The following is a 144179-nucleotide window of genomic DNA, read 5'->3' on the forward strand; positions in this document are numbered from 1 at the left end:
GATGAGCTAAGTTGGCTGGGTTGGGGTGGAACCAAAGCGGTTTAGAATGTGTCCTTTTTGCTAAGTCAGTTCTTGGATGGGAGTTGTAAGATCTTTTGAGTCACTTCCTTAGTATGGGCCACTGGTCTGGGTGGGTTAGCCATTCCACCAGAATGCCAGACCTGAAAGATAGCTCAAAAACTAGCCTTAAGCTTTGCAAAGGAGATATTATATGTAGGAGCAATGAAGAGCACCAAGAGTCTTTATGACCATTAGCTCCTGACTCCTGAGTAGAGTGGTTAGCAGTTGTAGGAAAGCAAGCTAAAGAAAGATGGCTTGTTCTATAAAGAAATGTGAACTGCCCCTACCTCGGATCCCACTTTGTGGCCCTTTATTAATTTTATAAAGGGTGGTTTCAGAATTTCTAGAAATATGATGTCATAATTTCTGTTCCATATATTATGTTAAGATGTTAGACATCAGAGAAATGACCAAATTTCCTTGTCAATTGCCTCATTGTGGAATTTCATCACATTTTTAATAACCATGACTATTTTAAGTCTTCTTGCCCACAGTTAATTGCTTTATTTTGATGCCTTTATGAGAGCTTTTCACAAGTAACTAAATAATCCTAGAGTGTGGTATCTTCAAGGAGGTTCATGAAAAGGATGAAAAGAAGGGTGGCACCTGTGGCTCAAAGGAGTGGGGCACCGGCCCCATATGCCAGAGGTAGTAGGTTCAAACCCAGCCCTGGCCAAAAAAACTGCAAAAAAAAAAAAAAAAGAAAAAAAGGATGAAAAGAATTCTGACAAGTATAGGTTTCTGATAAGTTGGAGACTTTTTTGTTTTTTGAGATACCATTGGCCTGGGTAATCTTCCAGAATTTGATGAAGAAATTGATGGGTTTATGGAATTGTTAACTAAGATCAAACAGAACAAGAATTATATGGGACTGAATGAATTGACAAAAAATAATTATGGGTATTTATGGCTTTTTTAATTAAAAAATTGCTGGTTCTCACATCTTTCTTAGTAAAGTATCACAAGATTCGAAAATCAAGTATCCAGCATACTCAATACGGTTATGAAAGCAGTAGAAAAACAACTACACACCCATAAGAAAAAAACACACAAGTATATTCAAGTGAGGGAGGGAGGAGGAAGGAAAAGGTAAAGGAGAGAAGGCAGTGGCTGGGTTGGTAAAGTCTCACCTAATACAAATACCCAATGTAAAGGTACACAGCCCTAGGTGAGGGCTCAACTACAATTTGAACTTTAACTTAAAAACCAAAATCATTTGTACCCTAATCATGATGATTTGTAACCTAATCATTTGTACCCTCATATTATTCCGAAATTAGAAAAAAATTGCTGATTCTTTGAGGTTTGGTTTTCCAGATTTAAGGACATTTCTTTTTTTCTTTTAAGCTTTCTATACCTCATAGCAATTTACTACTACATACTTTTGTAAACAAAAAATGAAACATTTGTTTTTCCTCCATACTTGATCCCTCCAAATTTCAGGAGATAATTTGTTAAGTATTCTTACTTTTGTTTATGACAACATGGTTATTTGCATAAGTTTAACAAGAATCTGTTCTCTTTAACAGGATATAATTGGAAACACTGGTTACATTACCACAGCTTTGACCGGAATGATATAGGTTGAAAATGTGCATAAAATGCCTGGCTTTAAGGGGCAAAGTCTGATGTCTGCCTTGGTTTGATTTCCTAGTGTCAAAGATTTTTAAAAGTCCAATCTGAACAGAAGCTTTTCCAAGAAGACAGACAAATGGCAAAAAAAACACATGAAAAAAATGCTTATCATCCCTAATCATCAGATAAATGTGAATCAAAAACCACCTTGAAATATCACCTAACCCCACAGAGAATAGTCCACATCACAAAGTCCCAAAGCCACAGATGCTGGTGTCGGTGTAGAGAGCAGGGAACACTTAATACACTGCTGGTGGGACTGCAAACTAATACAGCCTTTTTCAAAAGAAGTATGGATAACCGTCAAAGAGCTAAGAGTAGAACTCTCATTTTATCCTGCAATCCCATTACCTGGAATCTACACAGAAGAAAAAAAGGTCATTTCATCATAAGGCCATTTACACTCAACTGTTCATCACAGCTCAATTCCCAATCACAAAGATGTGGAAACAAACCAAGTGCCCATTAACTCATGAATGGATTAAAAAACTGTGTTATATGTATATCATGAAATAGTGTTCAGCCAAAAAAAAAGATAAGAGACTTTACATCTTTTGTATTTACCTGGATGGAGTTGAAGAACATTCTCCCCTTGGTAAAGTATCTCAAGAATGGAAAAGCAAACATCCCATGTACTCAATACTATTTGAAACTAGTAGATGAACAACAATAGGCCCACACGAGAGAAAAACACAATTAATTAAATTGAAGAAGCAAGGAGGGGGATAGGGGATGCCATAAGCTCATACCTACTGGGTATAATGTGGGGTGTAGGGCACACCTCCTGGGTAAAAGACTCAACTACAACTCTGGACCTTACCTTACAATGTAGCCGAATTGTATGTGTCCTCATGATAACCTAAATTAAAAAAAAAATAAAAGTCCAACCCAGGATTTCTTATCAAAATTTCTGGCAAAGCAAATTTAAAAGAAGCCTACATGGTTATTCTTGCTGTATTTATGTAAATGATCGAGCCAAGTTTGAGACTAAATCAGTTTCACAAACAAATTTGTGTTACCTGTGATTATCTTTGGTGGAAACATCATCTTTGGTAGAAATGGCAATAAGGAGAAAAACTATTGATCAGAAGAAACCTGCAGTATACCCGTTATGTATTAGATTGTAGCCCTGTCCATTGTTTTTCAAGTTGTTTTTTTTTTTCTCTTTTTTAGACAGAGTCTCATTTTATCACCCTCGGCAGAAGGCAGTGGTGTCACAGCTCGCAGCAACCTCCAATTTTTGAGCTTAGGCGATTCCCTTGCCTCATCCTCCCCAGTAGCTGGGACTACAGGCGCCTGTCACAACGCCCGGCCATTTTTTTTGTTGTTGCAGTTTGGCCGGGGCTGGGTTCGAACCTGCCACCCTCGGTATATGGGGACAACGCCCTATCCACTGAGCCACAAGTGCTACCCTATTATTTTCAAGTTTTTATTATCTACCTGTAGATTGGACTGGATACTCAGTTCTTCTACTTTCCTTCAATATCTGGGTACAACTCTCCAAATAAGAACAAAAACCACTAAGCTGGACAACTCAGTATAAACTTCAAGGGTAAAGACTCCTGTGTGATGTGTGGACTGCATGAAGAGTTTACCAGAATACCCGATGCCACAACCAAAGTTATTCAACCATAAACCAGGGTGAGAAGTTGTCATCTTCATGCTGTGAGCAGCCTCTCCCAAGTCCTTTAAAACAAGACTCCCTATCATAATAACACTCTTACCCTTCCTAATTTGTTCTTGTTCATGCCTACCTATTTCACTTGGCAGGATAATATACCAAGAGTTTCATAATCCATAGTTTTTCTGGATAACTTGATGGAATCTTGAATCTGTCATACTAAACCCAAATCATTACAGATCCTTTAGTGGACCTAGTGGGTAACTTTAGCAATGTACCTGATGCAACTGTTTGTTCAAATTGGTCTCTTTTGCAGTTAGCACTCTCTTCTTTCAAGTAACCAATCTCCGGGGTGTTAAATGATGGAATTGCTACCTACTCACTGAACAGGAAGGAGTCTGTGCAATTGTTGACACTTCTTGTTGAACATAGATAAATATTAATACATGGTGTATTGTAGAGATTTAGCTGCAAAAAGTTAAAAATAGACTATTTGACTAAAATAGATAGATTCTTCCTCTGATTCATCCTTTGAGCTATTCAATTTTAGTAGGTTAGGCTCATGGAGACCCCAGCAAAGAAGCATATTGCAAACTGTTAGTACTATCCTCCTGAAGTTCATAACAGCAGTCTCCCTGACATATTGTATCCTCTCAAAAAGTTTTATATATTGGCATACAGCCACCTGTCAAATGTAAAAGGGTCTCTTTGTGGCTAGAATGCAAAAATAAGTGCCATGATCATGAGGACTTCATAGCCTATGAATAATGTGTTGAGACTGGACCCCCAAACAATGGTAACTTCCCAAAGAGGCCAGTTTCAATTTTCAATTGGCATGATAATGAAGTTTCTTCTGTTCTAACTCTGACAATAAAGGGTAGCCTAAGGTTAACCAATCAGTTATCTTTCTACTGCTCTGTCTCCCTGTCCCTGCTTTATGAAGAAAGTAGCTTCGAAATGACTAATCCACTTTTTATTCTTTATCTCTGTTTTCTTTAGCCTGTTTTCTGCCTCTAAAACAGTGGTTCCCCACCTGTGGGTTGGGACCCACCGGAACTGTATTAAAGGGCTGCAGCATTAGAAAGGTTGAGAACCACTGCTTTAAAGCCAGCCTCTTCTGTTCCTCTCTTTGGAACACCTGTTCTCTTTTACAAAACAAAGTGTTGCTGGGCAGTGCCTGTAGCTCCAAGGAGTAGAGCGCTGGCCCCATATACCTGGAGGTGGCAGGTTCAAACCTGACCCCAGACAAAAAAAAAAAAAAATAGAACTGCAAAATAAAGTGTTGCCCAATTGTAGAATAAAGCCTCTTGAGATTTTAAACCAAATTTGTTATAATTTTGTTTTTGACATTACCAATATAATTTTGGTTTCTCTTACTCTTAGTTTAATTGCAATTAAGTGGCAGTACATTGGTTCAAATAAAAGTTTACTGGTATTATAATTTTTATTTTTATTTCTTTTTTTTTTTTTTTTTTGAGACAGAGTCTCACTATGTCACCCTGGGTAGAGTGCCATGGCATCACATCTCATAGCAACCTCAAACCCTTGGGCTTAAGCAATTCTCTTGCCTCAGCCCCCCAAGTAACTGGGACTACAGGCACCCACCACAATGCCTGGCTATTTTTTGTTGCAGTTGTTACTGTTGTTTAGCAGGCCCGGGCCAGGATCCAACTTGCCATCCTCCGTGTATGTGGCTGGCTCTGTAACCACTGAGCTACGGGCACCGAGCCAGGTACTGTAATTTTTAGAATAATGTTTTATTATTTTTGATTATTTAATTGCCAATCTGATAAATTAATGACTTCCCTGTTGTTCTATATATAGGTAGAGTGAGTATTTTGGTTGTTAATGAATTCAATAAAATAATCCAGAAACACTGAAGTAACTATTTTGTCATTGCCCAGAAATGTGTGAGTTCTTAGGATGACATTTTATAAATCCACCATATTATGATATTGTAAAATGTATAGTTGATCTTCTTCCCTTACTTCCTGATGTAAATCTTCTAAAATCCTTGGAATCTTTGGAGCAATAAGAATGTCTTTTGTATGCTAATGAGATGATTGGTGGCTTAGTAGCTCCAAGGTAGATTTAGGATGGGGGATGGTCACCAGAAAGAGCAAAGAATGATTAGAGGTTGGGACTTCCAACCCTACTCCTGAACTCTCTGGGCAGGGGATAGAGGCTGAAGGTTGAGTTGATCACCAGCAGCCAATAATTTAATCATAATGCCCATGTAATGAGGAATCCATAAAAATTCAGAAGAACAGGGTTCACAGGACTTCTAGGTAGCTGAATATAGTTGTTACCAGATGAAGAAGATCCAGATGCCTGTCACCATCAGCTAATATGCAGGGATGGGGATAGGTCCTCCAAACTTTGTCAAAATTCCAAGGTTCATAAATTTAGAGAGGACCTTATAAAATAAAGGGTTGTGGGCTATAGGCTGGCTAACATGTGGGCTGGGAAGCATAACCCCTGGCAGAGACCAAAAGCCGGCACTTTGAGGAAGAGAAGGGTAAAATAAAAATTTACGTCAAACAAGTTGGCTAGGTATTTATATTTAACAGGCTATAGGAGGAATTGTGAATATTAATGAAGGGGGAACCCACATACATAATACACAAGCACGTATGTTACATAACATCCCATGTTCACTTTGCCGTGGGGACTTACCATTTAAATGCATTCAAATTAGGGTCTATCCATAAAGAGGTGAAACAGAAGACATAGAGTCATCCTGTGTTCAGCTGCTGTAAACTGGGAGAAACAGTCCATGGTCAGTAGCATCTAATCAAAAAGGAATGCTTGGTCACTTGTGTCAAAACTGCAAAAAGAGAAGGGAATCCAGCAAGACTTGAAAGGGCTGGTTTCTGCCTAACCCTTAAGAAAGTTTAATGGCAGTTAGTGGGGGGCGGAGGGTATATAACAAGGTGTGTTCACCTGCTCTTCAGTCTTAGCCAGGAATTCAATTGTTAAGGTTTCTCTGGGGTCCATTCAGTTGAGGGGGTGCTTAGGATTTTATTTTTATTTCTCAGTGTTAACTGCTCCTGAGTATACTGTGTGAAAATACTTTAATTTTTCCTTTCTATACCCACACCAATACATTTGTAAATCTTAGGAAATTGTTTTCATTTTATTTGATTTCAATATAGTGAAATTATAGTGTGTTTTTATGCTACTTAGGAAGTCTCTCAAATTAATCCAGAAAATAGCATTTTTTTGTCTCTCTTTTAAAGTAATTTTTAAATTTTCTCTTGTTTTGTTTCACATGGAAGTTTGATAGAAGGTAATTCCAAGGATAATGCTATATAAATGTAGTCTATTTCAAAGGGAATTTCCTGGGTCGTTGATTTCCTGTGACTTCTAGACAACGTAAGGGAGTATTTCAGATTGTTAACCCTGACCCCATAACATGACCAGTAATGGGAATTTTATGAGCACGATCTTGCCATTAGTGTTTCTTGAAAGTCCAGATCCATTTCCATAGACCAAAGGCTGAATCACACTAATGAAAAGACGAATATGTTTACAAAAAAAAATTTTGGTTTACACAAACCAGCAAAAAACTTTTCAATGGCTCTTGTTGTATTTAGGTAGAATTCAAAGCAGCTCCCAAGGTGCCAGCCCCCTCCAGGTGGCACCTCTTTCTCTCACTCCAGCCCCTCTGGCACAGGGAGCTCCTCTCCAGGTACCCTATGTATTCACATCACTCAGCTGGGAGCACTTCCCCCACTCTGTGTCAAACTCCCTCCTACTTAGGTCTTAAATGTGATGTCCCTGGAGAAATTTTCACTGACTTCCTCCTCAAAGTCATTCCTCCAGTTCCTCTTTTTCATCCCACCTTTCAACTTGTCACTAAAGGCACTTATTTCAACATACCATAGTGACATTTGTGATGTGATGATTTGTTTTTTTCTTTTTTTGTAGAGACAGAGTCTCACTTTATGGCCCTCGGTAGAGTGCCGTGGCCTCACACAGCTCACAGCAACCTCCAACTCCTGGGCTTAAGCGATTCTCTTGCCTCAGCCTCCCAAGTAGCTGGGACTACAGGCACCCGCCACAACGCCCAGCTATTTTTTGTTTGCAATTTGGCCGGGGCCGGGTTTGAACCCGCTACCCTCGGCATATGGGGCCGGCGCCCTACTCACTGAGCCACAGGCGCCGCCCGATGTGATGATTTGTTGACTGTGTGTGTTCACCCCACAGCTCCATTTCATTACTTTTCTGAATCCAGTGTGTTTCAGATGGAGGTTTGGGCATGCTCAAGACATTTGTTGGGACAATTCTTGCTTGTGAAGTGTACTAGGTTATACATAATAATGATACTTAACAAACCACCTGCAAATCACAGTGCTCACAAAGAGAGATATCCCTCTCTTTGGTCTGGGGCTCAGCTGGGCTTGGGGCTCAGGTCTGCTCTTTCTCATTTATGGTTCTCATTCAAGGGCCAGGTGCAGGCAACAGTTGCCACTTGTGTATGTTCTCCTAGTTGATGTCAGGAGCATAAAACAGTGAAAGAGCCCAAAACGGTCCTTAACACTACACCCAAAACTGGCACAGTCTCTTATTTGCCCTCTTTATAACCCGAAGTCAATGCGGGAGGTTTGGCATGGGTAACAGCTGGGTGCTAAATGGTGCTGCTATGGTTTGAGTGTTTGGGCCACCTCAAAATCCGTATATTGAAATCCTGACTCCCCAGGTATGATATTAGGAGGTGGGATCTTTGGGAGGTGACTAGGGCTCTATCCTCATGAATGATATGAATGTTTTTACAAAGAAGGCTAGGAAGAGGGTGCTCACCCCTTCTACCAAATGAGGTTGCAGTAAGAAGCAAGGCTTCTATGAGAAGTGGGCCCACACCAAACACTAAGTCTTCCAGTGTCTTGATCTTGGATTTCCCGGCCTCCCGAACTATCAAAAATAAATTTCTCTTTATAAGCCACCCATTTTATGGCATTTTCTTAAAGCAGCCTGAACAGACTAAGACAATCTCCCAGTTAAGTCACTGAAAACTCCAAATTCTTCTTGCTGAGTCACTCCTCCTAGCTCTGCTGAGGACTGAGTACATAGAAGGCACAGAATTTGGTGAAAAAATAACTTTGCCAAATTGCCCTCTAGAACTGTTGTAAAAACTTAATGACTAGGGAGTGCTACTGGCATCATTTAATGTCCTTGTAATATTATTCTCTGTCTCAAAAAAAAAAAAAAGAATTTTTAGGAAGAACTCAGTCAGCCTAAGGACTCTTAGTTTATTTATGGATTTTGAATTTTGTATGCTACTGTAATCTATGATAAGTCACCATTAACTACTTTTTCAGTATTTTTTTGTATATAAAACAATATATTCAACACCCCCCCAAAAAAATCCAATGTTCATGCCTATTCCCAGCCCCATTAAAATTGCTGAGGTGATTCCAATGTGCAGCCAAGTTTGAAGGCCACTGACATAGAAGGAACTCAGTAATATTTGTTGAATGGCTGGAAGGCTGGATATATGACATCGAGAATGAGAAATGTTGGGCTCTGGTTCTAGCACTGCCTCTGATGTGTTGTGTGACCCAAGTTGTGTTATTCTACTTTTCTGGCCATATCCATTGTTGCAATAGATGCCTTGTAAGGTCCCTTCCTCCTTTAGGATTTTACAATTCCTCTTCTTGGTCATAGCAAGAAACCCAAGTAGAAGGACTGGGAGAATCCTGGAGATAGAATGATTGATGCTTCATAGAAAACTTCATCCAGGATAAAGGTGACCCTAATTGGAAACTATTATGGTATCCCTTTCTCCAGGAATTAGAAAGTATCTGTGAAGCTCTAACGCAGAGGTTCTCAACCTGTGGGTCACGACTCACAGGAACTGTATTAAAGGGCCATGGCATTAGGAAGGTTGAGAACCATACCTCTAAAGAGTCTTGCAATTAGAATATCACATAGCTATGTACTGAACACGCGAAAGAGAGAAAGAATGATTCCAAATCCCCATATATCTGACGAGGAGATAGGATATGTGGGGGTGCCTGCAGCCCAGGAAAGGGAGAGAGATGCATTTCTCTGAGGGATTCCTCATAAACCTTCTTTCTGCCTACTCCAAGGCTGTGCAGGGTTCCCCTCTCAAATATGGCCCATTCAGATTTTCTTGACTGCTACCATGGCTGTTTTGCTGAGGCTTTTTTTTTTTTTTAAGTATGTTACTCAATTCTGCTACTGTCACCCTACACAGGCAGTAAAATAAGACAATTTATTACTGGGGAAATTAGCTCATGTTTATTTAAAATACTGGAAAAGAATTTGCAATGGGGGGGACTCACATACTGCCTTGTCTGAGACCTATTATTTTCCAGGCCCAAGTCCCAGGCCGCTTTATATACAGCTATTTAGGCTTGCCTGCTATGTGAATTTTTTTTACCTGTCCCTAGACATCATCCAGCAGTGGACACAAATGATCGTTACCTTCCATTTCCCCTCAACTCATGCTATTCCAGTGAATAATAGTTTTATGGTTACAAAAATAGCACATTTGGGAGCTTATGACAGTGGGCACCTTAGAAATTGAGTTTTATTGGCTTCGCAATAGGCAACAGCAAGGTATACAACACAGACAGCAGGGATCCCATTTTAGCACCTTTACTTGCATGCTCAGATTACTCAGATTATTGGGGACGAGGGTGGTGAGTGGCACGCAGCTTTGTATAATAGTTGCTAGCTATATTTAATAACAAAATTTTATTCTTACAAACTTTCCAATCTCTTATGTGTTCTGGTTCCAGACAAATCCCTGTTCTGTCGGAATCAACTCCAGAACAAAAGGTGCAAAAACAAACAAAAAAAATCTTCAAGGATGAACATTAACTGCATACATAACTTTTTAATTTGTTAGGGATGCAAGGAGAGTGAAACACTAAACACAAAAACTCTTTGATTCAAGGAGCTAAAAGTCTCACACTCCCACACACCACACACATACAGGGTGTTGGTAAAGTTTGTGGGCAATTTAAAAAATTTGTAAATTGCACACGAACTTTACAAGCACCTTGTATAGAGGGAAGGATCTTTTCTAGAGCAAAAGCTTTCACATAAGTCATCTCCATTGATTAAAACAAACAAAGCTGGGAAGCCATAATGAAGTGAGTGTGAGGGAGACCTCTTTATATGGGTAGAACAGCCATCCTCTGGGACAGCCATGTAAGTGATGTGGCAGCTCAAATTACGTGAGCTCAGGAATCCACATTCTCAGAGATGTTCTTTCTTCAAAAAGACCCAGAAACCGTGGATGGGGTGAGGTGGGGGACATTATCCCAAGCGAGTCTTTCTGGGAACAAGATGTCAAAGGCTACGACGCTGAGGAGGGCAGCGGGCGTGAAGAATCCCTTCTGGGGGCTCCGTTCCTGGCCCACATACCGAGTGGTTTGCCCAAGTGTGCATTAATAAAGGCTAGAACCGGGTCTGGATTCGGAATCCTGAAGCTGATCTGTGTTGACTCTTCCTAAGTCCAGCTCGCGGAGAAGACCGGTCCCACTCGGAGCATCCCAAGCCTGTGAGAGGCCTGGAAAAGTAGGCGGAATGCAAAATGACCCCAACATTGAGAAATGACCCTTATAAGAAACGCCTAGGAGAAAAATTCAGATTCCTAGCGCGAAGCCCCAGCATAACGCCGGGCTCGCAGAAGAACAGAACAAGTTTTCTCCGCCGCGGCCGGCCCAGCCTCTCCTCGGCCTGCCCTTGCGCAGGCGCAGTTGCGCGGAGCTCCCGCCCCAGAGCGCATGCTCCGCCGGGCCGTGGCGCTCCCTGCTGGAGGCTGTGGCGGCCGCGGCAGAGGAAGTTTCCGCTTTGCACTCCACCCCGGTAGCAGCTTGGCCGCGAGGACAGCTTCCTCTGGACGCTTCGCGGGCTTTGCTGCTGTTGCACGTCAGCACGGTCAGATCATGGGGTTGCCCAAGGGGCCGGAGGGTGAGAGTCTCCCGGAGGTAAGAAGCCCCCCTTCCCTGACACATCGGGGTTCCTGAGGAGAGAGGGCCAAGCCCACGGGGCGGCGGGCAGAGCGGGGCCCTAGGTGTGTTTGGGCCGCCCCGCCCCTTTCCTCAGGTGTGGCCACCGCGGGGAAACCCTGCTCCTGAGCGCAGGGGGTGGGCTGAGTAGGTGTCCCTGTTTGGACAAGGGGCAGCGGTTGGGTAGAGACTAACTTCAGCAGCTCCCGGGTCACTTGGGGTAGAGGTGGTCTTCTCAGTCCGACACCTACCCTGGTGCAGCCCCCGCCCCGCGGAGTGCGTTCCCCTGTCCCACTGTCCTGGGCAGTCTCCCTAACCCCCGGGCGCCCAAGGGCTAGCCCTGAAGGCCAGAAGCTGCTGAGCGCGGCAGTCACGAGACGCGCGCGCCGGACGGTCCCTGCTCGGGTTGTGCAAAGGGCAGTGACCTTGGGGCGTCTACCGCCGCCTCGCAGGGCCCGCAGGATCCGGGTGGCCAGCTTCACGTGTCTTGGGATCGGGAGGGAATGTCGCTTTCCCTGCATTTACCCGGTCCTGAGCGGCGGGAGGAAGTTTGGGAGCCGTGTGCTCTGGGGTAGTGTCTGGCTAGGTCAGTCTTCCGTGATATTCCGGGTGAGGACACACTCTCCAGGGGTGCTGTGTGGCCAGGGACCGAGTTCTGGGTGGAAATATTGCTTCTCCTGAAGATAGTGAGTGACTTTCCAGAGGTGTTATTAAGAACTTACTAGGTGCTAGGGACAAGGTAATCAGTGGTTTCTGGATTTTCACGTTTACTAGGAGTAAAGAAGTGCATTCATTTTCTTTTGGCTGCAGGTATTGCTTAGCTAGGCGGTTTGCATTCCCTTTGAGTTGATTTATTCAAAAGCTAATCTAGTTTACTAGATTCTAGAGAGAAATGGAATCCATCCTGCACCTCGACCCCCTTTCTAAGGTTATCTTGCAGGCATTTTGGCAAAGGGAATGCTTCCTTGACATACATAATAAGTGGTCCCTTCATACTTACCTGCCAGTGGCCTGTCTTCTTTCTCTGTACTCTTCCCAGACCCTAAATTCTTTCATCCATGAGTACTCACTAATTGAGAGATCACTGTGTTCTGAGTCCAGAATTGCAGATATAGTGATGGAAGGAAAGACTTATCTGTCAGTGAGTGCTACCAAAATGCAAGTCCATTTTGTCGTTTGAAGAAGACCTAATGAGTATAATGTCCTCAGAACCCTTGTATCAGGTAAAATGTTACATACATATTGCTTTGTTGGGACCCAGGATTGTGAAGAGGAGGATCTGTTCTGCGATAGTTGAAGTTTCATTTTTTGCCACTTTATTCTAGGCTCTCATCAAGTTTTTGCCTGGCCTTTTGCTGTAGACTCCTTTGTGGTCTCCCAGGTTCTATCTCGACTCCCTCCCACTCAGTGCCCCCAAAGTACCATCAGTGGGAGTCTTTCTAAAATAAAAAGCATTCCTGCTCCTATGTGTCTTTTGCTTAACTTTTCACTGCTAGGAGGCCAGGTCTAATTTGTCATTGTTATCCAAGAGCCCAAGATCTTTCTTAGCAACTAAAATGTTAGAGTGAGTATTATCAAATTATTATCATTTATTTCAAAGACCAGTAAATATAAATATGGATAGTCTGTGTTATCAAGCTGTCACTAGACCAGTTAATTCATTGACTTCATTTCTTTAACCCTTTCTTGTATGTATGTGAAGGATAGAAAGATAGCTAGCTAGACTTGGCCCTGCCTTCCAGCTTACGTGCATTACAGTGTATGTAGGGCAAGTGAAAATTTATTGGGCTTGGTTTAAGAGCTCATAGTCATTCATCTTTATCAGAATTTTAGTTTTAACGATGGGATGTGTTAACCAGCCTAGTGATTTTTTATGGCTTCAAGGGAGGATATTCTTTCATACCCTGTGTGTTAACCAGTGCCCTTTTCCACTTTGTTTCATTGTTCATCTGCAAAGTCAATTTGAAGACAAATGGTCCCATTTAGTATCTTGTGCCAACAAGTTACTTCATAGGTTATTTTGCAAAAGTGCACTTCTCCGTTCTGGGGCAAGTGAATGAGAAGCATGGGCCATGCATCATCTGCAGTCAGGTGGCCAGTGGGTGCCCACAATACAGGTGTTGAGGCAGAGATGATCCTCCTGTGATGTATTGTTCCCTTGTTGGAAATGTTTTTGATAAATGATGTTTGCATGGTAAATGATGATTGAACAAATGACGTGTTCCTGTTTTATACTCCAGGAGTTTTAGAGCTTTAGGAAAATACTTGTATTACCTCATTTTCTTTTTCTACTCTATCTTCTTGAACCACAAGTGCTCTTTACATCTTTTTTCTTTGAATCTTTTCATGTAGATATTTTTCAGCCATCCAGATCTTTTGCAGAAGAGAGAGGTATGAATAATTAATATTACTTTTTAATTTTTGTATATGCTGCAGGAACTAGTGAATGCTAATCTTCAGGATGCTTGTTAGGCTGGTCCAGGGGGGTTGTAAAATGAGTGATAGCTCAATGCTGTCATCTGTCTGGTGCCACTCCTGCTCCATTGCAGGGGATTATTGGTCACTTTAATAATTACATATTAAACTATATTTTAACATGTATATTCCCTTTTCTGGAAGTTTATACTTCAAAATAAACTTTTTTCCATTATCAAGGTCATGACTATGAAAACATTTTAATACATGACTGAGTTAGGTCATATACTTTATGTAAGGATTAGTTCTATGGCCTGCAACCCTGGGCTATGAACCAGTACTGGGTAGTGGTGAACTGTTAGGAACCAGGCCATCTAGCATCACCACCTGAACTTTATTTCCTGTCCCATCTCCTCCTCAACCCTGTAGAAAATTTGTCTTCCACAGGTCCCTAGTACCAGATAGGCTGGGGACTGCTGGATTAGTATGTCATTCGGTATTTAGTAATTATGTCTTTTGAACTTAATGCTGTTTTGCTAAACAGAAGTAAGCCCAAGTGTATAATATAGAAGTCTTAAACCAACCAGTAGTTCACTCATGGAAAAACAGTCGTGTGCATAACATCAGGCATGTCACTCAAAGGAGGTTGGTACTTAAATTGTGTGAATGGCATAGACCAGGCATCCTCAAACTTTTTAAACAGGGGGCCAATTCGCTGTCCCTCAGACCGTTGGAGGGCCAGACTATAGTTTAAACAAAAAAAAACTATGAACAAATTTCTATGCATGCTGCACATATCTTAGTTTGAAGTAAAAAACAAAACGGGAACAAATACAATTCACACCACTTCATGTGGTCCGTGGGCCATGGTTTGAGGATGCCTGGCATAGACTATAAGTAAAATAGAAAGACAGAGGAATGACCATTTCAGGCTAGATTTGTAAGGGAAGGCATCAAGTAGGAGCTAGAATTTGAGGATGATTTCTTGATTGTTGGAGAATATCAAGAAAAGGAAGGTAGTGTGATGAGTGAAGAATTGGGAATGAGCAATGCTTATCTAGATTGTACATCCATAGCTCAATGTAACCTTGAATTCGTGGGCTCAAGTGATCCTCTTAAGTATCTGAGACTACAGGCACTTACCACCACACCCAGCTAGTTTTTAAATAAAAATAGTGATGGGGTTTTGCTATGTAGCCCAAGCTGGTCTCAGATTCCTAGCCTCAAGTGATCCTCCTGCCTCAGCCTGTGAAAGTGCTGGGCTTATAGGTGTGAGCCAGTGTACTTGGTGATTTTTGATTTTCTGCAGTAATGGGAGAGAGAAAAGATAGTTTATGAAAGTAAATGAATACAAAAGTATTAGAATATTTAGATGGATTTAAGTAGTATATAAACACCTAGTGTAAAAGGAAGATATACATTAAAAATTTTAAATCAAATGACAATTTACTTGTATCAGATGAATTTATTATTTTTAAGGCAATCCTAGTATATGGCAGTGATCACTCTTTACTATATCTGAATTGAAAGCTTTCCATGTATTTGCTTTAGATATGAAAAGGGAAGTGTAGAGAGGAATACATATATGGATTCCCTTCTTTGTGATACTCCTTTTGTCAGTAACTTCTGGGACCTGGATAAGTCTAAATTTTTTTTTTTTTTTGAGACAAAATCTCACTTTGTCACTCTCAGTAGAGTGTTGTGGTGTCACAGCTCACAGCAACCTCCAACTGTTGGGCTCAAGATATCCTCTTATACCCTGTCAGCCTCTGAAGTAGCTGGGACTACAGGCAACTACCATAATGCCTGACTATTTCTAGAGAGGGGGTCTTGCTTTTGCTCAGGCTGGTCTCAAACTTATGAACTCAGGCAGTCCACCCGCCTTGGCCTCCCAGAGTGCTAGGATTACAGGAGTGAGCCACCATGCCCAGCCTGAACTTTTTTAAACACCAAATAAAAAACCTTGTTCTTGTTTATAAGGAGCTTATTATCTAATTAAGAAGCCTGTCTATGTAAGAGCCACAAGTAAAAAAAAAAAAAGGAAACCTGTAAACTTCACAGTTGAAGTAAGCTACATGTTAGAGAAAAAGAAGGTATGGTCCTCTAATCTTTCTTTTCCCTAGGTGTCTTCAGCATGAATAAGTAGTCTTTGTTAACTGTGTTTGTCTTCTCCCCCAGCTATGACACTGAACAGCTTATTGAGAACTTGGACTTGTCTTTGTGACTCTGACAACACTGTCCACGTGCTTCTGTATAATGCTTGTTGAATTTTCAGAGAATCTGGTGCAGTGATATAGCCAGTGTTACCTGCTCCTTGGCCATGAAATTGTGGCATCAGAGGATTGATGTCCCTTTATTCAAGGTAGCTTTTACCAGCCAAACTTTTACCTTTCTGTTATAGGTGGAAACAAGAGAAGATGAAGAACAAAATGTCAAGTTGACTGAAATTCTGGAACTCTTGGTTGCAGCTGGGTATTTCAGGGCAAGAATTAAAGGCTTGTCACCTTTTGACAAGGTAAGAGGAAATTTTTCTAACCATAGACTATTTTTCTTTTTTTAACTTAACATGGTTTATCATGGCAAAGAAAGGAGGCAGAGATTACATGTTGATAATTGCATTTATTACTTATTCAGATTTATTATGGATATATTCAAATTTTCTTTTCATATAGGCAGTCCCTGAGTCCCTGATTTATAAACACCCAACTTATATACAACTCACACTTATGAACAGGGGCTATTACAGGTAATAAGTAAATGTACCTCTTCCAACTTACATACAAATTCCATTTAAGACCAAACCTGTAGAACCTATCTCATTTGTAATCCCAGCCACTGCCTTTAATGATGTATCAATAAACATGCCTCGAATTTCTTTTCTGTGCATAGAGCTTTAAGAAGTGCAAAGCAAAAGAAATATTTCCTTCCTTCATAGAATTTACAGTTTAGATGGAGATTATAAGGCTTAACTGAGATAAAATAATCTTAGTTAATAATGAGCTATCCCAAGTCAGCGTGCTCATAGACAGTTGCCAGTGATCTGATTTAGGAGGAAGGAGAAATCACTATGGGATTGTCTCTTAGTTCAGAAGAACCTTAAATAATTATTATGCCCAAAGCATGGTAATAGGTGTTGAGGATACAGAGATAAAACAGAGGCATTGTGATCAGAGCCCACCTTCTGTAAAGTACATACAATGGACAAGTAAACCAACATGAATACAATAAATAGACTGATGCAGCAAGTGCCACAGTGTAGCACGCACAGAAAGGAGGTATCTGAATCAGGGTAGGCCACAAAAGCTTCTGCAGCTTCAGGGGTCACAGTCCTGGCTGGGCAGAACAGAATCACCCTGGGTTGTTTTTTAATACAGTTGTCTTAAGCCTCACTCATTGAAATTCTGGTTAGTTAGATCTGGGCTGGGGCCCTGGAATCTGTATTTTATTTATTTATTTATTTTGGGGTAAAGTCTCATTATGTGACCCTTGGTAGGGTGCCGTGGCTCAGCAACCTCAAACTTTTGGGCTAAAGAGATTGTCTTGCCTCAGCCTCCCGAGTAGCTGGGACTATAGGCGCCTGCCGCAACCCCCAACTATTTTTGTTATTGTTGTTGACGTTATCATTGTTGTTTAGCAGGCCTGGGCCAGATTTGAACCTGGCTTCCTCAGTGTATGTAACCAGCCTAACCACTGAGCTACAGACACCAAGCTGAATCTGTATTTTATTGAGCATCTCAAAGAAACTAAATGCTATAAACCTATAGCCAGGGATAAGATTCACTGTTATTTTTTCTAGCGTCAAGCTATGTCTGAAAAGGATTTTGATTCAAATTGGGTTTTTAGCTTTAGTCTCATTCAAGTCTCATAAGTCCTATAGGAAAAGTAGAGCAGGGATTCTCAAATAAATGAGAAAAATAAGATGTATGGAAACAGAACGTTGGCCTTACTGCCCACACATCTAATTTGTAAAACACATAATTAATGTCTGTGTCCTTCAATGTAAAGAGGATTTATGTGTGATACGTAGTCAGCTTTTCAGTCATACTAGCCACATTTCGAGTGCTTGGTGTCATGTGTAGCTGGCAGCTGCTGCATTGACCAGTGCAGATGCAGAGCGTGCCCTTCAGTACAAAAAGTTTGCAGCAGTGCCATTTTAGATGAATTGTAGATGATGTTGTAAGGACCCTCTCTCAAGATACATAATTTTGCGTATTTACTGAGTCTATATAATATGCCTACTTTCCACTTCTTACCCCCTTTCCAAACTACAAAGAGGAAACAAGTATGTTCTTTGTGTCTTACAGGTAGTGGGAGGAATGACTTGGTGCATTACCACTTGCAACTTTGATGTGGACGTTGATTTGCTCTTTCAGGAAAACTCTACAATAGGTCAAAAAATGTAAGTTATTGGGGTTTTCCATGGAAGAACCTGAACGTGGGGAGAGGGGAACTAACTTTTAAATGTCTTCTATGTGCCAGAAGTTGTGCTGGATGCTTTATATATTTTATTTTGATTTTTGTTATTATAGGCATTATCCCTCTTTTATAGGTGAAACTGAGACTGAAAGAAGCCAAAGTCACATAGCTAGTGTATGAGTCGTATGAACACAACAATGTTCAGGCTGTTTCTAATACTTGATTGAAGTTTCTGGTGACTGCTTAGTTTATCTGTTTCCAGAGATAGCTAATTAGAGTGGAAGTTGATTAGGAGGAGGAAAGGAGAATTTTTCCTTACCCTTGGCCTCGATATAAGGCGCAGACTCACTTTGTCTTCTATTGAGAAAAGGCAGTGTGGGCTCCTTGCTGGAGATCTCACCTTAGGGCACCCTGCCTAGTCTTTCGTAGCTCACCCAGGACATGGCCATTTCATCACACCATTCAGGATACCTGGTTCTGCTCCTAGCTCTGCCAGTGGGCCATTGTGTGACCTTGAGAAAGCTGCTTCTTTGGGCCTCAGTTCCCTTTTCTGTAAGAAGAGAGATATCCTGAGCTCAGATATGTTATGACTCTGTGACTTTATTCATTTTCCCGAAGTATTATACTTTCCCCAAAATATTAATTCTGAGTTTGTAGTGGAGCTGAAATTTAGACCCAGGTTTAATTTACTGTCTTTCAAACTATTTGCAGTGGAGGATAAAGCAGTGTACTAAACACTCTTAAAAACTAAAGGAGGGCCTGGTGCAGTGGCTCATGCCTGAATCCTAGCATTTTGAAAAGCCAAGGCTGAAAGATCACTTTGAGGCCCAGGAGTTTGAGACCAAACTGGGTAGGAGTGAGACCCTCATCTCTATAAAAAATAGAAAAATTAACTGGGTGTGGTGACATGTACCAGCTACTTGGGAGGCCAAGGTGAGAGATTGCTTGAACCCCTGACTTTGAGATTATAGTGAGCTATGATGACACTACTGTACTTCAGCCCAGGTGACACCTTGTCTCAAAAAAACCCAACCCACTTAACTGAAGGAGTGAGACTAATCACAACTGGGCATGCTAAAATTTTAGGCTAGGAAACCTACATGGGGACTGCTGCAATTGTCACTTTCTGTAATTTTTAGAAAATCTAGAGGATCCACCCTGAGCTCCAGGGAGAAGCTGAATGGGGACTAGTAGATTTCAGAAAGTATTCCTGACTTTCTTCTTTTCTTGTCCCAGCCCGCCTGGATTTTCTCCCATATCCCTATCTCCCAGCATTGTTAGTATCTTCACTTGCTTCCATGCACTGCTGACACTGTCAAGACTAACTTGGCAGTAATATCTGGGAAGTGGATTCTAGAGGATTGTAAACTCTGAGATGACCCGAGATGTCCTTCCCTCGGGGCCTTTATGAACGGGGTGAGAAGGCTAGCTCTGAGGAGTGGTCAGGGAGAGCCTGTCTAAAAGCAGAGGATTAGACTGGATGGTATTGGAGGTCCTGGCCTCTTTTTTTAATCTGTTCTAAGGCAGTTGGTAACCCTGTGCATACCGGGTGGATCTGTAACCACAGGAGGGAGCTCTCCTCCTGATGAACCAAAATGTAACCTAGAGGAAAGGCTGTGTGGATCATGTGCCCCTATGTATAGATAGTTAAGACCTCTGCTGAGCAAGGATACAAAACCAGGGTTAATACTCATCTTCATTTGCTAAGGTTGGCGTTTGGGCAGCAGGGCCATTTACACATTTATCTCCTCCCCTTACAAATTTCAAAGAGAGTAAAAATGAGGCATAGGAGTCTGATGGAGATAAAATAAAAAGTAAAGCTTGCTGAAGAAAGAGTCTTAGATATGTTGCCAAATGGGTTTTAGTACTTCCCTACCAAACTACTTCATTTGAGTCCCAAGAAGACCTAAACAATCACAGGCTTCACCAGGACAGGCCACTCAGGGCCGAAAAGACGCATGCATCCCAAAGACAGCCTGCTTGGAAAGGAGGGGCCCCAGGAGCAGATAAGAGCCACATGGCAATTTCTTTCTCTTAGGACTTTTGGATAAATCACTCTTCACTTCTACTTCCGCTGGGAGGCAGGGTGAGGAGGAGGAGGCAGAGAATGTTCTTCCAAGTGCATCCTTCCTAGGAGATGAATGTTCCCTGTTTTCAGGGAATGTGTGCAAAAAGGATATCAGTATTCCCTTCCTCATATTTTTTCTCTCAACATATTGGCCTTGACATTTGATCTCATCAGTGGACTGTAACTACTGTCCTCAAAAATTTTAATCTTGGTTCCACCTTGTGAAGCTGTTTTCGAGATACCAGATACTATTTCTTAGTGTGTTTGCTGGGGACCATTTCCTGGAGTGCTAATTAGCTTTTCCTCCTGATGGACCGAGTTCCTAATAAGACTGAGGGGGTGAAACCTAAAGGGAATATGGATAAGATAATAATAACTCTCATCCAAGCTTGAGTTAGTTGTCGGTTGTGAGGCTATCTGGAAGTATTATTGAATTACAGAAAGATAAAGGTGGAGAAGATTTCCTTTAAAAAGGAACACTTTTGGTAGACTAAACCTTGTTGAATTTGAAGCATTTAGTAAGTTAACTAGCCCCTTATTCACCAGGCCTTTGCCTGTTAAAAAATAGTCTTATAGACAGGGCCACAGTAGCTGTTATGACTGGCTGTTCTTTTTTTTTTTTCTCTGCAAGAGCTTGGTTGGAAATACGAATTATCACTAGTTTTATTTTTATTTTATTTTATGTTGTATTTTTATTATTTTTTATTTTAATTTTATATTTTATTGTTTCAGGTTAATTGAGGGTACAAAATATTAGGTTACAATGTTTGCATTTATTAGGTAAAGTCCCTCTTATAATTGTGTCCCGCCCTTTGTTTTTTTTTTTTTTTTTAAAGGCTCTTGGGTGGGGATATAACCTAAACTGTTCATACAGATTGAGCCAGGAGTTCCCCTTTATATGGCCACAAGGCCATGCCTGGTGACCATTTCTGAAGGTTCCCAAGCTATATACCACAGCTTTGGAGTTTAGTAGACCCACTAAATAACCTCTTTCTCTTCTTTTGAATCTAATCCAATTAAGATAGTGTGAGAAACAAGAATCACACAGTTAGAGATCAAATACCAGCTGATTAGAGAAGGTAGCCTTAAGCCATGATAACAGACTTGCACCCAAGCCCCTCTGTCACTCCTGCCATAGAACTGTCTCACCCAGGCTGAGCTGAGAATCTCCCTAGTAAGGAGAAGATGCTCACCTCTTAATGTAGGTTGAAGATGACTCTGGGACCTCAGAAAGTCAAGTTTCTCCTCTCTCAGTCCCACTCGTTCCATAAGAGAAGGATTGAGGGGAGGTATTGTGGGGAGGTCAGAGCCCCCTTATGAGAAGCAGAATATATCTACTCTCTCGGGAAATAAGGGTGAGGAGACATAGTTTCCCCAAATAATAGGATTAGTTTTTTTTTTTTCTTTTGGATACAAGGTCTCACTGTGTTGCCTAGGTAGGTCTTGAACTCCTGGACTCAAGTGATCCCATTGCCTGCCTCATCTCCCTGAGTAGCTGGGATTATACGATTGATTTTAGAGTATCAAAAAATGTAAAAGAGGGCAGCACCTGTGGCTCAAAGGAGTAGGGCGCTGGCCCCATATGCCGGAGGTGGCGGGTTCAAACCCAGCCCTGGCCAAAACTGCAAAAAAAACCCAGTAAAAGATACTATTTTAAAAGTATTTTTATACCAGACTAGAGAACTCCAGATTTATTTTCAAAATGAGACCTTGTCAGGGGTGGGTAACCTGTGGCCTTCTATTTTAATAAATTTTTTTTATTTTTATTAATACATTTTTATTTTCTTTTATATATATAATTTTTTTTTTTTTTTTTTTTGAGACAGAGTCTCATTTTCTCACTCTTGGTAGAGTGCTGTGGCATCATAGCTCATAGCAACCTCAAACTCTTGCCTTAGCCTCTGGAGTAGCTGGGACTACAGGCACCCGTCACAATGCCCAGCTGTTTTTAGAGATGATGGTTCTCTCTGATTCAGGCTGGTCTCAAACCTGTGAGCTCAGGCAATCCACCCACCTCAGCCTCCCAAGTGTTGGGATTACAGGCATGAGCCACTTTACCCAGCCCCCTTTTCTTTTATATATATATAAAAGAATATATATATATATATATATATATATATATATATATATATTTAATTATTTGTTTTTTTTGTTTGTTTTTTTTTTGAGACAGAGCCTCAAGCTGTCACCCTGGGTAGAATGCCATGGCATCACAGCTCACAGCAACCTCCAACTCTTGGGCTCAAGCGATTCTCTTGCCTCTGCCTCCCACATAGCTGGGACTACAGGCGCCCGCCACAACGCCTGGCTATTTTTTGGTTACAGCTGTCATTGTTTGGCCGGCCCACGCTGGATTTGAATCTGCCAGCTCAGGTGTATGTGGCTGGCGCCTTAGCCGTTTGAACCATAGGTGCTGAGCCATATATTTTTATTTTATTTTAAAATAAATCTAGGATTCGTTCTGTAAAATTTGGATTAATTCAAAAGGCTGGCCTTAAGGACTTAGAGGGCCACAGGTTTGTCTTAATATTCTGAGCACCAGGCACAGGTAATTATTGGTAATTATGGTAATTATTTATTGCCTAACTATTTGGAATGAATATTTTTATGTGTAAACTAGTAGTTTACAAACTTTTTAAAAATGCAAGTCAGTAAAATGAAATATAAAAGACTGTGGGATGCTGAAATTTTTAATTTTACTATCTAAGCATGTTAAAAATAACTGCTGCCTCTGACATTACTGTTACTTCACAAAGAAACCAAATATTTTACTGTCAAAAAAGTAGGAAAAACAACATCTTAGAATAAAGGTTGAAGGTAGTTCTTTGGCCGTAAATGTACACTTCTAATTTGTGCTTATTTTTTTCATTTTGTACTCAGCCAGGAGAGTCTTGGTTGTGGTCTGTAATGGCCTGACACTAGCCTGGCATTGAGAAACCCCGGATTCTTCTGGGGTGCTGACCAGACTTTAGAGATGCCATAAAAACCACTCTTTGTGTTTTACTCTTTGTTCTTTTTCTGAACAGAGCTCTATCAGAAAAAATTGTCTCTGTCCTGCCGAGAATGAAATGCCCACACCAGCTGGAGCCCCACCAGATCCAGGGGATGGATTTTATTCACATATTTCCTGTTGTTCAGGTGAGAGCTTCTGTGTGGTTTCTTGTCTTCTGAATATCAGAATTCCTGTGGTGGGCCTGGCTTTTTGTTCATCTGACCTAGATCCTGAATTCAGTGTGTGTGGTCTGAATTTGGTGCAGCCAAACATGATGTGTTTCTCGTTGTCATCCTCCAAAGATTACCAATACTCCGTATACCCCAGTTGTATACTGTCACCTCTTTGGATCTTTGATTGTTCCCATTAGTGGCTTTTCATTGCCCTTTTGGTAAAGATTATTAGAATGCTATACCCCTGTATGTTTTGGTTCTATCTGACCTATCAAGCTTGGTTTCATTCCTTGCTTTCCCTTGTTCTTTTTTTTTCTGGCTCCTCTCACTTTCTAGTCTCCCTATACTCTCTTCCAGTCACAGGGCCTTTGTATTGCTGGTTCCTTAGCTGTAATACTTGTCCATTTTCTCTAAGCTGTTTAATTCATATTCCTTAAGGTCTAAGTCCAGAAAGCCTCTTCAAGAAAGCCTTCCATCATCTCCTAAACTACAGTAAGTTCCTTTGCTGTATGTACCCATATGGTAACATTCCCTTCCTTCACGGGAATCTTCCTTACTACGGTTTGTAACCACATACGTTTGTATATTCCTGTGTGTGATTATTTATCTGCCTGGGTCAGCAGACAGGTTACATGACTGTCTTGCTCACTGATTTGTCTCTAGCACCTACCAGAATGTCTTACAGTTTGCAGGTATTTAGTCCTTATTTTATGGCTAAGTGACTAAGGGGAGGCCTTTGTGTGCCTCCGACTTTTTCTTAAGGCTCTATGATTAAGTGGGTTGTATATCCCCCAAGCAGTTGTATAGCCCCCAAGCAGTTGTCTCTCCGTATCCGCAGTTCTATATCCATGCATTCAATCAACCATGGATCGAAAATGTTCAGGAAGAAAAAACACAAAGAAAACAATAAAAAATAATACAAATAAAAATGTACAATACAACAACTATTTACATAGTATTTACATATATATTAAATATTATAAGTAGTCTAGAGATAATTTACAGGAAGATGTGTGTAGTTTATATACAAATACCATGCCATTTTATATAAGGAACTTGAACATCTGTGGATTTTGATATCCTGATATCCCATGGATACTGAGGGACAACTGCATTCTGTGCAATTCTTGTGTCCAGGCTTCCCCTTTAGGCACCTCTGAAGGAAGAGCAAAGGAACCGAAGTATGTTGCCTGCTGCGTGAGCATTACTTTGCGTCTGATCCTGATAGAGTTCTTTGAAGTATCTGTTACAATCCCTTGCATTTGAGGACAGTGAGGTGTAGTTTCCTTACATTTGAGGAAAATGAGACTCAGAGAGGGTAATTTATTTGCTTAAGAGCAAAGAACTAGTAAGCACACAAGAAAACTCTCTGTAAGCCTGTCGTTTTCAATACTCCACCCATCTTACATCTGCTGAGAAAGAAGCTGCACATTCCTTGCTAGAAAAGCCTTCTAGTTCTGTGTTAAGATTGTGTATGTAGTGGAGGAGCTAGAGCACAGACTCTGGAGACCTCCTGAGTTCTAATCTCAGCTCTGCCACTTTGTAGCTGTGTGACCTTGGGCAAATGACTTAACCTCTTGTCTGTTAATTAGAAATAATTATTGCCACCTACTTAGTAGGATGAGAATTAAGTCAGTATGTCTAAAGCACTTAAAGACTAGCACATTTAAGTATGTACTTTACAAGTGTTACATAGTTGTTTCTGCTACTGGTATATGTTGACTGTTCCCCTGCACTAGACTTCAAATTTGTTAATCTTTAAAATGAACTTTGTACGTTTGGATCCAAGACTTTAACTTAGATTTGTTTTGTGTGTTTGTTCAACTTTCTCCAATACAGGGGGATTCTACTTGATCCTTTTTGTAGAAATGGAAAACTGGGGTCCAGGGTTGATAATTACTGAAACTACCATAATAATGGTTGATAATTACTGAAACACCATAATACTCCACTCTTTTTTTTTTTTTTTGGCCGGGGCTGGGTTTGAACCCACCACCTCCAGCATATGGGACCAGCGCCCTACTCCTTGAGCCACAGGCGCCGCCCAACACCATAATACTCCAAAGTTGTTACCTTTGCCCCCACAGCATGGATCTCAGGGATTAGACCTCATTTAGTCCTATGTTATAACTTTGGGGACAAAAACAAAAATCTAATCTAGATATGAGAAGAAGGTGAATTGGAAGTGCTCTTCTGTAGTTTGGGGATTTTGAGGGTCTTTGTACAGTCCCATTATGAGTGGAATGTTTCAGGGGTTCCTGTCTGGATGGGAGAGCCTAGGTGAATGTTACCAGATATCTTAATTTGTGGACCTATAGAATTTTAAGGCTAAAAGGGAGCTTGATCTAGGATTGTCACCTGTAGTTGGCCAGGCAAGGACATTTTTAAAACCAGCTATCTTACTTTCTCTATTATTTTCTAAAAGAATGGCCATTTAATTCCCAATCTCAGAAAAAAGCACAGTCTTTCAAATTAAATACATTTTGCATTATGAAAAGCTCACCATGTGCTTATAATTTTTTTCCTGTTTCTCTGGGCAGCAGTGATGAGAATAATTTTGGACCAGCAGTTGGGAACCATTGACCTAGGTTGAGTGAGTCTTGAGAGAATCTAGGCTCATCACTCATGTTCACACTATTATGGCAAAATTATAGTAACACTGAATGCCAGGCAAGAAAAAAAACAAATCTAACTTTCAGCTACTCATGGTTCTAAGTCATATCATTTTTCCACATCAGGTGTCTGAACCCTGTGAAGGTTGATTTTTTTTTTTTTTTTGAGTGTTAGGGGCACTCTGTGGCCCAGCTTGACTGTGTATGAGGTTCCTCCCATATCCCTTATGCCAGGAACTGCAAAACAGACCTGTCAGTTCTTTAAGCGAATCCTATGACTCAGCAGGCATTCTCTTTCTTACCTGATTACATTCTCCAGGATCCAGCCAGGTAGTAAATCAGATAAATCAGAATAGATCTATGAATAATGGAGGCAGATCTGAAAGGGAAACAGATATGAAAGGCCAGAAACTAAGTCTCTCGATTCAAAAGAAAGCAGAGCTAAATTGATGTGAGCAAATTGATGTGACCAGTAGTTGTTCTGAGCTGTAGGTATGGGAGTGTGGATGAAGGATTGCAACTACCCTGTTTCCTCGAAAATAAGACAGTGTCTTATTTTAAGGTGTGCTCCCAAAGACGCGCTAGGTCTTATTTTCAGGGGACGTCTTATCTTTCCTGTAAGTAGGTCTTATTTTCGGAGGATGTCTTATTTTCGGGGAAACAGGGTAGTTCTGAATGCTGTCTGATCTTCTGCCTGTGCTTCTACATTTTAGTCAGTGGCTGAGGTTGTTTGCAGGTGGGGTGGAATGGTAGAACCTAATGGAAGAATACTAACAACAAAGAAATATTCCTCGGGTGGCACCGGAGACGGCGGGTTCAAACCCAGCCCTAGCCGAAAACTGCAGAAACCGCAAAAAAAAAAAAAAGAAAGAAATATTCCTCATATAGTTATTTGCAAATCCGCCCCACCCTCCCCCAAGTAGCTGCTTCCTTTACTTGAGCTGGCTGCCCTCTGTGAACAAGTATCTTTCTTTCCCTATGAGAGCACCATGCAGGACCATGTTATCTGCCACGTGTCTTCTCTCCTAGGCTCACCAAGTGTGCTATGCTCTTGGTGAAGCACAACTACTATCCTTAAACTGTTTTTGAGATGTAGCAGCTCTCTCTGGAGAGGTAGTGATAATCACCTCTATGATCTTCACTGGTAAAGGGAATGAATGAAGAGTCAGGGAGGGGGGTATAGCTTATACTTCTACCCCAGAGTGGCTGAATCTTCTGTAGGGAGTTGTTTTTTGGGTGGGAGGGCAGTTCATTGAAGTTTTAAGTTAGGAGAAATGAAGAGGAGCTGCTTCTGAATATCAGCCAGTAGAGCCAGAAAACATTTCATGAAGCTCATTTTTCCAGTCTCCTGATGTGGAAGAGCCTCCAAATTATGACATCTAGCTTTGCAGCTTGCTAGCTACATACAGATCAACAAGCAAATTATGTGATCTCTCTGCAATTTAGGTTTCGTAAGACTCAGCCAGTACTATGTACTTTATAATGTTTGAGGATTAAGAGAGGGAATGTTAGTATCAAGCTAACCCAGTGCCTTCAGCTATGCATTCAGTATGTACTATCTCAAATCTGAATATTTGGGGCTTTTTTCATCCATCAAATGAGGAGTTATACTAGTGTTCTGTGTGGTTCTTTCTCTGGTCTGTGTTGCAGGTAGCACAGGAAAGAGATTTATTTTAAGATCCGCTTCTTGGCTCAGGAGGTTGCGGGTGTAGCTATATTTGTTTTGTGCTTCAGATATTCATAATACACTCTGCTACTTGTGATCTCATTTACTCACACATTAGCTCTGTGAAGTAAAAAACACTGACATTCTGGTCTTTACAAAGAGGAAAACTTAGGCCTGAGGATATGAACTAAGGCTTTAAAGCTCTGCATTGCTACTCAGCAGTTTCTCACTAGATTTCTCACTGGATCTTAGTATCTCAGATACCTGGCTGATTGCTTTTCCTATTAAGACAACATGTCTTGATAGTTTCTTATCACCTAGTGATATTATATTCAACTATACTGATTTGGGTTCTTAAGTTGTGCCATGTCTGAGTTGGCTTGCACTGTGGTAGAATTTTGCCCCTATTAACTCACGTGTTTTCACTTTCTTCCCCAGTGGCTGGTGAAACGAGCTATAGAAACAAAAGAAGAAATGGGTGACTATATCCGTTCCTATTCTATATCCCAGTTCCAGAAAACCTATCGTCTCCCTGAGGTCAGTACTGTGCTTTAATTTCCTTTCCAACTGAGAACCTGAGTACACAGTTAAGAGACTCTCCAAGGACAGTCTGGGAAAGACTCGGGCTTCCTTGTACCTCCACTTTCCTATTTGGCACCTCTGGGCCTACTTGTTCCTGCCCCAACATTGAAACTAGGCTTTGTGATTCATTAGAACTGGTCTTTAAATGGATACTGAGTGTAAAGCCCTACAGTTTTGTCATTTCCTTCAAACTTTGGTCTTTCATCTAGAACTTTTATCAATTTATAACAACAAGAATATATGATGACTTGCCTAGGATATCCTTATAGAAATAATTTAATACAATTACAACAACTATAATAATAGCTCATAACTATTGAATATTTACTACTTTCTAGTTCTAGCACATCTTCTGGCTTGTATCCTTTAATACTCATAGCTGCCCCCTGAGATAGGTGTTGTTTTCCCTGTTTAGCAGGAAGAGAAAGTAAGACTTAGAAGTTCAATAACTTGCTTGAAGTATCAGTGCTTATTTGAAATGAGAAGAACACTTGTCTGGAGCACTACACTATGGCTCTCCTTTTTCTTTCTTTTTTTTTTTTGAGATAGCGTTTCACTATGTCACCCTTGGTAGAGTGCTGTGGCGTTACAGCTCACAGCATCCTCAGATGCTTAGGCTTATGTGATTCTCTTGCCTCAGACTCCCAAGTAGCTCGGACTACAGGCACCTGCCACAACGCCTGGCTGTTTTTTGTTGTTGTTCCAGTTGTCATTGTTGGTTAGCTAGCCTGGGCTGAGCTTGAACCCACCAGCCTTGGTGCATGTGGCTGGCACCATAAACACTGGGCTACAGGCGCTGGCCCTCCTTTTTCTCACTGGCTGTAGGGATTTATGTTGGAGCTGTCTTAGAGGTCCTACCCTTTTTCCAGAGAATATATTCCAGTCTATTAAAAAATTGAGACTTTTCAGGCAAAGTATTATTTAGAAGTCAGTTTATAATGTATGTTTCTAAGCAGTCCAGTAGAGTTTTAATCTTCACAAGGGATTTGTTTAATTTGTTTTGTCTTGTAGGATGATGACTTCATAAAGAGAAAAGAAAAGGCCATCAAGACAGTTATTGACCTCTCAGTAAGTTCCTTGTTGTGTTCTCCTGTCAGAGCAGTACATTGCCTTCAAATAGCCTTTTGATTTAAACCACAGTGTTGCTCCCTGAGGTTTTTATGTGCTGGGACTACCTAGGAGTTGGCCTGAGGTGGGTGTGTGAGGGAAGCCCTGCTTGGATCACTGCTCGGGACCAAGATGCCAGCACTGACTGGTAGAAATTGCCACAACCACTGCCCTGTGTTCTCACTCCCAGTTTTAAGGGAGAAATAGCCAAATGCAAAGCCCCTCTTCATTTACCTAAATGGCAGGTATGGACTTTGAATAGTTCCAGAGAGCAGATGATGAACTGCAGATAGTAAGTTGAGGTTACTCTTTTCCCCTGTTACAGTTTTGGAGAGGCAGAGTAGCTTCTCTGCTTTGTGTAAGAAATTCTGTGATGGCCTTTGTCACCATACACAGTGTATTTAATCACTGAGAGTCTGCAAGCATGTACCTACTTTCCCAGCTTAGGGGCAATGGAGAACTTCGATCCTTTTACACAACACACCAGGCCAGGGCCCACAGAATCTTGTCAGCTGTAGCCTCCACTGCCCAGCCTTCCTGCTTGAGCTGAGGTGAATGAATCCTTGAAGCCAGTGTGTACATTCACTTTTATTCCTGAAAATAGTGTATAGTGTTACTTTGCATACTTTATCTAAATTATGTTATACTAAATATTTTTCTCAACCTTGTTAGAGAGAATCTATTGTGTGTGTGTGTGTGTGTGTGTGTGTATACCCTAGTTGGTTTTTATGGTTCTTTAATATATTGTCTTAATATGCCACCTAGCTTTAATATCAGGTGCACTTTTTTTGCAAACGACTTGGGTTCTATACCTTGTATAATTGTAGAAGATTGAAGTTACTGGCTTGCTTGGCTTTGTGAACTGGCTATGAAGTCTTTCCAGAAAAAGAGTTTTGAAAAATAAATGTGTGGCGTCCCTAGGTAATTACTCTGAAAAGAACAACAATCATTTGATGATTAAATGTATGAAGTCCTCATGTAAAAACACACAAGTCTTTGTCATTTTACTATTGTAATTCCTATCTTTTCTTCACTTCCACTTTAGAAATGGGAGGGGTGGAAAACCTTTAAGGTAGTGATACTCTGAAGCCACATATTGTTTTCAGATTTAGTGGCAGGTGTTGAATAATAATTACAAGAAATTATTTGATATCAGAATAGCTTTCTTGTATGATATGGGTGTTTAGTTTAGAGCATCCTTAAAGGTTTTAAAAAGATTGATAGATGCAGGAGAGGAAAATCAACCTTAATCTTATAACAGGGAAGCAGCCATATATTTCTTCCATGTTTTTAATGTGCATTTTTAAACCAAATTGGAACCATACTTTAAATATAATTTTATATATTTTTTCATTTAAATATTCCTCCAAAGAACATTTCTCATGACAATAATCAATTGGTTGGGTATGCTAATACTTTCTTTTATTTTAAATAATACTTCATTTTTGGAAAGAGGAAAACCAGGTTACAGCGTTACCTCTGAGTCAGGGATCTGGGGGGGCCAGCAGCAGGGAGGAAGGAAAGGAAGTTTTCTTTTCCCTGTGACCTCTCTACTATTTCAATTTTATGCTTAGTCTATGTGTTACCTGTTCAAAAATAATAAATACAAATTAAAAAATTGTTAATATGTACTCAGATATCTTCATTTATAAATCTCACCCTGAGCTCAACATAGAAAAAATAATAAGAGTATTTGGTGCGTAACCCAGAATCAAAGGTCAGCATAGCTGTCAGTCATCTTAGCAATTAAACTAGACCTGACATTTCTATACCCATGGAATAGTTAAGACCTCTAAAGATAAAACTCTTCTTCCCCCTGCTAATGGAGTTTATCTTTTTATTTGTTTATTTACTTATTTATTTAGACCAGCAGTTCTCAAGCTGTGGGTCACCACCCCTTTGGGGGGATCTCCTGCATATCAGATATTTATATTATGATTCATAACAGTAGCAAAATTACAGTTATGATGTAGCAATGAAAATAATTTTATGGTTGGGGGTCACCACAACATGAGGAACTGTATTAAAGTGTCACAGCATTAGGAAGATGGAGAACCACTGATTTAGACAGTCTGACTGTGTGCCCTGGGTAGAGTGTTGGGGCGTCATAGCTCACAGCGACCTCAAACTCTTGGGCTTAAGTGATCCTCTTGCCTCAGCTTCCTGAGTAGCTGGGACTATAAGTGCCAGCCATATGCCTGGCTGCTTTTTTTTATTTTTAGTGTAGATGGGATCTTGCTTTTGCTCAGGCTGGTCTCAAACTCCTGAGCTCAAGCAGTTTACCCGCCTTGGTCTTTCAGAGTGCTGGAATTACAGTTGTGAGCCACTGCACCCAGCATATATCTTTTTTTTTTTTTTTTTGGTAGTTTTTGATCGGGGCTGGGTTTGAATCCACCACCTGCAGTACATGGGGCTGGCGCCCTACTCCCCTGAACCACGGGCGCCACCCCAGCATATATATGTATTTTTTAAATACACTTCTGCTTGGTAATGTGACAACATAGAATTTAAGGAAATAATAATAATGACAAAGACTTACATAGTGCCCAAACTTTGTTGTGTATGTATATCTATAATTCATCTGTACTTCACAACAACCCTATAAAATAGTAGTTTTTTTTTTTTTTGCAAATGAGGAAACTGAAGCAGGGATAAGTTTCGCTAGGTCGGTCACACTGGCAGTGACAGCCAAGACTCAGATCCCGTCTTGTAATCACTTCCCATGAACCTCTAGATAAAATACTATTTGTAGCTGATTAGAAAATAATATCAAAAGAAAATGGAAAAAAAATCGTCTCTTTGGTTATAATTTGCATTACTTAGTTTATTTCCTTTTCATGTGGGAACTAATAACTTTTTCAGCGAGAATGATAAGGAATTTTTACGTGTAGCTAGCAGTTGCCTTTGGGCTTTGTTTTTCTTCTTTTCTCATCTACTGAAAGTACTTTGCACTTCTAGAAGCTGTAAGCTTAGGTTTCTTAGCTGAGCTCCTTTACCATTAACTTTCACCCCTCCTTTCTGCCACTTGTGAAAGCCCTTCCTAGCTTGAATCTAATATCCCAAAAGATCATAAGAGACATAACGCATATATCACTGGCTTGTTCTTGTGAGTCAGTATAAAAAACTAAGTAACTTACTTTTTTTTAATTTGTTGTCATTCTCTTCAGGGAAAATCCCTGCCTTAGTAAAGAGAAGGAAGTCGTTCCTAGATAACCAGGTCATGTGGCTCTTTGCAAGTGTCAGGTTCTTCTTTCAGCCTTTTCCTAGTTCTGCCTTTCAGATGGCCTGCTCTTTACTGGTGAATCCAGAACCTAAATTTAAATCATGAATGGAAAATTAAGGAATAAAATAAAGCTAAGCATACAGGTGCCTAGTTTCTAGACCTAGCCTTTTATGAACTACATAGGTAGCTGCCATGGTATTTATTAAGTGCCTTCAGTGTACCTGGCATCTAAATAAGCATTTTACAAGTATTATTTCATTTACCTCTCGTCAACACTCTGGAAGTTATACGTTACTATTTTCCTTTTATAAAATTGAAGCTCAGAGAGGTTAATAAATTTCCTATGCATCTTTAGAGCCAGGAAGAGGCTGCTAGATTTTGATTTTATATCTGACGTTAAATCTACCATTTTCTAACTGTTGACCTGATCTCTGATTTCTCAAATATTCCTGGCACCAATTTTGCAGTAATGTCATTGAATTATGTCAGGACTTGGGATATTAGTCATCTGGGTCTCTGAGACTCAAATTCATCCAGGGCAGTTGGGTGCTCTCCCCAACCTCTTTAGTCCCTGTGGGGGTACTGGGTATGACTGATCTCATTTGAAGACCCTTTGCATGGCTGGCAAATGGATGCCAGGTTCGTACTGTCTTTTTTCATCTGACAACATGATACCATTTTGCCTTAACAGATAGGCTTTTACTGATTCTTGCTCATACATAAGCTAAAAGTATCAAACATTTAAATATTAAATATTTAGCTTATTCTTTTTTTTTCCTTTTTTATTGTTAAATCATAGCTGTGTACATTAATGCGATCATGGGGCCTAATACACTGGTTTTGTAGACCGTTTGACACATTTTCATCACACTGGTTAACATAGCCTTCCTGGCATTTTCTTAGTTATAGTGTTAAGGTATTTACATTCTACATTTATTAAGTTTCAGATATACCCTTGTAAGATGCACCGCAGGTGTAATCTCACCAATCACCCTCCCTCTGCCCACCACCTTCCCCCTATTCTTAGGTTATAACTGGGTTATAGCTTTCATGTGAAAGCCATAAATTAATTTCATAGCAGGGCTGAGTCATTGTATACTTTTTCTTCCATACTTGAGATACTTTACTAAGAAGAATATGTTCCAGCTCTATCCATGTAAACATGAAAGAGGTAAAGTCCCATCTTTCTTTAAGGCTGCATAATATTCCATGGTGTACATATACCACAATTTATTGATCCATTCGTGGATAGATGGGCACTTGGACTTTTTCCATGACTTAGCAATTATGAATTGGGCTGCAATAAACATCTGTACAATATATCTTTGTTATAATGTGATTTTTGGTCTTCTGGGTATATACCTAGTACAGGAATTATAGGATTAAATGGCAGATCTATTTTTAGATCTCTAAGTGTTCTCCAAACATCTTTCCAAAAGGAATGTATTAATTTTCATTCCCACCAGCAGTGTAGAAGTGTTCCCTTTTCTCCACATCCATGCCAACATCTCTGGTCTTGGGATTTTGTGATATGGGCTAATCTTACTGGAGTTAGATGATATCTCAAAGTAGTTTTGATTTGCATTTCTCTGATGATTAAAGATGATGAGCATTTTTTCATATGTCTGTAGGCTGTGTGCCTTTCTTCTTCAGAGAAGTTTCTCTTTAAGTCCCTTGCCCAGCCTGCTATTGGATCACTTGTTCTTTTCTTGCTTATACATTTTGAGTTCTCTTTGGAGTCTGGTTATTAAACCTTTGTTGGAGACAAAACCTGCAAATATCTTCTCCCATTCTGAGGGCTGTTTGCTAGCTTTACTTACTGTGTTCTTGGCTGTGCAGAAGTGTTTTAGTTTGATCAGGTCCCAGTAGTGTATTTTTGAAGCTGGTTCAATTGCCCGGGGGGATCCTTCTCATAAAATACTCAACCAGACCGATTTCTTCAAGGGTTTTCCCTGAACTCTCTTCTAGTATTGTTATACTTTCATTTCTGAAGTTTAAATGTTTAATCCAGTGAGAGTCTATCTTAGTTAATGGTGAAAGGTGTGGGTCCAGTTTCAGTCTTCTACAGGTCGCCAGCCAGTTCACCCAGCACCATTTGTTAAATATGGAATCTTTTCCCCGCTGAATGTTTTTAATTGGCTTATCAAAGATCAAATAACAGTAAGTAGCTGGATTCATCTCTTGGTTCTCTATTCTGTTCCAAACATCTACTTCTTTGTTTTTGTGCCAGTACCATGCTGTTTTGATCACTATCGATTTATAGTATAGTCTGAGGTCTGGTAGTGTGATTCCTCCTGCTTTGCTTTTATTTCTGAGTAATGTCTTAGCTATTCGAGGTTTTTTCTGATTCCATATAAAATGAAGTATTATTTTTTCAAGATCTTTAAAGTATGACAGTGGAGCTTTAATAGGGATTGCATTAAAATTGTATATTGCTTTGGGTGTATGGACATTTTAACAATGTTGATTCTTCCCAGCCATGAGTGTGGTATGTTTTTCCATTTGTTAACATTTCAGCTATTTCTTTTCTTAGAGGTTCATAGTTCTCTTTATAGAGATCTTTCACATCCTTTGTTAGGTAAACTCCCAAATATTTCATCTTCTTTGGCACTACTGTGAATGGAATAGAGTCCTTAACTATTTTTTCAGCTTGACTATTGTTGATATATATAAAGGCTACCAATTTATGAATGTTGATTTTGTAACCTGAGACACTGCTGTATTCCTTGATCACTTCTAAGAGTTTTGTAGTATAATCCCTGGTGTTTTCCAGATGTACAATCATATCATCTGTGAAGAGTGAAGGTTTGATCTCTTCTGACCCTATATGGATATCCTTGATACCCTTTTCCTCCCTAATTGTGATGGCTAAAACTTCCATTATAATGTTAAAGAGCAGTGGAGACAATGGGCAACCTTGCCTGGTTCCTGATTGGAGTGGAAATGATTTCAATTTAACTCCATTCAATATGATACGGGCAGTGGGTTTGCTGTAGATGGCCTCTATCAGTTTAAGAAATGTCCCTTCGACATCAATTTTCTTAAGTGTTCTGATCATGAAGGGATGCTGTATATTATCAAAAGCTTTTTTGCATCAATTGAGAGAATCATATGGTCTTTGTTTTTTAATTTGTTTATGTGCTGAATTATACTTATAGATTTACGGATATTGAACCAGCCTTGAGACCCTGGGATAAAACCGACTTGGTCATGATGTATAATTTGTTTGATGTGTTGCTGGATTCTGTTTGTTAGGATCTTATTGAGTATTTTTGCATTTATATTCGTTAGTGATGTTCGTCTATAATTTTCTTTTCTTGTTGGGTCTTTTCCTAGTTTTGGGATCAGGGTGATGTTTGCTTCATAGAACGTGTTGGATAGTCTTCCTTCTTTTTCTACATTTTGGAACAGGTTGAGTAATATAGGTACTAATTCCTCTTTCAAGGTTTGGTAGAATTCTGACCTGAAGCCACCTCATCCAGGGCTTTTATTTTTATGGAGATTTTGTATGGTTGATGCTATTTCAGAATTCGATATGAGCCTGTTCAACACTTTCACTTGATTCTGGCTAAGTCTTGGAAGGTGATGTGCTTCCAAGTATTGGTCAATTTCCTTCAGATTTTCATATTTCTGAGAATAAAGTTTTTTTGTAATATTCATTAAAGATTTTTTGAATTTCTGAGGAGTCTGTTGTTATTTCATCTGCATCATTTCTGATTGATGAGATTAGAGATTTTACTCTTTTTTTCCTGGTTAGGTTAGCCAAAGGTTTATCTATTTTATTGACCTTTTCAAAAAACCGACTTTTTGAAGTATTGATCTGTTGTATAATTCTTTCGTTTTCAATTTCATTAAATTCTGCTCTTTTTTATTTCTTTTCTTCTACTGGGTTTGGGGTTGGAATGTTCTTCCTTTTCCAGTTGCTTGAGATGTCCCATTAAGTTGTTAATGTACTTTCTTTCCGTTCTCCTGAGAAAGGCTTGCAGTGGTATAAATTTTCCTCTTTAGGACTGCCTTTGTGGTATCCCAGAGGTTCTGATAAGTCATGTCTTCATTGTTGTTTTGTTCCAAAAATTTGGCAATTTCCTTCTTAATCTCATCTCTGACCCAGCTATCATTCAGCATAAGGTTATTTAACTTCCATGTTTTTTTATGAGTATGCAGATTGCTGTTGTTACTGAGTTCAACTATTATTCCATGGTGGTCCGAGAAGACGCAAGGAATAATTTCTATTCCTTTAAATTTACAGAGGTTAGACTTGTGACCTTAGATGTGATCGATTTTGGAGTATGTTCCGTGGGCTGATGAGAAGTATGTGTATTCAGTTTTGTTGGGATGAAATGTTCTGTAGATGTCTGCTAAATCCAAATGGTGGATGGTTAGGTTTAAATCTAAAATTTCTTTGCTCAGCTTCTATTGGAGGATCTATCCAGCACTGCCAAAGGAGTGTTGAAATCTCTGACAATTATCGAGCTAGAGGAAATCAAGTTGCTCATGTCTGTTAGAGTTTCTCTTATAAATTGAGGTGCATTCTAGTTGGGTGCATAGATATTAATAATTGAAATCTCCTCATATTGAGTATTACTCTTAACAAATATGAAGTGACCATTCTTATCCTTCCTTACTTTTGGGACATTCTTATCCTTACTTACTTTAAAGCCTATTGTATCTGCAAATAGAATTGTAACACCTGCTTTTTTCTGGTTATCATTTGCCTGAAATATGGATGACCATCCTTTCACCCTGAGTCTATATTTATCTTTTAAGGTAAGATGTGACTCTTGTATGCAGCAAATATCTGGCCTGAGTTTTCGTATCCAGTCAGCTAATCTGTGCCTCTTTAGAGGATAGTTTAAGCCATTCACATTAATGGAGAATATAGATAAGTCTGGTAAAATTTTGGGTATTGAGTTTTTCGAAAGTGAACATTTTTTAATCTTTTCGCCACTGGAAGTTGGAGTTTAATCAAAATTATCTGAGTGAGTTTACTTTTGTAGTAGAGGATTGGGCTGGTCATTATGGAGGACAGATGTGAGAATATCCTGAAGAGCTGGTTTGGTTATGGCAAATTTCTTCAATAAATGAATGTCATTAAAGTCTTTAATTTCTCCATCATAAATGAAACTCAGTTTAGCTGGATACAGGATCTGGGGTTAAAAGTTATTTTGCTTTAGGAGATTAAAAGGCGACGACCACCCTCTTCTGGCTTGAAAAGTTTCAGCAGAGAGATGTGCAGTCATTCTAATATTCTTCCCTGTGTAGGTAATGGATTTCTTACGTCTGGCTGTTTTCAGAATTTTTTCCTTTGTATTAACTTTAGTGAAGTTAATTATGATATGCCTGGGGATGTCTTATTGGGATTGAGTCATGTTGGGTTTCTGAAACTGTCTGCTATCTGAATTTCAGAATCTCTGGGCATGTCTGGAAAATTCTCTTTCCTAATTTCATGGAGAAGGGCCTCTGTGCCTTGCGAGGCCACTTCATCAGTTTCAGGGATTCCAATGAGGCGGATATTAGCCTTCTTCGAATTATCTCAGAGCTCTATGAGAGAATGATCCGTTTTTGGTCTCTGTTTCTTTTCCTCTTTGAGAGTTTGGGAGCGTTCAAAGGCTTTGTCTTCAATGTCAGAAATCCTTTCTTCTGCTTGCTCCACTCTGTTACTGAGGGTTTCTACTGTATTTTTCAGATTTTTGAGGGTTGCAAATTCTTGCTTCAGTGCTTCAAAATCTTTGGTGGTTTTGTCTTTAAATTCGTTAAATTCTTGAGACAACTTTTGAATTTCTCCTCGAATTTCTAATTCCGACTTTTGAATTGCTCCTCGAATTTCTAATTCCAAATTTTCCTCCTTCTATTAATCTTATTTGCAATCCATATTCTGAATTTGATTTCTGACATCTCGGCCAGCTGTTTATGAATGGGATCTTCAGTTACATCTGCCATATCTTTCCTTGGGGGGGTGTTGATCTATTCTGGTTGTTCATGTTACTAGAGTTTTTCCTCATGATTGTTTTACACTGTTTGATTTTTTCCCCTGGAGCTTTGTCGAGTACTATTAAATATATCAATCAGTTACTTCTCCTAACTCAACTAATACCTAAATGTACAGATGGAAAACCAAAGAAGTTAAAGTAACCAGCTCCAAATCAGAGAAGTAAAGCAAGTAATGGTGTCAGGGTTGAAACCCTAGTGTGTCCATATATTCATTTGATAGTATTGATTGAGTACTTACTGCATGCCAGACCACATTCTTTAATAGGAGCCTGAGGCAATAGCCCTAACATTTCATTTCGTAGAGGGTTTGAGGGATTTGGGGGCTCATCAGGAAGAAAGCTCTGACAAGTTTTATTTGAGAGATGGTTTGACAGGTTTGCTTGACGGGTGCCAGGGGTCCCTCACACTGTGAGACCATCCAGAGGCTTAGGTACAGGGCCCACCATACAGTAGGGGAGCAGGGCAAGGGAACTCCCCGAGACGATCATAGAGGAGGCTTCTGTGTCTATCTGATGCTGCTCAGCACCACACAAGGTGCCTGTAGCTCACAGATCTCCAGTGATAGTCACTGGAGTGGGGTCTTTATAGCCCCAGGGCGTACTCTGTCTATGGTCAGCAAATGCTAACAGTTTCTAAGGGTGTAACTTTGAAGGATATGCAGAGTAGGCAGGCTCTAAATGGAAAAAAAAAATTAAAAAAATTAAAAAATATATATATGCTTATTTGAGCTGTATTTAAAACAATTTGGTGTGTAAAAATTTGATATTGGTCAGCTTTTGAGCTAGTAAGTTTCAGTCTGCTATGAGGAAATAAACAACCTAGATGCCGTCTTTAGCCCATTAATATAACACAGCAACCCGATTCTTATCCACCAAATTATAGTTTGTTACATACTTGAGGAGACCTGAACAGAACTTGTGCTGGACCTCAAAGAGCAGAAGATAGACTGGCATGACAGAGCTCATCTAAAGAGAATGGAAAGAAGCAAGATTTGGGGTGTCTCTAACGAAAACTACAGAAATGACTGCTGTCTAGCCATCTTGCATCATGGTTCTTCACTCGGTACCCAGGGACTTTGTTCTGTTTGTTTGTTCTTGTTTTATTAATGTTAGAAATTTTTGAGAGCATTTACTTTCCCCAATTACAATAACTTTTTTAAGATGGGATCTTTCAAAACATTGCAATTTGGTGGTAAAAACGTCTGTGGGCCACTTGAGGTGGAAATCAGAGCTTACTCACCAGACTCATAGGCTAACGTAGATCTCCTGGAGTTGGGTTTGGGCTGTGAGGATGGGCTGCGGAGGCCCCGAGGTAGCTCAGGGAACTGTAGTTTCTTGCTGAGTTGTGTGTGATTTGGGCTATTGGAGTTTTTGAATGTAGACTGCCAAATTGGTAGTGGCTGTTGCACTGCCTCCTCTGTTGTTTCAATAAAGAAATTGTCTCCCATAATTGTGAGGGTGGCGATTAGGGATTTGATGCGGAACTACTATACGTGATACTGTTCTGCTTCCCTTCCCTGCCGTTTGGAATGTGAGTTCAAGAATTACTCTGACAGGTGAACTTGACCCATGGTTACAGACTTGCGAAGTGCAGATCTGGTTCTCTGGATCAGTCACCTTAATTTTTTTTTTTTTTAGATAGGATCTTACTTTGTTGCTGGGGCTAATAGTCATTGGCGTCATCACAGCTCACTATAATCTCAGACTGCAGGGTTCACGCAGTCTTGCTGCTTCAGCCTCTTGTGTAGCTGGGACTACAGGTGTGTGCCACTGAGCCCAGCTAATTTTTTATTTTTTGTAGTAACAGGGTCTCAATACTGCGCCGTCTGGTCTTGAAGCCATGACCTCAAGTGGTTCTCCTGCCTCAGCCTCGGGATTACAGGTGTTAGCCACCACATCTGGCCCACCTTAATTTTTTAACCCTCCTCCTGTGTCTTTTATTGTCTGCCACAAGAGAACATCAGAGCACAACTCAGAAAATATTAGAACTTAGATAAAGGGTAATCAGAGTTGAAGTATAAAACATTTTTCAGAGTGCTTAAGAGTCCCCGTTTTGGGATTGCAGTGGTTTTATCATTTGCTGACTTTGTAACCTTGGACGAGTTTTTAACCTCTTTGTGCCTAAGTTTTATCAACTATGGACAGTAAACAAGGATAACTACCATCGTAGATGTGAAGATCAAATGGGCAGTATATGCCTGACGTGTACCTACCATTTAATAAATGATGGCTATTATTGCTACCATTGATGGCAAAAAGGATAAATTGATTTTATATGCCTTTTTAAGAGCACAGTCATGTAAAGCATGGCATATTCTTTTATTAATCTCAGACTCTAAAGTTTTTTTTTTTTTCCTGAGACATAGTCTCACTTTGTCACTCTTGGTAGAGTGCCCTGGCATTATAGCTCACAGTAACCTTCAACTCTTGGGCTTGAATGATTCTCTTGTCTGCCTCAGCCTCCCAAGTAGCTGGGATAACAGGCGCCTGCAAACAACACCTGGCTATTTTTAGAGACAAGGTCTCGCTATTTCTCAGGCTGGCCTTGAACCTGTTAGTTCAGGGTAATCCACCTGCCTTGGCCTCCCAGAGTGGGAGGATTATAAGCGTGAACCTCTAAACTTTTGAATGAATTATTTTTGTAGGATTAAAAGAACGTAAAGAAAGAGAGAGTGGGAGTATCCTTCAAAACATGTTAGTACAGCCTCATTTTACAGATTTGGAAACTGAGGCTCTTTGAGAGGAACTGCCTCTTCCAAGGTTACAAAGCCAGTGGCAGAGATAGGACTAGATATCAGTGTCCTGACTTTAAATATTGACTTGGCAGTAGCTCTCTATAGTTGACATAGAAACCCCTTTGAGGTCACATTACTTAACTACACCATTGTAGTGATGACTACTTCACATGGCAGAATAGTCTTGTGGGAGGGCTGGCTAAAATGGCTGGCGAGTGCCTAGCATGCCCTCCAGAGGCAAGTTAGTTTGGGAGGAAAGGTTCAAGATGAGAAGCCAGGGTACCTAGGGCCAGGCCTGTCTGGGGATGTTGGACAGATTATTGAATATCTGCTTTAGTAGTAAAGGGAAGATATATAGTATGTACCCCACCTCTATTTCATAGTGTGGTTATATTATAAAGTTTAAAATGTGAGATGTATATGAAGTTTTATACTTTATAAAGTGTAAAGAGTAATTTATAAAAACCAAAATCACCACTGTTTGGCAGAATGAAATGTCCTTTTAGCTGTTGGTTTTAGTATGCTATTGTTTTGGAGTCAATCCTTTTTTTAGAAGAATCCAATTTCCTGTCTTGGGTCATTGACTCTTTCAATAGTAACTAAAGAAAATAGCAGTTAAGCTCAATTACATAGCGGTGCTATAATAGTAAAGCTCAGTGGAAATTAAATCATATGCAGTAACTGACGTCATGCTGTTTATTGTATTTTTCATTTCCCTACAAGTCTGTTTTATGTTATTTATAGCTTCCTATTCATATAGACATCAGCAGCAAACTAGGGAATGTTTGTGGCAGCAGTTTGTAAAAACCACCTTCCAGCATCATTCCAAGTGCTGTTACATTTCTTTTTCCACAAAATTGTTGAAATTATAACAGTGTGTATTACAGAAAGAATGTTTTTCTGTATGTTTGAAACTTTTTATATAAAGTTAATCAGAATTAAGGGGCAACAATTCTAATTAAAAAAGCAGAAAGAGGGATGGAGGGAGGGGGGTGGGGCCTTGGTGTGTGTCACACTTTATGGGGGCAAGACATGATTGCAAGAGGGACTTTACCTAACAATTGCAATCAGTGTAACTGGCTTATTGTACCCTCAATGAATCCCCAACAATAAAAAAATAAAATAAAAAAAATAAAATGCCACTCTCTAGACTCTGCAGGGGTCCTCAAACTGTGGCCTGCGGGCCACATGAGGCGGTGTGATTGTATTTGTTCCCGTTTTGTTTTTTTACTTCAAAATAAGATATGTGCAGTGTGCATAGGAATTTGTTCAGTTTCTTTTTTTTAAACTATAGTCCGGCCCTCCAACGGTCTGAGGGACAGTGAATTGGCCCCCTGTTTAAAAAGTTTGAGGACCCTTGCCTAGAGAGCTGTTGTGATGTCCAGGTAGAGATTAGATGTGGTAACCTGGATAGCGGAAGAAAAGATCCAGGGATGAACTACTAGACTTTCTTGTTGGCCTAAGAGCTGCCTGCTTGCCCCCAGATCACTGAGCAGGTATTTACGAAAGTATTATTTAACTGTCAACTTAGTAGTCAAGAAGGACATTCATTCATTTGAGGTAGAATAACAAACCGGGTCATCTGGGAGTCAAGACCTCTGTTTAATTCACTACCTGCCACATCCCATGTTATTTTGGTTAAGAGAAAGAGAGATATAGTGAAAGAATTTTAGAATATGTCTCACACATTAATAGGTCCATATTTACTTCTCTGTTTATAACTAAATCACACTCTATTTAAAAAGTCAGTGAATGTTGATAGTGTATTTTGTTTTCATGAAGTCTTTTGAGGATAAATCTCATAATGCTTTTGTTAAAATGATAGATTATCTTTGAAGGGTTTGTATGCAGTGTTCTTTTCTGATATTCAAGTCTAAAAGAATTAAATCTCCTTTACTATGTAAGAATCCCCCTCCCCCAAGAATTATAGGGTAACATATGGACTGGTCTGTAACTCTGGGTGGGGTAAAGGTCTAGATATGTAGTGACTATAGAGAACTTTATTAGTGAGCAACCAATACTTCAGTATATAGACAGACCTCTTCTCAAGGCAAGACTCGTATTATAAATAGTCTATACATTTGGTGTGACTCTAATGAAAATTCAACATAGTTTTTCTTTTTCTTTTTTTTTTTTTTTTAGAGACAGTCTCACTTTGTCACCCTCAGTAGAGTGCTGTGACATCACAGCTCACAGCAACCTCCACATCTTGGGCTTAGCTGATTCTCTTGCCTCAGCCTTCCGAGTAGCTGGGACTATAGGCACCTGCCACAACACCCAGCTATTTTTTTGTTGCAGTTTGGCTGGGGCCTGGTTCGAACCTGCCACCCTCGGTATATGGGGTAGAGCCCTACTCACTGAGCCACAGGCACTGCCCCAACATAGTTTTTCTTAATGAACTTGACAGGCTGACACTAGAATTGATTTAGAAGATAAAATGGGTGAGAATAGCCAAAGAATTGAAAAAAGGCCAATGGAGACAACGTGGAGAATCATAAAGCAAAAGGAATTAGAGAGTGTGCCTACATTTCACTAAATAAAATGGATGGATTAAAGAGCTAAAGATTGGTTCAGTGCCCGTAGCACAGTGTTTACGGCGCTGGCCACATACACTGGAGGCTGGGGGTTCAAATCTGGCCTGGGCCAGCTAAATAACAATGACAACTGCAACAAAAAAATAGCCAGGCATCCTGGTGGGCACCTGTAGTCCCAGCTACTTGGGAGGCTGAGGCAAGAGAATCGCTTAAGCCCAAGAGTTTAAGGTTGCTGTGAGCTGTTATGCCATAGCACTCTACCGAGGGTGACATAATGAGACTCTCTCAAAAAAAAAAAAAGAGCTAAAGATAAACTGTAAGCTAATTATAAACCATAAAATTAACATATGCAAAATTATCTTTACAGTTGTTAGTACAAGAGGTAAGATACAACATCTGAGAACTATAAAAGAAAGTGATAAATCTGACTTCATAAAAAATTAAAATGTCATAGGACCAAAAAATACCTAGTTGAAACAAAATTGACAAAACAATAGATTGGGTGAAAGTGTTTGCTATGTAAATAGAAGTCAAAGGATTAATACTCATATATAGCATGTTTATAAATCAGTAAGAAATTCATGAATTAATGGGAAATTAGTCAAAGGATTTGAACAACATAAATGGCAAGTAAGAAGATTCCCAGCTTCGCTAATACTTTGGGGAAGTCTAATTAAAACAGTGAAATATTTTGGCAGCAGCCACATACACTGGAGCTGGTAGGTTCGAATCCATCCCAGGCCTGCCAAACAACAATGACAACTACAACCAAAAAAAAAAAAAATAGCCCGGTGTTGTGGCGGGCACCTGTAGTCTCAGCTACTTGGGAGGCTGAGGTGAGAGAATCGCTTAAGCCCAAGAGTTGGAGGTTGCTGTGAGCTGTGATGCCACGGCACTCTACCCAGGGTGACATAGGGAGACTCTGTCTCAAAAAAAAAAAAAAAAAACTAAAATATTTTTTACCCATGTGAGGTAGAAACATTTAAAAACTTGTATTTGTTGTAAAAGGTGTTATTAACAAGTTGGAGGGCACATAAATCAGTACAGGTTGCTGTATATTGGGTGAACTTGGTAGCTTAAACACCCTTCAGGTCAGTGATTTCAATTGTAAGTTTCTATCCTAGCAACCTATACAAGTGTATAAGTTGGTTTTACATAAGAGCTGGGAAATAACCTAGAAATATCTCGATAGCAAGTTAAATAAACTAGGAAACACCTGTATTAAGGAATAGTACATCTAGTTATTAATATAAAGAATGATAAAGATTTGTGTAACTCTATTTCATGGAAGTAACTCCAGTATATACTATTAAGCAAAACAAAATACAAACAACAAAAAGCAAGTTGTAGAATAGTATAATACTATATACTCTTATTTACTACTTGGAAGTTTTTGTTTAAAGTGTTTGTTAGTTTTACTCTTGGTACTGTAGAAAGCCATTGACTGTTTCCACGTGTAAATTAGCATAGAAGAATACACAGGAAACTCTGTGGTGTTACTTTCGTGGGTAGGGTATGTCCTCCCTACATTTATGCATTATTTAAATTGTCTTCAGTGGCACATATCATTTATTTTATTTACTTATTTATTTATTTTTTTTTGAGACAGAGTCTCACTTTGTCATCCTTGGTAGAGTGCTATGGTGTCATAGCTCACAGCAACCTCAAACTCCAGGGTTCAGGCGATTCTCTTGCTTCAGCCTCCCAAATACCTGGGACTATAGGCGTGCGCAACTGCGCAGGCTATTTTTAGAATTCAGGGTCTCACTCTTGTTTAGTCTGGTCTCCAATTCCTGAGCTCAAGCAATCCACCCGCCTTGATGTCCCAGAGTGCAATGATTATAGGTGTGAGCTACCACGCCCAGCCCACATATCATTTTTATAACTTAAAAAATAAAGAGCAAAAGACCCTTTTTTGTTATTGGGCTTTCCCCCCCTCTATTTCTCAGCAAAGGAGGGCATATAGGCATAAACAAATCATTTTAGGTAACCAGGGGTTCAGTTCATTGTCTCCACCCAGACATGTCATAAACTTTGCCTCTCTTTGTTCAGTAGAGCCAACCCCTGAAGGCAGCCACCCTGAGTGCCCTCTGTCCTCAGCAGAGCCCTGGACACCTAGGCTGCTGCATCCAGTCAATTGGGGAGAGGCTTCTTGCACTTGGTAACTTGCCTGTCTCATCCACTTAGGATGTTTACAAACCTCGTCGGAAATACAAACGCCAACAGGGAGCAGGGGAGCTGCTTGATGAAGAATCTCGAGTTCATGCTACACTTTTGGAATATGGCAGGTAATGAATGAGACCCAGTCTAGGTGTCTATTTTATAAACCCATTCAAAAGAAAAGCTAATTTAAATTACTTCTTTTGAATTAACTTGTTTGGGCTCCACCTGATGTAGTATACTATTTCAGCCATGAGATTTCCAGAATCAGGGACTTTTTTTTGTATCAAATTACCCAAGGTTTTGCGGGTAACCTTTGCAGTTAATTCCTCTCTGGAAATGTGCACTTGGCTCTGCCCTCCTTGGGGAGTTGGGGTGGTTGAGGCACTTGGTGAGGCTGGCATGGTCTGCCCTTCATGCCCAGTTATTTGCTAAAATCCTTGGATACAAATATCTTTGTTGCCAAGTGATTTTTGGTCTTTTGGATATACACCTAGTAAAGGAATTGCAGGATCAAACGGCAGGTCTACATTTAGATCCCTGAGTATTCTCCAAACTTCTTTCCAAAAGGAACGTACTAGCTTGCATTCCCACCAGCAGTGCAGAAGTGTTCCCTTTTATCCACATCCATGCCAACATCTGTAGTTTTGGGATTTTGTAATGTGGGCTTCTCTTACTGGAGTTAGATGGTATCTCAGAGTGGTTTTGGTTTGCATTTCTCTGATCATTAAAGATGATGAGCATCTTTTCATGTGTCTGTAGACCATGTGCCTGTCTTCTTCAGAGAAGCTTCTGTTCATGTCTCTTGCCCACAATAGCTCAATTCATAATTGCCAAGTCATGGAAGAAGCCCAAGTGCCCATCGACCCATGAATGAATTAATAAATTATAGTATATGTATACCATGGAATACTAAGCAGCATTAAAAAAAGATGGAGATTTTACCTCTTTTATGTTTACATGGGTGGAGCTGGGAAATGTTCTTCTTAGTAAAGTATCTCAGGAATGGAAAAAAAATATCCAGTGTACTCAGTACTACTATGAAACCAATGCATAATCACTCACACTTTCATATGAAAGATGAATTACAGCTATAGCCCAGGATGAAGGGGAGGAGGATGGGAAGGAAAGGGGGTGGTTTGATGGAGGGAGGGTTAATGTTGAGACCACACCTATGGAGCATATTGCAAGGGTACAAGTCAGATCTATCAAGTATAGAACACAAATGTCTTAACACTATGATTAAGTAAATGAGGTGAAAGCTATGTTAATTAATGGGATGTAAGCACTCTAATTTGTACAAATAATCAACACATTGAATCCCCACAAAGGCATAAATGTATTCATGATCTATGTATATATTAATTAAAAAAAAAGATAAGGGCGGTGCCTGTGGCTCAGTGAGTAAGGCGCCGGCCCCATCTGCCGAGGGTGGCGGGTTCAAACCCAGCCCCAGCCGAACTGCAACAAAAAAATAGCTGGGTGTTGTGGCGGGTGCCTGTAGTCCCAGCTGCTCAGGAGGCTGAGGCAAGAGAATCGCGTAAGCCCAAGAGCTAGAGGTTGCTGTGAGCCGTGTGACATCATGGCACTCTACCCGAGGGCAGTACAGTGAAACTCTGTCTCTACAAAAAAAAAAAAAAAAGATAAACTTTTCATATAAACAAAAGGAATGAAAGCAGTTTTAGCAGTTTCACTTTGAGTGTTAGAATAATAATTTTGGTTTCCTGTGAAGATTGTCCTCATTAGGAAAATTAAGAATTTAGAAATAGTTTTCTCACTTTTAAACATCTTAGTTTTTAAAAAACAACATTTATTTTTATATCCTCAGTTTTTACTTTAAAAACCTATAAAAAACCACCAGGGCATGCTTTTCATTCATTTCATTCAATTCCCCAATGAATTTTTTGGTTGCCACTGGGCATTAACCTTCTTCCGTCTTCTGTGTTCTTTTACTTAGGGTAACTGATCCCTTGATGTGAGTATGTCTCCTTGTGCTTCCTTCCTGTGTGCTGCTCTGGCTCACAACCCAGGCCTTGTTGGGTAGCTGGAACTAACTGCGCCACGCCTACTAGCATTTCCCTGAGTGAGCAGCCAATGGCTTCCCTCTGTGGAGTACTGGAGAGAACCTGAGGGAAATTAAGTTTAACTAAACTAGTTTGCAAATGGAAAATGCAAGTGCTTTTTTTCTGAAGTGATAGTTTGGGGTCAAATCTTTTCTTCCTCATAATAAAAACTAGTCATTCCAAAGGAAGTCAGCGTAGTTCTGGCCCTAAGTTGGGAGTGATGTTTGTCCCCACAGCTTACCAGTTGCCTCTGCAAACTGAATGCCTCCTCAGAGTCGGGCATCACCAGGACTAGCTATGTAATTTTCATGGCCCATGACAAAATGAAAAGGCAAGACCCCCTTGTTAACAATTATTAGTTAATGATTAATTAATAATTCCAAGACAGCAGCAACCGTTAAGTGCAGGACCCTTCTAAGCATGGGCCTTTGGGAGACTGCTGGGTTGGGGTTGCATGCTCAGGGAGCTGGCCCAGGGGTGCCGTGATGTGGTCTCTCCAGCCAAGCCAGAGAGAGAGCCAGAGCTGGAGAGACCGTCTCCATGGGTTTTGCATCTCTCAGAACCGAGGAGTACTTAGAGCAGTGGTTCTCAACCTATGGGTCACAACCCCTTTGTAACAATGAAAATACATCCTGCATATCAGATATTTACATTACAATTCATAACAGTAGCAAAATTACAGTTATGAGATAGCAACAAAAATAATTTTATGGTTGGGGATCACCACAACATGAGGAACTGTATTAAGGGGTCACGGCATTAGGAGGCATTAGGAAGGTTGAGAATCACTGACTTAGAGGAATGTAGTGGTTTTTTAGTATATATTGTTTATACCTCCATTTTTTTCCATTGTCATGGAAAATCAGATGTCCCTGGGGATGAAGAATCAGAGATTCACTAAATTGCCAGCTTCACTGAGACCTTGTTGACAATATTTCACTATTTTGTTTGGAAATTCTTAGCTTTAAATGAGATCTTTTGCATATATGTTGTATATAGATGGCAGTCATTATCCCTGTGTGGAGGCTCATATTCTTGGCCATCCTCAGAAATGGTTAGCGCAGCTTGAGGCCAGCATCTGGCTTGGCTCTGTTCAGGAACAGAGCAAGGCAGAGGTTTTATTTGCTTCTCCTCTTAATTTTGAGTGGTGAGAAAAAACAAAGCATCTGTTTTTGTTTTTTCAGGGGAGGAAAGGGGCTGTTTGTTTTTTTTTTATGCCAGCAGGATAGGAGAAAAGCAGTTTGACCAGTATTCCAACAAAATGTCTTAATACCAAGTTAGTTCCTGTTGGTGGGGTCATGATGACTTCTGCTAATTTCTGTGGCTAGGGTAGGTATGTGGTGATAGGTTAGTATTTTTTCATTATTTATGTTTTAGAACAAGAAGGAGGAGGAGTTACTTTGTTTTCTTTTTTGTTTTTCTGGCAGGGAGCAAGTTAGGTTGTGTTGGGTGGGGTAGTGGCTATTTAGCACATTCTGATAGTTTATTTAGCTCATTTTACTCTTTGAGATTAATAATGAAAGTATTCAGAAAAATTAAAAAATAACTTGCCCAAAGTTATAGAAGTATTAAGAAGCTCAAAGTGGGACTTGAATGCAGGTCTCTTGAACTCCAAAAGCAAGTCATTATGTATAAATATTGTTTGAGCCTGTAGTGAAAGTGTATTTTTTTAGACTGTGGATTTTAGAAAGACAAACCAGGTCGTTGGTGTTTGCTGTAAGACTGAACAAGAAGAGAGTGGTTATTAAAATTGATGGAGACAACTGGATAAAAAACCCCGAGAAGTGTGTACCTTATTCTACCTCAGTGGGGAGGCCTCACCCTTCCTTCCTGGCCATCTGATTCTTTACTTTAGGTTATATTCAATAATCCCACATGGAGCTCTCCTCAGTAAATGACGATTATATAACAATGCATATATAAAGAAGTTTGAACAGTTTGTCCTCTGTAGAAAACTCTCAGTAATGTTAGGTGTTATTATTCTTATCCTTGTCATGATTTTTGGTAAGCAGCAGTGTTCACCCCTAAAATGCCCTTACATAGGACCTTTTCTCCTTCCAGCTCTTCTTGTTGTCCCTGTGTTCCCTTGGTGGGGTGAAGGGGGATGGCTTCCCTTGGCCCTTTGAAGGTTCACTGAAAATGAACTGACAAGGTAGATTAACAGGAGAAGAGGGCTTAGAAATGTTCATAACCCAGCGAAGTCAGATGCTTATACACCCTTCTTCAGAGGGAAAAGGGAGATGGAGAAATGTGGTAGTTGAGGTAGTAAATGGTTTTTAGGGGGAATGAATGTGCTTTATGCTCAGATGATGAGATGATTAAATAGATGCCTGGGAAAATGGAATAGGATAGAGAATAGAAAACAGTATGAGTTCTAGGTGAGGTATTTAATTTTTAGTCTCTTGCTCTACAGTATGTAATAAGATTTTAGGAAAGAAATGGAATGCACTCATGTTCATAAAGACAGGTCCAGTCTTTATGCAGACAAGGGAAAAAAGCCTTTTCCAGATCTGCAGGCCTTTAAGAGCTTAATTCAATATTCAGCATAACCAGCATGCCATATGACATATCCCCTGACTCCTTCACTCATTCCCTCCAGCTCTAGCCCTCCCTTCAGCACACGCCTGGGAAGACTCACTGCCACGTCCTTCCCCCAGTCAAGCTAGGCTGGCCCTATTCTGGTCCAGGGACTCACTTTGCTCCATCCTCCCTCTCCCCTCACCCTGTGGCCTTCCTGAATTCCTCATCCCCCATATCACAGCACATTTTTAGGAATCCAAATCCTTCATCTGTTTTTCTACTTCATCTCACCTTTTCATAAGGGAGAAAAGTATTTTGTCTTCCACAGCAAGAAAGTCTGAAGTCAATGTCTCTTATTTGGCGTTGAAAGTTGCTCATCACCTTTAAGCCCACAGTACCCTCTGGCTTGGAAGCCAGCAATCCAGCTTCATTCTTCTTTTTTGACTCTTCTCTGTTGCTCAAATAAACCTGGACTTTGAGCCTGATCAGTCATGCTAAAGAACTTAATGACTGTGTGTCTGTTAAAAACATATTTGGATATATTTTTGTAAATGCTATGGATTTAGAAAAGCAAGACTCATAGTTTTGATTTTAGACTTCTTTTTCTTTTTTTTTTTTTTTTTTTGAGACAGTTTCGCTATGTCGCCCTCCTAGAGTGCTGTGGTGTCACAGCTCACAGCAACCTCAAACTCTTGGGCTTAAGTGATTCTCTTGCCTCAGCTTCCCAAGTAGCTGGGACTTACAGGCGCCTGCCACAATGCCCAGCTATTTTTTGGTTGTAATCGTCATTGTTGTTTGGCAGGCCCAGGCTGGATCTGAACCCGCCAGCTCTGGTGTATGTGACTGGTGCCTTAGCCACTGAGCTACAGGCGCCAGGCCTTGATTTTAGATGTAAACAAAATTGCAGCCCTGTAATATTTCAATTTTATTATCAGTCCAATCAATTTTTCGAGGCTAACTTAAAAACTACCATGCTATAAAACTGTTACTATGGGGAAATGTGTTTTATGTGCTGTATATTTTACTTTCAAGTGAAAGTTTGGAGCATAACTCCTAGAATACTGGTGTTCACCTATTGAATAGTATTAGAGGCTTAATTCTGAGTTGCCTTCAAATCATTCTGTAGTTAGTGAATGAAATATAACATGTCTCTCCCAATGTTTGTGTCTCCTATGATGATAAGGCCTTTGACAAGCTCATTCAAAGGAGGTATTTAGTGAATTCTTGTTGATTGAAGAAAGAACAGAGTTCATAGTCCTTAGTGTTTAGGGCTTTCTATGCCCCTATTTTGTTCCAGATTCTAGTTAATAACTGCCTTAATTTGGCCTGGGACAGTTAATTTTGGAGGTTACTTTATTTTCCAGTATGGTAACCACTAACCATATGTAGCCATTGAACAATTAAAATGTGAATAGTGTGGCTCAGGAACAGAATTTTAATTTTAATTAAATTAATTTTAATTAAGTTAAACTTAAATGTAATTTTAATTAAGTTAAACTTAAATGCTCATTCTTGATTCATTTATTGAAAAATATTATGTAGGGCTCAGTGCCTGTGGCTCAAGCGGCTAAGGCGCCAGCCACATACACCTGAGCTGGCGGGTTCGAATCCAGCCTGGGTCTGCCAAACAACAATGATAGCTGCAACCAAAAAATAGCCCAGTGTTGTAGCAGGTACCTATAGTCCCAGCTACTTGGGAGGTGGAGGCAGGAATCGCTTGAGCCCAGGAGTTTGAGGTTGCTGTGAGCTGTGATGCCACAGCACTCTACCCAGGGCAACAGCTTGAGGCTCTGTTTCAAAAAAGAAAGAAAGAAAGAAAAATTTGGGCGGCGCCTGTGGCTCAAAGGCGTAGGGCATCCGCCCCATATGCCGGAAGTGGTGGGTTCAAACCCAGCCCCGGCTAAAAACTGGAAAAAAATGTTCATTTGGTATAACATGGGTATGTGGGCATGTGAATCTACTAATTTAAAAAATCACATATGTGGCTCTTGCATATTTCTTTTGCACTGTGCTGTTGTGGAGGATGTACAGTTTTGATTCAAAGATCCAGTTGTAGGTCTGGGATATGAAGACGGGAACTTGGGTCATAAGAGGACATACCTCTGTTGGTAGTGATGGCTCAGCACAGCAAGAGTTGATGAGTCAGAACTAAAGAAGAGGAAAGCAGAAACACATAGAAGCAGAGGGCACTGCAGATCAGAGCTGGCACTTGCAGGAAAGGGGCAAGGCTGACAGGACAGGAGGAAGGGGAAGCAGCTGAGGGCAGCACTTTGGTTTGGAAGCATCGCTACCATGTCACGTGAGGAAGGAGGCCTTGAGAAAAATCAGCTGGATTTCATTTGTTCATTTGTTCAGCAAACATTGAGTGCCTACTTTGTGCCAGGCACTGAACCAGGCAGTGGGAATATAAAAGGGGGTGAAGCTGTACATGGATATTGAATAGCAGCATTATTCATTATTGCCAGAAGGTAGAAATAACTCAAATGTCTACTAGCTGATAAAATGTGCTTTACCCATAAAATGGGATATTATTTAGCCATAAAACTGCATGAAGTACTGACATGCTGCAACATGGATGAACCTTGAAAATACTATGCTGAGTGAAAGAAGCCAGTTTTCATTTATGTAAAATGTTCACAATAGGTAAATCCATAGAGAAAAGTAGATCAGTGGCTGCCACAGGCTGGGGAGTGGGGGAAATTAGGATTAACTGCTAACAGGGACAGAGTTTCTGTTGGGTGTTAGAACTGTTCTTGATTTAGATAATGTGGTGGTTGCACAACATAGTGAATACAGTAAAAACCAATGAACTGTATACTTTAAAATAGTGAATTTTACATTATATGAGTTTTATCTCAATTTTTTAAATTTAAAAGAGAAATGAATGAAAAAGATTCCCTTGTCTCTAGGACAGTGTTCTCAACCTTCCTAATGCCTTCTAATGCCGCAACCCTTTAATACAGTTCCTCATGTTGTGGTGACCCCCAACCATAAAATTATTTTTGTTGCTACTTCATAACTGTAATTTTGCTACTGCTATGAATTGTAATGTAAATATCTGATATGCAGGATGTATTTTCATTGTTACAAAGGGGTCACGACCCACAGGTTGAGAACCGCTGCTCTAGGAGCTCAACAGATAGGCTTAGAGGATTACATACAGATAGTTATTGTGCATGCTGTTATGAGTACTCTGGTGGTACAAACATAGAAGCTCACAGGAGCAGGGCTAATGTAGTTGAGGGGCAAGTCTCCCAGAGCCTCCTCCCTATCCTCAAGGAGGAGGATACAGGTCTGGGGAATTGAGTCACAGTTAAGCTTTGTTTGTAACATCAGCAGAGTCCCTGGGCCTTAGGTAAGAGCTGTCTGCCTAAAGGTCTGACTTCTGCCCTCAGAGTCTCTGCAGAGAAAGGCCTAGGAAAGGAAGGATGAATATTCAAGGTGCAAGGACACTTCTAGGAGTGGGAAGCTTTGGCAGCATCTTGTATTGGTCATGATTCCCTGCCTGGTTGGAAACACAGGACCTTCCTACTGGTTTAGAAGAAGGAATTGATTACAAGAATAAATAGGGACTAGGCTGAGCCAGGCTCAGCTCCTGAGCTTTACATTAGAACTGGATCTTCAGGGTTGCTACCTCTGACTCCATGATCTGGAAGTCAACCAGCAGCCTCTGGACTTGGGAAATTGGGGCTACAACTGCTGACAAGGACCTACCCCACTCCCTTCAGAATGAGGAAGCTCTCTGTGAACTCAGAAGCCACTGTGAAGCACTGACTCCAGAACTAGGCTGCTTCTACTATGGTCCATGCCAACATGATGCATCCTTTCTGCACTCTCTTTAGCCTTGTCTAACGGTTCCATGTCGGGCCTGGGACCAGCCAGGTCTCTGGCCCGGCTTGTCCATTGTCCAGATGCGGACTGCTTGCTCAGGAGCAATGGCTCTTAGGTGCCTGAGGGCTATTTGCTTTAACGGAAGGGAGAGAGAGAGAAACAGTCTTTGAGGGAGAGAAACAGTTTTAGTAAGAAAGTAAATCTTAGCAGTCTTTTTGGAAAGACACCAGGCAGATGCCCTGTGGGCAGGAGAAACAAAAGAGTCAGAGTAAGTGAGTCTGTGAAAGAATATCATGTACCTCAGCGACTGACTTCTCCTGCAGCTTCTTTCAGAAGTGATCCCATGGCTCTTAGCAGCACCACAGGTGTAGAGACTGCCAATCACTGATGTTTTCATATGGCAAGCTCTCGTGTTAGGAGAGCCGAATCCCTTCCTCATGCCCTTATCACCAAGGTGTTATATTACCGAACCGGTGTTTCTTATAATTACAGTGTTCCGAGCTTTGCTCTCGCTTCTCCTACCCCTGAAGCTATATGGTCTGCTACAGTTCCACATTCAAAACTCCAGCAAATGGATCTGATTAATCACAAAAACTAAATAGCACTCGGGACCCTAGGTGCAAGAGTATGGAAAATAATCTTTCCAGACTCTGCAATATAGGAAGATGCAATAGATAGTTGAGCCAATTCGCCTACTCTGCCATAAAGCCCTTTACAGAGCTTGTCTGGGTACCCAGAATGCAACCTTGGTCTGCTGTACTATGAGCCAGTAGATTGTGCATAACAGATGGGCACGCTGAGCCTACCACTGAGTTTATTATCCAGTTCAGGTAATGCTTTGGGCTTCTCGATTTTCACATTTAGTGTATTAATTCAACAAACATTGGAAATATAAAATGTAAAAGTAGAATCATCTCCCTCAAGGAGAAGGATACACACGCGCAGTCAGGCAGGTAGATGTACGGCTCTCTGGGAACTGAGAGGAGCGTGTGCAGGTGCAGTGGGTGGGCCGAGCGTGTGTGCACGGGGGATGCCTCAGAAGGAGGCCGTGGAGCCCAGCGGGAGAGAGGGGAGTGGCTCAGTGTGTGCAGAGGTGTCTGTTCAGGTGGTAGATGGAATAAGAGCACGAGGTGAGCTGTGGGAGGTAAGGCTAAACTCTTGTTAGGCTGGGCCACAGAAGACAGCCTTGATGAGACTGCTGAGGAGGTCCTGTTTTCTCCTGAGAGAAGAGGCTGCTGTTGATAAATGCAGGCCATTGGACAAGGAGTAAGCAGGAAGTGTGGGAACAGTGAGGCTGGAGGCCTAAGACCAGCTGAGAGGCCAGTCCACTTACCAGCCAGAGAGGGATTGAGGACAGAGCAAAGTCCTCAATTTGTTCTTAAGTGGTACGTGGAATTTTATTTCCTTATAAATTACTTATAGGTTTATGAGGCTGAGTGTTTTGCATTATGCTTTTTGTTTTCAGTTCAATGGTATTTGCATTGTTATACTTACTTTAAAAAGAAGCGTGGATTAACTGGACCTAGAATATAAACTACTTTAAACTGAAGTGTGTTTGTGTTTATTTGAATTTAAGGTTGCTTGATGTGAAAGTACAACGTCATTGGCATCATGGTTGGATTATGTTTGAGAATAAAAAGTTACTGAAATAGCTATTAAAGAGCATGTTTGGCTTAAGCAAACACTTAACATTTGTTTTTACAGATATTTTTTAAAGCTTTTAGCTTAAGCTGTGTCTTTGAAATGCAATTTCTGATTCAAAGAGTAATGATTGCACTTAAGGAAAACACTGCACTCTCCTATCTGAGAGTTCCCATTTATTATATTTGCACAACAGGTAGGGTGACTGGCCCTTATTCAAAAAACAGTGGACTATGTTGTGATACAGGCATTTAAAACATTTTATTCAGTCACCAAATAGTCTAAATTGTCTATTTTTTTTATGTAAAAATCCAACCAAAATGCATTTGATTGAATTTATTGTGATTTTTGAATAGTAATTGAACTCCTCTTTTCTGTGGCCTATAGGAGATACGGATTTAACCATCAGAGCAAAACAGAGAAGGTAAGAAAAGTCTAAAGAATATTTGAGAGATGGAGGTGACCCCTTCACCTCTGTCTGATACTCACCGTCTGGGCAGCAGGCCCCAGGAAACCTGGGAGGAGCAGACTGGCAATGCTGCTGCTGACCAAGAGCTGGTCCCTGGGCAGGCTAGATGGCAGGGGTGTGCCAGCTGCCTTGACCTTCTGCATCTCCAGCCTGGTTTTTCCAGGCTGCCACCTATACAGACCAGGAAATGAAGCAGCATTTCTTGGGGCTGGAAGTGAGAGGTGATTGGAAGTTACCACCAAGGGTCATTCAGGTGGGATCTAATAGCTCCAAAGTGAGAATATGAAGTCTACTTTCAGGGCTCCCAGAGCATTTCTCAGATCTGAGTCTCTAGACTGGTACGGGCAGGAACCTGGCAGTGAGGTAGAGCAAAACTATAAATTACGTGCTTCCCCTCTGCTAAAATGCCAAGTGTGGAAGAAGTAGGTAGGTTAGGATAGGTATTTCTAACTTCACAATGGAATCTCAAAGATTTTTGCTTATGTATGTGTTTATCATTCATCCTTAATTGTCAGCAGTTGGGAAGGCATACAATCTTATGGTGCCAAATGCTTACTGTGTTCTAGGCCCTTGTTAAGGGCTCTTCATGTATTGTTTTCACTTATTTCCCTGAACAACTCTATGAGAAAGATACTTACTCTTGTCTTCTAGGTCAGAAAGCTGATGCTTAGAGAGGCTCAGTGATTGAACCTAGGTCTGTCTGACATCAAAGCCTGTCCCAAGTGCCCACTAAGGTGGTCAATGGCATCTTGAAAAGTAGGATCCTGCTGCTTGAAATCTGTTGTTAACCTTTTCTCATTTTCCACCGACCCCCAAATTTTCTTGAATGGGACATACTCCTCCCACTGTCTGCCTGCCATCTTTCCCTGGTCCAGCTTCCCCGGCCTCCCTCTATTTCCTGTGGTGATTGTTGTCTTAGTAGGGTACCAGCTGTGACTAGGAGCATTGTTTTGCAGCTAGACTGGCTGGTTTCAAAACCTAGTCCACTGTTTGACTTTGAATAATTTACTTTATCATTGTACTTTAATTCACAGAATCTGTAAAATAGGGGGCAGTTCTTGCAGCTGCCTCATAGCATTCATTATTGTGAAGATTAAAATGCAAAGGGCTTAGAATGGTCCAACACTTGATAAGCTTTAATTTGTAGTAGCAGCAGCGGAAGTAGCAGTTTATTGGTGATTTATCATGTACTAATTATGAGAGGATTTTTTTGTTTTTTCATTTTTTTGGATTGGAAAGTTTTCTAGATTTGAGTGTGTCGTGTGTAATCTGGCATAAATTTAATTATTAATTTAATTTGTATTTATTTGGCATAAATAGACAGTTTGATGTGTACATTTAGTTTGCTATGTAATTTGAGTCTGAAAAGATTGTCTATATAATATATTATGAAACAAAGCAGTTTGATTGTGACTGGAAAAATGAGATGCCCATGTCTTCAAATCGGGCTTGTCAGATGGCATTTTTGAAGTGGAAGTCTTGTCACCTAGAAGTATATCCATGCAACTAGGAAGCTCAGGGTTTTCCCATGGGCAATGGTAGATTTGTTCTAGAAAAGCACCCCAGAGTTAGGATGGTCTGAAAAGGGCATCTGAGTCCAAACCTTTCTTTTGACCCTTGAATGACCCTGATCCAGTGATCAAAGGTGAGCCTGAGGTCCCCCAGCAGTGGATGGCAGAGATATAATTGAATCTCTGGACTTCTAGCCCATGTTTGAGGAGAAGCAGTTAATCCAGAGTATCTTGAATTTGATGCAATATAGAGCCTGAGGGTTCAGAGCATGCAACTTGATCACCAGAAGAAACAGTGTAGGTTTTTATCTTTCAAACTGTTTGGCTCACTCTCAGCAGTAAAAATTCTATTTTTCATCATGGTTCAGTAACACACAAACATACCCAAGATAAGAGTTCACTAGGCATTACTTAACTCTTTACTGCTTACAAAGCACCCTGATTTCTTTTGTTATTTTTATTTAATTTATGTAGATGCTAGTTATACCTGCTAAATTGCTTTCATGGCCCACTTATGAATCCCAATAGGCAGTTTGAAAAAATACTCCCTTATGGGCGGCGCCTGTGGCTCAAGGAGTAGGGCCCCGGTCCCATATGCTGGAGGTGGCAGGTTCAAACCCAGCCCCGGCCAAAAAAAAAAATACTCCCTTAGAAGTAATCTGCTCTTAAAGATTTTAAATTGGGGCAAGACCAATCACAGAGCATAAGGATGCCTCTTTGCAATATTTTTCTTTCTCAGCTCAGTCTCCAACTTTAATGCTTAGCTCTTTTCAATCTTCCCTTCTAGGCTGAGGATAAGAAAGCAGCACTTCCCGTAGGGCTGTCAGCTGCAGAAAAAGCTGATGCCCACGAAGAAAATGAGCTTCGAGCGGCTGAAGAGGTGTGTGGTCCATGTAGGCCCTCTGAGGTTTCTGTTTAAGTCATGTGTAGAGAAATTGTACTTCCCAAATGGCCAGTGCCTCTCAACAGCCAGCTGCTATGAGTGGCCCCCATACCTTCCTTTCCTTTCCTCACCTGTCTTGAGTCTCCCCGTGAGATAAAATTGAGGAAAATAACCCTTGGACTTCACTTAAAGGCCTGTGTGGGCATATTGCTTCTGTCTTACCTGATCAGAACTGATCACTGCTATTCCTGCCTGTTCTTCTTTCAGCAGCGTATTCAGTCACTGATGACCAAGATGACTGCCATGGCAAACGAGGAGGTAAGGAGGGAGTGGTTTGGGAGGACCCTGGGTGGAGATGGGGACTTGGCACCCCTTCTCCAGAGCCCCTTCTCTTCATCAATCAGTGCTTCCTCTTCCTCGGGGAGTTCCTTTGGAAAGCTTTTCATAAATGCTTGGTGATGCCATCCAGGAAGACCTCTGAGAGGAACAGAAAGGGCCAGACCTGCCTCACCATAACCACAAGTTATGCCCCATGCCAAAGGAGCCTTGTCTTCTGCTTTTCCTATGTATCTAGGTAGGAAGTGGAATTCCAAGAGCTCAAAGTCTGCCTAGAAGGTTTGACCAAGTATTTTGAAAAAATACATACTTTTGAGGCTAGGAACAGCCTATGGCAGTAAAAAGACATTTGGGAGGTTCTGAGATTTTTTGTCCTCTCCATTTGCTTTTTTCTCTTCCCCAAGTCCTAGGCCTGCCAAATTCCTGCTGGCTCTGTTTAGTGCCCCTCAGGAGGAGACACCTGGGAATGGGGCATAGAACTAAAGAACCACTTTTCAAGGATACCCAGGGTTCAAGGAGGATCTAGGTCCAAGGAGAATCCAGCACAGTCAACTGAGTGGCTCAGAGGTAGAGAAGAGGCTGCAGATTTGTCCTGATACTTATTTTTTCCCTTCCTTATAGATGATTATGTGAGCAAAGCCAAATTATTTTTTCCCCTGGGATGTTATCTATTTTATGATAATATTCAGAGTGTTCAGCTTTTCCAGTGCTGTGAAAGACAAGGCATGGCCTTGAGAATACTCCTCCATGTGATTGCAGAGCCGTGTCACCGCAAGCTCCGTGGGCCAGATCGTGGGACTCTGCTCTGCCGAGATTAAGCAAATTGTGTCTGAGTATGCAGAGAAGGTAGGTGTGGCCACGTTGGAGTCTTTGCCTCAGATAATGTCCTAAGGCTTTGTTCTTCCACTTTTCTACCCAACTCCCCCAGAAGTCATCTGGTCCAGTTGTAACTCATCAACTATGTTTGTAAAAACACGTACACTGGGCTTTACCACACACAACTATCAGCACTTACCGGTTAGCTAAATTAATTTTGTTCTGCAATGCCCACTTTTCTATAAATATAAAGGGAAATCCTGTCTCACAGAGCAGTTAGCACATTTGATAAATTGATGCTTGAGGTATGGAACAAGTATTTTTCCTTCTCTATCAGGCTTCTTATAGAAGCCTGATTGGGCTGAGGAATAAAGCTTTGCCACTTAGGAGATAAACCCCATAACTCAGCCAAATCCAAAGCAAAATTTTTTTGTTGTACTGTATTAAAAGGGTAGAGAATGAAGAAGAGCCTGAAAATCATATTTCAGCGTTAACTTTTTTCTCATCCTAAGAATAGGCAGGAGGACCTTGAATATTTCAGGGAGATGGTGATTAATCATTTTGCACATAAGTGGTTTTAGTCTGGCTGAGATGCAGTACCGGTAATATCAGATTTACAGGGCATTGTTGCTCATCCCTCCTTCCCCAGTCACACTCAATCTGTCCCCTTAAAATGTTGATGTCTGTTGAAGCTCCTAGCTTTCCTTTTCTTGTCTCAGAAGCCTTGACAACAAATTAGCTTTGCTCCAACCGTCTGTGCAATATTCTTCTGAAGAGATTGCACAGGTGGTATAGTCAGAGAACGAGTGTTGCCTATAATCTGAGGATATGATCTGCCCTAAACACAGCAAAGAATCATCTCTTACCAGGTGGAGGGGCCTTCTGAGCAGTGAGTAGAATAGCTTGGAATGCCCCAGGAGGGACTACCCCCCATAAATGCTTCTTAACATCGACTTTCTAATCCAACTCTCATAGAATACAGAGTGTCCTCTCTTTCCATGTACCATCTAGGAGAAATGACACAAGATTTGACCAGAAAAAAGTTGTTTATCTTAAAATTATGAATAAATTCAAAAGAATTGAAAGTGTAGTTATGGGAAAAGTGATGAATAACTTCTCCCAAGAAGAAAATATATTGTTTACTTTCAGCATACACACCTGTATGGCACAAGTAAGAGTTTATATCTGCCCTTGTGTTGCCACGTGGCATTGAATCCAGTATTTTAGGAAAAACATAGCTAGATTGGGCACCCACAGCTGTTTCTACAGGGACTCTGATTTTTTTCTTTCAGACTTGGAGTGAACAAATAGACACTCAATTTATTTTAACACAGCAGGCAGGCAGGCTTTAGGTGAAGGTACACCTAGCCTTCCCCCTCTGGAGGAGCCCTGAGGCCGATCTGCCTTCCCCTGACAGCTCTGCATTTTGCACATCTCTTCTGTGTCTCTGGTCTCTTTATCTCCTGAGCTTTTCCTTCCTCACCCTTGACCAGTGATCTCTGGACAGTTCTGAAGGTTGCATTCTGCATTCTAGTGTTTATCCTGGTCTATTCTTTACTTCTATTCCATTTTTCTAGGAAATAAAATGAAATCAGAAGTAATTTTGGACAGGAAACAATGCCAAGTCTCTTTCCAAGGACATATATGGAGTTGACCCTTGAGCAATACATCCATGTATAGCTGGCTTTTTTTTTTTTTTTTTTTAACAAATGCATATTATGGAAACTACAGTATTTGTAGGATGCAAAACCCATGTATCTGGAAGGCAGACCTTTTTTATATGTGCATTCTGTAGGCCTGACTGCTGGACTTTTTAGTATGTGCAGATTTTGGTATATGCAGGCAGTCCTGGAACCATTCCCCCACGTATACCGAGGGATGGCTGTAGTTAAACTTCTCATGGAGAATTGGAGAAGGTTTGAGCTCATTGATTATTGCATTGTTTTCTTTAAATAGATCATATAGCATTAAAGCCAGTGGTTTATAAAATTAAATTTCCCTTAATTTTTTTCCCATATCATGGTTGTTATATATTTATAGTATATAACATTGTTATATATTTACAATATATAACATAGTTACATATTTACAATATATAACATAGTTACATATTTACAATATATAACAGTATTCCAATATTATCTTGGAATATTTGTCCCCAAACATATTATCTTGCAAATATTTATCCCCATAGTTGTGTATGGTCACAATCATTATGCATGTCTAAAACAGGACAGTGCAGTGGGTAAAAACACAGCATTTGGACTCAGATCTAGATTCGTGTGTGCCTTCTCCATTTCCCAGCTATGTAATGTTGGCCAGTTATTTAACTTCTCTTTGCTCTAGTATCTTCATTTACAAAATGAGAATAATGTTACTATTCTGGTAGGTGTTGTGAAGATAAACAGGATGTCACCCAAATGCCTTGAATAGTGCCTAGCATATTATAGCTGTTCAGCTAATTTTAACCTTCATTTTCATTTTTATAATCTGCATTTTTTATCATGTCACATCCTAAATGCTTTCCATGTTTCTAGTCTTTTCCACTTATTTTAATTACTATATAATCTGTGTGTTAATGCAGCACAATTCATTAAACACTTGTTCTTCTTAGGCTTTTAAGTTGTTTTTGTTTGTCATTGTAGATAGTGTTGTTGTGAAATCTGAGCAGATAGTTTCTGCTGAAGGATTTTCTAGGAGTTGGATGACAGAGTTATGGCACTTCTATGTTGCTTTGCAAATAGATTGTAACTATATAAAATGCTGTCTGTGATGCAGGGCGTTATCCAGCATGCCCCCAGCACTTTCAGCTTTGATTGTTCATTTGTCTAAGTTGTTATTGTAACTGCCATGTAATGTCACTTCTTTGGACCACTGAGAAGACTGAAGATGGTTCTATGCAATTCAGAGTTACGGAGGTTAAGTAACTTGTCCAGCACCCTATAGCTAGTAAGTTCCAGTTTTGAGTACAGGACTACTTGTTTACTATATATTCTCCTGTGAATTGTCTGTTAATAGACTTTGCTCATGTGATGATTTCCTTGTAAATCTGAAAAAAGTCTCTATTTCTAGATTTAAATATTTTGTCACTGTAATACAAGTATTTTGGGGGTACTTCATTTTACTTTTACATTGTTTTTCATTATATGCAAGAAATTTGTACCTAAACTGGTCAGTCTTTTTCTTTGTGCTTATTTCCATGATTCTGATTCCATTTCAGCAAATCTCTTATTAATTATGTTTAATTGTTTAACCTATATAGAGTTCATTTTTTATTTAGTCTAAAGTCTATATCCTAGTTTTTTCTATTGTTGTTCATTTATCCTAATGCCATTTTTTTCATATTTATTCCACTTTTAAACCTTTATTTTTCAATTTTGCTACTTACATAGTTACGGCATCACATTTTTTAAAAATAAGAATTAAATTTTAGTTATTCCAAAATGATGGACAGTGGATTAGTTTCTTCAATAGATGTGTAAGGCAGGTGTAGATCATCAAAACTTTATGATATACCTGCTTTGAATTTTCATCTGATATCTTTTTCTTAAATCTCAGGTAAATGTATCCTAATACTATTTATCAAATAATTTCTTTTTACTCATTTTGAGACACAAGTTCATTCTATTTTTGTGTTTTATCCTTAATTTAAATTGTATATTGGCTTTTGTTTTATTGGTTTGTGCTTCTTTTTTATGCACTTTCTATGATAAAGTCATGTTTGATGTTTCTGTTCTTATATGCTTGATTTTTTTTTTTTTTTTGCTTATTATTGTTTGCCAGTATGTTGAGCTAGGAATATATAGGAATATACCTGCACTTAAACAAGCTGGGTAAGAGGAAGAACACATACCAGTGGGAACCATGGGGCATCTCAGTAAGAGGGTGTTAGAAGGACCTTCTATAGACTTGTGTCAGATTTGGGAGGAGGCTTCAAGGAAGCAGAGCTTTGCTCCATTTGGATGCTACAAGGAGTTGTGAGCCTATGAATGAATATCTAAATGAATCTTATCTCTAAGACATGGAGGGAATAGAATGAATCAGGTTTAAAGCTGTGTATACATATTAGCCAGCATAGAGGATACTTGGCCATTTTTGTAATTTGGACAGTGTTTATGTTTTTGTTCATGTTCCAACATGATTGCAGAGTGGTCCTGTTTTTGTCTTGATCCTTGCACACAGCCATAGAGTACTAGTATCAGTGTGTATGTTTAACACCAAAACGTGATTGTGAATACAGGCCAACTCACAGGAGCATCAAGACCTTGCTGGTTGTATTTTCAGGCTAGTTCTCAGATGTCAGGGGCCTCTTTTCTCAATCTCAGGCTGTTTGTGTAGTTAGCTATTGCTGCAGAGCAATATTACTACAAATGTTAGGACTTAACATACATTTACCATCTCCTCATTACTGGGGTCACCAATTGGGCACAGCCTGGCAGGTTCCATGGTGACTCTCAACAAAGGTATAGTTGCAATACTAGCCAGGGGTACAGTCCAGTCTGTGCCTCTTCTATGGATGAATTTGCTTTCAAGTTCACATGGTTGTTGGCAGCATTCTGCTTTTTGTGACTTTTTAACTGAGGTCACCAGTTCTTGTAGGCCTCCCCCAACATGCCACTTACTTCATCAAAGCCAGCAAGGGAGGGTGTCTCTTTGCAGGATGGACATTGCAGTCTCGTATAAAGGACTTACACACATGTAATCACATATGTCCTGTTGCCTTTGTTGTATTCTATTAGTTAGAATGAGGTATAGCTCCCTCCCATGCTCCAGGGGAAGGAATTGTACAAAAGCAGGTGTGAAACCAGGAGGCAAGGATCATGGGGCCACTGTAGGGTTGCCTACCTCAGTTTGTTTATTTGGGTTTTTGTTTTATTTCTCTTTCCTTCCTGTACAATAATTTGTCTTTTGTTGTTGTTGTTTTGTTTGTTTATTTGTTTTTTGAGACAGAGTCTCACTGTGTCGCCCTTGGTAGAGTGCTGTGGCATCACAGCTCACAGCAATCTCAAATTCCTGGGCTTAAGCGATTTTCTTGCCTCAACCTCCCAAGTAGCTGGGACTACAGGCACTTGCCACAACACCCTGCTTTTTTTTGTTGCAGTTGTCATTGTTGTTTAGCAGTTGTCACTGTTTTTTAGCTTGTGCCAGGTTTGAACCCGCCAGCCTTGGTATATGTGCTATAGGCACCGGACCTTGTCTTTTATTTTTATCTTATTGTCACAAATTGGTCTGAAACTGGACACTGGTGTTTAAGTCAAATTGATGCTACCACCTCATGGTCTTAGTAATAAACCTTGGAAGTAGAGATGGGACTGAGGAACACCCAGCAGAGAAGCTAGCAGTAGTTATTTGAGAAGACCTGGTTAGGCTCACATCAGGATGTATTTTTGCTTAGTGAAGAGAAGGAACAAGGTAATTTGGGGAGGATAAAGTAAGAAAATGATTTTGTGACCAAGGAATAAATTGAACAGCCTGACTGGTACAAGTGTTTGGAAAGTCGACAGGCACTAGGAAATAAAAATGAGGTAAAAGACACGTCCAGACTTGTCTTTCATTGGTGAAGTTCACAAATTCTTTTAACAGTGGAACATGATAAATAATCCACGTGTTTCAAAGCATGTCTCTGAGATATGTAACTCAATTTAATATGGTTCCTGTAGAGCAGCAGGGAAGAAGAATGTGAAAAAGCACTCAGATAAATAATTCATGAGTATCTGTAGGCTCTAGGCCAAGTTTCTCTATCTCCTTTGTTTCCAAAGGCTAACACCCTTCCCAGAATGTGCTAGAAGAGGCACCATTGTGCTTTTGTTGTTGATGTCTAATACTTCACCGCATCATAGCATTTATTTTTATAGAGAATTACAGAAAACTAAAAACGCTGACTGTCCCCAAAATACTTCCATCTTACATCCCCCTCTTCTTTTAGGAGCCAGAAAAAAGGGAAGAAAGAACTGAACCAGGGAAGGTGCAAAGTCCCTATAAGGGTACAAAGGGACTGCTCCTAATGCCACATAAGAATAACTAACTATACACCATTGACAACATTAAAAATCTGCCAACTAAATTGTTCCTCAGCCAAAAACTCTATAAGTCAGGATCTTGGAACATTTTGTAGCTCTAGAGGCACAAATCTGCCTAGGAGATTCAGAATCTATCCTGAGTGTGGGTCCTTTTATATCATTATCTCATTTAGTTCTCAAGGTTTTCATTATTTTTTAATTCTAAAAAATTATCTCATTTTATTCTTATAATCCCCTGCCTTCCTCCATCATTATACTTACTCACAATGTAACTGAAACTATCTGCTTACAAGGATGTGGACCAGGTTTTCTCTGTAACCTTGGAGCCTTGCCAAGTACCTGCCAGTGTTCGTGCTTAGTACATGAGTATGTGATATATTCATTTTTCAGGGAAAGAAACTAAAGGTTACAGAGGTTAAATAATTTGTCCAGCACTATACAGCTAATAAGTTCCAGGTTTACTACAAGACTGTCTGATTTTGTAATGTGTCTCCTTGGCTGGGTGGAACTTACTTGAGGGGAGGCAAGGATGGCCTCTCTTCCATCTTTAGTGTCTGCCTTCCAGGCTTTGCAATAACCATGATTCCTTAGACCCATGTTTTTCAACCTTTTTTATCTCAGCACACTTGAACCTATAGTTAAACTTCCATGTCACACTTAAATTATGTTGATCAAAAAAAAAAAAAAAAAGAATATACCTACTATGCTTTGAACTTCTTTTGAAAATAATTTAATTAGTGACTTTAAAAAATTTTTGTGACACAGCTAAAATCTTCTCACAGCACACCAGGTGTGTTACAGCACAAACATTGGAAATCACTGCCTTAGACTCTAGGTATCCAACTGCCTGCCTTGGGCTGCATGGAGGTAAAAGGCCAGAACATACTGAGAACTAACCACAGAAACAAACAAACGAAAAAAAAAAAAAAATGAAAATGGCATGGCTTAGCCCAAGGACTCACACGCCAACATGCCTAAGTTGCTGAAGACTGGGTATGTTTCTATTTGGGGTATCTGAGTGGCTTTTCATGTTTCCTGGAGAATACTATATTATCATGTTCTTTAAACAATCCAGCTCTTTAAAGATAACATCCTAACCAGAAGACTATGAACATCTTGACCTAATTTCCATAGTGAGATGTGTTTTAGATCATCAAGGGACTTATTTGTGGAAGGAATTTTCTTCTTAATAGGTTTTAAAAACTTTCCTGTCCAGCAATAAAGAAATTCTGGCATTGTTGCTTCTGACCTTTTTTGAGAGCCATCCTCTGGCAGTTAGAAGTTTTGCTCTGTCTTAAAGTCAAGTCTTTCAAGAGCACCTGGGGAATCTCATCAGGTAATTAGAGCTTGGGTTTGGTCAAGGATAGGCATATAAAAACACAAAGCAAAGGAAGTCGCTGGAGAATGCAGACAGCTGTATTTGATAAGAGCAGATCGTGACCTCCTTTGCCGTGATGAATTTTATTCCACTTTTAATGCAGCCAGAAGGGAAAACGGCCTCTTTTGATTGTGGATGATAGGAACACTGCCCAGCATGGTGGTAGAAGCGAAAGGGGGCCTTCCTTAGTCCTAGGGCTCAAACAGCCTTGTCCTAGCCCTTCGCCTTGCCCCATTTGTCTGACTCTGTGTCATCACCATGGAAGCCTGGCCACAAATTGTTTCAGTCTTACTGCCCCCTTTCTCATTTCAGTATAGAACATCCTAAGGAAGGACTTTCCTCTGTTGTGCACGGCTCTGTAAACACAGATTTCTCCCCCGGCCAGTTATTGTGGCCAGGAGTTGGGTTCTGTAATTGGCAGTCCGTCTGACAGAGTGGAAAAGGGAGTTGCCCAAAGAAGGCATCATTGTTACTAAACCGAAGGTGGCTGGGCATACATGGTGGTTGGTATCTTCATAAAGCCTTTTTGTTCTTACTAGGCCCTCAGGAAATTTATTTAAATTGGGTGGAATTGACCTAAAATAATCAGTTGTTAATATAACATCTGTCCTCTTTGAGATTATTGCATTCAGGTTGTTATTTGTCTACCCTGGTTTGATAACTCTTTCATTCTTTCTATTTGAAATTGCTATCATTTTGGAGATATTTTAAGTCTTCATAGATGAGATTAGTTTCTTCTTTCACCAGACACCTATTGAGTACATACTACATCCAGGGAGCTGCAGGTATAGGGAAAAGATGGAGTGACATGTAAGTCAGGGATGCTGTCCTAAGGAGCTCCCAGCAGGGACTCAGTCAACCTGTAAAAAGGTAACTTACAGAATAACACAATTTGTGTGCTATCAAAGTAGATGCCAGGTGCTACTTGGTTTGTATTGTCATTCAAATTGTAAAATTGTATCTGCCCAAAGAAGAGTGGTTGACCTGACCTTGACCCTTTTTTTCCTGATAACAATCAGACTGAAGAGATGACTTTTTAAATCCTACCTAGTTGAGGTGAAATGGAAAAAAGGAGGGCTTGAGACTAAGTGAAGATACCATATCCCAGGAACCTTGCCTGGGTCAGAAAATCACAGGAAGCTTAGCAACCAGGACACCCTGATTGCTTTGTTAGAGGATCACACCTGAGCTGGAACCTGTATGATTTCCAGTAAATTTAGACATGACTGTTTGCAGTCCCATCATTCTGCCCTGCCTCAAAAAATGTTTTTGCCACTTGCAGTAGCATTGGTATGTAGAGCTAGGGAGAATCGTTGATAGGGAGAGGTTGCTGTCCGAGGAGCCTCCTGCCATGGTCACAGATGGAAAACCCAAGTTGGATCAGGAGGGGTAGAGGCCCCAGCAGATGTTTGAACCCCGTCACTCTGGACACTGCCTCATCACATTATATGATGACCAATAAATTGCTTAAGGGAGGCTAACACATGCCTGGTGTACTCTGTGGAGACTTGCTAGGTAGCCATTAAGAGTAATTCTCTTTCCTAAAATAGTCTGTTCTGTATTGTTGTGGAGATCACATCTTCATCCCACTGGGGCCCTGCTAACAAGGGGCACTGTTTCGTTGGTTCTGTGCCTGCCTTCCAGGACTAAAATGTTTGCTGTACCCGAGGGCTAGAATTGTAGTACACCCCTGTGTCTAACGTAATGGAGTTTTTACAAACATTTGTTGATTGAAGAAAGGAAAAGAGGGAGAGGAAAGAGCAAGAAGAGCTTTCCAAAGTCTCCTTTTCTCTGTGGCACAATTTGGGCATTGAGGAAGAAGAGGTGGAGGTTACAGTGCCTTTTTTTATCAGGGAGTCAGTTTTGCCTGACTGAACTGTCAACATACAAAGGTGGGTCTTTGTCTTTTTCTGTTTCCCTAGTACCTACCACTATCCTCCACACATAATAAGATTTGAGTAAGAGGTAGTTGAAAAGCCAAAAATGTAGGGAGAGAGATCTAAAACTGTAATCAGAATTACAAGAGTAGGAACCCTCTCCGTCTGGAGAGAATAAAGCTAAATGGTTTGCATTTCCAAATAGCTCCAAGATTTCTTTCCTTCCAAATGGCTAAGCTCAGCAGTATACCATAACTAACCACAAAGAGAATGGTATGGTATCAGCTAGTGATTTGTAAACCTGATGGGATGGTCTTAAGCCATACAGCAACCTGTACATTTCAAGGATCCTTAACAGTTCTCATAAAGACATAGGTATTAGCCTGTCCAGATTTGAACATCACTTAAAGTATCACTTGAGAAGATAATTGTGAACTGTTCTGTTTAATTTCAGAAAAATCAGTTATACCAATTCCTAACTTGGTAAGGATGCCATCTGACCTGACAATAGTTTATGGGACTAAAAGTGGGAGGTTTTGGATCTTGTTCATGCCTCCTAAATGTTATGTGCATTCTGAGCAGAGATACTGTATTGCTTACTATGGTACCCAGAACAAAGCCTTAGACTTAGAAAAGCTATATAAATAGGTCTTTGAAATTTATGGAATTTCATCAGTGGATGTCAGGATTAGCCAGGTGTGGTGGTTCCTATAGGCCCAGCTGCTTGGGAGGCTGAGGATTTGGAGTGGGGGAAGTGGGTAATTCTATCTGCGGTGGTCACACTTCATCATGAGTGCTTCAAAAGGTCACTTACGAACTAGGCTGTAGAGGACAGCAACTGAGATAGTGAGAAATACCAGTATTTCATTATAGAAGGACAGGTGGAAGAGCTGTGGATACTTTTAGACCAGTTGAACTGTCACAGGGAGAATGATTAGATTTAATATCTTGCTTTGGGAAGGAATGGGCATGTTTGGAGGCAACAGTGTTTGAGTAAATCTTTGCAGATTTGATTCTACTGTCGTTTTTGCTGGCTTTTGTTCATATTTGGATTTTTGGATGCCTTTGATTTTTGACTATGAGCCCATATTCCTTGGAAATTTATCTGTAGAAATTCCTTGAGGTCTAGGGTTGAAGCTTTCTTTGTTTAGGGAGGATCTGCTTTTGCTTCTACTTAGCACCTGGGGACACTTCAACCGGATCTATTTTAGTCCTGACTTGCTGTGTGAATTTAGATTACAAAACTACATGAATGCTGATCTATTGTTACAAAATCTCATTGAAGATTTTTTTACTTCTTAAACCTGCATCAAAGATTATGTGGGGCAATTGTTACTGAATTGTAAAAATCAAAGTTTGTGCTCATCTGATTTTTTTGTGCTCACCTGCTTAGGAAAAAAGAATCAACTCCAGTGGATACACATAAATTTCCTAGATTTCCACCTTCATGTACTTTCTCACCTTCCAGAACTTCTTAGCATTCTTCTTAGCTCATATATATATATATATTTTTTTTTCAATTTCAAAATATATATTTGGGGCCAGGCATGGTGACTCATGCCTATAATCCTACCACTCTGGGAGCCTGAAGTGGGTGGATTGCTTGAGCTCAGGAGTTCAAGACCAGCCTGAGCCAGAACAAGACCCCGTCTCTTAAAATAACTGGGGGTTGTGGTAGGTGCTTGTAATCCCAGCTACTTGGGAGGCTGAGGCAAGAGGATTGCTTGAGCCCAAGAGTTTGAGGTTGCTGTGAGCTGTGACGCGACAGCACTCTATTGAGGGTGACAAAGTGAGACTGTCTCAAAAAAAATAAAAAATAGGGCCAGGTGCAATGGCTCATGCCTATAATCCCAGCACTTGGGAGGCTGAGGCGGGTGGATTGCCTGAGCTCACACGTTTGAGACCAGCCTGAGCCAGCGTGAGACCACGTCTCTAAAAATAGCCAGGCGTTGTGGCGGGTGCCTATAGGTCCAGCTACTTGGGAGGCTGAGGTAAGAGAATCGCCTAAGCCCAGGAGTTTGAGGTTGCTGTGAGCTGTAACGCCATGGCACTCTACCAAGGGTGACAAATGAGACTCTGTCTCAAAAAATAAATAAATAAAATAAAAATTAAAAATTAAAGTAAGTATTTTGTATGATCTGTTTACTTGTTTCAGTTGAAGGTTCAGTCAAGGTGCCAGAAACGGAAGCCTCTGTTTAGTGTAGAGAACTTCTGGCACCACTATGAGATAGGGGTTCTTTGTTACTGTCAGCTTAATGACCATATTTGGTGGGGTGTGGGCGTGATACAGGAGAGATCCCTGTATTAGGAAGTTGGTTGATATGTACATAACCTTTTGGGTCTCTTTCAATTATGAAAGCATATAGTTTTAGCTAAAGTAATCATGTTTCATTTCTCTTAGAAATTTAACATTTTGAACTAAACTAATATTATTGAATGACATTTAAATCTGTTTCCCCTAAGAGCAGAAGTTGTAAATATTTATCAATTATATAAAACATTGAATCTGCACTAGAAATCATCTTAATCCATACTATGGCTTTGAAAGCACGTTCTTTATATGAAATTGTTGAACAAAATTAGATTGGCACTTTAGTCCTCACTCTAGTGTAAACACAGATGGAATATTTGTAGATGGTTGGCATTCTTTGATAGATAATGCATTTAACAAGCAGAAATCAGGTGCCCTGGGATTTAATTTTTTTCTGAGAAGGATTTAGCACAAATTCCCCTCTCCTCTTCTGTATCTGTCCAACTTTGTCTTCTTATTCACGATCCAGCTTGGTTGTCTTCACCTTTATCATTCTAACTCTTAGGACATGAACTGTTGAATGAGCCCTACTGCTATAAGGACCTAGGTCTGTCTTCACCAGCCTGAGTTCTCTTGGCTTTGAAGAGGGTATTTGGTGTTTGAGAGAAACAAAAAAAAGTTTAGATCATTTAATAAAAAGTATGTTTGAAAAGTGGAGCAGTCAGCTTTCCATTGAGTAAGAAGTCTCTTCATTTCAGCTGTAGAATAAACTACTTTGTCTAAAAATAACTTCTCATTAAACAAAGCAGTTTCCCATAGCACTGTCTCTAGGTTCAAAGGTAAATGGAGGAACTCAAGATTTATATGTACCATGGGCAAGTACATGTGCATATTATTTTCTTTAATTAGACTAGGGAAATGTCAGATATGGAAATGGCACTTAATGTGCTGATGTTAGTGTACATTAGTGCTTTTTAAGTGCAAATTTAAGGAACTCCACAGAGCACTGAAAATTGTTACCTAGCGATAAGAGAAAATATTTGAAAGCTCATGTTTCCTTGGACCATATGCCATTGTGACAGAGATATGATAGAGGTTTGTATTGAGACCTCAGGATTTTTTCCATGCACTGTAAGCATTTTCTTTGAAATGGTTCTCTGAATTACTGGTCCAGTGAAAGAGGAGAATCAGAAAGAACTTTGCCCCTCTCAATATTACATAATTGATGGTCAGCCTGTTGGTGGGCCCACTCTATTGACAATATTGACTGTCTCAGCCAGTGGGTAGATTCCCAGTTGATGGGTAGATTCCTGAGTGTGCCAGCCTCCTTAGATTAAAATAGTGGTTCCAACATTTTTTAGTTTCAGTACCTATTTAAAAACTCTTAAAACTTACTGAGGACCCAATAACTTATGTATTAATTCATTTACAAATAACAATAAATACATATCAGCATCAAAGCAATGACATTAAATGTCATGTAACAGCTGGAAAATTTCACTGTATAATCATAAGAAAATGAGTATAGAAAAGGCAAATAACATCTTAGTATTTTTAGGAAAGGGGATTTGACCTCCCAGGTCCCCTGAGAGGATCTTGAGGGAACATGTGACTCAAAATTCAGATCTACATAGAGAGATAGCCAGCCAGCCAGCCAGTCAGCCTAGAAATCTTTTCTGATAACAAGATAGCTGCTGGTTTTCCTGGGAGAAGCATTCTTGTAATTAAAGTTTGAAGGTCACAAAGCTATATGTGAGCCGATGTACTAATAAGAGAGGAGAGAGGCTGAATATAGAATTCAGTGCAGAATATAGTTTTTATTCTTTTGGTACTTTGATCATAAGAGCAGTTGATTAGCAGGAAACTTGCTAGACTTGAAAGCACCATCCCACCTATGCCATAGCTTCAGAACAGAGTTCAGTGAATGTACTCAGCCCCCGCAGACTGGAAGAAGTCTGGCAAGTGAATGGACCTTGCCTGCCCACATCTCAGTCTGGAAGACAGACAGGCAGCTCGAGATCAGGACACTCAAGAATAATCCTCACATCAAACACAGAGACATATCATGTGGGGTACTTCCAGTGAATGGGGAATTATTAATAGGTTTGTTTCAAATATCAAACAACCATTAATGGAAGGCTTATCTAATTCTGCTAGTAAAGTAAACTGCTCTGAGGATGTGTCTATGACACTTTGGAATTCAATGTCAAGGAATCTAAGTTGGATATTAAAATCCAAAGCTGAATTTAATTATAAGAAAAAAAGCATATAAAAATGGACAAATTAATGACATAGTTCAGGGGATATAATTAGTTCAGGAGATATAATTAGTTAATTATAATTAAGTTTCTGACAAGTGATTTGGAAATAGGGAGGGGGCAGGCTTTCCTCTTTTTCACCCTTTTTATACTTTCAATAATTTTGAGAAATACTTTCTCCTTTCCTGTACTATAGCTTCTCAGTATCTTGATGTGTCCAAAATTAATTTTAAAATGTTAACTCTTATTCCCAGAAATCTTGAAAGCTGAAGTAATGTTGGCATTTGCAAAGTTCCAGGTTTCAAGGCTAAATATGTTATAATACCAAATGCTTAGTTTTTCTATTTTCTGTATTTGCCTACCAGTCCACAAGATAGAAAATGATGTTCCTTACTATTTTACACAGTCATACCCAGCTGGTTGTTTACTGACTCTGGACTTAAGGAGTAAAATGTTCATCATCCATCCATTAATAATGCTGCTGAATTATTCTGAAAAATACTTAACCAAAATAAATGATGGTTATGACCATCTAGTTTTTCTTTCTTTCTCACTTTCCCATTCCTTTTCTTTAGGGGTAAATATTCCAGACTTTCAAGCTCCCCTCCTTTACCAATGTTAAAATATATAGGACAAATCAAATACTCAAATGCAATAGAACCTCTATAGTTGATCACCTCCCTACATTGATCACCTCCTAAATTGACCTAATTTTCATAGACTGAACATCATGTACGTATCAGTATAGTAGGCCTAGTTCCTTATGTTTTGACCACCTCTGTATGTTGACCAGTTTGTTACAGTTCTTTGGGTGGTCAGCTTACAGAGATCCTACTATAGTTTTGTTGAACTTGGGCTTAAAACCAAGGATTAGCATAGAGTTGGGGTATTTACTGTAAAGGAGATAGGGTTATAGTATTTGCTTAATCAAGCTGTCTGTAGTCATCCAGAAATATTTTAAGGGGACACTTACAGTAGGATTCACCTTCTTGTTTCTTTTTCCTGAGACTTCTCACAGGAGTCTTGAGGCACGTGCTTGTGTTCAGTGTCAACACCAAGCTGCTTCCTTCTTTGCAAAGTTTCTACAAGGACTCTGCCTCTCTTGGGAAATGCTGCCACCTTCACCACATCAGCCAGTTCAGAGATCTCTCCCTCACCCACCTCCAGTCCTGACATTGGTTCTCCATTCTCTCCTCATGTACACAATTGCAGGACTTTCCTACTTGGCCTCTTTCAATCACTTTTTATCTTTTTCAAGTCTATCCCCTGTTAAAGATAGAAATAAGAAATGGTTAAAAGAGAGTGGAATCGTAGATGGGGGGAATTAGTTGAGAGACTCACTTTTCATTATTCCCCTATTTAAGCCCCTCTGGTGACAACCTATTGGTGATATGACATCAGTATAATTACAGTTATATAGCCCTGTGCTTTTGCATATGCTGTTCCCACTATCAGGAATGCACATTATGTTGATAGGGATCTTAGTCATTGTCTCAGAATCTCTTCTTTTATCAGAGTTTTGAACAGGGCTTTGTAGATGCCTTGGCTTGGTGTGACTGGCTGTCCTTTAGTGTTTTGCCCAGAATGAGGAAGGAATGATTACATGAAGCGAAGTGAACTAATTAAATCATTTGGATCTGCTCTCCCTTCTTCCCACAGCAGTCTGAGCTTTCAGCTGAAGAAAGTCCAGAAAAATTAGGAACCTCCCAGCTACATCGTCGGAAAGTTATTTCCTTAAACAAGCAGATTTTGCAGAAGAACAAACATCTTGAAGAGGTTGGTGTTTTCTTTTTAAAATTTTACAAGATCTTTGTGATAGATTAGAAGGAGATTCCAGAATAGGGGTTGGCATACTATAGACCTCAGGCCAATCCAACTGCCACCTATCTTTGTAAATAAAATTTCATTACAACATATGCATGCCCATTTGGGTTTTTTAAAAAATAAATTTAGGGGATAGTTGAATTCTGTTACAGATATATATGATGTAGTGGTAGAGTTTGGACTTTGGGTATACTCATCACCTGAGTAGTGTGCATTGTACCTCAGGTAGTGTTTCATCTCTCACCTCCTCCAATGCTTCCCCCTTAGGAGTCTCTAGTGTCCGTTATGCCACTCTGTGTGCCCTTGAATAGTCATAGTTTAGCCCTTACTTATAATTGAGAACAAGCAGCATTAAATTTTTTTTCCTGTGTTATTTCACTTAGGATAATGGCCTCCAATTCCATCCAAGTTGTTACAAAAGTCCTTATTTCATTATTTTTTATTGCTAAGTAGTACTCCATTGTGTATATATGTGCTTTTTTTATCGCTTATTAGTTGATGGACTCTTAGATTGATTCCATATCTTTGTGATTGTGAATTGTGCTGTGATAAACATACCAGTATGGGTACCTTTTTATATAATGATTTCTTTCCCTTTGGGTAAATATTTGGTAACAGGATTGCAGGATCAAATGGTAAATGTACTTTTAGTTCTTTGAGAAATCTCCATGGTGATAGAGGTTATACTAATTTACATTTCTACCAACAGTGTGTAAGTGTTCCCTTTTCACCACGTCGGCACCAACATCTTTCGTTTTTTGACTTTTTAATAAGACCCATTCTAATTGGACTAAGATAATATCTCGTTTTATACACCCATTTGTTTAAATATTTTTTGTAACAACTTTTAAGCTATGATGGCAGAGTTGAGTGGTTGCAACGGAGAACATATGACTTACACAGCTTAAAATATTTACTGTCTGGTCTTTTATAGAAAAAGTTTATTATCTTGTGTTATAGGAGAAGATTACAGGGCCGTAATAGCTTTAGTTCACAAATACTTATTGACCACTGCTGTTGCTAGGCACTGGACTAAGCTCTGAGGAAAAGAAAAAGTTATAATCTTTGCTATCAAAGATCTTAAAGTCTAATGGGAGAGACATGCCCTAAATAAATACATTACACTCATCAGCATTTAATTGTGGCTATGATAAGTACTTGAGGGAGAAGTCTCTGGAGCAGAGAGAGTGAATGATAGCAAGACCTGACCTAGCCTCGGGTCACAGGGGACTGAGACAGACGAGTGAATGTTGCTGGGCCAGAAGTCTGCATGGGGGATATGGAGGGCTTGGGCGGTGACTTATGGAACAACATGAACAGAGAGCAAGGAAAGGAAGAGTCTTGACCAATTTCTGTTTTGTGCTGGAGAGTCATGATTGAGGCAGTTGGTTAGCAGAGTCTGATCAAATAGGACCTTCCAGCCATGTTAGGGATGATGGAAGCCACCAGAGGGTTTAAGCAGAGGAGTTGCATGATCTGCACGTTGGAAAGACCATTCTGTTTGCTGTAGGAACATGAATTAATTGGACTTGAGTGAGAAGGGATTCAAAGAGAACTATTAAGAAGCTGATGCAATAGTTTAGGCAGGAACTGCTACAACTGATGGAAGGGGAAATGGAGGTAACAGGAACATTTTTTAGAGAGCTACAGGAGATGGCATCCTGTAATACTTGGTGACAGATAAGACTGTGTTAGAAAGACCTTCATATATTTTCCCCAGTGAGTAAACACAAAAGAAAACTGTGGAGTTTTGATTCAGAAAAAGTCAGTGGATGATAGAAAGTTGTTATGTGCTTCAGTTACATTGGTGGTAAGATTTAATTAGAAAAATACACATAGTAGAAGATTAAGGGAATGAAAATGGCTTTCTAATGATTCACTGTAGTTCCTACAACAATTGATTTTCTTAAAAATGGGTGCCAATTGCATTTTAAGCTCACTCAGTTTTCATTCTTTCAAGTCCTACATATTCAAAAAATGTTAACATACCAAATGCTACGATTCTATCACTTCTTGTGTGAACTTGTTCCACTAGAATTTGTTCTACCATGGCTAAACAAATAGTAGGTTTGTTTTGCCAAAATGCTGTGGCTCATAAGCAAAGAAGGGTTCAAAGATTGATTATGGTTCAGTTTCTGTTCAGTTATTTGTTTAGATGTTTAAACGAGTTCAGTATGCATGAGTTTATAGGCTATGCTACTGATCATTGCTAGTTATAAGAAATGAAAATGATTGGTTCAAAGAGTATTCATCACAAAATCAGGATGAGCGGGAATCAAGGATGAGCCCTCTTTATTATAATATAATTCTTTATCCTCTGAGGGAAGATAGTTTTGAGGTTACTGAAGACTCCAGGAGCTAGAATATCTCAGCAGGAGTGCATGTTCACTTATGCCTCCTATCCAAACGTGGGGAGAAGGAATGCTAAGCCTCTTCTAAATGGCAGTCCTGACACATTCTTGGTCCAGCTGACAGAGCATTCCTCCCTGACTCTTGCGTGTCTCTTTTGCAATTGGTTTAGAACCTGTGTGTACCAAGAGCCTATTCTTTTTCAGGCATACTGCCTAACTTATAGTGGAGTCTCAATAAAAGACCGTAGTCATTATTGCTGTGGTTAACATGATTAAAGATGACCAGCATGTGACCATGTAGTTAGGAGTCTCAAATAATAAAAATGTACTTAGAGAGATTGCATTGGGATGAAATGAAAATATGAACAAGAATGCAATATAAACAAGAAAGCTTTATGCAGATATAAAAGAATAAAAGATGAAAACATTTCTCAAATAAGCCTAGATACTGTTTTTTAAATATTAAAAAGCAGCGCCAATATTTTCATGAACATTTCTTTTTTCCCAAAAAAGAATGATTTGAGCTGTAAGAATATTTTATTTTTTTTCCCGGTAACCTGTTAGACTCAGTTTAATTTGTTTGATCTGACAGACAAATAACAACTGCAGCCACTAAATTACCCCTTCTACAAAAGTTGCTCACTCCTAGACGAGATGGTGTCTGTAATTTCTTCCTTCTTCTAATATTCTAATTTTGTCTGCCAGAAGTCACAAGGGTGCCAAACAGCAAGCCTTGTGTTTAAGAATCCAATTCTCTTGAACTTTAGTTCTGGCTCTCTCCTTGACTGCCTCCCAGGCCATCTCCTTCAGCTCTGTGCATCCACCTCACAGTCATGTTTGGTGAACACTGAGTAGAGTCATAAGGAGATATTCCGTGTGTGTGTGCGTGTGCCGCACACAGGTATGCCAAACACATTTTTTGTCTATCAATTTTCAAATGCTTTGACTGTTTTTATTAGTTATAGGGGTATGATCAAAGTAAACTGAAGCAAATAGTATGGGACTATGTAAAGATAAAAATAAATAGAGCAAGTTGCTATTGGTGTCTGCTGTTTTTTCTTGGTGAACCTTTTCTTAGCCTTAAACTTATTTTTTTTATTAAATCATAAATACAGATCGTGTATACATTAAATGCATTTATGGGGTACAATGTGCTGATTTCATATAGAATTAGAAACACTTACATCACACTGGTTAATATATACCTCATCTCGTTTACTTAATTATTGTGTTGAGACATTTATACTCTATACTAATAGATCCGACATGTACCCTTGCATTACATACCATAGGTGTGATCCCACCATTCACCCTTCCTAGATCTGACCTACCCCCCTCGCCTCTCCTCTCTTCCTCCTCCTCCCTCCTTCATCTTGGGCCATAGTTGTGATCTATTCTTCATATGAAAGTGTGGGTGATTGTAAATTGGTTTCATAATAGTACTGAGTACAAAGTAGGATATGTTCCAGCTCCATCCATGTGAACCTAAAAGAGGTAAAGTTTCCATCTATTTTTAAGGCTGCATAATATTCCATGGTATCCATATTCCACAAATTATTAATCCATTCATGGGTTGATGGTCACTTGGGCTTCTTCCATGACTTGGCTATTATGAATTGAGCTGCAGTGAACAATCTGGTGCAAATATCTGTGTTATAAAGTGATTTTTGGTCTTTTGGATATACACCTAGTAGAGGAATTGCAGGATCAAATGGCAGGTCTACTTTTAGATCTCTGAATGTTCTCCATACTTCTTTCCAAAAGTGACATATTAGCTTGCACTCCCCCCAGCAGTGCAGAAGTGTTCCCTTTTCTCCACATCCACACCAATATCTGTAGTTTTGGGGTTTTGTTGTGTGAGCCACTCTTAAGGGAGTTAGATGATATCTTAAAGTGGTTTTGATTTGCATTTCTCTGATGATTAAAGATGATGAGCATTTTTTCATGTGTCTGTAGGCAATGTGTTCAAGTCCCTTGCCCACAATGAAATGGGATTACTTGTTCTTTTCTTATTAATAAGTTTCAGTTCTCTGTGGATTCTGGTTATCAAACCTTTGTCAGAAGCATAATCTGCAGATATCTTCTTCCATTCTGAGGGCTGTCTGCTTGGTTTACTTACTGCGTTCTTGGCTGTGCAGAAGCTTTTTAGGGGCAAAAAGCTGAAGAGGTTAACAAATGGAAAATCATACCATGCTCGTGGCTAGGAAGCCCCGGCTATCTTTGATCAGATCCCAGTAATGTAGTTTTGGTGTTGCTTCAATTGCCCAGGGGGTCCTCCTCATAAAGTATTCTTCCAGGCCAGTTTCTTCAAGTGTTTCTCCTGCACTCTATCCAAGAATCTTTATAGTTTCATGTCTTTAAATCTTTAATCCAGTGAGAGTCAATTATTGTTAATGGTGAAAGATGTGGGTCCAGTTTCAGTCTTCTACAAGTCACCAGCCAATTCTCCCAGTACCATTTGTTAAATAGAGAATCTTTCCCCCAATTTATATTTTTGATAGGCTTGTCAAAGATCAAATGATGGTTAAGTGTCTGGGTTCATCTCTCAGTTCTCAGTTCTGTTCCATACATCTACCTCTCTGTTTTTGTGCCAATACCATGCTGTTTTGATCACCATAGATTTATAGTATAGTTTGAAGTCTGGTAGCATGATACCTCCTGATTTGATTTTATTTCTGAGTAATGTCTTGGCTATTTGAGGTTTTTTCTGGTTCTATATAAAACGAAGTACTTTTTTTTCCAGATCTTTAAAGTATGACAGTGGTTCTTTGATAGGGATTGCATTAAATTTGTAAATTGCTTTGGGTAATAGGGACATTTTAACAATGTTGATTCTTCCTAGCCATGTGCATGGTATGTTTTTCCATTTGTTAACCTTTCAGCTATTTCTTTTCTCAGAGTTTCATAATTCTCTTTATAGAGAACTTTCATGTCCTATTAGGTAAGTTCCCAGATATTTCATCTTACTTGGCACAACTCTAAGGGGAATAAAGTCTTTGACTGTTTTTTAGGCTTGACTATTATTGGTATATATAAAAGCTATACTGATTTGTGAGTATTTATTTCATATTTTGAGACGCTACTGTATTCCTTGATCACCCCTAAGAGTTTTGTGGTTGAGTTCCTGGGGTTTTCCAAGTACAAAATCATACCATCTGTGAAGAGTGAAAGTTTGTTCTCCTTTGACACTATTTGTATACCCTTAAACACCTTCTCTTGCCTGATTGAGATTGCTAAGACTTCCATTACAAAGTTAAAAAGCAGTGGAGACAATGGGCAACCTTGCCTGGTTCCTGATCTAAGTGGAAATGTTTTCAATTTTTACTCTATTCAATATGATATTGGCTGTGGGTTTGCTGTAGATGGCCCTCTATCAGTTTAGGAAAAGCCCCTTCTATACCTATTTTCTTTCTTTCTTTCTTTTTTTTTTTTAAATACCTATTTTCTTAAGTGTTCTGATGCTGGATATTGTTAAAACTTTTTCTGCAACTGTTAAGAGAATCATCTGGTCTTTGTTTTTTAGTTTGTTTATGTGATGTATTGTATTTATAGATTTAGGTCTCAACCTTGAGACCCTGGATAAAACCCACTTGGTGTATAACCTCATGGTGTATAATTCATTTGATGTGTTGTTGGATTCTGTTTACTAGGATCTTATTGAATATTTTTGCATCTATGTTCATTAAAGATACTGGTCTATAGTTTTCTTGTTGGATCTTTTCCTGATTTGGGGATCAGGGTGATATCTGCTTCATACCATGTGTTGGGAAGTATTCCTTCTTTTTCTGTTTTGGAAAAGGTTAAGTAATATAGGTACTAGTTCTGCTTTAAATGTTTGGTAGAATTCTGATGTGAAGCCATCTGGTTCCGGACTCATCTTCTTGGGGAGATTTCGTATAGTTGATTCTATTTCAGTACTTGATATAGGTCTGTTCAGCATTTCCAATTCTTTCTGATTAAGTCTAGGAAGTTGGTGTGCTTCCAAGTACTGGTCAGTTTCTTTCAGATTTTTATATTTCTGAGAATAAAGTTTTTTATAGTATTCATTAAGGATTTTTTGAATTTCTGAGGTGTCTGTTGTTATTTCACCATTGTCATTTCTGATTGATGATACTATGGATTTAATTTGCTATTTTTGGTTAGGTTGGCGAAAGGTTTATCAATTTTGTTGAATTTTTCAAAAAATCAACTTTTTGATTCATTGATCTTTTGAATAATTCTTTGTTTTTGATTTCACTTAATTCTGCTCTAATTTTAGTTATTCCTTTTCTTCTGCTGGGTTTGAGGTTGGAATGTTCTTCCTTTTCCAGTTGTTTAAGATGTCCCATTAAGTTATTTTTCCATTCCCTTGAGGAAGGCTTGCAACACTATAAATTTCCCTCATAACTGGTTTTGCAGTATCCCACAGGTTTTGATAATTCGTGTCTTCATTATTGTTTTGTTCCAAAAATTTGGCAGTTTCCTTCTTAATCTCATCTGTGACCCAGCTGTCATTCGGCATAAGGTTATTTACTTTCCATGTCTTTGTATGAGTATGCAGATACCTGTTATTGGTGAGTTCAACTTTTATTGTGTGATGATCCGAAAAAATACAAGGAATGATTTCTATACTTTTAAATTTAGGTTAGACTTGTGACCTAAGATGTGTTCAATTTTGGAGGATGTTCCATGGGCTGATGAGAAGAATGTGTATTCAGTTTTGTTCAAGTGAAATTTTCTGTAGATGTCTGTTGAATTCAATTGTTGTATATTGAAGTAAGTCCAAAATTTCTTTGCTTAGTTTCTTATTGGAGGATCTATCCAACACTGCCAAAAGGGTGTTAAAATCTCTGATTATTATGGTGCTGAAGGAAATCAGTTTGCTCATGTCTGTTAGGATCGCACTTATAAATTGAGGAGCATTCTGGTTAGTCACATTAAGGTTAATAATTGACATCTCATCATGTTGAGTGTTTCCCTTAACAAATATGAAGTGAACATCCTTTTCTTTCATTACTTTTGTTGGTTTAAAGCCTAGTGTATCTGCACATAAAATTGCCACCCCTGCTTTTTTCTGATTTCCATTTGCCTGGATTTCAGATGCCCAACCCTTCACCCTGAGTCTATATTTATCCTTTAAGGAAAGATGATACTCTTGTATGCAGCAGATATCTGGCCCGAGTCTTTGTATCCAGTCAGCCAACCTGTGCCTCTTAAGAGGACAGTTTAAGCCGTTCACATTAATTGAGAGTATTGATAATCCTGATAGTATTTTGGGTGTCAAGTTTTTTGAAAGTCCAGTGACATTTTGAATCTTTTCGCCACTGTGGAAATTGAGTTTTTGTAAAGATTTTCAGAGTGAGTTTACTTTAGTGGTAGAGCATTGTGGTGGTCATTATGGACTAGGGGTCTGAGGATATCCTGAAGACCTGGTTTGGTTATGGCAGATTTCTTCAATGTGTGTATGTCATTAAAGTATTAACTTCTCCGTCATAAATGAAGGTCAGTTTAGCTGGATACAGGATCCTGGGCTGAAAGTTGTTTTGTTTTAGGACAGTGTAGGTCAATGACCATCCTCTTCTGGCTTGAAAAGTTTCAGCAAAAAGATTTGTAGTCATTCTAATATTCTTCCCCTTGTAGGTTATGACTTTCTTATGTCTGGCTGCTTGCAGGATTTTCTCCTTCGTATTAACTTTGGTGAAGTTAATTACAATGTGTCTAGAAGATGCTTTACTTGGGTTGAGTCGTGCTGGGGTTCTGAAACTGTCTGCTATCTAAACTTCAGCATCTCTTGCCATGCTTAGGAAGTTCTTCTCAATTATCTCTTGGAGTAGAGTATCTGTGCCTTTCGGACCATCCTCTTCTCCTTCAGGGATTCCTATGAGGTGAACATACGCTCTTTTTGAGTGGTCCCACAATTTTCTCAGGGAATGATCCATTTTTGCTCTCCACTTCTCTTCCTCTTTGAGTGTTTAAGAGCATTCAAAAGCTTTGTCTTCAGTGTCAGAGATCCTTTCTTCTGCCTCTTCCTTTCTGTTACTGAGGGATTCTACTGTATTTCTCAGATCTTTGAGGGCTGCAAGTTCTTGCCTCAATGTGTAAAAATCTTTGATGATTTTGTCTTGAATTCATTGAATTCTTGAGACAATTGCTCCTTGAATTTCTAATTTCATCTTTACCTCCATTTTGTTAATCATATTTGCAATCCAAATTCTGAATTCGATTTTTGACGTCTCAGCCATTTGTTTATGAATGGGATCTTCTATTGTGTCTCCTTTGTCATTCCTTGGGGGAGTTGATATACTCTGATTATTCATGTTGCTAGAGTTTTTCCACTGATTGAGCCCCATGATTATTTTTCACCAAAATAAACTGGCAAGACGAAATTGAATCGAGTGCTCTTGGAGTTGTAATTAACCAGCCCTTTACCAAAGAACTGGGACTGGTGATTGTGGCTTTTCCCTTAGAGTTTTACAAAGGTCCCATTCAGTACTACTGCCTGAAACTCTGGTCACCTGCTTGGTGTGGTGGGGCTAGATGTCACTGACCAGTATTCAGCTAATCTCTGTCCAATCCTAGTGAATCAGTGGCTTTGGGCTGAAATCTCAGCTGTGAAGATATGTAAGCAACTAAGACACCCCTCCCCCCCAACAGGTGACAACTGGAAGGGGGGAATCACACACTCCCACAACAACACAGCCAGGGTACAACCTTGGTGGGTCCCCGGGTGATCAGCCCAGGTCAAGAGTTCCAAACCAATTGTCCTGGTCGACACAAACACCGATCTGGTGGGAGAGTTCAAAAGGTCTTCAGCATGTAGGCAGTGGGGGTCCACTGGAAGCTCAGTTTGACCCCAGTGGGAGGGATCGTGGAGCTGCCACCACTGTCAGGGGCGGCACCTGCAGGCTGCAGGAGCTGGTGGGGAGCTGGAGGGCCTTGCCACTGGCCACAAGGGTCACGGGAGCCGGTTGAGAGTCACTGCGGCAGCTGCATGAGCCCAGTGGGGAGCCGAGCTGCCCACTGCAGCTGCCGAGCTGTGGTCAGTGGTGGTCAGTGCGGGACCTGAACTATGCCCTTTCCAGCATGGGTCAAGTCTCTCTCCCCTTGTGACTCTATTAAAGTTATAGTTTCAGTGCAACTGTCCCACAGTTCATGAGGTGCTCTGCCCTAGCAAAAATCTGCCAAAGGCTCCTGATTTTGCAGGGGGTAGTCTTCCAGAACACCAGGAGAGGGGAGAAGGGAGGAAGGGTGGACTGGGATTTCAGGAAGGTTGGGAAAATATTAGATCAACTTTTGGCCCAGGCTTGCAGCGGTATCTCTCTGTGGAGGTAATCCCAGCCCTCAGTCGTTCTCTCCCTTTTGGTGAAACAAAAGGTCCTCTGTTCTCTACTTGCCTCAAGCCAGTCTCCTGTGGGAGGGGGCAGGGGAAGGATTCTCGTCCTCTTTGGGATGGGTTTTGTACCTGAAATTTGTATCCTTGGGGTCCCAGCTTATTGCAGCAAGGGTGATGTGAACCTATCAATACTCTCTCTCAGCTCAGCTTAGCTCCCAATCTTATGCTTTACTGGGTTATTTCTGGCCATTATTTCTCTCTCTGGACGAGAGCCTCTGCCAAAAGCTGGTTTCAGTCGGCCATCTTGCCTGCCTCCCTTAGCCTTAAATTTATATATGCCATTCATCTGGGGAAAGTGAGTAGGTAAGGTTACAAAATTAAGTTTGTTTTTCACTTACTCTATTACATGTGACATAACTATTAATAGGCTATTTACAGGCTCAAGGATGGGACAAATTATTTTGAAGTAATCATTGAGATACAGGTTAAAATTTCTTTTTGTAAATTTGTAGCTAGGTAATAACTAAAGAGTCTGGTGGTTGTTTTCTGCCTAGTCCCCTTTTTGAATGTAAAAATGCACAAACTCTTTGAGTATTTAGAGAAATCTTTTCAGATTTCTAAAAATTAAAAGAAAACACAAATGACATACCTTTTTAGTAAGCCGAAAGGAAAAGACATTTTTGATATGCAAGTTTACAGTTGTGTAACTTTGAATACTAAAGGTAGTATTTTCTTTCTCTTAGTGTTGAAGTCCTGAGTCCTTTTCTCTATCTGACATTATTTGCCATCTAGTCATGTTCTGTGTTAGAATCTTGAATGTCTTAATGCTGTTTATATTCTGCAAACAGACAAGTTAGTTAACTGAATTGATTGTAGCCATACAGAAAAGTCACATAGACCTGAATGTGGATCCTGGCTTCATCAGTTATTAACTATAAGACTTTAGTCAAGTAATTTATCTCCTTTGATTCTTTATTTCCTCATCTGTAAAATAAGAAAAATGTTCTTTTTCCATTGAATATAAAGGATTCAGTGATACAATTTATTCAGATTACCTGACATGTACTTGGTATTAAATGAGTTTTGTTTGTTTTCTTTCATTTGTTGCTGGCAACTCTTCTAAAATTTTTACATTTGCTTGGTTTAAATTTTTCTGAGCTTCCATTTTCTCATCTGTGAAATGGGGATATACCGTCCATATTTGTGTAATCATAAATATAGAACAAAAGCAAAAATCTTTTATCTTTGTGTTTACAGCTGCAAGCAAGTCATACCAATCTACAAGCCAGATATAATGAAGCAAAGAAAATGCTGACAGAGGTGAGCAGGTTCTCCATTCTCCATGGACCTTTGTCGAGAGTACTAATGGAACGTGGAGGAGATGTTCTCAGTCTATTGAGGACATAGGACAGTTACATGGTATTGTGTGACCCATGCCATCACTTTATCCACACTGCTACATTCGAAACCACAGCAGTCTTGGTGGGAGAGGTCACTGTGGGCTACAAGGATCAGGAAAGGCTTCCTGAGGAAGACAGGTCTGATGGGCAAGGCCTGGGGGGACACAGAGAGGAACTCACAAAGTCACTCACAGTGAAGGGCCTCTGCTTCTTAAGCAGTAGGTTATGTGATGGCTCCAAACGACTGAATCTCTTGAGCCTGAGGTTTCTTTTGAAAGCCAGAAAACTGAGAGTGATATAATTTGTTGTTCTGAATTGCCAGTTAGCTCTGGGCCAGAATGGAGGAGGGGGTAGCAAAGGAGAAGGTCTGTGGGATGCAATTAAACCACAGGTTCAGTGGGCCAGATTGCGAGTATGCCATCTCGCATCAGCATTGTAGCGTTGCTTACCTCCCACTTCTGATTGCCTAGGAAACCAAGAGAGGAAACAGGTATCTCCGATGCCACACTTGTCATGAAGAATATTTAGATATTTCTGTCCCTTGTTTTCTACAGAAAGCTATCTTCATCCACACCTGGGTTTTGTTTTGTTTTTGTGTGTGTGATTTTGGTGCTTGGGTTATAGCTGTATTCTGGAAAAACCTCATTGCAAGGTCTCTACCTAGCACTTTCTGGATCATTTGAAAACTGGGATTTTCAGAGACATCTGTGAATGCAAAGCAGTCACTACTTTTATAAAATCTCATGTAACTTTTTTCTATAGCAGTATGTATGTAGCACTTAGTTTGCCACCTTGCTGTGACTCTGACAGAGCTTTGTAACTCTGACTTGGACTAGTTTCTTTAGTTGTTACCAGAATGTTTGAAAGGGGCAGGCACAATAATGGCAACTAGAATAAATTTTTTTCTTCTGCCTTTCCCTTAGATCACCTTCCTTTACCTGAGACTTTGTTCTTTATAGATTAGATGACAAGCTCAGGGGGCAGGGGGTATCCCTGCTGCTATATTACTTTTAATAATGCAGAGTCTTCAGCATGAAGTTTACCAAGTCATGGATCTGTCTTTCTATAAAAATATGTAAGATATTAGAGGTAAAACGTTTTGATATCAATTTTCTAAGACATTTATATACCTTAGGATATAAATTGTAAGTGGCCATAAAGTAGCTTTTTTGTACTTAACACTAAATGATTTGTTGAACCTTTTCCATATGCTAGAGAGGTGGTAAGTGTGTTATAAATCAGTAGTAAGAATATATAGTTGTGTACCTGTGGGGAGTCAGGGACTGACCTCACTAAAGGTTTCTTTGTACATCTGTTTAAGCAGGACAATAGAACATGTGGAAACAAACTGCCAGTGGGGTCAGTCCCTGACACCCCGTTGGCATATGATTTTAAATAATAACAGCAGCCAGAATTACTATGTGTGGATGTGCTCTGGGCACATCCCATGTATTAGTCTAGTGTGGTTGTGAAGATTTAACAGACTAATACACGTGAGACCAGACATGTTTTAAAATTCCCGGCCCTGGCATCAGTAGCGTAGGCTGCCGGGTTGCAGCCCATCCACTGTGTGAGTTCAGCAGTCACAATTTTAATTTCTTAAGTGTGAGACTGACTCTTTTTAATATGTGCAGTATTCTTGCATGTCTCTCTAAGACCATTAATTGTATCTAAAGTTTTTCTTATTCTGTAACTCTTCAAGTCAGAATTCACTTGTTGAGTTGAGATAACTTTTCTGATTATGTCCTTCCTCAAGTTTTTGGTGATTCTTGGGTATGTTCTCATCTTTGATTTTGAAATTTCTGGTTACCATCTCTGTGGATGCTGTATCCATTCTGGAAGGCTGCTACCTACCACTTGTGGGATCAGCCAATGGTAACTGCTAGTCTGCATTGGGAAACTCCCCCCTTTCCTTTGGGTGTTGACAACTATATGGCACCTGGTTCTATCTCTGAGATTTAAGCACCAACTATTGGGTTTAAGGGAATCAGTCATCATTACTTAGCCTACCTGGCTTTTCCTAGTGCAGATCCCCAGCCCTGCAAACCAATCCTTCCTACTGCTGCTGACTCCACGTGGCATCCTCCTCAGGCTATCTTTACTGGCCAGCTCTCGTTTTTTACTGTGAGGTTAATTCTTATGATCTTGTCTGAATTTGGGGGGGCTGCTGCAACTTGTGCTTAGTCTACTATTTTCAACTAGACTCTTAGAATTTTTTAAAAAATAATTTTTTAATAGGTATACATTTACATGGTTTAAAATTCAAGAAGTAAAAAATACTTTTGTAACACAATTTTCCAGTTACCCACTCCAGAGAAACCAATGTAACCAGTTTCTTTTGAATCTTTTCAGAGATACTTTATGAATATGGAAGCAATCACATGCATTTCTTTTGTGCATTCAACATATACATTTCTTTATATACCTTGGAAGCAGCTGTGTTCATGGTCTTGTGTTTTGGTTTCTCTACCTATCAGTATATATTAGAGATCATTGTAAAAGAGCTACTTTACTCTTTATTTTTTAAGTAGCAGTTTAATATTCTATTGTATGATGTAACTACATACTTTATACGTTAAAATCTGAGCTTAAATTTCTTTTAAAAAAAAATCCCATTATTGCCTCAGAAAAAGAAAGTGAAATTATTTAAGAAATCAGAAGTTTTAACTCTGCCTTATTAATACCTGTGATATTGATATTCTGAAATTTAAGCCTGGGTCTCTCTTATAGCCACCTTTTATTTTCCCCTTATTACCAAAGGCACCTGCTTTCCGGATTATTTTGGGCTTTCCATCCATTTGCTGCAGTGATTTAAAAATATTGCCAAGGTTTTTCTAACCAGCAGAATGTTTCTGGAAGAGTCTGGTTTTGACCTTTTCAGGTTACCTCTCCACTCCTGGCCCATTTCTTTGCCCTGTTTTCTCAATGCACAGCCAAATCCATTTGGCTTGGCCACATATCAAAAGTGGGGTATAGATATGAGCCAGAGGGAAAGAAGATGGTGCACTCACTGTGTTATCCTACCACGTCCCTAGCAACAATGTCTCCCTTCCCTCCTGCAGCTGAAGAGCTATAGTGAGAAACTGGACAAAGAGCAAGCAGCCCTTGAGAAGATAGAATCCAAAGCTGATCCAAGGTAAAAGGTTTCATCATCCATTTATTTTCCTTTTGAAAAATAACTTTGCTAATACATGATGGCTTGTTTGGGGACAAGACAAAGCAGCCCGAGGCCATCAGGTCAGTTCATTTCACGTGCTGTGTTGACTCTTTGTTGCCCAGGCACATGCTGAGATGTGCCTGGGTTGCCTTCAACCCAATTCCCCTCATAAGCAGAAGCCGCATTTTGTGTGTTTTTCTGTTCTTGGAGTCAGCCATACCTTACCTTCATAGTACAAAAAGGGCAGATGGTGAGAGGTCTTTTTCACACCCTACCCAGCCACCCAGTTCTCTCCCTGGAATCCACCAGTGTTACCAGTTTTTAACAGCACATGTCTCCTTGGGAGAACAAGTGAAGTCTTTTTTGGCAAGACATAGTGCTGTAATTTTGTTTTGATTATTTTTACATTTCTATGTAAAGTTAATTGTCAGTAGAAGAGAAGAGGCACTTAACATTGGACCTTTTTTGCTCTAGACTATTTCAGTGGTAAAATCTAGGTGTTGCTTATTTGAACAAGATTGTAAAATGATAAAAAATTTCATACACAAAATGAGTAGTTCTGGTTTATGGACATGTTTAACAAAAAGTGCCCACAGAATACTTGTCTCTATAATTAAATCATTCTTTCATGATTTAGATCAAAGTACTGTCAGAGAGTTGACATTTTTATTTTTTAATTATTGGTTTTAATGGGCTTAAGCAAGGTGTTCTCTTTTCAGAATGGATATTCAAAATGATTTTCAATACTATATATGCCCTGAATATAGTTGAATAATTGGCATCATATAATATATCCAGTACTTTTTAAACTCATTCATATATTTATAGTTGGTATTTTAATTCTGGAATTTCTAATGTTAGTTTAGATCTGGCCTAATGGTCTTGGCTATATAAATGAAAAATAATGTCACTTAAATTGATAGCATTATCATTTGTGGTGACTCCATCAGAAATTGTTGAAGGAGACAAAAAATATTAAAAGGAGAGTCTATTTTTTTTTTATCTGGGGATCTGATTTTTGCTGTGATTCATAATGGCCTGCCATGTGTTTTGTTGTTGTTTATTTTGCTTTATTTTTGTCTTTTTCCTTCAGTATTCTGCAGAACTTGAGAGCACTTGTAGCCATGAATGAAAATCTGAAAAGTCAGGAACAAGAGTTTAAGGCACATTGTCGAGTAAGTGTTGTTTGGTGTCATCTCTTGGTTTATTCCCCTCTGCCCTGTTGCAGCACCCCATCCAACTGCAGTTTGAGAACAGACCCATCAGTTACTCATGAGGCGTATACGATCAATAGAGCACTGTGGTAGGTGCCCTGCAAGGATTCTAGAAGTAAGTTAGAATAATAACTATGTGCCAAACTCCAAAATTGAGAGTACAGTCCAGCAAACAGTGTTACCTAATTCACATAGGTATTTGAAAGAAAAGTTTGATAATTTTTTTTAAATATGTCATATTTTATTGATGTGAACTTTGTGAAAAGAATCATTCAAAACCAGGGCTGTCCTGAAAACCTAGGATATCTATGTGTCCTATGTATAAGCTCTGGCTCCTGTGATCTGGGAACTTGTATTCTGGTTGTGGGGGTGACGCATGCACTGGTGACTACAGTAGAGGCAAAAAACGAGCCTGGGCAAGTTCAGTGTGAGACCCAGTGGAGGAAAGGCCACTCTGGCACAGCAGCAATCAGGAAGCTCAAATCTTACTTAAGGCCAAGGCAGGATGGCAAGTGGAGAAGGGACTTCCAGCTCCAGGCTGGAAGAGCCCCGGGTGGGGTGGACAGATGGATAAGGCCGAGGCCTTCTGGGAGAGGAAGCAGAAAAGGCTGATTGGAACTATGCTGTAAACTACTGTCATTCATCTTATTTCCCAGTGATTACTACATGCCTCACCAGCTCTTTAGAAAGAAAGGCCTCTTCTCACTTAGGTACAGCTTCCTGTATCCTCCTGAAAAGAACTTTCCCAGCCTGAGAATTGGTGTTCAGTGCAGCTAGCTCCCAATTCTTTTTGTCCTAACATAAATTCATGAAATGTAAAAATGAGATTTTCAGATCAAATAGCTAAATAATTGCATCCAGTTGCTAGCTTGTTCAAATTTTGCAAATCTTTCTGTCACTTTTAAAGGAGGAGATGATACGGCTGCAACAGGAAATTGAAAACCTGAAAGCTGAGAGAGCGCCAGCTGGAGATGAAAAGGTAAAGTCCCTGAGTTAGTCCTTGAGACTATTAGGGGCTGTTTATGACTTACGTAGGGAAAGGATTTCTAGAGGACTGACCAGCATACTGTCTGGTGCTCACTTAAACTGGTCCTATAAATACACATTTCTCAACTGTTTTCCTCCTCTGACTTTCTTAGATTTGTATCCTCTCCTTTCTCTTCCTTATGGGGTAAAAGGCAGCAGTGGGTGGGAAAGGCAGTAATGCAGTTATGAGTTACCAGACCACACAAGGCTGGCCTTTCTCCCTTTAGAGAGATGTTTCTGGGATTTGTCTAAGCTCTGTTTCCTATTCAATGTATTCTTTAAAGTTTATTCCTTTTACCCATTCCACGCTTCTCTCCTGTGCAAGGAAATGCCCCCTTCCCAAAGGCAACAACGAACTTGAAAAAGGAGAACAGTGTCAGGTTTAATGTTAGAGCCCGAGGATTGCAGGAACATCTGGGTTTAGGGAACACTTCTGATCAACTAGTTCTCTGAACAAAGGACTTGATCTTCCAAGGAGCTAGTATGGATTTCTGTTAAACATTAAATCAAAAAATAAGGACAGGAAAATAAAGTCTGTTTCTCTCGCCAAATAAGATTGTAGCAATATCTTTGGTTTTGTTTTTACTTCTCATACTTCATTCAAATATTACTTTCTGAGGAGCCTTCTGCCTAAGAAGTGAGAGCTGGATATGGTCTTAGAACCCATCGATGACACCCTCTCCCTTGTAGAAATGGGGACCTTGAGGCTCAGGGAGGGGAAGAGCTTGTCCCAGCCAACCAGCACCATAGTCCATGTGCCCCACTGTTCCACCCAGCCCATGGCTACAGGAGACTGCCGTGAGACAGCTTGCAGGTGTCTCTTTCCTGTCATGACTCGTTGTGTCATTTACATCTGTGAGGGGACTAAGCATATGTGAAAGGCAGAGCCCATGACAGCAGTGGTGTCCTGGGACCATCATCACAAAAACTGCCTTTCCAGTTGTTTCTAAAACTTTGAAACTTTGAGGCTGAAATCATTGGCTTGGTCAGCCTGAGTTTGCACAAATCCTAGACTCTCAGGACACATTTCTTTCTCAGCATGTCCTGTTAGAAGGTTTCCTGCTCATGTTCAACTCTAGAGAGAGTTAGAGTTTACCTTGTTCATGTGTAATTGAGGGACATGTAAGAACAGTTTACAATCCGGGGCTCATGCAAGGCCTGTTCACTTTCTGCTCACTCCTCACACATGCTCAGTGGGCATCAGACCATTTTCCAGCTGCACTGCCATACCCCCACCTCATCCCTTTCCTACATCTAGGTGCTGGTCTTCTCTCCTTTTCCCCTTACTCAGGAAACGTGTTTATTATGTTTCCGTCGTTTCAGAATCCCTCCAGTGGAGAGCCACCTAGTGCCCTGACCTCCATGATGACTCACAAGGTAAGTACCTGCCCATTCCTAGGACTGGTTTGTCCCCAGGTGTGTGGCAGCCAGCTTTACACTCTCCTGTGATAGTTTCTCATGCCCACCTTAATGTTCCCTATGTCTACTTCGTCACTTGTTGGGCTTTCAGGGACATCATCCCATTTGACATAACCAGCCCCTCAGGGGGACGCTGAAGGGGTGAAGGTGACCATTCTGGTGGATTTCCTTCCAGGCCAGCATGCAAGCATTTTATCTTCACTCTAGCATCTCAGCTAAAAAGGGGAGAGGCTTTCATTGGCTGCACATGCTGGTTACACCACAGGCTCTGAGGGGTGGGGGTGGTACAGAGGGAAGAAACTCTCTCTGCTGTAACTATTTACTATTTTCTGTAAAGAGCCAGATAGTATTTCAGCTTTATGGGCCAACTCTGCTGTAGTGACCATAGTTGACCTGTAAATGAATGGACATGACTGTGTTTAGGAAAACTGTTTACAAAGACAGGCCACGATGCACATTTGGCTGTAGAATTTAGCTCAGAGGCTGTAGTTTGCTGACCTCTGTTCTGAGTTAAACCAGTGCTCCCAGCATTCCAACAAACCTCCAGAAGAAAGAAATAGGAAAGGAAGAAGAAGAAAAGCAGGAAAGTTCTAAGCATTTGCCATCTTCAAGGATTCCTCTTCCCTTTGTGCCCTCATAATCCCCTAGAATGAGCTTCATGACTCCTACAGTGAAGTCTGTTGGAGTTTTCCCTCAGCCGAGCCCTGTGGAGGAGACTGAGTATGTGTGTTTCCTACACACAGGGTCAGGGACACCTGTGACCCCTTTTACAACTTGCTCTGAGGCAGCAAACCATCCAGCGGGGTCTCTTACCTCATCAGATTCAGTGAGGGGCTAGTTTCTCTTTATTCTCTATATCAGCCCTGTCCAAAAGAACTTTCTGCAATGGTGAAAATGTTCCTCATCTGCACTGTCCAGTACAGTAGCCACTAGCTGCATGTGGCTAATAAGCACTTGAAATGTGGCTAGAAACTGAATGTTTTAAAAAATTTTAGTTGCTGTAAATTTAAAGAGCTACATATGCAATAGAAACATAGAAAATCAAGTATCAACACAGACACCTAGAACAACAGATTCTTTAAGTAATGATTTGTCTCCTTATTAATCATTTTTATAGAGGAAGGGGGAAAGGGGCATATGTATATTTGGAGGTTATGTCATTTAAGAACACTGGATTTGGTGTGGGTTCCAGAAGAAAGAGTTGTTATACTGTAATATGAAAGTGTGTCAACAGTCTCATGTGAAATGGGATATAGACCCTAAAGTTGGCCATTTAAGGAAAGAAATTTGAGGGCTCAGGACAAGGGAGATATGATAAAAAAAACATATTCACTAGCAAAGACTTTATGAAACAGTGAAAGTTTTCTATTCTTAAATAATTGCATCCTTTTCTAATTTTTAGGAAGACCTAGACAGACGGTATAATATGGAGAAAGAGAAACTTTACAAAATACGTTTACTACAGGTGAGTAAAAACAACAACAAAAAATGCATCTAGCTATATATAAATCTTTTATGACAGAACTGGAAAGTGTCTCAATATATAAGAACTAGAGAGGCGAGATAATAAGGCTGCTATTCACCAATCTTCTCTCTATGTGGAGTGTAAGTCCAGGACTTAAGATGTTGATAATAAGGTCTCACACTGGTGCTGTGTTTTCCCAGTTACCCACTGGAGTCGATCCTCTCCAGGTTGGGAGTAGGTATTATTAGCTTCATTTTTCATGTGAAGAAATTGACTCAAATAGGTTACATACCTTCCCAGAGTCAAGCGACTGATACAGTGCGTGCCACATGTTCTTGTCTGGTACTGTTCCTCACAAACAGAGTGCCCATTTTAGCTATCTTTTCTAGTAACCAGCAGTTTGTGGGAATGACATCAAATACGAGGGAGTTAGGTTGTGAAGGTAGTCCTAAAACTAAATTCACTAGAGCCAAAATTACATTTTAAATTCCCCTACATGGAAGCTTGAAAGCCAAGAACTTCTTGCACTTTGACTGTGTTTGGCTCAGGCCTTCCTTCTGTTTCCTGGGAGGGAAAGACCAGGCTCTCCTGGGAATGGCCAAAGGACTGTGAGGGCCCATGAGGTCTTATCTCCCATTTCCCTTCCCTCTGTCTACTTATTTTGCTGGACTCTGTAGTTAAATTTGGGTGAGTTAAATTTGTCTTTGCTACAAGTATTCTACTAATCTATAAAGACACACAGAATTAAATAAAGTCAGGACAGTACAACTGCTTATTTGGAAACTTTTTGTTTGAGTACTTAGGACATATTCAGCTTCATACTAGGCCCCAGAAATAGTAAATGGGATGACCCATTTTTGGGGAGTTGGCTGCTGGTTATTTGAGAACCAAGACATGTCATAGACATCAAAGTACAAGGAAGTTTATATGCAAGTCACCTACTAAGGGCTGCTCCTGACTGACTAGGGAGAAGGTGGCCCAAAAACCAGTAGTTGGCTGAGTCAGGTGTTGGCTGTGGGATAGTAGAGAGGAACTGGTAGTGGAGAGATTGAGGAGTTGTAGCTGATAGAAGTTAGTATTGGCTAGATGAGAGAGGAGTCGGGATGATGCTTGAATTTCTGATACCAGGAGGAATACTTGTGTTATTCATTGAGAAGAAGCATAAAAGAGAGGATTTAGAATTAAGTAAGGGAGAGGGTGGAAATATGAATAGGAGTATTATTGCTATCTGTTAGGGACTTTTAAAAGTTGAGGCACTCAGCCAAGTAGAAATGTCACAGGAGTGGTTGGTTGTGAGGTCAGACTCTCAGAGTAGTCTGGGCTGGATACAGGGGTGTCTGCACTGTGTCAGAGGGGACTATGGCTTTGAAAATGTAAAAGAGGCCTTGGGCCTAACCTTGGGGAGCATAGCATGGGAGGGCAAGCAGAGAAAGAGGAGGGATCCTCCAATGAAGATGAGCTCAAACAGCTGGTTAGGAAGACAAGAGCATGAGGCCTCATGGAAGCTGAGCAGAGAGCTTGGTGGAGATGAGCAGAGTAAGTGCTGTAGGAAGTCAGGAGAGCTAGAAGCTGTGAGTTGTCCACTAGATGTGGCCCTGAGAAGGTCTATGTGATTTTGACCAGAGCAGTTCAGGGGGTTCTGGGGAGAGCCTGGTTGGTGGGCTTAAGGGTGACTAGAGAAGAGGAGGTAGAGGCCCCTGGGTCACGTGGCTCTCAGAACACATGGCTGTGAAAGGGGAGAGTCTGGGAGCTGTACCATTTACAGAAGGGCTTTTGTAAGAAGTGAGGGACTTGAGCATATTTAGATGCTGATGACAAGGAGCCAGGTGATAAAGAAAGGTTAAAAATGCAGGGAAAAGACTGAATAATTGTATCTTAATATTCCTAAAAAACTAAAAACTTTACCTCTTTCATGTTTACATGGATGGAGCTGGAACATATTCTTCTTAGCAAAGTATCTCAAGAATGGAAGAAAAAGTATCCAATGTACTACACCCTACTATGAAACTATTTATAGCTTTCATATGAAAGCTATAACCCAATTATAGCCTAAGAATATGGGGAAAGGGAGTGGAGGGGAGTGGGTAGGATGGGTGGAGGGAGGGTAATTGGTGGGATTACACCTACGGTGTATCTTACAAGGGTATATGTGAAACTTACTAAATGTAGAATATAAATGTCTTAACACAATAACTAAGAAAATGTCAGGAAAGCTATGTTGACCAGTGTGATGAAAATATTTTAAATTGTATATAAAACCAGCACATGATACCCCATGATTGCATTAATGTACACAGCTATGATTTAATAATTTAAAAAAAGACTGAATAATTGTATCTTAGTATTCCTAAAACACTAAAATAGGAGTCAGAGCCTGAGCACCCATGGGGAACTTAGCCTGGGCATAAAGAAGAAATACATCTCTCTCTCTAACCAGAGCTATAGATAACCTGTTTTGGTTTGGTTGCCAGATTGATGTTGAGTTTCCCACCTGAAACCTCTTATTTCCCCAGTGAGTAGGAGATTCATATCACAGGGAAAGTGGGCTGGGAGAGTGGGAGCATGTGGCAGATATACTCCAGCATGTGGAATAGAGGCATGGAATAAGGGCAGTGCCTAGAGCCCACTTGGTCCCAAGACCATAAATGTGCAGCTGGAGCCACATGCAAGCAAGAAGCTTACTGCTGTGGCAGCTGGCCCCAGCCCAACACGGCATAGTACCACACTGCCTCCCAGACACCATCAGTAGGGCAGTTTCCTCACACATGGAAGGGAGAGAATGCTGGAAAGGTATTTGAGGGGTAAATTGTAGAGGGTTTACAACAAGGCTAAGGAATTTGGAATGTATATGGAGTCAGCTGGGTGGCATAATGCCCATTGTCTGGAAAGCATTCCTATTATTGTCTGTCCCTGCTTGGCAGTGGTCGAGCCAGCTACTCTAGAGCCCTTTGGGGCCTGGTGGGCTAGTTCTGGGCTGTCACAAAAGCCCTTCCCATTCAGAATCTTCCTTCCTGTCCTTTGACTTGATACTTTCTATAGTTTACTTCATAGCTACACTTCCTCCCACGCGTTATGAAGTGGGAATCATTCAAAATCTGAGACGGGGACCTCAAGTTAATGGCAGAAATTTGTGCCTGCATTCCAGGGCATGTGGTTGGGCTCAGGAAGGGTGCAGGCTATACTTTGGCTCCCCAGAGAATGTGTGAGGCTTTTTACCAAAGAGTGTTCTTCTTTTTTCTTTTGCATTTAGGCTCGAAGAAATCGAGAAATAGCAATTTTACACCGCAAAATCGATGAAGTGCCCAGCCGAGCCGAGCTAATCCAGTATCAGAAGAGATTTCTTGAACTCTACCGCCAGAGTAGGTGCATCAGCCACAAAATGAGGCTGGGGAGGGACAGCAAGCGAGAGGCTCCGTCCTGCTTTGGCATGGTGGAGCATGTGTTAGTCCATGAATGTCATCAGGCCTGCTTGGCGGTCCCAGGAGCAGCACCACGGCCCTCTCACTGCCCTCTCCATGGACAGATTGTTGGAAGCCAGTTGAGCTTTTAGAGTAATGCTTTGAATCAGTCCCATTTCAGGCAGCCTGAGGCTGGAGGGGGGAGGTAGAGCTCCTGTTCCACTTGGCAACTTCACGTGGAACATCGTGGCCCCAAGCATCTGTGTATCAGTCCTCACTCACTATTCTCTACAGTCTTCCTTGCTGATGTGGTCCTTACCTTCAACAGGATTATATTCACCTGGTCACCCATGACTGGGTCCCTCTTAGCCTATTCTGACCAAATCTCATCAGGCTAAGAACAGCCCTCAAAGCTGTCATTGCCTTTCTCTTCCTATAGCCCCTGCCTTGTCTGCTTTCACTTGCATCATATCTCAGCCAAATGATGATTAGCTGGCCTGCAGCACCTCCTCCTAATCCCTTAGCCACGCATCTGATTGTATCACTTCTCTCTTTGCTGACACATCTCAGGAGCTCCTCAGGGCCTGCTAAATGAAGACTTTTTCTTGGGCTCCTCCCCAGGCTCCTTTCCTTATCTAAACCCTCACTCTGGCCTCACCAGTCCATGCATGGCCACTGGGCACGCAAAGAGCTTTGACATCACATCCCTGACTCTTCTAGTTCCCTGTGCCTGATCCCCCTCTCTTCTGGCAGGCAAAATCCTTTAAGACCCAATGCAGATTCTGTCAGCCTATTCTGGGCCTCCCATCCCAGACAAGAACTAATCACCCCCTTTTCAGGCTCCCACTGTTACATGTCTCTGTGATACCTCAAACTCAATGAATAAAAACTGAATTCAGCCTCCCTACCCCACGTTCCTCTAGCCAAACTGGCCTCCTCTCAGTTCTCCAAATTGAGCTGCCCATCATTTCTGTTTCTTAGTAATTTTTGGTTCCATTTTTTCTGGACTACTTCTGTAGTCTCCTCTAATTCTACCCAGAGTCTAATTCCTCAGTACACTCTTGCCTGAGAGATTTTTCTCAAACATAAATTTGATCATTTTATACCCTTGCTCTAAAAGCTTTAATATTTAATAGCTCACCACAACTTGTTGAAAAATCAGAATCCTGAATAAATTGTTCAGAGTTATGTATCATCTGGGCCCCACTCCACCGTCTATCTCCCCTGCAGTCCCAGCTACAGTCCTCTTGTGCAGCTGCATCTCTGCCTTGAGCACATCTCTGCCTCCAACACAAGAATGCTGCTGTCCTGCAGTTCCCACTTGGCGATTAAAAATCCACCTCATTTTTGCCTTGAGACCCTGTCCTCTCAAGCACCCACCCTGGTTCACATTAGAGCACCATTCCTACTAGAGTAATCCAGATCATGCTTCCCTTTACAGATTTTGCCTCACTTGAGGGGCAGAGCTTGAGGTTTCCTTTGGTCCTGGCATTAGACTCAGATGATCAGAGGCAGGTATCAGCAATGACAATTTTCAGAAAAAAAATTGTTTCTGCCTTAAGTGAAATCTTTCCCTTTAATTTTTTATTCATGCTTGTTTTAAAACTTTTAGCAGTAATAATAATAACTTTCATCTGTATATTTCAAAGGGCAAATTTTAGATGTTAAAGTCATTTGATAAAGATGTTTTCACACCAAAGAAATTTTCAAGCAGTTGCACCAAAATACCTGTATACCTATTTTTTTATTACTATTACCAGATACCTGCAACCCCCACTTAATTCTTGAGCCAGAGGGTTCATTTATGGTATTAATTTTCAATTCTGAATATCCACTGTCATCACATGAGTCCCAGCTGCAGACATTTTCCTTTCACTGGCCCTAAGAGTTTTAAAAATGTGTCCCAGGTTATTTGGTTTTCACACTGTGGGGCTTCCATGGAGTACCAGCCCTGTCAGGCCTGAGTCCTTTGCGGCGTGCATCATGGGGAGAGCACTTGGGCTGTTCTGAGGCCTGTTCTTTCTTATGTGTTGATTTCTTTGCATTTACAGTTTCAGCAGTGCACAAAGAAACCAAACAGTTCTTCACTTTATATAATACCCTGGATGATAAAAAGGTATATTTGGAAAAAGAGGTAAGAACCTTTATAAAAAGAAAATGGCTTCATCAGAAGAGCAGCAGACAGTATAGTTGACTCTAGATAGTTAGATGAACTTGATGTCTGTGTTGAATGTGTTCAGTGTAAGCAGAAAGAGCACCAGTTTATGTCAAATTCTGGGATACAAAGTCAGAAAAAGTAAGATTCCTTGGGAGGTCACGTTGTCTTGGGGGAAGTGAGACCTGAAGACAGCTGTCCTGTGCTGCTGTGTGAGAAATACCATCATAGAAAGAAATATGGGAGCTCTGGAGCTGATGAAACTAGTCTGAGTTGCAAGGGAAGGGAGGAACCATCTAAATGAAATGGATATGGAGAAAATAGCTATGTAATCATCAAGGGCAGACAGGAATGAGCTAAAACTTTGTAAAATTGCAAGCAGGAGTGAAAAGGGTTGACATGAGCACCCCTCTTCTCACAGACTGTGTCAGGTTAAATCCTTTCATGATTCAGGGCTCCCCACATTGGACAACTAATGATTAAAGAAAGAACATTTTTGGTCCGCAATGGCAATATAGTGTAATGGAGAGAGAACAGGCTTTAGCATCAAACAGATTTTGATTTTAGTATGGCCTCATTCATCTCACCTATAAAATGGAGATAATACCTGATTGTTGGTGATGATTATGATGAAGACAGAGTGAGAAAAAGTTTATTGCACATGGTCAGTTTTTTGTTTCTATTTTATTATCATCTTGTAATCTGCTTTAATTACCACTTTAATAAGAATGATGTTATAGGTAATTTTCTATCTTGTATAATATTGTATCTTACCTAAATCCAAATCAATGCATCTATAATTATTGTTACCTTTATTGCGTGACGTCAGTAAACCAGATAAATCTCTCCTCCTAGGCATTCCTTGAAGAGGGATTAAGTTTTGTTTTTTTCTGTATCCAGGTTCTTACATGGTGGCAGGCACATAACAGGCATTTGATAAATGTTTGAGTAGATGAATGCATTTGGTGGGATTTGCATCAAACCTGGGAATACCTCTGCCTGGCACCCTGGCCTCAGGGTCTTCCTACCTGGCAAGGGAAAGATTTCCCAACCCTAACACAGGGACAGGCCAGCTCCTTCTCAGAAGGCCATGCCATTGACCTTCCTTCATCAGCAGTGTTTAAAGTTGTTGCATTCTTTAAAAACTAGGATTATCAGAGTGTGGAAGTTGGGGGTTGGGCTTTTTAGTTCCAAGCCATGGTAACACAGAATTTTGCATTTGAATAAATTGGCTATTTATTCTAAATGCATTTATGCCTGTGATATTTTAGCCTTAAAACTTTCTAGAGGAGTAGTAAGGATAAGAAATATTTTTATATTGCAGACTCTGAACCTGAATTTCAAATACATTAATTACTTAGTCTAAGCCCCTAAGTCAAGTAGTTGTACAACCAGAGGGAGGAACTACATTTCTGCGCTACAGACTCAGAGCCCTTTCCGGGACTGGATCATTGGAGCAGACAGAGGGTCCTGCTATGGAGGGATGAGGCAGTGTCTATGGAAACGGGGCCTTCAACAGTGTCTCCCCATGGAGGCTGTCAGAGCCACCCAGCAGCTGACTGCACCAGCTAGAAGATTCTGTGGGAATGGCTAAGATGGACTTGAGTTCTCACTCTCCACCCCAGCTGGTTATCCCTGAGCTGACATCCCTGAAGATAAAGTGCAGTATTTGGCAGGACAGGGGCTGTGGTGGCGGCTTACCAAAGAGCCCTTGTGTTAACTTAGTATCTTCTCAGCTGGGATCCAGGTCCCTGCAAGGAGCCCTTGTCCTAGAGTTCTTGGGATTGTGTTGTAGAAAGAGGGAGGGACTTTTTCATGAGTAGAGGGAGGTGGATTCCTTGAGGAAAACTAAAAGACTACATTCTTTTTTTTTTTTTTTTTCTTTCATTTAATCTTCATAAATAAGGTATGTGTTCCCTTCAGAAACAGTATCTAGAGATGAAACAAGCTTTCATTGATTGAAGTAGTACAGAAATCTGTCAGCCTTTTACTTAATGTTGTGTTTGTTTTGTTCTGTTTTGCTTCCACAGATTAGCCTGCTGAACTCAATTCATGAGAACTTCTCACAGTAAGTACTGTCATTCCTCCTTTCTATAAAGAGCCTGACCACCCTGCACTTCATATTCAGTCCACCTGGTATCCTCATGGTCTGACTGACAAAGGTGAATGCAGACTTAATGCTGGGTATGGGATTCATTCTTGCTCTTTCACCCCTGCTACTGAGTGCACATATATCTTGGTTTATAGTGAAAAAATGTGATAGTACTAGAGTGAATTTTAAAAACAAAGGAAGAGCTTAGGAAAAAAGTTTACTTTCAAATAATTTGACTATGCCTATCTCCTATAATCTTTCTGTGTATTATAGTTTTTGCTTGATAGGATCAGATTACTACTACTTGTTCTTGAGCATGTAGAAATCTGTAAAAGGTAAATAATGGAATAATCTGTATACTTTCTTAAAAATTTTATTTTAATCTTATAATAGATCTCATTTTTAAATTAATGTGCATCATCTAAACCACTTTGTTTAGATAGGAATTTTTTTCTGTCAGGCCCAGTTGGGCCCAATACCAGCCCTAAACCTGTCCAGGGGCCAGCCTACCATCTGGGCATGCCCAGGTCATACCCTCTGGATAGAAGGCTTCCTTTTTCTCTAGCACAAATTTCTGGTGTCCCCTCACAGTTGAAGAGGGACACATTAAGACTGAGATTCTAATGAATTGTGAACCCTAGATTTTAAGCTTCTTTTCTAATTTAAAAAAAAAAAAAAACTCACACCTCCCTCATAAGATTCAGATTCAAGGCAGCACCTGTGGCTCAGTGAGTAGGGCGCTGGCCCCATATACTGAGGGTGGCAGGTTCGAACCCAGCCCTGGCCAAATTGCAACCAAAAAAACAGTCAGGCATTGTGGCGGGCACCTGCAGTCCCAGCTACTCGGGGAGCTGAGGCAAAAGAATCGCCTAAGCTAGAGGTTGCTGTGAGCTGTGATGTCACGGCACTCTACCGAGAGTGACAAAATGAGACTCTGTCTCTGTTTAAAAAAAAAAAAAAGAATTCAGATTCAGTTGGTAATATATAACCTTGTGATATGTCTACTTTGATATCTCTACTTTGATAATTGAGAGAGCCTGCAGTCTGGGTGTTTTTGTGAAGAGCTCTGCTCTGCCAGATCTTCCCTTGGAAGAATTCTTAATCCTTATATGTGTGTGCAGTGCGCTCTAGTCCTCCTGGTGTCCTTCCTCTGCAGAGGTAGAGGTGAAGAGGAATGTTTTAGAACATCAGGGAACCCATCCATTTAGCTGCTGCTTCTAGAAAAGGAACAGATTTCCCAGCCTCAGTTTTAGGAAACCTCAGAATATATCTCCTTGTCTTGAGCAGTGTCTCCTGATCCGCAGATTTTTAAAAACCAAATTGGATTCATTTCTTCAGCAGTACATGTCATAATTCAAACTAAATAATATTTTTGTTCATTTTAGTCAAATTTTATTTTACTTTAACAAAATATGTATTAGTTAAGAACATTGTAGGGAGAGTGGGGACAAAAAGAATTAGTATATAATTATAAGACTGGACTGATTATCATGTCTTTCTCAGAGGTTTACAATCCTTAATATCCTGGGATCCCAGGGGCCCTCAAGGGTTCATTGTGCATTGCAGAGTCCCATTTGCCTCTTGGGATATAATTTGGGTACGGGGCTAACTCCTTTGCATCTACCCCTTTTTTAGTCCTATGTGTTGGTTATAACCTTTGCTGATTTTTCTTTCAGAGCCATGTCTTCTCCTGCTTCCCGGGATCAGTTTTTACGTCAGATGGAACAGATTGTAGACGGAATTAAGCAAAGTAGAATGAAGGTCAGGTGGCTTCTTCTCTCTAATGTAGCCTGGTTTCACAGTGGTGCTGGGGAAGGTCCTAGGGAAAATAGGCTTCTTCTGGTTCTGGAAGTGTGCTCTTAGTCCTCAAGACATTCATTGCTGCAGAGGGGCTCTCACTATGCATCTGACTCTGACACCTGGAGGAGCAAAGGCTGCTGTTCACAATTGTTCCCAGGTGTAGACACTTACACAGTGTGCTAGTCATTATGCTGATCCTCTTAAAAGCCCTCTCACATGAATGGTAGTGTACCCATTTTACAGATGGGAGAACCACCTTTCACCACCAGTAGCCTTCCTCTCTTACCTAGAACCACTTCCTCCCTGGATCTGAATATCCATAGGATATTCATTCTTTGTGACCTTGAGAGCATTCTAATTTTCAGGAACCACCTATAAAAAAAGGCAAATCATCACTGAACTGATTTCTGCTAAAGTGAAGAAATTAAACCTAGTCAGAGATAAAAAGGCTCTGGAAAGGGATGTGGGAGCCCCAGAGAACGCTTTGCAAAGAGCCACTCTCTCTGAGGCAGCACGCGGGTTTCCTCTCATCCTGGCTCCCTTTACATGTGGGCCCTGTTTTGTCAAGAGTAGGGTGGACTTGCTGCCTGCGTTAGTTGAGGGCAGCTTCCTACCTCCATTCATAGATGAATCCTAACTAGTACTTCCAAATATCTCATGCTTGCTCTCTTGTTTTTAAAATGTATCACACCAGGGTGGTCCTTCGACAAGGCAGTGTACACTTCTGGGGACTTAGGATGTCTCCTCTTAGGATCTTGGGGCAAAGCACACCAGTAAGCAGTACCAGAATGAAAGACATAAAAATAAGAATTGCCTGTAGGTCCTGTCATAAAAAACCCACCTGCAGAAGAAAAACATTCAAGCTGCCTATGTTCTCATCACGTAAGAGATGAAGTAAGGGCAGGAGTGCTCCATATCCCTTTCCCTGTAGAAAAATATCATTAATCTCTCCATTAATGACTTCAATAAAATGATTTCAAGGAGAAAGATAAAGTATCAGAGGTAACAAGCATGATTTCTCAGACTATTCAGCCATAAAAATGAGAGTAGTGCTTGCCTGTACCTTGTACACTCACCCAAGGCAGGACAGGCTGTCTTGCAGAGAGCACGTGAAGTTCAGTGTCAGTGATCTGTGGTGTGAGGTTTGTGGAAACAGAAGCTGGCTGACAAAGAGTCCATGACAACCCAGGTCGCAGGGTGGTAGATCTTCTCACCCTACCATTGCTCCTCAGGAGCTGATCCTGTTCACAGTAAAGCACAACAGGAATTCACTAAATTTTCCTCCTGTTGGCTCCCCCTTCCTGTTTATCTGGAGCCTTGCTATAGGGGAGAAGGGCCTGCCTGACCCCTTCTTCCTCTCTGGTCCCCTCAAGGCTTCATGCTGTTGGTACCTCAGTGAGGGGACCAGTGAGGGAAATCCCTCCTGGGTCTCTGTCTCCCCCTAGAGGGTGGACTCCAGTGGGTGAGCGGAACCCAGGGCAGAGCTGGCTCTTTCTCAGGTCTGTACCCCCTAGTGCCTGACCCATGATGGGCCCTTAACTGTTTGTTGAAGGAGTGAATTCTTTCAATAGAGTCTAAATGAATTTCTCAAAAGTTCCAGATAGGCCTTGAATATTGATCGGCATTCTGAGTGGAATCAGTCTATCTGCTTTGCACAATAGAACTCATTTGGATGGACGTGTTTTGTTGTTTGTTCAGCAAAAACTAACATAGCCCTCCCTGAAACAGTGCCATGGTGGGTCTTGCTCCCATAGATGTGGCAGTGAGGTCTGTGTCCTCCTTAGCACAGGTTCCAGGTGTCATGTGATGGACTGTGACTTTGAGTACAAGTGATAAAATGGGCATCTGGGTTCTATCCAAGCATGTGTGCATAGAGAGGGAGTCACATCTTAGCAGGCATTTTGACCTTACCCAGAGGAGGACCTTACCTCTTGAGAGCTCTGGAATTCTGTGAGCAAGTGCTTGGCACAATCTAGAGTTCCTGACTTAGGGTGCGAAAAGTGAAAAGCGAGGAATAGGAATGGTATGAGCTGAGTAGGGGGTTCTGAAAAGAGAGTGCAAATGAAACTGAGACTAAAGAGTCAGCTCCTGATTCTGGGAGTGAAGGGGACATCTACCACTCTGCTCATGTATTCTTGGATGTTAAATGTTAACAACAGAATAAAAGCTGTTCTTTATTGAGCAGCCAGTCTGAACTAAATGATGGATTTTTCATTAATGTTTAATATCACATATTCCTTGTAGGAAAGCCTGTGACAAGGTGATACTCTCCTTACTTTAACCAAAGGACCTATTATTAAAAAAAGTAAATAAGCTCTCCCAGGATACACAGTGAGTGGCAGAGCTAGGATATGAACCCAGACCTTCCTGGCCTCAAACTTATAGCCTTTCTAGGTTGCCACATTACCTCTCATAGTGGGCCCTGAATAAATTCATAACTGAATTCAAGTGTATTATCTACATTGCTAGGGCACCATAAGTCATGGCCAGATTTTTTTGCTGAAGTACAGAGTAGACAAAAGACCTAGGCTAGAGCTGTTTTCTGTGCTAAGTAAGCGGGAGGGACATACCTGTGAGGTCCTAGCCAGGACATCAGAAAAAGTATCTGATAACTTTAGGAGGCGACATCCAAGGAGCAGCAGGAGGGTTGAGGCAGCTTATAGGTCACTGTGGCAGGACAGGAGCTGGTGTTAAAGATCCTTACAGGCAGCACCAAGAGCTCTGTCAGCTGGGAGCAGGGCTGGCTGCTAGAGCAGGGTTCCAAGTGCAGGAGAACATCAGTCAGTGACGCTAGAGGGGACTGTCCACTCTGGAAGACCTGGGCACAAAGGAGGTTTCCAAACTCAAGAGCTAACATGAGTACACAGCAGGTATCCATGTTGAACCTGTAGAAAGAGGAGTGCATAGAGTCTTGGGCCCCTGGAGTCAGAATCGAACCAGCCAAATAAATTCCCACGTAGGGTGGGCCTTCCTTTGAACAGTGTTAGGGTAGACCTTGGGGACCCCAGGTTGCATTTCATCTGTATGGTCAGCAGAGGCCTGTGGTATGGAAAGAGTGGAGAAAACTGTTGAAGATAGTCCTCTCAATTCACCTGGAACTTTTGTTTACAAACTATAAAATCTATTCCAAAGTACAACTCAGAAGACATCAGTGAAGCCAGGGCAGAGCATCACTCATGATTTCTTTCAACAAGCTTTTGAGCACCTTCTGTGTACCAGGCACCGAGTTCACACCATAGCTCCTTCTACCCTCATTTCCTGGCTGGCTGATGCTCTGAGTTTATCTTCTGGAAATATAGTACATAGCCAGCACTGCTCAGTCACTCTGCAGAGAGTCCTCACTGGTCTTCCAGTCCAAAAAGGCCATACGTGTACCCACCCTCCCCTAGCACCTAATCCTGTTTCATTTTCTTAGTAGTACTGATCACTACTGGGAATTTTAATGTGGATCTGTTTGTTAGCATACTTTCTTGGTGTCAATTTCTCTAGAATGTATGCTCTTTGGGAATGGCGACTGCTGTGTTCACTGCAACACATAGGTACTCAGTAAGTGTTCAGTCATTTTTGTTGAAAGAATAAGTTTTTAGGTACCTTAGGAAAGTCTCTTTAAATCAAAATCTACCCTCTAATTATGAAATCAAAATTCTGGAAACACCGTAAATTGTCTACCAGTAGAAAGATGAATACGTAAACATTAATAAAGAATATTGTGCTGTTTCTATAAATTATAATTGTATGAAGTTTATAACACTAATAACAGAAATACTTAAGTTAAATGAAAAGTGGATATATAATCTTATTGTGAATCATAATTGTTTAAATCTGGATTCCTCAACAACCCTTTGGAGGCAGATAATTGTTATGGGGGCTGCCCTGAGCATTGTGGGATACTTAGCAGCATCCCTGACCTCTACCCAAAGATCCCAGTGGAACCCTCTCCTCACGGTTAGGACAATCAGAACTGTCTCCAGACATTGCCAGGTATTCTCTGGGGCAGGCAAAAGAGCCTCCAGGAGAGAAGCACAAACCTGTATATTGTGAAATTATAGTGACCCCCCAAAAAGGAAATAATTAATGACCAGTGATAAAATTGCTGAATAAATTATACAGCCTCCATGTAATTTTATGTAAATAAACCAACCTGAAAAATTATATACAAAAGGAAAATACTAGAAGGAAATCCATGAAAATTTTAGTAAGATTGTCTTTTGGATGTTGCCAGCAGCCCTTAGTCAAAACTTGCTTTTTCAGCACCATTTCTCAAAATGTTTCAACAGATGGAAAAGAAGAAACAAGAGAACAAAATGAGAAGAGACCAGTTGAACGACCAGTACTTGGAACTGTTAGAGAAACAGAGGCTGTACTTTAAGACTGTGAAAGAGTTCAAGGAGGTAAGAGGGAGGGCACAGTGAGGCTAAAGTAGATTAACCTTCTTAAGATGAGCCTTTAAAAACCAAAGCAATTGCCGGGCGCAGTGGCTCACGCCTGTAATCCCAGCACTGTGGGAGGCTGAGGAGGAAGAATCGCTTGAGCTCAGGAGTTCGTGACTCGCCTGAGCGACAGTGAGACCCCGACTCATGAAAAAAATGGAAAAACCCAGCCGGGCGCTATGGCGAGTGCCTGTAATCCCAGCGGCTTCCAGAGGCTGAGGCAGCGGGGTGCCCGCAGCCGGAGTCTGAGGTTGTGGTGAGCTACCACGCCCACTGCACTCTGCTCAGGGGCATAGGGTGGGACCCTGTCTCAAAAAAAAAAAAAAAAAAACCAAAGCAATTTTTTTTTATTTTTCCCCTGGTCTGTGAAGTGAAATTGCAAGATGGTGGTGTGATCTGATGAAACTGTGGTGTCTGCGTAGTGAAAGATTGCATTTTTATGTGGCCCATTGGAGGCTCTGATTAAATATTCTAAGAGACATTATAACATTATTTTTGTAACACATAGTAAGTGCATTAAATTCACAAATAAAATGGAATCCTCAGAGTACATCTGGGGCCACCTGGAAGCAATTTTTGTTATGGATTCAGATATATACTCTTCCCTCCTGCTAATCTTAGGATGAGGAGGGGCCTCAAGAAGCCTTGTGGGAAGAGCGAAGAGTAAGAGGCTTGTATTTGAATCCTGTATTTACCACTTAGCAGCTGTGTGTTTGGGACAGTGACCTAATCCCTTCAGCCTCAGTCTCCTCGTTGGTGGGCTCCGTTATGTCAGATGAGAAATATTAAATATCTAGTGCCAAGTCTGGGACCCACTAACACCCACATGTAATTGAATTTCGGTGGTCCCGGTAATCTTTGAGCAAGGTTATTCTTCATTGTTCCCTGCTTTTTTCTTAAGAGATTTTCTAGAAAGAGGACTTTGTTTTGTCACTTGCCAAGGTCTCAACAGCTGTGTTTTTTTTTTAGGAATTCTTAACCCCCTTCCTAAGCTTAATATATGTGGTTTTGCTAAGTTTATAGGCTGCCGAAAATACAGAGGAGTTAAAGGTAGGTGGTTGTATCCTGGAGTTTGGTATGCAGAATAAAAATGCAATATTTCTATGCCCATAATTTTTTCTTTTTTTTACCTTTCCTGAGATTATTAATTTTTAAGGAGGAAAAATCTGGATATGCCCATAATTTTGTACTTATTTATTTTGTATGACTTTTCTCCCTTCCTCATCATTCCCCTCTCCTCTACTTTTCCTTCCCTTTTTTTGTGATTTAACTTTTGGAAGCCACAACCTATGGGAATTCCAGGATTCGTCCTTTCCTGTTCTCCCCTTGGGCAGATACTAGCTTGTAAACAGACCCGGTCCCTCTGCTCAAGGACATTGTAGTGGGGAGACAGAGAGCAAGCTAAGAACAAGTCGTAACAAATAAGTGATAACACTTCCAAATTGTGTTGTGTGAAGGGATTAATCTAGGTGGTGCGATCCTAGAAGGCCTCTCTAGGTATGCAGGACATTACAGCAGAAGAGCAAGATTACTTCATCCAGCAGCATGTGGGATGGCCCTGGGGCAGGCAGTGCAGGGGAGGGACCAGGCTGGAAACCCCTGTGGGCAGAGGTTGGAGCTGGAGTTCCAGAAGTCCAGTGAGTTAGCTAGCAGGAAACAAATAGGAACTTGCTGCTTCCCTCGGAGCTCACTCTTCCCTTTAACTCACAGAGAGGAAAGACCCAGAGGAGAATTACATTTCACATGTTTTTTGGATATTCCAGCACTCCTTTTTGACAGTACAGAAACAAAAAGCAAATAAATTGAGGAAGACAAGCATAAGCTGTCAAAATCAAAGCAAATAAAAACAAAATGGAAAAAGCTCATTCTTAGACTGCAGGCTCTCAGGTGAGGGCTTAGGATGGCTTTGAAGGAGACAGCTTTTTCAGAGGTATTAAGCGTGAAAGTCCTGTGTTCCCACCTGCACAGCACAGTTACTCAGATTCTGAGGTGCTTCCTTCAAAGCTGGCTAGGACCAGCTACTTGCCTCTGCCAAAGTTTTCTCAGCCCAAAGCAAGTCAAAGAAAAATGGGGGTGGAGGAATGTAATATATACTGACATATTTCATTTAAATGTATTTTACCTTTAAAGAAAATAGCATGACCTCTTATTTTTTGATGTTAAAATTGCCTATGTCTTATAATGCTGATGATGTGTAGTCCTTTCTTTTTTAAACATTTGGCTTGGCTAAATTTTAAATTGACAACCACATGTCAGTGTTCCAAATCTTAAACTTTCTCCCGCCATCTCTTCTGAGGTACTTTGGGGCCACCCAGGTATTGAGGAGGAGGTGACGGTGGGAGTTGCTGCTCCTAGTCTCCACCCCAGTCCTGAAGCCAGGCTAATTCTGCTATTTTTCTGTTTTACCTATTGCAGTTCTGGGTAAGATCTTGTGGCAGAAAAACAGAAAAGCTGGACTTTTATCCCAGGGCAGAGCCTTATCCTCGAGTCCTCTCTGTTGTGCTTTCTTTACTAGGACTCTCCCCCCACCTCTCCACCCCACCACTCCTCCACCCTCATTGGTCTTCTACTCCTGTGTTCTGAATTCTCGTCACATCGTGGCCTGTAGGACCTCTGTGAGTTGACCACCCAAAGAACTGTAACAAACTTCAACATATGGAGTTGGTCACCATAAGGAACTAGGCCTACTATACTGATACGTTCATGTGGTCCATGAAAATTAGGTCAACTCGAGGTGGTCAATGTAGGGAGATGGTCAATATGAAGGTTCTACTGTATTTATTCTTTATGCAAAGTACTGTTTTCTTCTTCTTCTCCTCTTCCTCCTTCTCCTCCTCCTTTTTTTTTTTTTTTTTTTTGTAGAGATAGAGAGTCTCACTATGTTGCTCAGGTTTGTGTAAGATTCCTGGCCTCTAGTGATCCTCCTGCTGCCCAAAGTGCTGGGATACAGGCGTGAGCCACCAGACCCAGTGAATGTACAGTGCTGTCCAGATGTGGTCTTTTGCCCCCTTAGCTGTTGTCTTTATTAGGCTTGGTTTACCCCACATTACTTAGACATCAAGTTATGCCTTTGTCCTTATTCATAGCCTCCTGATAGCAAAACCTTTAGATTAGAAACACTGCGTTTTCTCTAACACCCTGTTGACTTGTTCATCCTAGTAGAATTTAATTACAAGTTTGCCAGGAAACAACACAATTACTCACAGCAATTGTGTCTCTAAGTTACAGTTTTCTATAAGGTCATGAAACTAAGATTTAAATTCTAACATAGCACTAATGAATGCAAATTGTCTATTCTTGTGAAGCTGGCTTTGGATACATAATCTTGAGCGAACTGAGCTCACTTGTCTGGCACAGGGTGAGCCTGGGTATAGTCTAAAGAGAAAGAGATAGAGGCAATGAAACATTTTCCCTTTTTTTCTAGAAAGAAATACCTAAAGGGCTTCTTTTGTATTTGCTTTGAAAAGACAGTATCACTCTGTAGTCTCCCAGAAGGCTTCTAGTCAATTATATGAAATTTAGTTAGTGCTCACCAGGTGACAGTATAGGCTATCTGTACTGAAACATATAAACATCATTTCAGTGTGCTCTGCTATAGGGAGTTATCCATGGTAGGGACTCTTTACACCAGGAGTGTTTTTGATGTTTCTGAGTTGCTTTTGCCTCATTTGAAAGGTTAAGTAGGGTAAAAATTGAACTAATTTATTTATTGCTTTATATTTGTATTATAGAAATCTTCAAAAATATACAAAAGTAGAGAGTGTATAATTATATAATAGTGTAACTGTCTGCCTGTTATTGTTTCATCTCTTCCTCACTCCACTTTTTCTTTAAGCTGGAGATTTTTTTCCTGGGGCAAATCTTAGTAATTCAGTTGAAAAAGGAAAACTTTTCTTCTTTTATAATAGAACAGATATAACCCCAAATTGCCTTATTTCTTTTCCTACCCCCCTCTCAGAAAAACAAACTGCCTCTCATCCAAAAATATGTGCTCAAAAAGTGTCAGCAGAGAATTCAGAAAAAAGTTTTTCTCCCACAGCGAATGAATCTCCAGGAAAGCACAGCCACTGGAGGTTTGACCCCTGCCAAGCCTGTGCCCTGTGAGCTCCACTGCTCTGGGCCCTTCCCATTACCACTTCCACTTTCTACTTTAATAGCAGGGCTCCTTGTGACCAGCTTAGGAAAAAGGTGGGGATTGTTAGAGCTATCAAGGGCAGGAGGGTGCATAGGGATTTGAAGGTTTTGAAGATGACCAAAGAAAGGAACATAGAATGTCACAGTGGTCACCTGTGCACTGGACATTGTATTCATGGGCAGGGGATAGTGCCAGTGACCTCCCTCAATGATATCCCCCAGTACATGCAACCATTGCTTTCATAGAATTCATTTTTAAAGAAGGGGAGGTGCCCCTTGATAAATATCTATTGTTAGAACTTCTCTACGTATTTTGCTTGCTCTCTAAACCAGTGCTGGCTTTTGTCATTCTTAGGCTGCTTTCTCCAAACCCTTGCTCCCTGTCCTCACCATAGTAGACTGAGATTGGCAGATAATGGTACTTTCTGCTTCCATGTCCTTGATGATTTCAGAGACTTCCTTTCATTTCGCAGTCTGACAACCCAGAAACATCTTTATTTTGGCTTTGAAGTTTAATCGGTTACAAGGACGTTTCACCATGCTGGTGGCAGTGTGGTAGGATATTGGTTTATTTGGTCTGACGGTGCCTTCTGTGGGACTTGAGGGAAGGGCAGTGAGACCCTCTGGGCCTGACAGGGGTGCTAATGTCGTCACCACCTCTCTCTACATTCACTCTCTCTGCTTCCTCTCCAGGAGGGCCGTAAGAATGAGGTGCTGTTGTCTAAGATGAAAGCCAAGGCCTCCTGAACATCCCCAGCCATCATTGTACGTCACTGATTTTCGTTTTTTAAACACCATATATCAACTTAAGATCATGAAATGGTTCTGAAAGCTACAGCAGAAAGATGCAGGTGTAATGATTTCAGTACCCTGGATTTTTCCTTTCTTTTTGCTTCCATTTCATCTCTGTGTTGGCTGCTGTTGACGGACCAGACGGTGTGAACTAGAGTAGGTAACACCCATCATCTCTGAAGAAATATGGACAGAACTTGTTCTCTGTGTCGGTTCAACTTTCATTTCTCCAGTAACATTGCACTTAAGAGGTACCTGTACGTGTATAGATGCTGAATAAAGAAGAATTCATTTGTTTAGCAAGTATTAATTCTGCAGCCACCAAGAAATAAGCACTGAGAGAGATCCAGAGGAGTGGAAGACAGTTTCTACCCAACAGGCATCCAGCAGAGCAAATGTAGCTGACCCCAGAGCTTGGCCATCTGAAACTTTTCACAGTGAACAGAGGCTGTTAGCAGAATGATCAGCCCATGTGCCTGTCAGTCCCTTGGGCCCTTCAGCTGCTCATGCTGCCCTTTGTTCCTGGCTCCTTCAGATGCCACCTAGCAAGTTTAGATGGCATGGCTCAGTGTCGTTGGCTTCTTCCTGATATATATTTCAAGTTTATTTCACCAAAAAAAATTGAAAATAGGCCTTATGTTGAGGATGCTTCAATTACACCCTCCTTTTCCCCAATTGTCATTCAAGTCACAGGAAGCATATGGATGTGCTTGTGCAACCCCTCCTTTGACGGCACATTCCATGTACCTGCACTGCAGACAAGTCAGTCTGGGCAAAGAGAGATGCACAGTGTGGGCATGACACGGTGAAGACAGCACGCAGGTCTCACCGGGGCGAGAGGAAGCAGAATCAGGTTTTCAGAGATCCAGAGAGCCTTCATGGAGGAGGCAGCATTTGGGCTAAATCTGAAGGAGGATAGAATGTTCATAGGCAGATATAGGTAGGAATGCCGTTTTAAATGAAGATCACTATGATTGAAAACTCAAGAGCATGTGGGGTGTACTGAACGTTCATGCTGGGGCAGGAAGGGACAAGCTGGTCTCAGCAGGAGGCTCTAGAGACCAGTCTGGAAAGATGAGTTTGGGCCAGACCTTGGAAGGTCTTCAAGGTGGCTGAGGGGTCGACTTTATCCTTGGACATGAGCAGTGCAAAGCACTGGCCCGCAGGAGTCCAACTCAGTCATGTGTAGCAAACCTCAAGCAAGAGGTTTGCTTTCTACTCTATTTAAATATTGCACACATACCAGTCAGCAGGTTTGGACTATCAAATGTAAAAGCCTAATGTGTCAGGCAAATGAGGCTTTCAGCACAGGCACAGAAATTGTGTTTATTTTTAGTTCCCTGTTGCATAGCTAATATATACAAACCTACAAAAAAAAAAAAACCTGATTAATGACAGCAACTGGTTCCTTGCCAAGGCCAGCGCGACCTGTGTGAGCCAGGTGGAAGCAGCAGCATTTGAAATGGACAGAGCTTCCAGGCCTTGTGAGGTTCCACTTTTGGCTGGTCCCTGGACCGGAGTCATGTGGGTGTTCTGAAAGGTTTGAGTAAAGTTGAACCAAGTAATTGCAAAACAATAGTTTCGACAACAGGGGAAGGAGGCAGCCATTTGTTTGAAATGAATTCAGGTTCAGGGACTCATCTCCTTTATCTTGTTAGATGCTCATAGCCCCACTCCGGGCTGACTGAACTTCATAAGGAGACAATTTGTCCACAGGTGGGAGGAAGGCAGGAACAGGTGTCATCCTGAGATTACTGGAGTCCACTGCTCTGCACTAATGGGGAAAGTAAGGCATGACTAATCCAAAACAATAATTCCTTTTGAAAGTGGAGACATATATTTTGGGCTGTGTTTCTCAAGCGTTTCATTCAGTTTGGTTTTGGTATAGACAGGTATCTGTAGATATCTTTTCTCTTCTTTTAATCCATAGGGCCTACTACAGATAATAAATGTTTTCTTTGCTTGAACACACTTTGAATTTCCAGTCTTAGGAATTCTACACTTTCTGCAGACAACCTCCAGTGCAAATGGTGCCAATGTGAATAATTAGGCTATCACCTGGGCTTTACAGTCAAGTCTTACAGGAGATACCCTGGATCCTTTGAGCCTTTCAGAAACTACCTGGAGAGGAGAAGGGGGTCTTCCCAGGGGCATGGCTCTCTATGTGCCTATACATAGTATGTTGGTATGTTCTAAACCCACAGGCTTTTCCAGAGTTAAATAGAAGAGGGAGAACATCCTTAAGTTACTTTTTAAAAAATGTGTTTCAAGAAGAACCAGGTTTTCCCAGGAAGCAGATAGTTCTCCCTGCTTGGTCAGTGCAGCGATCTGGCTGGCAGGCAGGTTGCCTGGTGCCCTGGATTCTTGGCCACCCTCTGGGTCAGGGACTCCCCTCCTGTCCACATGCTTCCCAAGAATGTGTGAGGCTGCTCTGCTTTAAACCAAAATCAGAGCTGCTGTGAACTGGACAACCTGAGATGATCACAAAGTGCCTAGGGAGACACAGGCCATTTTTTGTATTCTCTTTGGCCTGTGTTCAAGTCTCTTCTGGATAATTTGGGTCTGCAATTTATAGTAAAGGGAGGTGCTGAGTGTTTAGAGAACAGTGACCAAAGTCACCCATGGGCTTGTGTTTTAATAGAGGGCAGATTCCAAGTTTATCAAGCATAGCTCTTGTTAGAGTCTGAAGTTCATAGTTTTAACTGTGTTCATATTTCAAGGAGAGCCAGTCCTGCCACAGTGTCTATTGAGCCTGGCAACACGGCCAGCAGGCAGAAGGGCTGGTACAGGTTGGAGGTCTGCTGTAGCCCTTCGGACCTCCTGAAACCTGAGCAGAGCATGGGGAAGGCCTTCCAGCAGCCTTCTTACTACCTCAAAAGTGCCATTCCCATGACCTCATGGTTGTGATACTTGACAGACCCCGATTGTGTCTGTAGTGACCAGAGCAGACCTGCCTGAAAGGGCAGTCTGGACAAGAGCAGTGTCTGTACCTTGTGCTCCGTGCATGTCTGCTGCTTTGAATGGTCTTGTCTGGCCCACTCTGCAGGGGATGGAAAATCAGTTTGAGGGGACTCGGCATTCCAGCAGTAACTGTTAACAGTTGCTTTGGCTGAGTGGTAATTTCAGTCCCTTGTTCTGAAATTATTGTAGTTGGCTTAAAACATGCTTTAAGGAAGAGCACTTTAAATGAGTGCTGTATGATTTACTAATGGCCAGTATTGACCTCAAGGTAAAGAGTATTTTTTTTTTTTTTTTTTATTGTTGGGGATTCATTGAGGGTACAATAAGCCAGGTTACACTGATTGCAATTGTTAGGTAAAGTCCCTCTTGCAATCATGTCTTGCCCCCATAAAGTGTGACACACACCAAGGCCCCACCCCCCTCCCTCCGTCCCTCTTTCTGCTTCCCCCCCCATAACATTAATTGTCATTAATTGTCCTCATATCAAAATTGAGTACATAGGATTCATGCTTCTCCATTCTTGTGATGCTTTACTAAGAATAATGTCTTCCACTTCCATCCAGGTTAATACGAAGGATGTAAAGTCTCCATTTTTTTTAATGGCTGAATAGTATTCCATGGTATACAATATAGCACAGTTTGTTAATCCATTCCTGGGTTGGTGGGCATTTAGGCTGTTTCCACATTTTGGCGATTGTAAATTGAGCTGCAGTAAACAATCTAGTACAAGTGTCCTTATGATAAAAGGATTTTTTTCCTTCTGGGTAGATGCCCAGTAATGGGATTGCAGGATCAAATGGGAGGTCTATCTTGAGTGCTTTGAGGTTTCTCCATACTTCCTTCCACAAAGGTTGTACTAGTTTGCAGTCCCACCAGCAGTATAAAAGTGTTCCCTTCTCTCCACATCCAGGCCAACATCTGCAGTTTTGAGATTTTGTGATGTGGGCCATTCTCACTGGGGTTAGATGATATCTCAGGGTTGTTTTGATTTTGCATTTCTCTAATATATAGAGATGATGAACATTTTTTCATGTGTTTGTTAGCCATTCGTCTGTCATCTTTAGAGAAAGTTCTATTCATGTCTCTTGGAAGTTCTAGCCAATACAATTAGGCAAGACAAGGAAATAAAGGGAATCCAAATGGGAGCAGAGGAGGTCAAACTCTCCCTCTTTGCTGACAACATGATCTTATACTTAGAGAACCCCAAAGACTCAACCACAAGACTCCTAGAAGTCATCAAAAAATACAGTAATGTTTCAGGATATAAAATCAATGTCCACAAGTCAGTAGCCTTTGTCTACACCAATAACAGTCAAGATGAGAAGCTAATTAAGGACACAACTCCCTTCACCATAGTTTCAAAGAAAATGAAATACCTAGGAATATACCTAACGAAGGAGGTGAAGGACCTCTATAAAGAAAACTATGAAAGCCTCAGAAAGGAAATAGCAGAGGATATTAACAAATGGAAGAACATACCATGCTCATGGACGGGAAGAATCAACATTGTTAAAATGTCTATACTTCCCAAAGCAATCTACCTATTCAATGCCATTCCTATCAAAATACCAACATCGTACTTTCAAGATTTGGAAAAAATGATTCTGGGTTTTGTATGGAACCAGAAAAAAACCGGTGTAGCTAAGGCCGTTCTTAGTAATAAAAATAAAGCTGGGGGCATCAACATACCAGATTTTAGTCTGTACTACAAAGCCATAGTGCTCAAGACAGCATGGTACTGGCACAAAAACAGAGACATAGACACTTGGAATTGAATTGAAAACCAAGAAATGAAACTAACATCTTACAACCACCTAATCTTCGATAAACCAAACAAGAACATACCTTGGGGGAAAGACTCCCTATTCAATAAATGGTGTTGGGAGAACTGGATGTCTACATGTAAAAGACTGAAACTGGACCCACACCTTTCCCCGCTCACAAAAATTGATTCAAGATGGATAAAGGACTTAATTTAAGGCATGAAACAATAAAAATCCTCCAAGAAAGCATAGGAAAAATGCTGGAAGATATTGGCCTGGGGAAAGACTTCATGAAGAAGACTGCCATGGCAATTGCAACAACAACAAAAATAAACAAATGGGACTTCATTAAACTGAAAAGCTTCTGTACAGCTAAGGAGACAATAACCTAAGCAAAGAGACAACCTACACAATGGGAAAGGATATTTGCATATTTTCAATCAGACAAAAGCTTGATAACTAGGATCTATAGAGAACTCAAATTAATCCACATGGTAAAGAGTATTTTAATACAGAATAGTACAGTGATGAGCCCAGGATGGGGTGCCATTTTCAGTCCCTATAACTGAGCACTGCCTGAAGAAGTGCCTTGTTTGATGCATCTTTATAATACCCCATGCCCTCCCTGGATCCTTTTCACACAATCCAGAGCATTCCTCCTTACCACATGTAGCAAGGGGCTGAAAATACTAAATAAAAAATAATGCTATAATAGCCTCTTCTCTTTTCACAGTAAATATGTTGTGTAAAAATATTGGGGGCAGAGGGGTTAGTACTGGTCTGCAGCATCCTTAACAGCGGGAATGCTGTGGATGCTCCACACCAGCCTCACGTCCATTCCCCAAACATAGCAAGTCCACAAGCCTGCCTGTGGCCATGGCCCTACTATCTGTCACCTCTGTCCCCTACAAGGTCTTAGGTAGGTCTTTCCCTGACCTTCTTATACACTCACAAACCCATTTAACTTGGCCCCAGCCCTGATCACATTCTGCCCCTCCCCTTCTGTTTGTCTGGATAACACATGTCACTGTGCACATCTCTCTGTTGCCTTCCCTTCTGGAATGAAAGAGCAACAAAAGCAGGGGCCTTGCCTGTCTTACTCTCCAGTTTCCCCACAACCGGCTCAAAGTAGACAGTCAGGAAATCCTGGTTATATAAAACGCCTTCTCCAAATTGCAACTTTGCATCCTTCTATTAGCAAAATTTAGACTTAACCCTTCCTCTTATTTATGCTTAGTTTGAGGACAGGTAGCCAATTATATTCATAAACTTTCTCTCTTTGAGTGCTTGTTATACTCTAACCTCAAAGGGTGGGATAAAAAAGGTATCAGAGGTTTCAAACCTCTCAAAGCAATTATCTTTTTATAGATTTTTTTTTCTCCCTATTGGTGGTGGGAGGGGAACAAAGAAAAAAGGACCACACTAATGTCAGAAATAAGGTATGTTTTGGCTCCTATTGTGTCATGAATCTAAAGGTAACTTGACTGGTAGAAATGTCTCAGTCACACAAAAGTAAGAAGTGGGACATTGCTGCAAGACTGTGGGAGCATCACCCAGATACAGTGGTGGCAGAAGTATAAATGATACAACTTCCATGGAGGGTGGTTGTGTAGTATCTATCAAAAGTGCAAATGCATAAACCTTTTGAAGCAGCAACAGCAATGCTAGTTCTAAGAATTTTTCCTATGTTGAAGAATTTTTATTGCAACATTGTTTGTAATAGCAAAAGTTGGAGACCACCAATTTTGAGAAAGGATTAAATACATTAGGGCCACTCCATACAATGGAATATTTTACAGACATTCAAAAGACTGCAGTGCCATGGAAAGATCCCCAGGTTGCATTGTTAAGTGAAGAAAAGAGGCTCATGGTATACTAGTGCTTGGAATGTAGGAAAATGTGTCTGTAGATGTGTGTATATATGTATACACACACACGTCTTTCATATATGTCTAGGATATCTCTGGAGAATACCCAGCAACCTGGCAGCTTTGGTTGCCTCTGGGAAGAGGGGTGGGAATTGCTTTTCAATGTACACCTTTTGTACCTTTTGAATTTTGTACCATGTACATGTATTATGTATTCAAAAATAAATTGTTTTTAAATTTTAATGTGGTTTACTTTTTAAAAAATAATAGAACTAAAATGGAAAAAGATTCTTATTCAGTAAATCTGCTTTCATAAGGAAGATAGTTTGACTCAAACTATTTGAGTCAAAAATACTTAAACACTCCCTTAGGGGGCAATGGGCCATGTGAAAGGTTCTGTTCCCTTCTGGTGAAACAGCTTTAGGGTGACAGAGCACTGAAGCTGGCTCTGGCCCTGTGTGTGTTAGGCTGTTGGGAACAGAGGTGTAGACTGTGGAGTGGCTACTTGCTAGGACAGACTAGGGCTGCTTCAGGGCAGCCTCCTCATAAGAATCACACTGCAACCCTGGTTCCTCTGATGAAGATGATATCTCTGAGCTGTGGTCAGAAGGGAGCTGTTACCATCCACTGAAGCCACGCCCACCTTTTATGGGAACCTGCTGTGGGCAATCCTTCCCCACCCCTTCACCAGCATGCAGCTAATTTCGTTCATGTGTCCAGCCTCAGCTGTGCTAACAGTTGTGGAAATCCCATTTGTTTGCCAAGAGTTGGTCTACAGGTGAATGTCTAACTGAGTCATGGCCAGGAGGGGGAAGACTGCTGAGGTGTCTAGAAAGACTTTCCTCCTGGTTGTCAGTGATAGATGCATCAGCAAAGCTTCTGCCTACCCTTCTGATTTTGCAAGTGGTCAAGGAAGGAAAAGGTTTGAGTAACTTTTTGACACTAAGAGGAGACATCCTGACACCCTCTGCTTGGCAGAGGGAAGAAGCTGGCCTGGTTCCTGAGGGATAGGATGAGCTTCTGAACCAAGCTGGGGACCACTTGCCTCCATATTCTTATTCCATAAGAAAAATACACGTTGACACAGCTGTGAGACACTGATATATACCAAAGTCATGAAACCTTACCGAGTTGTGTGTACAGTGCTGCCAAGGTCACAAACTTAATTGTCAGAGCTTGTATATGCCAGAAGAAACACAGAGGCTGTGTTAAAGGGGAGAAAAGTAGCATACTTATTCATGACCAGTTTTATAAAATAAAACTATTAGGTTAGCCATATCCATCCTACAGGCCTAGAACTCTGTGTAATTGGATTCTGACACTAAGACACATTAGTTGACAGTTTAGTAAGTCCAGACAGAGACAAGATGAATTTATCTTACAGCATTGCAACCCCATCTTAGTTATGTTCTGTAGGAAAGATACTGGAAGCAGAACAGAGACACTATACTTACCAAGGATGTTCCTGGAATCTTAATTGCAGATCAGATTTTTTTTCTTTCTTTTTTTTTTTTTTTTTTTGCAAAAGTCTTCTATTGTATATACTCTGAATTGAAAGGAATCACAAGTGCCTTCTTGCATAAAATGTCAGTCATCAAGTGATGTGGTTCAGAAATTCAGCATTTTATACTTACAGTGACTCTAAACATGAAGTCAAGTGCAGGCCAAATAAACAATGATAAAAAAAATATCCTCTCCAATAGCAAAAGTAAACTACACCCAGTCTTTCTTCCTCTAAGCTTTTCCTGGAATCCAACTGGAGTGATGCAAGAGGACCTACTGCGTCAGGTGCAACCTGCAGACACACACACAGGTCTCACACTGTAAAATGCAAGTCTCATTTCTGTTGGGTCCCCTTCATCTTCCTCATGTCTAGTTACAGCAGATTTGACTCTAAATACCTCTCTGCCAGTGTACTCACTACATGACTGTAGGCAAGCTACTTACCTTCTTGGAATATACTTAAATGAGTACTAATCTTATAGGGTGGGTATAGGACTAAAAGAGTATTTGTCTATAAAACCTAGTCCAACAGCTGCACATGGTGAGTACTCAAGAAACTGTACTCTTAAAATGTATTCCTAAATGTGTTTCAGGAAGGGAGAAACTAGGGAGACAATTATTAACACCCCCTATTGTTTTTCAGCCAAGAAGGGAAAATCCCCAGCAAACCCAACTTGAGCTCTAGCCCTTAAAAGACAAGGATGGATGACTGAGAACAGCAGTTGATCAGTAACTACACACCTACCAACCCACTTGTCGTAGGTCATCAGCTATCTGCTTTTTACGTCCCTGCCTTATTTCAGAGGACTTAAGGTGGTTTGTAGGAAAAAAAGTAAAATTAGATAATAAAATATAAGTAGAATATAAAACACTAGAATAAGGGGAAACCTAAGAACTGCAGTTATATACTGACTAGAAACATACACAAGCAAGAAAGCACCCAGGTCCTACACAGATTGCCAAGTTAAGCCAGAAATTTGGTTCTGTGCTTCTTCTGGATCAACATGAAAATGGAAGCATAGTCAATACTTAACCGTTACTATGAAAAGAAAACATGCTTTCATAAAGAGTATATAGGATGACTTTAACTATATTCTCATATGAAATGTATTGATGGGTTTCATAAGAATATTTCTTATAGTACCTTACAATGAAAAAGAACAAAATTCTAAGACAAAACTCAAAGAAAGCTGTTCAAGGGCCATCCGAATTACCTTTATGATGTCTCAACATCCAGCAATTTGGTTGAACCATATATTATTCCCAGAATTTCTCTAAACAGGGCTGAGACATGACAGCTGAGACTGGATGGTTTGAAGTTATACCGGTCCACAATCCCTTATCCACGATTGCAAAAATACAAAAAGTTCATTTAACAACAAAATTGATATGACACAAATGACCTGCACTGATGTAAAGCTATTTTCTGTTATTTTCTTACTGTGTAAATATACGTACATTTTACTGGGAAAATATTCAGGTGTTGATTACTGCCTGCTGCTCCATGCCCAGCCAAGAGCATTACCTAATGTATAGTCTATACTATAATATCTCATATTTAAAATCATATATGAAATCATATATCATTTCTCTCATATTGCCTTTTTAAAACCTAAAAAAATTCTGGATTCCAAAACTCATCTGGTCCCAGAGGTTTTGGGAAAGACATTATGGATCTGTAATTCTCTGATAAACCCCAAAGTATAGGTACTTTATATTGTAAGTGTCAAGAGTGTCTATATAAGTTAGACATCAAATGAGCCAATTGTGGAATAGACCTTTTTGTGCAAATTAAAATGCGTAATCAATAGGCAGCCAGCCCACCTTCAAAATCAGGTAGGTATGACCAAGGTAGATATAAATCTCTATATACCTGGGCCACATTTAATATTTTCTGGAAGGCCAAGAGTTACTATGGCAGTTATGGGAGGTTTGTTTGCATTTTGAGTCCTACAACAGACATCATTTTCCCCATTTCATATATACATGTGTACACCATAAAAAATGATTCTGAGCCTAGAGATGAATGCCTCAAAAGCATTTTTATTACATATATAAGTATAGTAAAGTACTTATATATAGTGAAGTAATAAAAAATTTCTCACAGCTGCTCTCCTTTCTAGTAAAAATGCAGAAAAAACACTTGACCAGAGGTTCTCATCTCTGGCTACATACTGGAATCACATGAAACTTTAAAAAGCATTGCCACCTGGGTAGCCAGTTTAATTGGCCTGAAGAGTAACCTAAGTATCAAGCAGCATCTCTCACTGTTTAAAAAAAAATCATGTTAAGTTAATACGCAGGTTACCAGACCTCTTTGAAAGTCTGATTCAGTAGGTATGGATCGCACTAAACACTTCTGTTTTGAACAAAACCTCCGATGATCCACATCTTGCAAATTGGGATACACTGCCACCTTGAGGAAGTGTAAGAGGCTGGAGAAGACAGGCGTTGATGGATAAACAATGTGGGGAGAACTCTCACAAAGGAGACAGTCTTCTAAGTGGGCCACAAAACAGGCCACTAGAGCCCTGGGCTGAGAGACCCTCTCTGAAGAATATGGTATTGACAAAGGAAAGGTGAATCAGCTTCAACTCTTGTGTCAATTCTTACCAATTAGCAGTAACTACCTAAAGTGCCAAAAAACTGAGACCTAATCACAAAGCTGTAGAACACTTCCCTTTCCCCAACACCTCACCACTACGTTACTAAAGGCCTAGTACCACAATCCTTTTTACCCAGTACATTATGTCTACCCTTCAACAAAAAAATTACAAGGCATAGTAAAAGGCAAAAAGCACAGTATTAAGAGAATAACAAGCATCAGAACCAGAGTCATAATATAGCTGTAATGTGGGAATGATCAGATGAGGAATTTTTTTTTAAGCTATAATTAAACATTAAAGAAAAAAAAAGTAAAGAAAAAAACCTTGAAGGGAGGCAAGGCGGTGGGGGGGGGGTTACCTATAGAGTAGCAAAGATAAGAATTACATTTCACTTCTCTTCAAAAATCATACAAGCAAAAAGAGAGTGAAGTGAAATACTTAAAGTATTGAGAAAAGAAATATACCAACCTAGAATTTTTACCTTGCAAAATTATTATTTAAAAATGAAGGAGAAATAGTTTCTCAGATAAACAAAAATTGAGGGAATTTGTTGCCAGTAGACCTGCCTTGCAAGAATTATTAAATGAAGTCCTTCAGAAAATGAAAATTATGTAAGTTAGAAACTCTGAGAAAAACATCAGAGAATGAATAAGTGAAAGTAGACTAAAAACTTGTATTTTTCTTATTATTTGATTTTACAAATAAATTCAAAACTAATAGCAGCAGGTGGCTCATGCCTATCATCCTAGCACTTTGGGAGCCCAAGGCAGGAGATCACGTGAGGCCAGGAGTTCAAGAGCAGCCTGCACAACATAGCAAGATCCTGTCTCTACAAAAAAATACAAAAATTAGCCAGACATTGTGGTGCATGCCTGTAGTCTTAACTATTCTGGAGTCTGAGGCAAAAGAATTAACCTGAGCACAGGAGTTCAAGTCTGTACTTGAGCCTGGGCAATACAGCAAGACTCTTTCTCTAAAAATAATAATAGCAACAATATATTTGGACATTATACTATATATATTGTGTATATATATACATTACTCTATGCTGATGCTTAAGTGAATGACAGCAATGATAAAAGAAACAAGATTAAAAATTATTATTTTTTTTACTTGTAACTACTCATGAAGCAGTATAGGGTTATTTCAAAGTAGAACTGGATTAGTTATAAATGTATATTGCAAACTCAAGGGCAACCACTAAAAAAGGGAAAGTTCTTAGCTTAACTAGTATGCCAAGAAAAAAGAGAAAATGAAATTGTATAATATTCTCAGTTAAAACTACAAAAGGCAGAATAAGTAATGGACAGAAATAGGAAGAGTAAGAAAGGGCAACAAATTGAAAACAATAACAAATATGGTAGATATTAATCTATGTAGTAATCTCAGTGAACATCAATGCATAAATTATATGACAGAGATTGTCTCTGTGAGTCAAAGAAGGAGACCAAACTATATGTTGTCTATAAGAAATTCACTTTAAATATAAACACACCTATAAACCACTTTAAATATAAACACACCTTATATTAAAAAAAAAAGAAGGAGTAGCAATACAAACTTCAGGCACAGCAAACTTTAAAGCAAGGAAAGTTATCAGAAATAGAGGAATATTATACAATGATAAAAAGTCAATATTCTAAGAAGACCTCTGATCTGTAATTTGTATGTGCTTAACAACAGAGCATCAAAATATATAAGGCAGAAACTGTTAGAATTACAAGGAGAATAGGTGACTTCTGTATTACAGTTGAGACTTCAACAACTCTACCATAAATGGACAGGCAGAAAATCAGTAAGAATATAGTTGAACTCAGCAGCACCATCAATCAAGTGGATATAATTGACATCTACAGACTATACACCCTACAACAATAGATTACACATACTTCACAAGTTCACCTGGAACAGTAACCAAGAACACATTCTGAGCCATAAAATACACTTTAACAAATCTAAGGAAGAGAAATCATATAATGTTGCTGCCAGGCCATTATGAAATTGAACTAGAAATTAATAACAAAGAGAATTGGAAAATCCCCAAATACTTGGATGTAAAACAATACACTACTAAATAACACATGGGTCAAAAACAAAATCAAGGAAATTTTTTAAATAGGTTGAAAATAAAAACAAAACTTACCAAAATTTGTGTGATGGTATAAAAACAGTGCTTAGAGGAAAATTTTATAGCATTGAATGCATATATTAGAAAAAAGATTTAAAATTATTAAGCTTCCATCTTAGTAAACTGATGAGGAGAACAAATTCAAAGTAAGCAGGAAAAAAGGCTGGGGTGCAGCTGCTCACATCTAGGATCCTAGCACTCTGGGAGGCCAAGGTGGGTGGATTGCCTGAGCTTAGTAGTTCGAGACCAGCCTGAGCAAGAGCAAGACTCTATCTCTACTAAAAATAGAAAAACTAGCCAAGCATTGTTGCAGGTGCCTGACTCCCAGCTACTTGAGAGGCTGAGGCAGGAGGATTATTTGACCCAGGAGTTTGAGGTTGCTGTGAGCTATAATGATACCATGGCACTCTACCCAGGGCAACAGAGTGAAACTGTCTCAAAAACAAAAACAAACAAGAAGAAATACAAATTAGAGCAGAAATCAATGATTGAAAACAGGAAATAGAGAAAAATCAAAAAATGAAAAGCTGGTTCTTTGAAATGATAAATAAGTCAATAAGGCTCTAGCCAGGCTAAGAAAAACATTGCCAAATTACTAATATCTGAATGAAAGGGGACAACTCTGTGGATCTCATGGACGTTAAATGAGAAACAAAGGAACACTGTGAATAACTCTTGTGCCCGCAAATTTGATGACCTGTCAAATGAACCAATTTTTTAACAGACACAAGCTGCCCAAACTCACACAAGAAGAAATAGTCAATCTGAATAGGCCTATGTCTATTAAAGACATTGAATCAATAATTAATAAGCTTTCAAAACAACACTGGGCCCAGATAGGTTCACTGGCAAATTCTACCAAACATTTAAGGAAGAGATCATACTGATTCTCTATAATATGTACAATCTTTTTCAGAAGATGGAAGCAGAGGGAATATTTCCTAACACATTCTATGAGGCCAGCATTACTCTTACATCAAAACCAGACAAAGACATTACAAGAAAACTACACATCAATATCTTTCTTGAATGAGGACATAAAAGTCTGTAACAAATATTAGAAAATTAAATCCAACAACGTATTAAAAAAATTAGCTATCACAACAAAGTGGAATTTCTTCCAAGTAAATAAAGCTGGTTCAGCATGCAAAAATCAATGTAACCTGTCACATCAATAGACTAAAGAAGAAAAATTAGATGCTTATATTAATAGAGGGAGAAAAAGTCTTTCACCAAATCCAACACCCATTCATAAACCCATTCATGATAAAAACTCTAAATTAGGAATAGATAGAAATTTCCTTAACATGATAAAGAATACCTACAAAAACCCCCACAGCTATCAGCATACTTAGTCATAAGAAAAAGTCAAAACTTTCCCACCAAGATTAGGAACAAAGCGAGGATGTCTCCCCCACCACTGCTTTTTAGCATCCTACTCAAAATTCTAACTGATGCAATAAGGAAAGAAAAATAAATCAAAGGTATACAGAATGGGCAGGAACAAATAAAACCTGTCCATTTTTCACAGATGACCTGATCCATCTATGTAGAAAATCTGAAAGAATTGACAAAAATTAAAAAATTAAAAAAAAAACCTGAAAAGTAGTTACAGTGATTATAGCAGAGTTACAGGATACAGAGTTACCAGAATGTCAAATGATTTCATATATACCAACAATGAACACATGAAATTTGAAAATAAAAACAATACCTATTTACATTAGCATCTGAAAAAAAAATGAAATACTTGGGTACAAATCTAACAAAATGTGTACAAAATCTCTATGAGGAAAACTGTAAGACTAATGAAAGAAATTAAATAAATAAATAAATGGAGAGAGAGTCTATATTCATTGATAGGAAGACTCAATTGTGTCAAGATACCAACTTGATCTATAGATTCAATGAATCCCCGTCAAAATCCCAGCAACTTATTTTGAGGATATTGGCAAACAGATTCTAAAGTTTTATATGGAGAAGTGAAAGAACAAACCCAACATAATATTGAAGAAGAACAAAGATGGATGATTAGCACTATTCAACTTAAAGACATACTATAAAGCTATAATAATCAAGACTGGTATTTGTGAAAGAACAGACAAATAGGTCAGTGGAATAGAGAACCCCAAACCAGACCCTCATAAACATAGTCAGTTAACCTTTAACAAAGGAGCAAAGTCAATATAATAGAGAAAAGACAGTTGTTTCAACAAGTGGTGTCGAAATGACTTTTTCTCTTCTACAGACAGGCTACAGTGCAGTGGCATGACCATAGCTAACTGCAACCTCAAATTCCTGGCCTCAAGGGATCCTCCCACCTCAATCTTTCAAGTAGTTGGAATTATAGGAATGTGCCACCATGCCCATTTTTTTTTATTTTTTCACTATATTGCCCAGGCTAGCACAACTAGATGTGTATAGGAAAAGAAACATAAATCTAAACCTAGACCCTTTACAAAATGAGCTGAAAATGGATCATGGACTAAATGTAAAATGCAAAACCAAGAAACTCAAAAAATAACAGGAAAAAGTCTAGATGAACCAGGGCAGTGTTTTTTCATTTCTTATCTCATGGTACAATTGAAGCTATAGTAAAACTTCTGAGGCACACTTAAATTATGTTGATCAAAAAAGAAAGTAAGAATTAGAATATATTTACTGTGCTTTGAACTTCTTTTGAAAATAATTTAATTAATAATATTTTAAAATTTTTGTGCACATCCTCTTATAGCACTCTGGTTGAAAATCACTAACCAAGGGTCTGATGACTTTTTAGATAAACACTAAAGGCATAATCCATTAAAGAAAGAATTGATGTGCTAAATTTCATTTTTAAAAAAAGTTCTGCTCTGCAAAAGATACTAACAAGAGGATTGAAAAAACAACACCTAGTCTGGGAAAATATATTTGCAAAAGACATACCAGATAAAGAACTGTTACTCAAAATACACAAAGAACTTTCAAAACTCAACAGTAAAAATATTAACAATCTATTTTAAAAATGGGACAAAAACCTTAACAGACATCTCACCAAAGAAGAAATACATGTGGGTCTAACAATTAAGTTCAAAAACTTACCACTGTGTGCTTACATTGACAGCACAGTACAAATAGCTAAGTAAGGTTTTATGACCTTAGTATATCAGGGACATGTTAGTCCAAGTTTATGGGGATAACGTCATGAAGAAAATAGCAGTGTACAAATGATTCAAACATTTTTCTGAGGGGAAAGAGTGTCACTGATGAAGACGTCAGGTCAAGGGGACCAGTTAGCAAGCAGAACTAATGAAACCATTGCAAAAATTCATCTCATTGTGTGTCAAAATCTTTGGTGGACTGTGAGAAGCATAACAAACCAAGTAAACATCAATAGAGAAACAGGAGACTCTTAACTGAAAATCTTAGCATGAGAAAGTTGTGTGCAAAAATGATCCCAAAGGAGCTCGCTGATAAATAAAAACAAAAGAGAGACAAAGTTTGCCAAGACCTTTTGGAAAGCAAGACAATGTTTTGGGATATGTTATCACTGGTTATGAAACATGAGTGTACCAATATGACCCTGAAACAAAGTGTCAAAGTACACAATGGAAGTCAAATGATTTTCTACAACCAAAAAGTTCCATCAGTCCAAATCAAGAGTTAAAACTAAAAAAAAGAGGGGTGGGGAAGAGCAAGATGGCGGGCGAGTAATGGCTTCCTTACAACTGGGCACAGTGAGAATGGGAAGAAAGGACTCCAGGCATCTGGTGGGATCTGCCCAGAAACATCCCTCTGGGGACACAGGAAGTCAGTGAGAGACTTCTGGACCCCATGAGGAAGACAAAGTCAGTGGAGAACTGACAAGTGGTTGCATGTGTTCTTCCAGTCTAATCCCACCAGCAGCTGTAAGTACAGCAGCAGTGAGATTGCAAATTGGAAAGGCCTTACCTGTGAGCTGTTTTTTTTTGGGGGGGGGAGAGTGGGGGGGAGTTGGCACTCAGTTGAACTATCTTGGGAGAACTTGGGTGAAAGTGCGGAGGACTTTCAGGTTGTCTAGGGCCCTGGACTGAGCTGCTGAGCCGGACAGAGCAAATAGTGTTCAGCTGTGGGCCATGTGGAGCCACTGTGGGAGAACTGCCCCAGCAAGCTGTGCCCTCATGGTCACAGAGCGAGGATCAGGCCAGAGAAGTTGGGCAAGTAATCTAGTGACTGAACAGCCTAAAGGTGGGGACTGAGACACCTTACAGCCTTGGCCATCAGGAGCAAAGAGTGAGACCAATTTTGGCACACTGGGTAAGTGGGCAGCCACTTCAGGAGTGATCCCAGTGAGAAGTGCTTTCCTGGAAAAGCTTTGGCTTAGCCAAGGTTGACAGTTTAAAGTACCCTTTAACCAGGTTGAGGAGACATTTAGGCACTCCACCCTGCAGGGTTTGAGAAATCAGCAGAGGCCTCCAGTCTCCGTCTCGTATAACTGTATCAGCATTGTGATTAACGTGTCATACCCCAGAAGATGGCCTGTTGCCCAGACAATATTCAGCAAGATATACATACTGCTTTGTTTTTGGTTTTGATTTTTCTTTTTTTTTAATTTTTATTTATTAAATCATAACTGTATACATTGATATGATCATGGGGCATCATACACTTGCTTCATAGACCATTTGACACATTTTCATCACAATGGTTAACATAGCCTTCCTGGCATTATCTCAGTTACTGTGCCAAAACATTTACATTCTACATTTACCAAGTTTCGCAAATACCCCTGTAAGATGCACCTCAGGTATGATCCCACTGATCCCCCTCCCTCTATCCACCCCCCCCCTCCCCTCCCTTTCCCACTTCCCCCTATTGTTAGGTTGTAACTGGGTTATAGCTTTCATGTGAGAGCCCCAAATTACTTTCATAGTAGGGCTGAATACATTGGGTACTTTTTCTTCCATTCTTGAGATACTTTACTAAGAATATGTTCCAGCTCCATCCATGTAACCATGAAAGAGGTAAAGTCTCCATCTTTCTTTAAGGCTGTATAATATTCCATGGTGTACATATACCACAATTTATTAATCCATTCGTTGATCTATGGGCACTTGGGCTTTTTCCATGACTTAGCAATTATGAATTGGGCTGCAATAAATATTCTGGTACAAATATCTTTGTTATGTTGTGATTTTTTGGTCTTCTGGGTATATGCCCAGCAGAGGAATTACAGGAATGAATGGCAGATCTATTTTAGATCTCCGAGTGTTCTCCATATATCTTTCCAAAAGGAATGTATTAGTTTGCATTCCCACCAGCAGTGCAGAAGTGTTCCCTTTTCTCCACATCCACGCCAACATCTCTGCTCTTGAGATTTTGTGATATAGGCTAGTCTCACTGGAGTTAGATGATATCTCAAAGTAGTTTTGATTTGCATTTCTCTGATGATTAAAGATGATGAGCATTTTTTCATATGTCTGAAGGCCATGCGCCTGTCTTCTTCAGAGAAGTTTCTCTTCAAATCCCTTGCCCAGCCTGCGATGGGATCCCTTGTTTTTTTCTTGCTGATGCGTTTGAGTTCTCTGTGGATTCTGGTTATTAAACCTTTGTCAGAGGTATACCCTGCAAATATCTTCTCCCATTCTGAGGGCTGTTTGCTTGCTTTACTTACTGTGTTCTTGGCTGTGCAGAAGCTTTTTAGTTTGATCAAGTCCCAGTAGTGTATTTTTGAAGCTGCTTCAATTGCCCGGGGGGTTCTCCTCATAAAATACTCACCCAGACCAATTTCTTCAAGGGTTTTCCCTGCACTCTCCTCTAGTATTTTTATAGTTTCATGTCTTAAGTTTAAATCTTTAATCCAAAGAGAGTCTATCTTAGTTAATGGTGAAAGGTGTGGGTCCAATTTCAGTCTTCTGCAGGTTCCAGCCAATTCACCCAGCACCATTTGTTAAATAGGGAATCTTTTCCCCATTGAATGTTTTTAATTGGCTTGTCAAAGATCAAATAGCGGTAAGTAGCTGGATTCATCTCTTGGTTCTCTATTCTGTTCCAGATATCTACTTCTCTGTTTTTGTCCAGTACCATGCTGTTTTGATCACTATCGATTTGTAGTAAAGTATGAGGTCTGGTAGTGTGATTCCTCCTGTTTTGTTTTTATTTCTGAGTAATGTCTTGGCTATTCGAGGTTTTTTCTGATTCCATATAAAATGAAGTATTGTTTTTTCAAGATCTTATATTATGACAGTGGAGCTTTAATAGGGAGCGTGTTGAAATTATATATTGTTTTGGGTAGTATGGACATTTTGATAATGTTGATTCTTCCCAGCCATGAGCATGGTATGTTTTTCCATTTGTTAACATTTTCAGCTATTTCTTTTCTTAGAGTTTCATAGTTCTCTTTATAGAACTATGTGAATAGTTCTATAAAGTTCTTTATAGAACTATGTGAATATTCTACTGTGAATGGGATAGAGTCCTTAACTGCTTTTTCAACTTGACTGTTGTTGGTGTATATAAAGGCTACCAATTTATGGATGTTGATTTTGTAACCTGAGACGCTGCTGTATTCCTTGATCACTTCTAGGAGTTTTGTAGTAGAGTCCCTAGTGTTTTCCAGATACACAATCATATCATCTGCGAAGAGCGAAAGTTTGATCTCTTCTGACCCTATATGGATACCCTTGATCGCCTTTTCTTCCCTAATTGCAGTGGCTAAAACTTCCATTACAATGTTGAAAAGCAATGGAGACAATGGGCAGCCTTGTCTGGTTCCTGATCTGAGTGGAAATGATTCCAATTTAACTCCATTCAATATGATATTGGCTGTGGGTTTGCTGTAGATGGCCTCTATCAGTTTAAGAAAAGTCCCTTCTACACCAATTTTCTTGAGTGTTCTGATCATGAAGGGATGCTGTATATTATCAAAAGCTTTTTCTGCATCAATTGAGAGAATCATATGGTCTTTGTTTTTTAATTTGTTTATGTGCTGAATTACATTTATAGATTTACGTATATTGAACCAGCCTTGAGACCCTGGGATAAAACCAACTTGGTCATGATGTATAATTTGTTTGATGTGTTGCTGGATTCTGTTTGTTAGAATCTTGTTGAATATTTTTGCATCTATATTCATTAGTGATATTGGTCTATAATTTTCTTTTCTTGTTGGGTCTTTTCCTGGTTTGGGGATCAGGGTGATGTTTGCTTCATAGAATGTGTTGGGTAGTCTTCCTTCTTTTTCTACCTTTTGGAACAGGTTGAGTAATATAGGTACTAATTCTTCTTTAAAGGTTTGGTAGAATTCTGATGTAAAACCATCTGGTCCCAGGCTTTTCTTTTTAGGGAGGTTTTGTATAGTTCATGCTATTTCTGAACTTGATATGGGTCTGTTCAACATTTCCACTTGATTCTGGCTAAGTCTTGGAAGGTGGTGTGCTTCCAAGTATCGGTCAATTTCCTTCAGATTTTCATATTTCTGAGAACAGTTTCTTGTAATATTCATTAAGAATTTTTTGGATTTCTGAGGAGTCTGTTGTTATTTCGTCTTTGTTGTTTCTGATTGATGATATTAGAGATTTTATTCTTTGTTTTCTGATTAGGTTGGCCAGAGTTTTATCTATTTTGTTGACCTTTTCAAAAAACCAGCTTTTTGATTTATTGATCTGTTGTATTATTCTTTTGTTTTTAATTTCATTTAATTCTGCTCTAATTTTGGTTATTTCTTTTCTTCTACTGGGTTTGGGGTTGGAATGTTCTTCCTTTTCCAGTTACTTGAGATGTCCCATTAAGTTGTTAACTTCCTCTCTTTCCGTTCTCTTGAGGAAGGCTTGCAGTGCTATAAATTTCCCTCTTAGAACTGCCTTCGCGGTGTCCCAGAGGTTCTGATAGTTTGTGTCTTCATTGTTGTTTTGTTCTAAAAAATTGGCGATTTCTTTCTTAATCTCATCTCTGACCCAGCTATCATTCAGCATAATGTTATTTAACTTCCATGTTGGTTTTGTTTTTTCTTGTTTTTTTTTTTTTTTTATTTCAACATTTTCCCTCTAGATTTTTTCTTTATTCTTTATTTTTTCTTTCTTAATTTTTCTAGTTTAAATACAATTTTACATTGTTGCCTTCTTTAACAATTAGAATTTCATTTTTGCTAGTGTTTATACCCCTATTATTTGGTTTTCCCCCCAATTTTATCCCATAAAGTTTTCTGTTTGTTTGTTTTGGTTTGATTTATAGCATTTTTGTCTTTCCTCCCTACTTGGTGGAGGTGGGTTACTGTGTCTGAACAGGCTTGCAAAGAGCTGCTGACCTCAAGGGAACGACCTATCCTGGCATCCCCAGAGGTTGGGAGTTTTTAAGATTGGATCAAAGTACCCTAGTATACACCTGTATTGCTCCTCTCTCCCTCTTTCTGTGCCTCTTTTCTTTTTTGTCAATATTCTCTTTTACTCATCCCTTCTCCTTTCCCTTTTTTATTATTTTTTTCTTTTTTCTCCTTTTACTCTTTAATATTCTCATCCTTCTGGTCCTGTACCAAAAGGACTCATTGAAATCCTAGGCCAGAGGCATGGTTAGTAAAGAGCAAGAGGAAGTGAAAGGAAAATTAAGCAAGGAAACAGGTAAAAGAAAATACTCATGAGGAAGAATCAACAGAAAAATCCTGGCAACATGCAAAACCAGTCCAGAGCAATACCCCCAAGGGACCATGGGGCAGCTATTACAGAGGATTCCACATATAAAGAAATGTTAGAAATGATAGAAAGGGAATTTAGAATACAGATGCTGAAAACAATGAAATAAATGATGAAAACAATGAATGAAACTGCTGATAAAGTGGAAAATAACCAAAAGGAAACCAAAAACAGAATCAAATAAGAGATGAACAATATGAATAATATAGAAAGGATGTAGAAGAGCTGAAGGAACTGAAGCAGTCAATTAGGGAACTTAAAGATGCAATAGAAAGTATCAACAACAGATTAGACTATGTAGAAGAAGGAATCTCAGTGGTAGAGGATAAAGCTCTTGAGATAACTCAGATAGTTAAAGAGGCAGAAAAGAGGAGAGAGAAAGCAGAACATTCACTGACAAGATTATAGGACTTTATGAAGTGTTCAAACATATGCATGATAGGTATCCCAGAAGGGGAAGAAGAATGCCCCAGGGGAATGGAAGCCATACTAGAGAATATTATAAATGAAAATTTCCCAAATATCACCAAAGATTCTGACACACTCCTTTCAGAGTGATATTAGATTCCAGGTCACCTCAACTCTAACCAAGCTTCTCCAAGACACATTGTGATGAACCTGTCCAAAGTCAAGACAAAAGGAAAGATTCTTCAAGCTGCCAGGAGTAAGCACCAGTTGACCTACAGGGGCAAATCCATCAGGGTTACTGCAGACTTCTCTAATGAAACTTTTCAAGCAAGAAGACAATGGTCATCTACCTTTAATCTACTTAAACAGAAAAATTTCCAGCCCAGAATTCTATACCCTGCTAAGCTAAGCTTTCAAATAGACAGAGAAATCAAATAATTTACTGATATGCAAACACTGAGGAAATTCACCACAACAAGACCAGCTCTACAGGAAATACTTCAACCTGTTCTACACACTGACATCACAATGGATCAACAGCAAAGTAAAAACTTACAAATTAAAGGACAGACCTAACTTCCACAATGATGCAAAAGATAAAACTAAGCAATGGACTCTCACAAAATAAGATGAATAGAACTCTACCACACTTATCAATTATCTCAATGAATGTTAATGGCTTGAATTCCCCACCGAAGAGGTATAGATTGGCTGATTGGATTAAAAAACACAAGCCATCCAGGGGGGCACCTATGGCTCAAAGCAGTAGAGCACCAGCCCCATATGCTGGAAGTGGGGTTCAAACCCAGCCCAGGCCCCCCCCAAACCCCCCCCCACACACAAGCCATTCATTTGCTATCTGCAGGAAACACATCTAGCTTCAAAAGACAAATTAAAACTGTGAGTTAAGGTTTGAAAGACAATTTTTTCAGGCAAACAGAAAAGAAGAAAAGAGGAGTTGCAATCTTGTTTTCAGATACATGTAGATTTAAAGCAACTAAAGTCAGAAAAGACAAAGATGGTCACTTTATATTGGTCATGGGAAAAATACAACAAGAAGACATTTCAATTCTAAATATTTATGCACCCAACTTAAATGCTCCCAGATTCTTGAAAGAGACCTTACTCAGTCTGAGCAATATGATATCCTATAACACCATAATAACAAGGGACTTTACCACTCCTCTTATGGAGCTGGACAGATCTTCTAAACAGAAATTAAACAAAGATATAAGAGACTTAAATGAGACTCTAGAACAACTGTGCTTCATAGATGCATATAGAACATTCCATCACAAAGATAAAGAGTATACATTCTTCTCATCGCCCCATGGAACATTCTCCAAAAATTGATCATATTTTAGGACACAAAACAAACCTCAACAAAATCAAAAGAATTGAAATTTTACCTTGTATCTTCTCAGACCACAAGGCACTAAAGGTGGAACTCAACTCCAACAAAAATGTTCAACCCCACACAAAGGCATGGAAATTAAACAACCTTCTGTTGAATGATAGATGGGTGCAGGAAGAAATAAAACACAAAATCATAAATTTCCTTGAGCATAACAACAATGAAGACACAAGCTACCAAAACCTGTGGGAGGAAAGCAGATTTGAGAAGAAAATTTATCACTTTAGATGCCTACATTCGAAAAACAGAAAGAGAGTGCATCAACAAACTTACAAGTCATCTTATGGAATTGGAAAAAGAAGAACAATCTAAGCCTAAACTCAACAGAAGAAAAGAAATATCCAAAAATAAATCAGAAATCAATGAAATTGAAAACAAAAAAATCATTCAGAAAATTAATGAAACAAGGAGTTAGTTTTTTGAAAAAAAATAAATAAAATAGATAAATCTTTGGCCAGACTAACTAGAAATAGAAAAGTAAAGTCTCTAATAACCTCAATCAGAAATGATAGAGGGGAAATAACAACTGATGTCACAGAGATACAAGAGATCATCTCTGAATACTACCAGAAACTCTATGCCCAGAAATTTGACAATGTGAAGGAAATAGATCAATATTTGGAATCACACCCTCTCCCTAGACTTAGCCAGGAAGAAATAGAGCCCCTGAACAGACCAATTTCAAGCATTAAGATCAAAGAAACAATAAAAAAAATTCCAAGAAAAAAAAATGTTCTGGTCCAGATGGCTTCATACCACAATTTTATCAAACCTTCAAAGAAGAACTTTTTCCCATACTGTAGAAATTATTCCAAAAAATTGAGGAGAAAGGAATCTTCACCAACATGTTCTAAAAGCAAATATCACCCTGATACCAAAACCAGGAAAAGGCCCAACTAAAAAAGAGAATTTCAGACTAATTTCACTAATGAATATAGATGCAAAAATTCTCAACAAAATTCTAGTCAATAGATTACAGCTTATCAAAAAAATCATATATCATTATCAAGGAGGTTTTATCCCAGGAATGCAAGGCTGGTTTAACATACGCAAGTCCATAAATGTTATTCACCGTATTAACAGATGCAAAAATAAAGACCATATGATCCTCTCAATAGGTTCAGGAAAAGCATTCGATAAAATCCAGCATCCTTTTCTAATTAGAACACTGAAGAGTATAGGCATAGGTGGCACATTACTTAAAATGATCAAAGCTATCTATGACAAACCCTCAGCTAATATTTTATTGAATGGAGTAAAACTGAAAGCTTTTCCTCTTAGAACTGGGAGCAGACAAGGTTGTCCTCTGTCACCATTACTATTCAACATAGTGCTGGAAGTTCTAGCCAATACAGTTAGGTGAGACAAGGAAATAGAAGGCATCCACATGGGAGCAGAGGAGGTCAAACTCTCCCTCTTTACTGATGATATGATCTTATACTTAGAGACTCAACCACAAGACTCCCAGAAGTCACCAAAAAATACAGTAATGTCTCAGGATATAAAATCAATGTCCACAAGTCAGTAGCCTTTGTATACGCCAGTAACAGCCAAGATGAGAGGCTAATTAAGGACACAACTCCCTTAACCATAGCTTCAAAGAAAATGAAATACCTAAGAATATACCTAACAAAAGAGGTGAAGGGCCTCTATAAAGAAAATTATGAAACCCTAAGAAAGGAAATAGCAGAGGATAGTAACAAATGAAACCAGGCTCATGGGTGGGAAGAATCAACATTGTTAAAATGTTGATTTTACTATACTTCCCAAAGCAATCTACCAATTCAATACCATCCCTATTAAAATACCAACATCGTACCTTCAAGAGTTGGAAAAAATGATTCTCCATTTTGTATGGAACCAGAAAAAAAAAACCCATATAGCTAAGGCAGTTCTTAGTAATAAAAACAAAGCTAGGGGCATCAGCACACCAGATTTTAGGCTGTACTACAAAGCCATAGTGGTCAAGATAGCATGATACTAGCACAAAAATAGAGACATAGACATTTGAAATGGAATAGAAAACCAGGAAATGAAATAGTGTCTCCCAATGGGAAAGGGGGAAGTCCAGCTTGCACCATGTTATAAAAGATTCAGGCTTTCATAACATTATAAGAAATATTATCATAAATAAATAAAATAAGAACAGAAGGCAGGTTTGTGTACTGTCCAACAAGAGATTTGTATTCCAAATACAAATTTGGAATCACACCCTCTAGAGGGGAAAGAGACAAGAGATTTGTATAATTTCCTAATCTAGGAATTTCTCTGCTATGATGCAAATTCATCAGGGCCACCCATATCCCTCCTGTGGAACATTGATGGAATGGGGAAGCAATGCATACCTGAAACTCACACAATGTAATAAAGTTTTTTATTCCCACCCAAGAGTCTCCTGTCTTACACCACCATTCAGTAATCTGTGGCAGAATGACTTGCAGTAAAATCTCAGCCCTTCTTAGTTGTTGACATACACATCTAGCACTTTGTGAGGTAGCTCCACACTCCATCATGCTCAGCTGTAACAGCTGGGTGAAGATGCAACATAAAAGCCAAGACTCAGAGCAAGTTAGAGATTAAGTTAGAGATTAGCTGTAATTCCAGGCTCAGTCCCCATTTCTACATATCCAACCAGGAAGAACCTCATATTTACATCATAATCTTACTGTGAGGATCATAAAGTGACAGAAGTACAGAGTGACACCTGTAAGTGTCAGCTTCATGTCCCTAACCCTTCCCTATCCTCTAAAACTCCTTTGCTGCTACAGAATGAAACTACAATATTTTTTAATCCTCTAATGTCAGATAAACATATTAATAAGAAATGAGGGGGGACAGAAAGGAGGATGGTTCTTAATCATTTGTGGAACTACTACTTTGCACTGTGAGTATGGCAGGACTCTTCACAAGGCTAGAGTCAGCCAACTGACTGACAATTAGTCAGCCACTAATTCCAGAGGCTGTTCAAATCCTATAATGTCTGCAGAGAGGACACCGAGAACTTCTCAAATAAGGTTGAAGGCAATCTGGATTGTAACTGCAATGTTTCTAACCAGAGTTTGCAGATCAAGACTCAGAGCAACTGAAGTTTTAGGGAGGTTTTTTTTTTTTTTTTTGTAGAGACAGAGTCTCACTGTACCGCCCTGGGGTAGAGTGCCGTGACGTCACACGGCTCACAGCAACCTCTAACTCTTGGGCTTACGCGATTCTCTTGCCTCAGCCTCCCCAGCAGCTGGGACTACAGGCGCCAGCCACAACGCCCGGCTATTTTTTTGTTGCAGTTTGGCCGGGGCTGGGTTTGAACCTGCCACCCTCGGCATATGGGGCCAGCGCCCTACTCACTGAGCCACAGGTGCCGCCCAGCAACTGAAGTTTTATTCTCTCTTCCCAAAGTTTAATGAGATAACCAAGCTCCAAGTGTTATTTCTCCAGGCACTTTAAAGAGATAATTACCCCCCATAAGCCCCCAAAGTAAACAAAAACTGTTCAGCTTGTTTGACAACCCAGAATATGAAATTTTCTCAGCTGCTTATCTTGTGCAAAAGAAACCAAGCAAATAATTTAAAGAAATTTTTTCGTAAAGAAACAAAAGCACAGCACTGCGAGGCTTGAAAAAAAATAATAAACTTTCCCTTCAGTGTAATTATATACACAATAGAGCAATGTGCTAATCTTTGGGGGTAATACAAGGCAGAATTGCTATAATTCTTAGATTTGGAAAACAAGATTTTTTTTTTTAATTGGGAATTTAGTCACCCTGGCATAACTAAGACCCACAAGAATTAAAGCTGAAAATGTAAAATGTAATCAAGTGTGTTAATTAAGGTCAAGAACACTTGTGTTTTCTGCTCTGAGATCATCTGATCTGAAACCCTCCTGTCTTAGCAAGTCGATGCTGATTCTTGGGACAAAGAGAGGATGCAAAAGAGAAAGAGGAGGTTTTGTGTTTTGCACATGCATCGTCCAGCCTTAGTATTCTGATATGCCCCCTAAGGGGCCATGGTTTCAGACTAAGGATCACTTCTGCCTGAGAGAATCCTAGTTACTACCCACTATAGCAGTGATTTTCAACAGTGTGCCATGGTTGAAAAGTAAGTATATTGTTCTTTTTACTTTTTTTTTTTTTTAAACAACGTAATTTAAGTGAGCTGTGGAAGTTTAAATACAGGTTCAAGTGTACTGTGACATAAAAAAGGTTGAAAAACACTGCACTATAGGTTCCATCCCTCAGACCAGCCAGTGAAGAAGCAGCTGAGCATCACTCTGCAGGGCAGGGCTTTAGGAGATGCTATAAGCAGCTACCTACCTTGCTGGGTAGTAAGTTAAAAGCTTTTTTTAATTTTCAAGGAATTCTGTAACCTGCCAAAAAGTTAAGAACCATGGAGTTTAGGTCTCATTCTTCCACTGAGAAGTCTAAGCTGCTTAGTCTTGGGAGTGGTCCAGATGACAATGTTTAAATAAGCAACAAAACATGAAGGGCTTAGACAAGGTCCCTTCAAGAAGAGAAGGCTCCAGGCCAGAATCCCTGATGAACATAGATGCAAAAATCCTCAACAAAATACTAGCAAACTGATTTCAGCAGCACATTAAAAGGATAATCCATCATGATCAAGTGGCATTTATATATCAATAACTGAGATAGAGCACATTAACAGAATGAAGAACTACATGATCACCTCAATATATGCAGAAAAAGCATTTGGGAAAATTAACATCCTTTCTTGATTAAGAACTCTCAATGAATTGGCATTGAGGTAACATATTTCAACAGCAAAGACCATATATGACAAGCCCATTGCTAACATCATGCTTAATGGTGAAAAGTTGAAAGAGTTTCCTTTAATATCAAGAACAAGACAAGGATGCCTAGTCTCACCATTTTTTTCTAACATAATACTGTACTAGCCAGAATTGTTAGGAATGGAGAAAAAAAAAATAAGAAAGAAAGAAAGAAACAGAAAGGAGAAAGAAATAAAAGGTATCCAAATGGGAAAAGAAAAAGTAAAATGGCCTCTGCTTGCTGAAGACATGGTCTAAAGATGCCAAAAAAAAAAAAAAAAAAATGCTAGAACTGATAAACAAATCCAGTAAAGTTGCAAGATATAAAATTGTCACTGTGGTGCATCTTACAGGGTATTTGCGAAACTTGGTAAATGTAGAATGTAAATGTTTTGGCACAGTAACTGAGATAACGCTGGAAAGGCTATGTTAACCACTGTGATAAAAATGTGTCAAATGGTTTATGAAGTGAGTGTATGATGCCCCATAATCATATCATTGTATACAGTTATGATTTAATAAAAAAATTGAAAAAAAAAAACATGTATCCCCTAATATTCTAAAAATTTAATATTCTAAAATAGCCTAAAAGCTTAGGTGTGCCTTTTATGAATTTTAATGTCATGTCCAGTGAATATTCTAGTGATTTTGGAATATAAAATTTCATTAATAGCTAATAAAAAAAAAAGAAAAAAAAATAAAATAAAATTGTCAAACAAAAATCAGTAGTGTTTCTATACACTAATAATGAACTATTCAAAATAATTAGGAAAACAACCTCATTTTCAATAGCGCAAAAAAAAAATCAGGAATAAATTTAACTATGGCAGTGAAAGATCTGTACATTGAAAAGTATAAAATGGGCAGGATACAGTGCTTCAAACTTATAATCCTAGCATTTGGGGGACCAGGAGTTTAAGACCAGGCAACACAATGAGATGCTACCTAGAAAGTAAGGAGGTGGGAGGAGGAAAGGGGAAAAGAGTGGAGAGGAGAAAGGAACGGAAAGGACAAAAAGGCAGAAAGAAAGGAAAAGAAATGAAATAAATTAAAGAATATACAAATATTGTTAAGGCATCTGTACTACCCAAAGTGATCTACAGATATAATACAATCCCTATCAAAATTGTAATGACGATTTTCACAGAACTAGAAAAAACAGTCCTAATGATTATATAGAACCATAAAAAACCCAAATAGCCAAATCAATATTGAGCAAAAAGAACAAAGCTAGAGGCATCACACTGATTTCAAAATATACTACAGAGCCATAGTAATCAAAACAGTATGATATTGGCATAAAAACAGGCACTTTGACCAACCACACAGTATAGGGAGCCCAGAAATAAACCCTTGTGTCTGTGGTGAATTCATATTTGATAAAGGTGCCAAAACCACACAATTGGAAGAGGACAGTCTCTTCAATGAATGAGAAAACTGGATACCCACATACAGAAGAATAAAATTAGACTCTTATTTCACACAATATGCAAAAATAAAGTCAAAATAAACTAATTATTTGAATATAAGATCTGAAACTATAAGACAACTAGAAGAAAACAATGGGGGAAAGCTCCTTAACATTGATTTGGGCAATGACTTTTTTTTAGGGGTACAATTTTAAAAGTACAAGCAACAAAAGAAAAAAATAGACAAATGGTATATCATCAAACTAAAAAACTTCTACACAACAAAGGAAACAACAGCATAAAGAAATAACCCACAGAATGGGAGAAAATATTTGCAAACTACATATCTGATATGGGATTCATACTAAAAATATATAAGGAACTCAAAAAATCAATAGCAGTAACTTTAATATCCTGATTAAAAATGAATACAGGATTGGAATAGACATTTCTCAAAATGAAACACACAAATGGTCCACATATTTATGAATAAAATGCTCAATATTACTGTAAATGAGGAAAATGCAAGTTAAAATTGCAATAAGATATGTCACATCTGTTAGAATGGTAATTATCAAAAAGATGAAAAGGAATTTTCATTAGGATGTGGAGAAAAAAGAACCAATGCATACATTTCTGGGAATGTAAATCAATACAGCCACTATGGAGAACAGTATCAAGCTTTCTCAAAAAAAATCTAAAAAATAGGATTTCTATATGATCCAAGAATCCTGCTTCTATGTATATATCAAAAATATTGAAATCAGCATATTAAAGATATATCTACATCCCTATTTTCATTGGATTGTTATTCACAATAGCCAAAATATAGAATCAACCTCAGTGTCCATCAACATAGAATGGATGAGGGTGGCGCCTGTGATTCAAAAGAGTAGGG

At 39.9% G+C, this 144179-nt stretch overlaps 1 protein-coding gene across 4 annotated transcripts; it reads left to right on the forward strand.

Annotated features, from left to right (window-relative positions):
• The first annotated feature begins 11082 nt into the window (after nt 1-11082).
• On the forward strand, nt 11083-120630 carry CCDC93 (coiled-coil domain containing 93). 4 transcript variants are annotated; one of them, XM_053597423.1, is made up of 25 exons: nt 11083-11280; nt 16118-16231; nt 18021-18115; nt 23227-23338; nt 28082-28180; nt 29237-29293; nt 46002-46102; nt 47932-47949; nt 56417-56453; nt 58797-58889; nt 59160-59210; nt 59988-60074; nt 75488-75604; nt 86573-86635; nt 89778-89851; nt 90966-91047; nt 91994-92065; nt 93436-93489; nt 94934-94996; nt 98247-98355; nt 100446-100528; nt 102580-102617; nt 104318-104402; nt 108719-108832; nt 113699-120630. In XM_053597423.1, the coding sequence occupies exons 1-25, from the start codon at nt 11239-11241 to the stop codon at nt 113750-113752; spliced, it is 1914 nt and encodes a 637-aa protein (XP_053453398.1). In that variant the 5' UTR covers nt 11083-11238; the 3' UTR covers nt 113753-120630. The 4 variants fall into 4 exon arrangements, with proteins under 4 accessions (XP_053453398.1, XP_053453399.1, XP_053453400.1 ...); XM_053597424.1 differs by having other exon boundaries at nt 11116-11280; nt 59163-59210; XM_053597425.1 differs by lacking the exon at nt 47932-47949 and having other exon boundaries at nt 11116-11280.
• The last annotated feature ends 23549 nt before the right edge of the window (nt 120631-144179 follow it).

The sequence above is a fragment of the Nycticebus coucang genome, chromosome 7 (genome assembly GCF_027406575.1).
Source record: "Nycticebus coucang isolate mNycCou1 chromosome 7, mNycCou1.pri, whole genome shotgun sequence".
In the NCBI taxonomy this organism is placed as follows: domain Eukaryota; kingdom Metazoa; phylum Chordata; class Mammalia; order Primates; family Lorisidae; genus Nycticebus; species Nycticebus coucang.

Bases quoted from the DNA above. Each gene is read 5' to 3' on its own strand.
- CCDC93 (XM_053597423.1), top strand. From the start codon at position 11,239: ATGGGGTTGCCCAAGGGGCCGGAGGGTGAGAGTCTCCCGGAG. The intron at 60,075-75,487 runs GTAGGTGTGGCC...TTCTTCCCACAG, and splicing joins TGTCTGAGTATGCAGAGAAG to CAGTCTGAGCTTTCAGCTGA. The intron at 75,605-86,572 runs GTTGGTGTTTTC...TTGTGTTTACAG, and splicing joins AGAACAAACATCTTGAAGAG to CTGCAAGCAAGTCATACCAA.